The sequence below is a fragment of the Silene latifolia genome, chromosome 10 (assembly GCF_048544455.1).
Source record: "Silene latifolia isolate original U9 population chromosome 10, ASM4854445v1, whole genome shotgun sequence".
Taxonomy (NCBI): domain Eukaryota; kingdom Viridiplantae; phylum Streptophyta; class Magnoliopsida; order Caryophyllales; family Caryophyllaceae; genus Silene; species Silene latifolia.
The window spans coordinates 5,523,637-5,666,103 of NC_133535.1; the positions used below are offsets into that span (position 1 = coordinate 5,523,637).

Consider the following 142,467-nt stretch of genomic DNA (forward strand, 5'->3'; position numbering starts at 1 on the left):
TTTTGTTCTGAGACCGGAATCCCGAAAAACCGTGTATTATATACACTTCAATTTCGGTAGTTAGGAGGTCGTCTCTAGGACCGGTTTCTTTTTCTCCACCGCTTTTCAATCACGCTTCCTACCTCATTTCAGGAGTTAACTTTGTTCGATTTCGATCTCAAATAACGAGCTTTAACGCATTTTCACGATAATCAGAGTTTCGGCGAATCTTGGTTTTTACGCACCGGCACCCCCAAATGTCTTCCATTGGTACTCAAATTTTGCGTGGCGCTGTATCGACCAGGAACTTTCTATGCGATTTTCCTAGGAAAATTTTGTTCCGGATCCGGAATCCCAGAAAAACCGTGTATTACACTTCAATTTCACCGTTCGGGAGGTCGTCTGGTGCGGTTTCTTTTTCTCCTGTTTTTCAATCACGCGTCCTACCTCATTTCAGGAGTTAACTTTGTTCGATTTCGACCTCAAATAACGAGCTTTAACGCATTTTTCACGATAATCCGAGTTTCGACGAATCTTTGGTTTCTTGCACACCGGCATCCCCAAATGTCTTCCGTTGGTGCTCAAATTTTGCGTGGCCGCTTTATCGACCCCAGGAACTTTCTATGCGATTTCCGGAGAATTTTGTTTCGGGACCTTGGAATCCCGAAAAACCGTGTATTATACACTTCAATTTCGTAGTTCGGGAGGTCGTCTGACCCGGTTTCTTTTTCTCCTGTTTTTCAATCACGCGTCCTACCTCATTTCAGGAGTTAACCTGTTCGATTTCAGCCTCAAATAACGAGCTTTAACGCATTTTCACGATAATCAGAGTTTCGAGAAATGTTTGGTTTTTCGCACACCGGCACCCCCAAATGTCTTCCGTTGGTGCTCAAATTTTGCGTGGCCGCTTTATCGACCCCAGGAACTTTCTATGCGATTTCCGGAGAATTTTGTTCCGGGATGCCGAATCCCGAAAAACCGTGTATTATACACTTCAATTTCGGTAGTTCGGGAGGTCGTCGGGACCGGTTTCTTTTTCTTCCTGTTTTTCAATCACGCGTCCTACCTCAATTCAGGAGTTAACTTGTTCGATTTCAGCCTCAAATAACGAGCTTTAACGCATTTTCACGATAATCCGAGTTTCGACGAATCTTTGGTTTCTTGCACACCGGCACCCCCAAATGTCTTCCGTTGGTGCTCAAATTTTGCGTGGCCGCTTTATCGACCCCAGGAACTTTCTATGCGATTTCCGGAGAATTTTGTTCGGGACCTTGGAATCCCGAAAACCGTGTATAATACACTTCAATTTCGGTAGTTCGGGAGGTCGTCTCGGTCCGGTTTCTTTTTCTCCCTGTTTTTCAATCACGCGTCCTACCTCATTTCAGGAGTTAACTGTTCGCTTTCACCTCAAATAACAAGTTTTAACGCATTTTCACGATAATCCGAGTTTCGGCGAATCTTTGGTTTTACGCACACACACCCCCAAATGTCTTCCGTTCTTGCTCAAATTTTGCGTGGCCGCTTTATCTGACCCCAGGAACTTTCTATGCGATTTCCGGAGAATTTTGTTCGGGACCCCGAATCCCGAAAAACCTTGTATTATACACTTCAATATCGGTAGTTCGGGAGGTCGTCTGGGACCGGTTTCTTTTTCTCCCTTCTTTTCAATCACGCTTCCTACCTCATTTCAGGAGTTAACCTGTTCGATTTTAGTCTCAAATAACGAGCTTTAACGCATTTTTCACGATAATCAGAGTTTCGGCGAATCTTTGGTTTTTGCACACCGCACCCCCAAATGTCTTCCATTGGTACTCAAATTTTGCGTGGCCGCTGTATCGACCCCGGAACTTTCTATGCGATTTTCCGGAAAATTTTGTTCCGGATCCGAATCCCGAAAAACCGTGTATTATACACTTCAATTTCAGCCGTTCGGGAGGTCGTACTGGACCCGGTTTCTTTTTCTCCCTGTTTTTCAATCACGCGTCCTACCTCAATTCAGGAGTTAACCTGTTCGATTTCAGCCTCAAATAACGAGCTTTAACGCATTTTTCACGTTAATCCGAGTTTCGGCGAATCTTGGTTTACGCACACCGCACCCCCAAATGTCTTTCGTTGGCGCTCAAATTTTGCGTGGCCGCTTTATCTGACCCCAGGAACTTTCTTTGCGATTTCCGGAGAATTTTGTTGCGGGATCCCGAAATTCAAAACCGTGTATTATACACTTCAATTTCGACCGTTCGGGAGGTCGTACCGGACCCGGTTTCTTTTTCTCCCTGTTTTTCAATCACGCGTCCTACCTCAATTCAGGAGTTAACCTGTTCGATTTCAGCCTCAAATAACGAGCTTTAACGCATTTTTCACGATAATCCGAGTATCGGCGAATCTTTGGTTTCGCACACCGCACCCCCAAATGTCTTCCGTTGGTGCTCAAATTTTGCGTGGCCGCTTTATCGACCCCAGGAACTTTCTATACGATTTCCGGAGAATTTTGTTCCGGATCCCGAATCTCGAAAAACCGTGTATTATACAACACTTCAATTTCGGTAGTTCGGGAGGTCGTCTCGGACCGGTTTCTTTTTGTCCCTGTTTTTCAATTACGCGTCCTACCTCATTTCAGGAGTTAACCTGTTTCGATTTCGATCTCAAATAACGAGCTTTAACGCATTTTTCACGATAATCCTAGTTTCGGCGAATCTTTGGTTTCGCACACCGCACCCCCAAATGTCTTCCGTTGGTGCTCAAATTTTGCGTGGCCGCTTTATCTGACCACAGGAACTTTCTATGCGATTTCCGGAGAATTTCGTTCCGGGACCCCGGAATCCCGAAAAGCCTTGTATTATACACTTCAATATTAGCCGTTCGGGAGGTCGTGCGGACCGGTTTCTTTTTCTCCGTGCTTTTCAATCACGCTTCCTACCTCATTTCAGGAGTTAACCTGTTCGATTTTAGTCTCAAATAACGAGCTTTAACGCATTTTTCACGATAATCCGAGTTTCGGCGAATCTTTGGTTTACGCACACCGCACCCCCAAATGTCTTCCATTGGTACTCAAATTTTGCGTGGCCGCTGTATCTGACCCCGGGAAATTTCTATGCGATTTTCCGGAAAATTTTGTTCCGGGATCCCGGAATCCCGAAAAACCGTGTATTATACACTTCAATTTCAGCCGTTCGGGAGGTCGTGCGGTCTTCGGTTTCTTTTTCTCCCTGTTTTTCAATCACGCGTCCTACCTCATTTCAGGAGTTAACCTGTTCGATTTCAGCCTCAAATAACGAGCTTTAACGCATTTTTCACGATAATCCAAGTTTCGACGAATGCTGGTTTCTTGCACACCGGCACCCCCAAATTTCTTCCGTTGGTGCTCAAATTTTGCGTGGCCGCTTTATCTGACCCCAGGAACTTTCTATGCGATTTCCGGAGAATTTTGTTCCGGGACCTTGGAATTCCGAAAAACCGTGTATAATACACTTCAATTTCAGCCGTTCGGGAGGTCGTACCGGGTCCGGTTTCTTTTTCTCCCTGTTTTTCAATCACGCGTCCTACCTCATTTCAGGAGTCTTGTTCGATTTCAGCCTCAAATAACGAGCTTTAACGTATTTTCACGATAATCCGAGTTTCGAGAAATGTCTTTGGTTTAAGGTACACCGCACCCCCAAATGTCTTCCGTTGGTGCTCAAATTTTGCGTGGCCGCTTTATCGACCCCAGGAACTTTCTATGCGATTTCCGGAGAATTTTGTTCCGGACCCCGGAATCCCGAAAAACCGTGTATTATACACTTCAATTTCACCGTTCGGGAGGTCGTCACGGACCCGGTTTCTTTTTCTCCTGTTTTTCAATCACGCGTCCTACCTCATTTCAGGAGTTAACCTGTTCGCCAAATTTCGACCTCAAATAACAAGTTTTAACGCATTTTTCACGATAATCCGAGTTTCGGCGAATCTTTGGTTTACGCACACCGACACCCCCAAATGTCTTCCGTTGGTGCTCAAATTTTGCGTGGCCGCTTTATCGACCCCAGGAACTTTCTATGCGATTTCCGGAGAATTTTGTTCCGGGACGGAATCCCGAAAAACCGTGTATTATACACTTCAATTTCGATCGTTCGGGAGGTCGTGCGGTCTTCGGTTTCTTTTTCTCCCTGTTTTTCAACCACGCGTCCTACCTCATTTCAGGAGTTAACCTGTTCGATTTCAGCCTCAAATAACGAGCTTTAACGCATTTTTCACGATAATCCGAGTTTCGACGAATGCTGGTTTCTTGCACACCGGCACCCCCAAATGTCTTCCGTTGGTGCTCAAATTTTGCGTGGCCGCTTTATCTGACCCCAGGAACTTTCTATGCGATTTCCGGAGAATTTTGTTCCGGGACCTTGGAATCCCGAAAAACCGTGTATTATACACTTCAATTTCATGATTCGGAGGTCGTCTCGGACCCGGTTTCTTTTTCTCCTGTTTTTCAATCACGCGTTCTACCTCATTTCAGAGTTAACCCGTTCGATTTCACCTCAAATAACGAGCTTTAACGCATTTTCACGATAATCCGAGTTTCGAGAAATGTTGGTTTACGCACACCGCACCCCCAAATGTCTTCTGTTGGTGCTCAAATTTTGCGTGGCCGCTTGATCTGACCCCAGGAACTTTCTATGCGATTTCCGGAGAATTTTGTTCCGGGATCCCGGAATCCCGAAAAACCGTGTATTATACACTTCAATTTCAGCCGTTCGGGAGGTCGTACCGGACCCGGTTTCTTTTTCTCCCTTCTTTTCAATTACGCGTCCTACCTCATTTCAGGAGTTAACCTGTTCGATTTCAGTCTCAAATAACGAGCATTAACGCATTTTTCACGATAATCCTAGTTTCGGCGAATCTTTGGTTTTACGCACACCGCACCCCCAAATGTCTTCCGTTGGTGCTCAAATTTTGCGTGGCCGCTTTATCTGACCACAGGAACTTTCTATGCGATTTCCGGAGAATTTCGTTCCGGGACCCCGGAATCCCGAAAAGCCTTGTATTATACACTTCAATATTAGCCGTTCGGGAGGTCGTACCGGACCCGGTTTCTTTTTCTCCGTGCTTTTCAATCACGCTTCCTACCTCATTTCAGGAGTTAACCTGTTCGATTTTAGTCTCAAATAACGAGCTTTAACGCATTTTTCACGATAATCCGAGTTTCGGCGAATCTTTGGTTTAACACACGCACCCCCAAATGTCTTCCATTGGTACTCAAATTTTGCGTGGCACCGTATTCGACCCGGAAATTTCTATGCGATTTTCCGGAAAATTTTGTTCCGGGATCCCGGAATCCCGAAAACCGTGTATTATACACTTCAATTTCACCGTTCGGGAGGTCGTCACGGTGCTGGTTTCTTTTTCTCCTGTTTTTCAATCACGCGTCCTACCTCATTTCAGGAGTTAACCTGTTCGATTTCAGCCTCAAATAACGAGCTTTAACGCATTTTTCACGATAATCCAAGTTTCGACGAATGCTGGTTTCTTGCACACCGGCACCCCCAAATTTCTTCCGTTGGTGCTCAAATTTTGCGTGGCCGCTTTATCGACCCCAGGAACTTTCTATGCGATTTCCGGAGAATTTTGTTCCGGACCTTGGAATTCAAAAAACCGTGTATAATACACTTCAATTTCACTAGTTCGGGAGGTCGTCTGGTCCGGTTTCTTTTTCTCCTGTTTTTCAATCACGCGTCCTACCTCATTTCAGGAGTCTTGTTCGATTTCAGCCTCAAATAACGAGCTTTAACGTATTTTTCACGATAATCCGAGTTTCGAGAAATCTTTGGTTTACGGCACACCTACACCACCCCCAAATGTCTTCATTGGTGCTCAAATTTTGCGTGGCCGCTTTATCTGACCCAGGAACTTTCTATGTGATTTCCGGAGAATTTTGTTCCGGGACTCCCGAATCCCGAAAAACCGTGTATTATACACTTCAATTTCACCGTTCGGGAGGTCGTCACGGACCCGGTTTCTTTTTCTCCTGTTTTTCAATCACGCGTCCTACCTCAATTCAGAGTTAACCCGTTCGCTTTCGACCTCAAATAACAAGTTTTAACGCATTTTTCACGATAATCCGAGTTTCGGCGAATCTTTGGTTTCTGCACACCGACACCCCCAAATGTCTTCCGTTGGTGCTCAAATTTTGCGTGGCCGCTTTATCGACCCCAGGAACTTTCTATGCGATTTCCGGAGAATTTTGTTCCGGGACCCCGAATCCCGAAAAACCGTGTATTATACACTTCAATTTCGATCGTTCGGGAGGTCGTGCGGTGCTTGGTTTCTTTTTCTCCCTGTTTTTCAACCACGCGTCCTACCTCATTTCAGGAGTTAACCTGTTCGATTTCAGCCTCAAATAACGAGCTTTAACGCATTTTTCACGATAATCCGAGTTTCGACGAATGCTGGTTTCTTGCACACCGGCACCCCCAAATGTCTTCCGTTGGTGCTCAAATTTTGCGTGGCCGCTTTATCTGACCCCAGGAACTTTCTATGCGATTTCCGGAGAATTTTGTTCCGGGACCTTGGAATCCCGAAAAACCGTGTATTATACACTTCAATTTCAGATTCGGGAGGTCGTGCGGACCGGTTTCTTTTTCTCCCTGTTTTTCAATCACGCGTCCTACCTCATTTCAGGAGTTAACTGTTCGATTTCAGCCTCAAATAACGAGCTTTAACGCATTTTTCACGATAATCCGAGTTTCGAGAAATGTTTGGTTTAACGCACACCGCACCCCCAAATGTCTTCTGTTGGTGCTCAAATTTTGCGTGGCCGCTTGATCTGACCCCAGGAACTTTCTATGCGATTTCCGGAGAATTTTGTTCCGGGATCCCGGAATCCCGAAAAACCGTGTATTATACACTTCAATTTCGTACCGTTCGGGAGGTCGTCTGGGACCGGTTTCTTTTTCTCCCTTCTTTTCAATCACGCTTCCTACCTCATTTCAGGAGTTAACCTGTTCGATTTTAGTCTCAAATAACGAGCTTTAACGCATTTTTCACGATAATCCGAGTTTCGGCGAATGCTGGTTTCTGGCACACCGGCACCCCCAAATGTCTTCCATTGGTACTCAAATTTTGCGTGGCCGCTGTATCTGACCCCGGGAACTTTCTATGCGATTTTCCGGAAAATTTTGTTCCGGGATCCCGGAATCCCGAAAAACCGTGTATTATACAATTCAATTTCAGCCGTTCGGGAGGTCGTCTGGACCCGTTTCTTTTTCTCCTGTTTTTCAATCACGCGTCCTACCTCAATTCAGGAGTTAACCTGTTCGATTTCAGCCTCAAATAACGAGCTTTAACGCATTTTTCACGTTAATCCGAGTTTCGGCGAATCTTTGGTTTTTCGCACACCGCACCCCAAATGTCTTTCGTTGGCGCTCAAATTTTGCGTGGCGCTTTATCGACCCCAGAACTTTCTTTGCGATTTCCGGAGAATTTTGTTCGGGATCCCGAAATTCAAAAACCGTGTATTATACACTTCAATTTCAAATGTTCGGGAGGTCGTCACGGACCGGTTTCTTTTTCTTCCTGTTTTTCAATCACGCGTCCTACCTCAATTCAGGAGTTAACTTGTTCGATTTCAGCCTCAAATAACGAGCTTTAACGCATTTTTCACGATAATCCGAGTATCGGCGAATCTTTGTTTTACGCACACCGGCACCCCCAAATGTCTTCCGTTGGTGCTCAAATTTTGCGTGGCCGCTTTATCTGACCCCAGGAACTTTCTATACGATTTCCGGAGAATTTTGTTCCGGGATCCCGAATCTCGAAAACCGTGTATTATACAACACTTCAATTTCGGCCGTTCGGGAGGTCGTCGGACCGGTTTCTTTTTGTCCTGTTTTTCAATCACGCGTCCTACCTCATTTCAGGAGTTAACTGTTCGATTTGATCTCAAATAACGAGCTTTAACGCATTTTTCACGATAATCCTAGTTTCGGCGAATCTTTGGTTTTACGCACACCGCACCCCAAATGTCTTCCGTTGGTGCTCAAATATTGCGTGGCCGCTTTATCGACCACGGGAACTTTCTATGCGATTTCCGGAGAATTTCGTTCGGGACCCCTAATCCCGAAAAACCTTGTATTATACACTTCAATATTAGCCGTTCGGGAGGTCGTCTGGGACCGGTTTCTTTTTCTCCGTGCTTTTCAATCACGCTTCCTACCTCATTTCAGGAGTTAACCTGTTCGATTTTAGTCTCAAATAACGAGCTTTAACGCATTTTTCACGATAATCCGAGTTTCGGCGAATCTTTGGTTTACGCACACCGCACCCCAAATGTCTTCCATTGGTACTCAAATTTTGCGTGGCGCTGTATCGACCCCGGAACTTTCTATGCGATTTTCCGGAAAATTTTGTTCCGGATCCCTGGAATCCCGAAAACCGTGTATTATACACTTCAATTTCGGCCGTTCGGGAGGTCGTGCAGGTCTTGGTTTCTTTTTCTCCTGTTTTTCAATCACGCGTCCTACCTCATTTCAGGAGTTAACTGTTCGATTTCAGCCTCAAATAACGAGCTTTAACGCATTTTCACGATAATCCGAGTTTCGACGAATGCTGGTTTCTTGCACACCGGCACCCCCAAATTTCTTCCGTTGGTGCTCAAATTTTGCGTGGCCGCTTTATCTGACCCAGGAACTTTCTATGCGATTTCCGGAGAATTTTGTTCCGGGACCTTGGAATCCAAAAACCGTGTATAATACACTTCAATTTCAGTAGTTCGGAGGTCGTCTGGGTCCGGTTTCTTTTTCTCCCTGTTTTTCAATCACGCGTCCTACCTCATTTCAGGAGTCTTGTTCGATTTCAGCCTCAAATAACGAGCTTTAACGTATTTTCACGATAATCCGAGTTTCGAGAAATGCTTTGGTTTTTACGGCACCGGCACCCCAAATGTCTTCCGTTGGTGCTCAAATTTTGCGTGGCCGCTTTATCTGACCCCAGGAACTTTCTATGCGATTTCCGGAGAATTTTGTTCCGGGACTCCGGAATCCCGAAAAACCGTGTATTATACACTTCAATTTCAGCCGTTCGGGAGGTCGTACCGGACCCGGTTTCTTTTTCTCCCTGTTTTTCAATCACGCGTCCTACCTCAATTCAGGAGTTAACCTGTTCGCTTTCAGCCTCAAATAACAAGTTTTAACGCATTTTTCACGATAATCCGAGTTTCGGCGAATCTTTGGTTTACGCACACACCGACACCCCCAAATGTCTTCCGTTGGTGCTCAAATTTTGCGTGGCCGCTTTATCGACCCCAGGAACTTTCTATGCGATGTCCGGAGAATTTTGTTCCGGGATCCCGGAATCCCGAAAAAACCGTGTATTATACACTTCATTTCGATCGTTCGGGAGGTCGTGCGGTGCGGTTTCTTTTTCTCCTGTTTTTCAATCACGCGTCCTACCTCATTTCAGGAGTTAACTGTTCGATTTCAGCCTCAAATAACGAGCTTTAACGCATTTTCACGATAATCAGGAGTTTCGACGAATCTTTGGTTTCTTGCACACCGGCACCCCCAAATGTCTTCCGTTGGTGCTCAAATTTTGCGTGGCCGCTTTATCTGACCCCAGGAACTTTCTATGCGATTTCCGGAGAATTTTGTTCCGGGACCTTGGAATCCCGAAAAACCGTGTATTATACACTTCAATTTCAGCCGTTCGGGAGGTCGTACCGGACCCGGTTTCTTTTTCTCCCTGTTTTTCAATCACGCGTTCTACCTCATTTCAGGAGTTAACTGTTTCGATTTCACCTCAAATAACGAGCTTTAACGCATTTTCACGATAATCAGGTTTCGAGAAATGCTGGTTTCTGGCACACCGGCACCCCCAAATGTCTTCTGTTGGTGCTCAAATTTTGCGTGGCCGCTTTATCTGACCCCAGGAACTTTCTATGCGATTTCCGGAGAATTTTGTTCCGGGATCCGGAATCCGGCAACCGTGTATTATACACTTCAATTTCGACCGTTCGGGAGGTCGTCTCGGACCCGGTTTCTTTTTCTCCTGTTTTTCAATCACGCGTCCTACCTCATTTCAGGAGTTAACTGTTCGATTTCAGCCTCAAATAACGAGCTTTAACGCATTTTCACGATAATCAGAGTTTCGGCGAATCTTTGGTTTTACGGCACACCGGCACCCCCAAATGTCCTTCGTTGGTGCTCAAATTTTGCGTGGCGCGTTATCGACCCCAGGAATTTTCTATGCGATTTCCGGAGACTTTTGTTCCGGACCCCGAATCCCGAAAACCGTGTATTTATACACTTCAATTTCACCGTTCGGGAGGTCGTCTGGACCCGTTTTCATTTTCTCCCTGTTTTTCAATCACGCGTCCTACCTCATTTCAGGAGTTAACCTGTTCGATTTCACCCCAAATAACGAGCTTTAACGCATTTTCACGATAATCAGAGTTTCGGCGAATCTTGATTTACGCACACCCGCACCCCAAATGTCTTCCGTTGGTGCTCAAATTTTGCGTGGCCGCTTTATCGACCCAGGGAACTTTCTATACGATTTCCAGAGAATTTTGTTCCGGGACCCGAGTCCCGAAAAACCGTGTATTATACACTTCAATTTCGGTAGTTCGAGAGGTCGTCTGGACCGGTTTTTTTTTTCTCCCTGTTTTTCAATCACGCGTCCTTCCTCATTTCAGGAGTTAACCTATTCGATTTCAGCCTCAAATAACGAGCTTTAACGCATTTTCACGATAATCAGGAGTTTCGGCGAATCTTTGGTTTTTACGCACACCGGCACCCCCAAATGTCCTCCGTTGGTGTTCAACTTTTGCGTGGCCGCTTTATCTGACCCCAGGAACTTTCTATGCGATTTCCGGAGAATTTTGTTTCGGGACCCCGGAATCCCGAAAAACCGTGTATTATATACACTTCAATTTCAGCCGTTCGGGAGGTCGTACCGGACCCGGTTTTTTTTTCTCCCTGTTTTTCAATCACGCGTCCTACCTCATTTCAGGAGTTAACCTGTTCGATTTCAGCCTCAAATAACGAGCTTTAACGCATTTTCACGATAATCAGAGTTTGGCGACTCGTTTTACGCACACCGCACCCCAAATGTCTTCCGTTGGTGCTCAAATTTTGCGTGGCCGCTTTATCTGACCCCAGGAACTTTCTATGCGATTTCCGGAGAATTTTGTTCCGGGACCCCGGAATCCCGAAAAACCGTGTATTATACTTTTCAATTTCAGCCGTTTCGGAGGTCGTACCGGACCCGGTTTCTTTTTCTCCCTGTTTTTCAATCATGCGTCCCACCTCATTTCAAGAGTTAACCTGTTCGATTTCAGCCTCAAATAACGAGCTTTAACGCATTTTTCACGATAATCCGAGTTTCGGCGAATCTTTGGTTTTAAGCTGCACACCGCACCCCAAATGTCTTCCGTTGGTGCTCAAATTTTGCGTGGCCGCTTTATCGACCCCAGGAACTTTCTATGCGATTTCCGGAGAATTTTGTTCCGGGAACCCGGAATCCGAAAAACCGTGTATTATACACTTCAATTTCGGTAGTTCGGGAGGTCGTACTGGACCCGGTTTCTTTTTCTTCCTGTTTTTCAATCACGCGTCCTACCTCATTTCGGAGTTAACTTTTTCGATTTCACCTCAAATAACGAGCTTTAACACATTTTCCACGATAATCAGGTTTCGGCGAATCTTTGGTTTACGCACACCGCACCCCAAATGTCTTCCTTTGGTGCTCAAATTTTGCGTGGCCGCTTTATCTGACCCCAGGAACTTTCTATGCGATTTCCGGAGAATTTTGTTCCGGGACCCCGGAATCCCGAAAAACCGTGAATACACTTCAATTTCGGCCGTTCGGGAGGTCGTCAATGCGGACCGGTTTCTTTATCTCCTGTTTTTCAATCACGCGTCCTACCTCATTTCGGGAGTTAACCTGTTCGATTTCAGCCTCAAATAACGAGCTTTAACGCATTTTCACGATAATCAGGAGTTTCGGCGAATCTTTGGTTTTACACAATGGCACCCTCAAATGTCTTCCGTTGGTGCTCAAATTTTGCGTGGCCGCTTTATCGACCCCAGGAACTTTCTATGCGATTTCCGGAGAATTTTATTCCGGGATTCCGAATCCCGAAAAACCGTGTATTACACTTCAATTTCGTAGTTCGGGAGTTCATCTGGGACCGGTTTCTTTTTCTCCTGTTTTTTTTCAATCACGCGTCCTACCTCATTTCAGGAGTTAATTTGTTCGATTTCAGCCTCAAATAACGAGCTTTAACGCATTTTCACGATAATCAGAGTTTCGACGAATCTTTGGTTTACGCACACCGCACCCCAAATGTCTTCCGTTGGCGCTCAAATTTTGCTTGGCCAATTTATCGACCCCAGGAACTTTCTTTGCGATTTCCGAGAGAATTTTGTTGCGGGATCCCGAAATTCCGAAAAACCGTGTATTATACACTTCAATTTCAAAGTTCGGGAGGTCGTCTGGGACCGGTTTCTTTTTCTCCCTGCTTTTCAATCACGCTTTCTACCTCATTTCAGGAGTTAACATGTTCGATTTCAGTCTCAAATAACGAGCTTTAACGCATTTTTCACGATAATCCGAGTTTCGGCGAATCTTTGGTTTACGCACACCGCACCCCAAATGTCTTCCATTGGTACTCAAATTTTGCGTGGCCGCTGTATCTGACCCCGGGAACTTTCTATGCGATTTTCCGCAAAATTTTGTTCCGGGATCCCGGAATCCCGAAAAACCGTGTATTATACACTTCAATTTCAGCCGTTCGGGAGGTAGTACCGGTGCCGGTTTCTTTTTCTCCCTGTTTTTCAATCACGCGTCCTACCTCATTTCAGGAGTTAACCTGTTCGATTTCAGCCTCAAATAACGAGCTTTAACGCATTTTTCACGATAATCCGAGTTTCGACGAATGCTGGTTTCTTGCACACCGGCACCCCCAAATGTCTTCCGTTGGTGCTCAAATTTTGCGTGGCCGCTTTATCTGACCCCAAGAACTTTCTATGCGATTTCCGGAGAATTTTGTTCCGGGACCTTGGAATCCCGAAAAACCGTGTATTATACACTTCAATTTCAGCCGTTCGGGAGGTCGTACCGGACCCGGTTTCTTTTTCTCCCTGTTTTTCAATCACGCGTCCTACCTCATTTCAGGAGTTAACCTGTTCAATTTCAGCCTCAAATAACGAGCTTTAACGCATTTTTCACGATAATCCGAGTTTCGGAGAAAATCTTTGGTTTAACACACCGCACCCCCAAATGTCTTCCGTTGGTGCTCAAATTTTGCGTGGCCGCTTTATCGACCCCAGGAACTTTCTATGCGATTTCCGAAGAATTTTGTTCCGGGATCCCGGAATCTGGCAACCGTGTATTATACACTTCAATTTCAGCCGTTCGGGAGGTCGTACCGGACCCGGTTTCTTTTTCTTCCTGTTTTTCAATCACGCGTCCTACCTCAATTCAGGAGTTAACTGTTCGATTTCACCTCAAATAACGAGCTTTAACGCATTTTTCACGATAATCAGGAGTTTCGGCGAATCTTTGGTTTCGCACACCGACACCCCCAAATGTCTTCCGTTGGTGCTCAAATTTTGCGTGGCCGCTTTATCGACCCCATGAACTTTCTATGCGATTTCCGGAGAATTTTGTTCCGGGACCCCGAATCCCGAAAAACCGTGTATTATATACACTTCAATTTCATGTAGTTCGGGAGGTCGTCTGGGACCGGTTTCTTTTTCTCCCTGCTTTTCAATCACGCTTCCTACCTCATTTCAGGAGTTAACCTGTTCGATTTCGATCTCAAATAACGAGCTTTAACGCATTTTTCACGATAATCCGAGTTTCGGCGAATCTTTGGTTTAAGCTGCACACCGGCACCCCCAAATGTCTTCCATTGGTACTCAAATTTTGCGTGGCCGTCGTATCGACCCCGGAACTTTCTATGCGAATTTCCGGAAAATTTTGTTCGGGATCCGGAATCCCGAAAAACCGTGTATTACACTTCAATTTCGGTAGTTCGGGAGGTCGGTCGTCGGTGCGGTTTCTTTTTCTCCTGTTTTTCAATCACGCGTCCTACCTCATTTCAGGAGTTAACCTGTCGATTTTCACCTCAAATAACGAGCTTTAACGCATTTTCACGATAATCAGAGTTTCGACGAATCTTTGGTTTCTTGCACACCGGCACCCCCAAATGTCTTCCGTTGGTGCTCAAATTTTGCGTGGCCGCTTTATCTGACCCCAGGAACTTTCTATGCGATTTCCGGAGAATTTTGTTCCGGGATCCCGGAATCCCGAAAAACCGTGTATTATACACTTCAATTTCAGCCGTTCGGGAGGTCGTACCGGACCCGGTTTCTTTTTCTCCTGTTTTTCAATCACGCGTCCTACCTCATTTCAGGAGTTAACCTGTTCGATTTCAACCTCAAATAACGAGCTTTAACGCATTTTTCACGATAATCAGAGTTTCGGCGAATCTTTGGTTTCGCACACCGACACCACCAAATGTCTTCCGTTGGTGCTCAAATTTTGCGTGGCCGCTTTATCTGACCCCAAGAACTTTCTATGCGATTTCCGGAGAATTTTGTTCCGGGACTCCGGAATCCCGAAAAACCGTGTATTATACACTTCAATTTCGGTAGTTCGGGAGGTCGTCTGGGACCGGTTTCTTTTTCTCCCTGTTTTTCAATCACGCGTCCTACCTCAATTCAGGAGTTAACCTGTTCGATTTCAGCCTCAAATAACGAGCTTTAACGCATTTTTCACGATAATCCGAGTTTCGGCGAATGCTGGTTTCTGGCACACCGACACCCCCAAATGTCTTCCGTTGGTGCTCAAATTTTGCGTGGCCGCTTTATCTGACCCCAAGAACTTTCTATGCGTCCGGAGAATTTTGTTCCGGGACCCCGGAATCCCGAAAAACCGTGTATTATATACACTTCAATTTCAGCCGTTCGGGAGGTCGTACCGGACCCGGTTTCTTTTTCTCCCTGCTTTTCAATCACGCTTCCTACCTCATTTCGGAGTTAACTGTTCGATTTCGATCTCAAATAACGAGCTTTAACGCATTTTTCACGATAATCAGGAGTTTCGGCGAATCTTTGGTTTTTCGCACACCGGCACCCCAAATGTCTTCCATTGGTACTCAAATTTTGCGTGGCCGCCGTATCGACCGGGAACTTTCTATGCGAATTTCCGGAAAATTTTGTTCCGGGATCCCGGAATCCCGAAAAACCGTGTATTACACTTCAATTTCGGCCGTTCGGGAGGTCGTCTGTGCCGGTTTCTTTTTCTCCTGTTTTTCAATCACGCGTCCTACCTCATTTCAGGAGTTAACTTTGTTCGATTTCGACCTCAAATAACGAGCTTTAACGCATTTTTCACGATAATCCGAGTTTCGACGAATGCTGGTTTCTTGCACACCGGCACCCCCAAATGTCTTCCGTTGGTGCTCAAATTTTGCGTGGTCGCTTTATCTGACCCCAGGAACTTTCTATGCGATTTCCGGAGAATTTTGTTCCGGGACCTAGGAATCCCGAAAAACCGTGTTATATACACTTCAATTTCAGCCGTTCGGGAGGTCGTACCGGACCCGGTTTCTTTTTCTCCCTGCTTTTCAATCACGCTTCCTACCTCATTTCAGGAGTTAACCTGTTCGATTTCAGTCTCAAATAACGAGCTTTAACGCATTTTTCACGATAATCCGAGTTTCGGCGAATGCTGGTTTCTGGCACACCGGCACCCCCAAATGTCTTCCATTGGTACTCAAATTTTGCGTGGCCGCTGTATCTGACCCCGGGAACTTTCTATGCGAATTTCCGGAAAATTTTGTTCCGGGATCCCGGAATCCCGAAAAACCGTGTATTACACTTCAATTTCAGCCGTTCGGGAGGTCGTACCGGTGCCGGTTTCTTTTTCTCCCTGTTTTTCAATCACGCGTCCTACCTCATTTCAGGAGTTAACCTGTTCGATTTCAGCCTCAAATAACGAGCTTTAACGCATTTTTCACGATAATCCGAGTTTCGACGAATGCTGGTTTCTTGCACACCGGCACCCCCAAATGTCTTCCGTTGGTGCTCAAATTTTGCGTGGTCGCTTTATCTGACCCCAGGAACTTTCTATGCGATTTCCGGAGAATTTTGTTCCGGGACCTTGGAATCCCGAAAAACCGTGTTATATACACTTCAATTTCAGCCGTTCGGGAGGTCGTACCGGACCCGGTTTCTTTTTCTCCCTTCTTTTCAATCACGCTTCCTACCTCATTTCAGGAGTTAACCTGTTCGATTTCGATCTCAAATAACGAGCTTTAACGCATTTTTCACGATAATCCGAGTTTCGGCGAATCTTTGGTTTACGCACACACCGGCACCCCCAAATGTCTTCCATTGGTACTCAAATTTTGCGTGGCCGCTGTATCTGACCCCGGGAACTTTCTATGCGAATTTCCGGAAAATTTTGTTCCGGGATCCCGGAATCCCGAAAAACCGTGTATTACACTTCAATTTCAGCCGTTCGGGAGGTCGTACCGGTGCCGGTTTCTTTTTCTCCCTGTTTTTCAATCACGCGTCCTACCTCATTTCAGGAGTTAACCTGTTCGATTTCAGCCTCAAATAACGAGCTTTAACGCATTTTTCACGATAATCCGAGTTTCGACGAATGCTGGTTTCTTGCACACCGGCACCCCCAAATGTCTTCCGTTGGTGCTCAAATTTTGCGTGGTCGCTTTATCTGACCCCAAGAACTTTCTATGCGATTTCCGGAGAATTTTGTTCCGGGACCTTGGAATCCCGAAAAACCGTGTATTATACACTTCAATTTCAGCCGTTCGGGAGGTCGTCACGGACCGGTTTCTTTTTCTCCTGTTTTTCAATCACGCGTCCTACCTCATTTCAGGAGTTAACTTTGTTCGCTTTCAGACCTCAAATAACGAGTTTTAACGCATTTTTCACGATAATCCGAGTTTCGCGAATCTTTGGTTTACGCACACCGGCACCCCCAAATGTCTTCCGTTGCTGCTCAAATTTTGCGTGGCCGCTTTATCTGACCCCAGGAACTTTCTATGCGATTTCCGGAGAATTTTGTTCCGGGACCCCGGAATCCCGAAAAACCTTGTATTATACACTTCAATATCAGCCGTTCGGGAGGTCGTACCGGACCCGGTTTCTTTTTCTCCCTGCTTTTCAATCACGCTTCCTACCTCATTTCAGGAGTTAACCTGTTCGATTTTAGTCTCAAATAACGAGCTTTAACGCATTTTTCACGATAATCCGAGTTTCGGCGAATGCTGGTTTCTGGCACACCGGCACCCCCAAATGTCTTCCATTGGTACTCAAATTTTGCGTGGCCGCTGTATCTGACCCCGGGAACTTTCTATGCGATTTTCCGGAAAATTTTGTTCCGGGATCCCGGAATCCCGAAAAACCGTGTATTATACACTTCAATTTCAAATAGTTTGGGAGGTCGTCTGGACCGGTTTCTTTTTCTCCCTGTTTTTCAATCACGCGTCCTACCTCATTTCAGGAGTTAACTGTTCGATTTCAGCCTCAAATAACGAGCTTTAACGCATTTTTCACGTTAATCGAGTTTCGGCGAATCTTGGTTTTTGCACACCGCACCCCCAAATGTCTTTCGTTGGCGCTCAAATTTTGCGTGGCCGCTTTATCTGACCCCAGGAACTTTCTTTGCGATTTCCGGAGAATTTTGTTCGGGATCCCGAAATTCAAAAACCGTGTATTATACACTTCAATTTCGGCCGTTCGGGAGGTCGTCGGGACCGGTTTCTTTTTCTCCCTGTTTTTCAATCACGCGTCCTACCTCATTTCAGGAGTTAACTGTTCGATTTCAGCCTCAAATAACGAGCTTTAACGCATTTTTCACGATAATCCGAGTATCGGCGAATCTTTGGTTTCGCACACCGGCACCCCCAAATGTCTTCCGTTGGTGCTCAAATTTTGCGTGGCCGCTTTATCGACCCCAGGAACTTTCTATACGATTTAGGAGAATTTTGTCCGGGATCCCGGAATCTCAAAAACCGTGTATTATTATAACACTTCAATTTCAGCCGTTCGGGAGGTCGTGCCGGACCCGGTTTCTTTTTGTCCCTGTTTTTCAATTACGCGTCCTACCTCATTTCAGGAGTTAACTGTTCGATTTCGATCTCAAATAACGAGCATTAACGCATTTTCACGATAATCCTAGTTTCGGCGAATCTTTGGTTTACGCACACCGGCACCCCCAAATGTCTTCCGTTGGTGCTCAAATTTTGCGTGGCCGCTTTATCGACCCCAGGAACTTTCTATGCGATTTCCGGAGAATTTCGTTCCGGACCCCTAATCCCGAAAAACCTTGTATTATACACTTCAATATCGTAGTTTCGGGAGGTCGTGCAGGACCCGGTTTCTTTTTCTCCACCGTTTTTTCAATCACGCTTCCTACCTCATTTCAGGAGTTAACCTGTTCGATTTTAGTCTCAAATAACGAGCTTTAACGCATTTTTCACGATAATCCGAGTTTCGGCGAATCTTTGGTTTTACGCACACCAAGCACCCCCAAATGTCTTCCATTGGTACTCAAATTTTGCGTGGCCGCTGTATCGACCCCGGAACTTTCTATGCGATTTTCCGGAAAATTTTGTTCCGGATCCGGAATCCCGAAAACCGTGTATTATACACTTCAATTTCACCGTTCGGGAGGTCGTGCGGTCTTAGGTTTCTTTTTCTCCTGTTTTTCAATCACGCGTCCTACCTCATTTCAGGAGTTAACCTGTTCGATTTCATCCTCAAATAACGAGCTTTAACGCATTTTTCACGATAATCCGAGTTTCGACGAATCTTTGGTTTCTTGCACACCGCACACCCCAAATGTCTTCCGTTGGTGCTCAAATTTTGCGTGGTCGCTTTATCTGACCCCAAGAACTTTCTATGCGATTTCCGGAGAATTTTGTTCCGGGACCTTGGAATCCCGAAAAACCGTGTATTATACACTTCAATTTCAGCCGTTCGGGAGGTCGTCTGGACCCGGTTTCTTTTTCTCCTGTTTTTCAATCACGCGTCCTACCTCATTTCAGGAGTTAACCTGTTCGCTTTCACCTCAAATAACAAGTTTTAACGCATTTTTCACGATAATCAGAGTTTCGGCGAATCTTTGGTTTCTACGCACACCGCACCCCCAAATGTCTTCCGTTCTTTGCTCAAATTTTGCGTGGCCGCTTTATCGACCCCAGGAACTTTCTATGCGATTTCCGGAGAATTTTTTCCGGGACCCCTAATCCCGAAAAACCTTGTATTATACACTTCAATATCGGTAGTTTGGGAGGTCGTCGGACCCGGTTTCTTTTTCTCCCTGCTTTTCAATCACGCTTCCTACCTCATTTCAGGAGTTAACCTGTTCGATTTTAGTCTCAAATAACGAGCTTTAACGCATTTTTCACGATAATCCGAGGAGTTTCGGCGAATCTTTGGTTTACGCACACCGCACCCCCAAATGTCTTCCATTGGTACTCAAATTTTGCGTGGCCGCTGTATCGACCCCGGAACTTTCTATGCGATTTTCCGGAAAATTTTGTTCCGGGACTCCCGAATCCCGAAAAACCGTGTATTATACACTTCAATTTCACCGTTCGGGAGGTCGTCTGGGACCCGGTTTCTTTTTCTTCCTGTTTTTCAATCACGCGTCCTACCTCAATTCAGGAGTTAACTGTTCGATTTCACCTCAAATAACGAGCTTTAACGCATTTTCACGTTAATCCGAGTTTCGGCGAATCTTTGGTTTTTCGCACACCGGCACCCCCAAATGTCTTTCGTTGGCGCTCAAATTTTGCGTGGCCGCTTTATCTGACCCCAGGAACTTTCTTTGCGATTTCCGGAGAATTTTGTTAGGGATCCCGAAATTCAAAAACCGTGTATTATACACTTCAATTTCGGTAGTTCGGGAGGTCGTCGTCGGACCCGGTTTCTTTTTCTTCCTGTTTTTCAATCACGCGTCCTACCTCAATTCAGGAGTTAACCCGTTCGATTTCACCTCAAATAACGAGCTTTAACGCATTTTCACGATAATCCGAGTATCGGCGAATCTTTGGTTTCTCGCACACCGGCACCCCCAAATGTCTTCCGTTGGTGCTCAAATTTTGCGTGGCGCTTTATCGACCCCAGGAACTTTCTATACGATTTCCGAGAATTTTGTCCCGGGATCCGGAATCTCAAAAAACCGTGTATTATACAACACTTCAATTTCGGCCGTTCGGGAGGTCGTCTGGGACCGGTTTCTTTTTGTCCCTGTTTTTCAATTACGCGTCCTACCTCATTTCAGGAGTTAACCTGTTCGATTTCAGTCTCAAATAACGAGCATTAACGCATTTTTCACGATAATCCTAGTTTCGGCGAATGCTGGTTTCTGGCACACCGGCACCCCCAAATGTCTTCCGTTGGTGCTCAAATTTTGCGTGGCCGCTTTATCTGACCCCAGGAACTTTCTATGCGATTTCCGGAGAATTTCGTTCCGGGACCCCGGAATCCCGAAAAACCTTGTATTATACACTTCAATATCAGCCGTTCGGGAGGTCGTACCGGACCCGGTTTCTTTTTCTCCCTGCTTTTCAATCACGCTTCCTACCTCATTTCAGGAGTTAACCTGTTCGATTTTAGTCTCAAATAACGAGCTTTAACGCATTTTTCACGATAATCCGAGTTTCGCGAATCTTTGGTTTCGGCGGCACACCGGCACCCCAAATGTCTTCCATTGGTACTCAAATTTTGCGTGGCCGCTGTATCTGACCCCGGGAACTTTCTATGCGATTTTCCGGAAAATTTTGTTCCGGGATCCCGGAATCCCGAAAAACCGTGTATTATACACTTCAATTTCAGCCGTTCGGGAGGTCGTACCGGTGCCGGTTTCTTTTTCTCCCTGTTTTTCAATCACGCGTCCTACCTCATTTCAGGAGTTAACCTGTTCGATTTCAGCCTCAAATAACGAGCTTTAACGCATTTTTCACGATAATCCGAGTTTCGACGAATGCTGGTTTCTTGCACACCGGCACCCCCAAATGTCTTCCGTTGGTGCTCAAATTTTGCGTGGTCGCTTTATCTGACCCCAAGAACTTTCTATGCGATTTCCGGAGAATTTTGTTCCGGGACCTTGGAATCCCGAAAAACCGTGTATTATACACTTCAATTTCAGCAGTTCGGGAGGTCGTACCGGACCCGGTTTCTTTTTCTCCCTGTTTTTCAATCACGCGTCCTACCTCATTTCGGGAGTTAACTGTTCGCTTTCACCTCAAATAACAAGTTTTAACGCATTTTTCACGATAATCCGAGTTTCGGCGAATCTTTGGTTTACGCACACCGCACCCCAAATGTCTTCCGTTCTTTGCTCAAATTTTGCGTGGCCGCTTTATCGACCCCAGGAACTTTCTATGCGATTTCCGAGAATTTTTTCCGGGACCCCGAATCCCGAAAAACCTTGTATTATACACTTCAATATCGGCCGTTTGGGAGGTCGTGCAAATCGGACCGGTTTCTTTTTCTCCCTTCTTTTCAATCACGCTTCCTACCTCATTTCAGGAGTTAACCTGTTCGATTTTAGTCTCAAATAACGAGCTTTAACGCATTTTTCACGATAATCCGAGTTTCGGCGAATCTTTGGTTTACGCACACCGCACCCCCAAATGTCTTCCATTGGTACTCAAATTTTGCGTGGCCGCTGTATCTGACCCCGGGAACTTTCTATGCGATTTTCCGGAAAATTTTGTTCCGGGATCCCGGAATCCCGAAAAACCGTGTATTATACACTTCAATTTCAGCCGTTCGGGAGGTCGTACCGGACCCGGTTTCTTTTTCTCCCTGTTTTTCAATCACGCGTCCTACCTCAATTCAGGAGTTAACCTGTTCGATTTCAGCCTCAAATAACGAGCTTTAACGCATTTTTCACGATAATCCGAGTTTCGGCGAATGCTGGTTTCTGGCACACCGGCACCCCCAAATGTCTTTCGTTGGCGCTCAAATTTTGCGTGGCCGCTTTATCTGACCCCAGGAACTTTCTTTGCGATTTCCGGAGAATTTTGTTCTGGGATCCCGAAATTCCGAAAAACCGTGTATTATACACTTCAATTTCAGCCGTTCGGGAGGTCGTACCGGACCCGGTTTCTTTTTCTCCCTGTTTTTCAATCACGCGTCCTACCTCAATTCAGGAGTTAACCTGTTCGATTTCAGCCTCAAATAACGAGCTTTAACGCATTTTTCACGATAATCCGAGTATCGGCGAATGCTGGTTTCTGGCACACCGGCACCCCCAAATGTCTTCCGTTGGTGCTCAAATTTTGCGTGGCCGCTTTATCTGACCCCAGGAACTTTCTATACGATTTCCGGAGAATTTTGTCCCGGGATCCCGGAATCTCGAAAAACCGTGTATTATACAACACTTCAATTTCAGCCGTTCGGGAGGTCGTACCGGACCCGGTTTCTTTTTGTCCCTGTTTTTCAATTACGCGTCCTACCTCATTTCAGGAGTTAACCTGTTCGATTTCAGTCTCAAATAACGAGCATTAACGCATTTTTCACGATAATCCTAGTTTCGGCGAATCTTTGGTTTCTGCACACCGCACCCCCAAATGTCTTCCGTTGGTGCTCAAATTTTGCGTGGCCGCTTTATCTGACCCCAGGAACTTTCTATGCGATTTCCGGAGAATTTCGTTCCGGGACCCCGGAATCCCGAAAAACCTTGTATTATACACTTCAATATCAGCCGTTCGGGAGGTCGTCGACCCGGTTTCTTTTTCTCCCTGCTTTTCAATCACGCTTCCTACCTCATTTCAGGAGTTAACCTGTTCGATTTTAGTCTCAAATAACGAGCTTTAACGCATTTTTCACGATAATCCGAGTTTCGGCGAATGCTGGTTTCTGGCACACCGGCACCCCCAAATGTCTTCCATTGGTACTCAAATTTTGCGTGGCCGCTGTATCTGACCCCGGGAACTTTCTATGCGATTTTCCGGAAAATTTTGTTCCGGGATCCCGGAATCCCGAAAAACCGTGTATTATACACTTCAATTTCACCGTTCGGGAGGTCGTGCGGTCTTAGGTTTCTTTTTCTCCCTGTTTTTCAATCACGCGTCCTACCTCATTTCAGGAGTTAACCTGTTCGATTTCAGCCTCAAATAACGAGCTTTAACGCATTTTTCACGATAATCCGAGTTTCGACGAATGCTGGTTTCTTGCACACCGGCACCCCCAAATTTCTTCCGTTGGTGCTCAAATTTTGCGTGGCCGCTTTATCTGACCCAGGAACTTTCTATGCGATTTCCGGAGAATTTTGTTCCGGGACCTTGGAATTCCGAAAAACCGTGTATAATACACTTCAATTTCAGCCGTTCGGGAGGTCGTACCGGGTCCGGTTTCTTTTTCTCCCTGTTTTTCAATCACGCGTCCTACCTCATTTCAGGAGTCTTGTTCGATTTCAGCCTCAAATAACGAGCTTTAACGTATTTTTCACGATAATCCGAGTTTCGGAGAAATGCTGGTTTCTGGCACACCGGCACCCCCAAATGTCTTCTGTTGGTGCTCAAATTTTGCGTGGCCGCTTTATCTGACCCCAGGAACTTTCTATGCGATTTCCGGAGAATTTTGTTCCGGGATCCCGGAATCCCGAAAAACCGTGTATTATACACTTCAATTTCAGCCGTTCGGGAGGTCGTCGGACCGGTTTCTTTTTCTTCCTGTTTTTCAATCACGCGTCCTACCTCAATTCAGGAGTTAACCTTGTTAGCTTTCACCTCAAATAACAAGTTTTAACGCATTTTCACGATAATCCGAGTTTCGCGAATCTTTGGTTTCGCACACCGACACCCCCAAATGTCTTCCGTTGGTGCTCAAATTTTGCGTGGCCGCTTTATTTGACCCCAGGAACTTTCTATGCGATTCCGGAGAATTTTGTTTCGGGACCCCGAATCCCGAAAAACCGTGTATTATACACTTGATTTCGATCGTTCGGGAGGTCGTCTTGCGGTGCTTTTTTTCTCCTGTTTTTTTCAACCACGCGTCCTACCTCATTTCAGGAGTTAACCTGTTCGATTTCAGCCTCAAATAACGAGCTTTAACGCATTTTTCACGATAATCCGAGTTTCGACGAATCTTGGGTTTCTTGCACACCGGCACCCCCAAATGTCTTCCGTTGGTGCTCAAATTTTGCGTGGCCGCTTTATCGACCCCAGGAACTTTCTATGCGATTTCCGGAGAATTTTGTTCCGGGACCTTGGAATCCCGAAAACCGTGTATTATACACTTCAATTTCAGCCGTTCGGGAGGTCGTCTCGGACCCGGTTTCTTTTTCTCCTGTTTTTCAATCACGCGTTCTAGCTCATTTCAGGAGTTAACCTGTTCGATTTCAACCTCAAATAACGAGCTTTAACGCATTTTCACGATAATCCGAGTTTCGAGAAATCTTTTTTTAGCACACCGCACCCCCAAATGTCTTCGTTGGTGCTCAAATTTTGCGTGGCCGCTTTATCTGACCCCAGAACTTTCTATGCGATTTCCGGAGAATTTTGTTCCGGGATCCCGAATCCGAAAAACCGTGTATTATACACTTCAATTTCAGCAGTTCGGGAGGTCGTACCGGACCCGGTTTCTTTTTCTCCCTGTTTTTCAATCACGCGTCCTACCTCAATTCAGGAGTTAACCTGTTCGATTTCAGCCTCAAATAACGAGCTTTAACGCATTTTCACGATAATCCGAGTTTCGGCGAATCTTTGGTTTTACGGCACACCGACACCCCCAAATGTCTTCCGTTGGTGCTCAAATTTTGCGTGGCCGCTTTATCGACCCCAGGAACTTTCTATGCGATTTCCGGAGAATTTTGTTCTGGACCCTGGAATCCCGAAAAAACGTGTATTATACACTTCAATTTTAGCCGTTCGGGAGGTCGTCTGGGACCGGTTTCTTTTTCTCCTGTTTTTTCAATCACGCGTCCTACCTCATTTCGGGAGTTAACCTTTTCGATTTCAGCTTCAAATAACGAGCTTTAACGCATTTTCACGATAATCCGAGTTTCGGCGAATCTTTGGTTTACGCACACCGGCACCCCCAAATGTCTTCCGTTGGTGCTCAAATTTTGCGTGGCCGCTTTATCTGACCCCAGGAACTTTCTATGCGATTTCCGGAGACTTTTGTTCCGGGACCCCGGAATCCCGAAAAACCGTGTATTATACACTTCAATTTCAGCCGTTCGGGAGGTCGTCTGGGACCGGTTTCTTTTTCTCCCTGCTTTTCAATCACGCGTCCTACCTCATTTCAGGAGTTAACCTGTTTGATTTCAGCCTCAAATAACGAGCTTTAACGCATTTTTCACGTTAATCCGAGTTTCGGCGAATGCTGGTTTCTGGCACACCGGCACCCCCAAATGTCTTCCGTTGGTGCACAAATTTTGCGTGGCCGCTTAATCTGACCCCAGGAACTTTCTATGCGATTTTCAGAGAATTTTGTTCCGGGACCCCGGAATCCCTAAAAACCGTGTATTACACTTCAATTTCAGCCGTTCGGGAGGTCGTACCGGACCCGTTTTTTTTTTCTCCCTGTTTTTCATTCACGCGTCCTACCTCATTTCACGAGTTAACCTGTTCGATTTCAGCCTCAAATAACGAGCTTTAACGCATTTTTCACGATAATTCGAAGTTCGGCGAATGCTGGTTTCTGGCACACCGCACCCCCAAATGTCTTCCGTTGGTGCTCAAATTTTGCGTGGCCGCTTTATCTGACCCCAGGAACTTTCTATGCGTCCGGAGAATTTTGTTCGGGACCCCGGAATCCCGAAAAACCGTGTATTATATACACTTCAATTTCAAATAGTTCGGGAGGTCGTCTGGGACCGGTTTCTTTTTCTTCCTGTTTTTCAATCACGCGTCCTACCTCATTTCGGGAGTTAACCTGTTCGATTTCAGCCTCAAATAACGAGCTTTAACGCATTTTCACGATAATCAGAGTTTCGCCGAATCTTTGGTTTACACACCGCACCCCCAAATGTCTTCCGTTGGTGCTCAAATTTTGCGTGGCCGCTTTATCTGACCCCAGGAACTTTCTATGCGATTTCCAGAGAATTTTTTTCCGGGACCCCGGAATCCCGAAAAACCGTATATTATACACTTCAATTTCAGCCGTTCGGGAGGTCGTATCGGACCCGGTTTTTTTTTCTCCCTGTTTTTCAATCACGCATCCTACCTCATTTCAGGAGTTAACCTGTTCGATTTCAGCCTCAAATAACGAGCTTTAACGCATTTTTCAATTGCTGGATTTCTGCTTCAGTTTGGGCTACTTTTTCTTTCAGGCTTTCCAACTCAACGATTTGTTGGAGAGCTTCATTCAATCGTTCTTCAATAGTGGGTTGGGCCTTTTTTGTAGGATTTTTGAATTTTTGTAGGATAAGAAAAAAGGATTTAAAGAGCTAGATGCCCCACGGTGGGCGCCAATTGTTTTGTGTGGATTTTGCGCAAGGCGAAATCAGGTCAGGGTAGAGTTGTGTAAGGTTAACTAGCTCTAGATGGTCTATCAGTCAGGTCGTCAGGGTCAAATATAAAGCTGTAAATAACAATAACGACAATGAAACAAAGAATTTTGTACGTGGAAAACCCTTGAATTGGAAAAAACTACGGGCACCAAGCCAGGAGAGGATTTCACTATGTAATTTGGGAGAATAGTTGTATGACAATAACTATGCTTATATTTCTCTATGTATTGCGTATGTAAGTGTATGCTTCTTCTTGTGTGTGTGATTGTCCCCTTCAAATGTCTTTAAAGTGTTTCTTATATAAGCTTTAATCTTGAACGGTTGCCTGATATGCTATTGAATGCGGATTATTCTCCATTATTGCCTGTAATAATGGCTAAATATTCCTCCCTTAATTACTGCATTTACTGCGAGATCTTCTCATTCAATGCTGCGTATATAATCCTTTTATAATACGCGTTTATGGTCCAATATCGTCCTGATATTTTGACCGTTGTCCTCTCCATGGCCTGGCGCTTATCTTCGTGTGTCCTTATAGCCTGACACCCTGACGGCCTGGCAGTCAGGTTTAGATGAGATACTGATCAGGAAGGTCTGCGGATTTCCAGGCCTAACAGAACCTATTCGATTTCAACCCTAAATAACGAGTATTAATTCATTTTTCACGATTATTCGAGGTTCGACGAATGCAGGTTTATTGCATACAGGCACCCCTAAATGTCCTCCGTTGCTCTTCAAATTTTGTATGGCCACTTTATCTGACCCGAGTAACTTTCAGTGTGATTTCCAGATAATTTTGTTCCGGGATCCTAAAATATCGAAAACGTTCATTTTGAGCCGTTCGGGAGGTCATACCGGACCACGTTTCTTTTTCTCCATATTTTTATACCACTTGTTCTGGGTCATTGCAGGACCAAACCTATTCAGTTTCAGCTCCAAATAACAAGTATTAATTCATTTTTCACGAATATCGAGAGTATGATGAATGTTGGTTTATCGCATACCGGCACTCCTAAATGTCCTATGTTGCTCCTTAAATTTTGTGCAGGCGCCTTATCTGACCGGAGAAACCTTTTGAGTAATTTCCATAGAATTTTGTACCGGGATCCTTGTATAACGAGTATTAATCCATTTCTCACGGTTATTCGAGGTGTGACAAATGCTGATTTATCGCATACCGACACTCAAAAATGTCCTCCTTTGCTCCTCAAATTTTGTGTGGCCGCTTTACCAGATCTGAGGAACTTTGCTTTTGATTTCCGAAAAACTTTGTTCCGGGACTCTGAAATCTCAAAAATCGTGTATTATACACTTCATTTTGAGCTGTTCAAAAGGTCGTACCGGACCACGTGTCTTAATTCATATTTCAAGAATATCCGAGGTTCGACGAATGCCGGTATATTGCATACCAAAAGCCCCAAATGTCCTATGTTGCTCCTCAAATTTTGTGAGGCCGTTTTATCTGACACGACAAAGTTCTAGAGAATTTTGTTCTGGGGCCCTAGAATCTCGAAAATCGTGTATTATACATTTTATTTTGAGCCGTTTGGGAGGTCGGACTCGACGACGTTTCTTTTTCTCTTGACGACGTTTCTTTTTCTCTCGGTTTTAGCCACAAATAACAAGTATTAATTCATTTTTCACGATTGTCCGAGGTTCGACGAATGCTGGTTTATCACATACCGGCACTCCCCAATGTTCTCCTTTCCTCCTCAACTTTTGTGTGGACGCTTTCTCTGATCTAAGGAACCTTCTGTGTAATTTCCGGAGAACTTTGTTCCGTGACTCTCGAAACTCAAAAACTGTGTATTATACACCTCATTTTGAGCCGTTCGGGAGGTCGTACCGGACCACATTTCTTTTTCTCCCGGTTTTTCAACCACTTGTTCCGGGTCATTGCAGGAGTAAACCTATTCAATAATTTCAGCCTCAAATAACAAGTATTAATTCATTTTTCACGATTATCCGAGGTTCGACGAATGCTAGTTTAAAGCATACCGCAACTCCCTAAATTCCTCCTTTGCTACTCAAACTTTGTGTGGCCGCTTTATCTGATCCAATGAACTTTCCTTGTGATTTCCGGAGATTTTTGTTCGAGGATCCTAGAATCTCGAAAACCGTTTATTATATACTTCATTTTGAACCGTTCGGGAGGTCGTACCTGACCTTGTTTCTTTTTCTCCTGGTTTTTTACAATGTGTCCAAGGTCATTTCAGGAGTTAATCTATACGATTTCAGCCTTAAATAACGTGTATTAATCCATTTTCACGACTATCGAGGGTATGACGAATGTTGGTTTATCCCATACCGACAATCCTAAATGTCCTTTGTTCCTCCTTAAATTTTGTGCACGCGCCTTATCTGACCGAAGAAACCTTTTGAGTGATTTCCATAGAATTTTGTACCAGGATCCTGGTATCTCGGAAACCATGTATTCTACACTTCATTTTGAGCCGTTCAGGAGGTCGTACTGGACCACGTTTCTTTTTCTCCTGGTTTTTCTACCTCGTGTCCGAGGTCATTGGAAGAGTAAACCAATTCAATTTCAACCCCAAATAACTAGTATTAATTAATATTTCATGATTATCCGAAGTTTGACGAATGCTGATTTATCACATACTGGCACCCAAAATGTCCTCCGTTGCTTTTCAAATTTTGTGTGGCCGATTTACCTGATCAAAGTTACCTTCTGTGTGATTTCCGAAGAATTTGTTCAGGGACCCTGTAATCTCGAAAACCATGTATACTTCATTTTAAATCGTTCGGAAGGTCGTACCGGATTACGTTTCTTTTTCTCCTGATTTTTAAATAACGTGTCCAAGCTCATTTAATTTCAGGAGTTAACTTATACGATTTCAGCCTCAAATAACGAGTTCTAAGGAACTTTGCTTGGGATTTCCGAAAAACTTTGTTCTGGGACTATGAAATCTCGAAAATCGTGTATTATACATTTCATTTTGAGCCGTTCGAAAGGTCGTACCGGACCACGTGTTGTAATTCATTTTTCAAGATTATCCGAGCTTTGACGAATGCTGGTTTATCGCATACCGAAACCCCCAAATGTCCTCCGTTTCTCCTCAAATTTTGTGAGGCCATTTGATCTGACACGAGAAGGTTCCAGAGAATTTTGTTCCGGGGCCCTAGAATCTCGAAAACCGTGTATTATACATTTCATTTTGAGCCGTTCGGGAGGTCGGACTGGTCGTCGTTTCTTTTTCTCCGGTTTTTGAACCATTTGTCCGGGGTCATTGCAGGACTAAACCAAATCGATTTCAACCCCAAATAACGAGTATTAATTCATTTCTTACGATTATCCAAGGTTAGACGAATGTTGGTTTTTCGCATACCGGCACTGCCTAATACCCTCCTTTGCTCCTCAAATTTTGTGTGGCCACTTTACCTGATCCTTGGAACCTTCTATGTGATTTCTGGAAAAATTTATTTCGCGACCCATGAATTTCGAAAGTCGTGTATTATACACTTCAATTGGAACCTTTCGGGAGGTCGCACCGGACCATGTTTCTTTTTCTCCCGGTGTTTATTTAACATGTCTAAGGTCATTTCAGGTGTTAACCTATACGACTTGAGCCTCTAATAACGAGTATTAATCCATTTTCACGATTATCGGAGATATGAAAATGCTGGTTTATCGCTAGGGGTGAGCAAGTTTAGGTCCGGACCGGAAAAATGGACCGGACCGGACCATTTGGTCTGGACCAAACCCGGACCGAATTTTTTAGGTCCGGTCCTCGGTCCTCATTTTTTGAGTTTTCGGTATTCGGTCCGGTCCGGACCAAACCCGGATATTTTAGGTCCGGACCAAATGGACCGAATTTTATGTTTCTAAAGACAATCATTAGAATATTATAAACTAAATTACCATTTTATCTTCACAAGACATTATAAATTAATATTGAGTATTTTTTTCTCGAAAACAATCGTCTAATTATTCATCGACATTTAATTTAGTGAAACTTAAATGTAATTATCATACACGAAATAGTGAAAGAATTAGTTCTAGGTCCATTTCGGTCTAAGACCGGACCGGACCGAATATTTCGGGTTTGGTCCGGTCCAAGACCGAAAGTTTTAGGTCCGGTCTTCGGTCCACAAATTTTTTAATTTCGGTCATCGGTCCGGTCCGGTCTTGGACCGATGCTCAGCCCTATTTATCGCATACCGGAACCCCCAAATGTTCTTCGTTGCTCCTCAATTTTTGTGTGGCCATTTTACCTAATACAAGAAACCTTTTATGTGATTTCCGAAGAGTTTTGTACCGGGGCCCTAGAATCTCGAAAACCGTGTATTATACACTTCATTTTAAGTTTTAACCGTTCGGGAGGTCGTACTGGACGACGTTTATTTTTCTCCCGGTTTTTCAACCAAGTGTCCGAGGTCATTGTAGGAGTAAACTTATTTGATTTGAGCCCTAAATAACTAGTATTAATTTCTTTTTCACGATAATCGAGGTTCCACGAATGCTGGTCTATCGCATACATGCATCCTCAAATGTCCTCCTTTGCTTCTCAAATTTTGTGTCGACGCTTTACCTAATACAAGGAACCTTGTGCGTGATTTCCGGAGAATTTTGTCTCGGGACCCTTTAATCTCGAAAACCGTGTATTATACACTTCATTTTGAGCAGTTCGGGTGGTCGTACTGGACCACATTTATTTTTGTCCGGTTTTTCAACCACTTGTCCGGGGTCATTGAAGAAGTAAACATATTCGGTTTCATCCCCAAATATCAAGTATGAATTCATTTTTCACGATTATCCGAGGTTTAGACGAATGCTGGTTTATCGCATACCGACACTCCCTAATTTCCTCCTATGCTCCTTAAATTCTATGTGGCCACTTTACCTGATCCCCGGAACCTTCTGTGTGATTTCAAAAGAATTTTGTTCCTGGACCCTAAGAATTTCGAAAACCGTGTATTACACTTCATTTTGAACTGTTAGGGAGGTCGTGTCGGACCACGTTTCTTTTTCTCCCGGTTTTTTTACAACGTGTCAAAGGTCATTTCAAGAGTTAACTTCTACAATTTCAGCTTCAAATAATGAGTATTAATCCATTTTCACGATTATTGCAGGTATGACGAATGCTTTTTTTTTATGACGAGGGGGTTGAATCTCCCCGGGCCCATGCATTCCCGCACCACCACATGGACCATGTAAGCCACTCCTTTCGGGGGCTGCAGTGGCCAAGTGATCATCGCCCCAGCTGGTAGTCGAACCCGGGACCTCTCAACTCCTGCATTTCTGCAAGCTTCAAAGTTTAACCCGGTTACCGCTGGACTAACACCATCTGGTTAGGTATGACGAATGCTGGTTTATCGCATACCGGCGCTCCCATATGTGCTTTGTTGCTCTTCAAATTTAGTGTGACAGTTTTATCTAACCCGAGAAACCTTCTTTGTCATTTCCGAATAAATTTTGTTATGGGGCCCTAGAATGTCGAAAACTGTGTATACATTTCATTTTGAGCCGTTCGGGAGGTCGTACTGGACGACGTTTCTTTTTCTCCTGGTTTTTCAACCACGTGTCCGGGGTCATTATAGGTGTAAACCTATTCGATTTCAGACCCAAATAACAAGTATTAATTCATTTTTCACGATTATCCGAGGTTCGACGAATACTGGCTTATCGCATACCGGCACTCCCTAATGTCCTCTTTTGCTCCTAAAATTTTGTATGGGCGCTTTACCTGATCCAAGGAACCTTCCGTGTAATTTCCGGAGAATCTTGTTCCGGGACCCAGGAATCTCGAAAACCGTGTATTGTACACTTCATTTTGAGCCGTTCGGGAGGTCGTACCGGACCACATTTTTTTTCTCCCGTCTTTTTAAACCACGTGTCCTGGGTCATTGAAAGAGTAAACCCGTTCGGTTTCAGCCCCAAATAACAAGTATTAATTCATTTTTACGATTATCCGAGGTTCGACGAATGCTGATTTATCGCATACTAGCACTCCCTAATGTCCTCCTTCGATTCTCAAATTTTGCGTGGCCGCTTTACCTGATCCAAGGAACTTTCTTTGTGATTTCCGGGGAATTTTGTTCTGGGACCCTGGAATCTCGAAAATCGTGTATTATACACTCCATTTTGAACCGTTCGAGAGGTCGTACCGGACCACGTTTCTTTTTCTCCTGGGTTTTCTACAACGTGTCCAAGGTCTTTTAATTTCAGGAGTTAACCTATACGATTTCAGCCTCAAATAACGAGTATTAATCCATTTTTTATGATTATCCGAGGTATGACGAATGCTGGTTTATCGCATACCGACACTTAATTCTCTTTTTATACATGTTTCATGTTTAAAACCATCTGAAGAGAAACTTAATTCTTGCTCGAGGGAAACAAAAATAATTAAAACATGCCCAATCTATCTCATAATTTAGACGAAAGTAAGTGATAATTGTCGAGGAATGAAGTAAGGAAGCAGTTAACAATAAAACAGGTTAAAAATAGGGTCCTGATTTTCGCGGTACACATTTTACTCGTTGCAGTACATTGTTGACAATTATACCCCTTACATTTTCCTTCCTATTTTCTCTCTCTAATTTCTCTCCTAATGTATTTCCTCTAATTTCACATACCCATCCTCTAATTTACGACATCTGATTTCCGGCTATGGTTGTCGTTATTGGGGAGGAAGTGCACCGGCGCAATAGGTCGCTAACAGCGAGTCACTGGCGATCGGTTGCAAGGGGTGGGTTAGAGTGGTTGTACTGGTCGCCGACGGTGGGGTACATAGTTGGGTCATGTGTGGATGGGTCGTTTACGTGAGTGCGTAGGGGTTGGTGTTGATCAGTTTGTTAGTTGCCTACTTGTCTGCCTTTGTGTGTACTACAAAGTACATTTCATTTCTCTGTGCTACACAAAGTCACAAGGCACACAGCTTTGGGTTTTGCGAATTTCCTCTTTTTTTTTCTTTTTTTTTTTAAACGCAGTACGTAATGAATCTATTAAACGTAATACATCTACCACCGGCATCGACCCACCAACAACCACACCACATGCGACTATATGCCCACGTCTCCGGTGACATACAACTACGTAATGGATAACGCAGTATAACACAATCGTAATTGACTAATGAATTACCCCTTTCGTAACATTTAACCCTAATTAAAAAAGAACAAAACTAAATAAAAGAGTGAATTTAATTATTAATAATGGACTAATAATTTAAATACCTTGTCTATACTCGAATTGTCGTTCATAATTGAAGAATTTGAAAGAGGTTGAAGAAAGTAATGGATTTAACAATAGAGAGAAGTACAGAGAATTAAGTTTGAAGTTTTTAGTTAAGGGTAGGTAAATGGGAAATTTGGGGTAAAAAGTACTATGATGAGTAAAAATCGTACTGCAAAAATAAATTGCATAAAAATATCATCACACATGAGTATATACGCAAATCTTTTGGTTTTTCCCCATATATTATACTTCTTCCTTATTTATCCCACATGGATATATTTAACCGTCTTAGAGGATAATTTGCCAGTAAGTGAAAGGTCATCGACTTTAAAAACATCTCAAGATGTTTGGAACCGTGTGTTCGACAGTTGTGGTAAATGACTGTGTAAAATTGACCCGACCCCTATCGGCTCTATTTTCGAACATACCCCAACCTTGTGATATAACTCGAACATTGTTATCGTGTAATGACCATTATCCTAAATACGAGTAACTTGTTAATAATTAACAACACATTCAAAGTTGATCCGATTTCAAAATGACGCGCTAGGATCGTGAATGCTTGCAAACCCGAAAAGACCCGAACCCAAACCCAAACCGACTCGACCGCATCCCACCCGATTAACCGCTTTTCCAAGTCTAAAATCCCCGAGTTCAAAACATAAAACTCACCTAAATTAAGAATTCTTGGCCAAAAACCTGATCAGGAAGAGAGAAGGAGAATAAAAAAATGGCAGGAAAAGAAGAAGTTAAGCACCTTGAAGACTGTTCTATCTCCAAGTCTGTCTCTTTCTTTCTCTATTATTTTCAACATTTCTTTTATGCTCTACGATCTTCAAATTTGTGTTAATAATTTCAACTGATTTACCCTTTTTCATGCCTTTATTGCATATAACTACACATAAATTATGTCCAAGAATCATCAAAAGTGCATCTTTCATACTCCTATCCTATGTGAAATTGAAAATGCCCAAATGGGTACATGGATTATCTAGGGTTTATCATATTGCCAGTAATTTCATCATGAATTGCTAAGAAATCCCTTAATTAGCTATAATTTTATCAATGTAATGTTGATTGATTTGCGTTTTCGATTGCGAAACTGGTCCTTGATGGGTTTATCCAGGTATCTGTCATGGTCAATTTACTCTCTATTGGACAAATTTTCCAGCTTTGGATTGCAATTTATAATTTTAGACAAAAATGTATATCTGATGTGTTTGGGTTTCTTGTTTATTGCTTAGTTTCCAATAGATCTGCCTACAAAACACGTCTTCCGGTCTATGAATTATATGCATTTCTGGGAGAGTTATGAAATTGGTCATTTCTCAGAACCAGGGGTCAAACCTTTAAGGGTCTAATTTGCTAGCTAAATGTCCATGTTCGAGTACCATCTACTACAAAAAATAAGTTTTTCAATTACCTTGACCTCAACCGGTCTTTTAAACCGAGTCTCTCTAATTTATTTGACGGCCCTGGGGAGTGGGATTAGATTTGGAAAATGCGCGGATGGGTTTAGCATTTGTCTAGTCATGATGCTATGTGAAGCTGGAGGGTACTGTTAATTTGTCGGTTTATTTCTCGTAAAAAATGTCCGCCATATTTCATGTTTCACCAACGGTCATGTGAACTTTAACCAGTTTGAATGTAAATTGATTTACAAACAGCGGTGGTCATTTGATGTCAATTTTTAACCGATATTTTCTTAAGGAGTATACCATCTTCAATGTCACAACAATCACAACATGAGATGTTGTTTTGATTAATCAAATGCAACCAGTTTTACATTGTCCATATATGGATAAATTAACGGTCAAGTTTACCGTCTAAGTCAAATGGACCTTGTGTTTGTGTAATTTTGGCACAATGTTTAACTCATGATGGTGATGTTATGGTGTAAAACTTGTTTCTCCCTCTGACTGAGATGAAGCAGACATTTTATTTATAGTGAGTTGAATCATGAATGTGATTAGCAATGATGTATGCTTCCATAATTAGCCATTTTCAAACCTTACACTTTTTTATGTTTAGCGCCTTCCTTGCAACCTTAGATGTAGCTAATAGTTATTCGACAATATAATCTCGTTACAAGTGTAGGTAGCATATGTATACATAATCTACTTCTTCCATCTCATTTATATTGTCCTCATTTTTTTTATGAACGTCTTATACTTGGTACAAGTGAAGTGTCAAAGCGTAATAATGAAAAAATTTTAAATGCGATCTTCAACCAGATGAGGGTAAGATAAATGGAATGAGTGGATGAAAGAAGTAATTAAACTATGAGGTGTTAGTTATAGGTACTCGGTATTAAATCTCAGTTTAAGACTTCATCTCAAGTCGTTTTCGCACTGACACGTGCACTTGATGGTTTTGGTTGAGATCATTTTGTTTGTTGAACTAGACGATTCTCATTGTTTACATTTACTTGTGTAGTGCCCTAGGGACATGGGTTTTCTCGGTATTGGGTGCTCTGGTGGCAATTCCAGTCGGAATTAAGAGAAAATCATTGGCGCCTCTAGTTTTCTTTGGTACAACAGGGACGATGCTGGACATCATAATGGGTATCAGTGCTTGTGAGAGAGAACACGCAGAGCGTCAACAGAAGCTTTTGGAAGAACAAAATGCCGCCGTAGAATCTCAGGATTTTCAGGATTCTGCCGGTGACACTGTGGTGCTGGAATGAAGGCGATACTTGTTGCTACCTGTTGCTTTTTTTCTCAGACCAGCAATAATCCGTGTTTTAAAAATTTGAAGAGTCAGCCTTGTATGAAATTGTTTAGGAATTGCCTACGGATTGTTCTGTGAAGTTGTCCTAATCTTACTTTTGTACCAATTCTACCAGTCAAATTAAGAACGAGGGTTCACTTTCCAGTAAGAGTAGATAATCATGCTGAAATTTTGATGATTGCGGATGCATCATTTATCTTAAATCCATTTGTTATTTACATGTTTGCTGCCGTTACTGCTACGATGTTGTTCATCGGTCATGTCTTAAACTTGGTATGTGTGAGCTTTCAGGTTAAAAAATGGACATGTAGAGTGTAGACTATATATGAAATGATTTTATAATAACCTATTTAAAACCTTGATCAAAGTGAATATTATCCTTCATTTAATCGTGATAGGTGTTCAAAGTTTTTTCAAAAGCATTTTTGTAAATGTAAATCTGTTTTACTTCAAAAAATTTAGTGTATTAAGGTACACTTTAACTTGATTGTCTATATGGTGAGCGATAGAACAAATGTTATTTGAACAATACGTTTATAAGAAAATATAAATACTTAGAGATGAGTAATCTCAGGGGTTTTATCCCTTCTTATCAGTTATCAGCTTACTTGATTTCTTGGGCGGATCGATCACCAAGGTATAGAAAAATCTTCACTGAATCAAGCTTGTTTGGCTCGCTCTTTCCCTTTTATTTTTACGCTCTTGTGGCGTAACTGCACCTAGATTGTCTCGTTGCCGAGGACCACGAATGTCGGGCGACATTAGTCATACACTCATACTCATACCTGCTCCAACAAGGGCAAATCCAGTTGCCGTCTACACTTTTAAGCGCTTCACTGACAGCCGAAGGCTTAACTACTAAGCTAAAAGCAAATTTTGAGGAAGCCAACAGCCAGAAGATGGCAACTTTATCTTTACTAATTGTCAAACTTGAAATCGAATAATGCAGACCAAAATCTGAAAAAATACATTTGGACTGCAACAGAAGAAAATAAAACAGAGCTGTAGTTAGAAGGGAGTAAAAACCCAGGCCGTCAGCACAGGGTCGGCCAATAAAAAAAACTCGACCAAACCCTGAACCGAGTGGCTTTTTTTGTGAAACGGCCACTAAAACCACTAAAACAGCCAGAAAATTTACCCTCTTTGCCACAGCCTGATACAGCTCATCATAGATGTTCAAACAGAAATTAAAGTGAATTTATCGACCACTTTGGTAGACATCTTCACTATGCTATACAGTGACTTCAACTATCTACAGAAGACCACTGGTATTACTATGAAAGAGGGTCAGAACTTCAGAACTCTGAATTGATGACCGTCAAAGTTCACCTGGTATATGAAGTCACGTACAGCCGGGCAGCAATATCGAGGGGTCCATCGTCCCCGCCAACAGCATGGAGTGCAACCGGGATTGTTGACAGGACATGGATGGTGATAGGGAATACAGAAGGTTCAATCACAAGGCCGGAACTATTAGTGCGGTCTAAGTGCTGGCTTGACTCGCCGGGTTCTGGTTCTGACCTATATGGACTCTCCATGAATGCTACTTCATCTAAAGCTTTGTATCTACTACTCATGTTCGATCCACGTTGGAAACGTTTGTAAGGAACATAATTGAGCACGAGGGTCGAAGTTAACTCGAGCCATTCCGCTATCAAGCCATCAACTTCATCATAATATATACGCCTCTCAATCTGTAAATGATTGTTGATTAGAAACATCAGAAACCTAATGAATCATGTACTCAATTTGTTTCATTGACTTTTCCAACTAAGAATTTTAGGAACACGATAATTGAAATCTTGAGCAACAAATACCCATTTTCCTTTTTTTTCCCTCTCCCAACCCTACTTGGAGCCAGAAGTGAAAGACTAAGAAGAAATCGAAAAACAGAGGGATATATATCAAGATTAAACAAGCATACCGCTAGCTTCTGGATGTAGACGGACATAAACCTTGGGCCTATACCCAATACTCTTGCTTCCGACAAAAAGATCTGCAGATATAGTCAAACAAACGTAGTTAAATAAAAAAGTGAGTACGTCATGTTTACCAGTGCAAACAGATTTATATGCGCTTGATGATAATTGATATGATGCACCCCTTTCAATGAAGAGGCGTGTAACTAAATCATATGTTAATCATTCATTTTTTCATACCTCTTTATTCCTTAGCAAGTCCCACATATACAATCGATCTATAGCATCCTTAACTTGCCGACTCGCCAATTTCTTTTGATTGCAATAAGAGGCTACATCTGAGAGTGCCTCAGTGCATGGTAATCTATACTTCACAGCTGCAGATGATAGAGCATTCAGGGTCTCAACCGATTGTGAATCCACTTCATTGGATTTTATCCCTGTAAAGCATCTGTCATACCCTGTCAATTTAGCTTTGTTGAGTTTGCTCTGATGCTTCAAGTGTTCCTGCTCCGCCTCTATAGCAGCCGTTAGAGCCCGATGTACTAAAATATCGGGATATCGACGTAATGGTGACGTGAAGTGTGTGTAGAGAGGAGCAGCAAGGGCATAATGACCCCAATCATCATCACCCACTGCTATATCTCCAGTACAAAAATATTTGGCCAATTGCATTGGCTTAGTAGCATAGTTTATAAGTATGTCATATAAAACGGGATCATCCTTGAGCTTTTCTTTGATCTTCTCAAGTGATCTATTCAAGCTGCCTGATGAAGAAGCATCCAGTTCAAACCCATGTTTCTGGCAAAATACTTCAAATTCTTTAAGCTTACGCTCGTTAGGTTTTGGGTGCTTTCGCAACAAAGCATTCTTTGGGAAAGCCGTAGATATAACTTCAGCAGCCGTCCTATTGGCTAAAAGCATAAACTCCTCCACGAGAAAATTAGCGTCTTTCCGCTCACAAAGGTTGCAATCATAGGGATCTCCAAATTCGTCAAGCAAAAAAGCAACCTTGGCATTGTCAAGTCGCAAAGCACCACTGTTAAATCTGCGTTCTTTCAAAGCCTTAGATATTTCATTAAGCATTTTCACAGACTGAAAAACATCATGCCAACCAAAACTGCCATGTAGCTGAGGGAAGCCACTTTCACAAGTGTTCAACCTGTCTATATCGATACGACCTTCAATCATGTCTTGCGCATGTTCATAAGACAACTTGCAACAAGATCTAATCACTGTACGACTGACCCATCGGTCTAAGATATTTCCGGAAACATCAATATCCCAAAAGATTGAAAAGGTGAGCCTATCAACTCCTGGAATAAGGGAACCCAATTTTTCAGAAAGCAGAGCAGGCAACATGGATAATTTACGTTTTAACATATAAACACTGGTCGATCGAACTTGAGCTTCTGTATCCAAAGCCGTCTCTGGTTGCACAAAATAGGACACATCGGCAATATGAACCCCAATTCTATAGATCCCATTCGATGTCTTTTCAACTGAGAGGGCATCATCTAGATCTGTGGCCGTCGAAGGATCAATAGTAAATACACAGAGATTTCTAATATCTCTTCGACACTCTAATTCTGAAGGCGGGACTCGCCATAACTCATCTGGCAAGCAAGATAGAGACTCGAGAGAAAACTCAGAAGAAGTAATTCCATACTCAAAAAGAATCGCAGAAATTCGAGGTTCCACTTCACCACCACGTCCAAATGTGCACACTACACAGGCTTGTGGAAGCAAACTTTCTTCGGCCCAATCTTCAATTCGTGCGGCAATAAGTTCTTTCTCTACTGATGCATCCCCAACATCCAATCTTTTCCTAATATCAAATGGCAAGGATTTCACAGTGACAATCATCTTTGGGAGTTTTGGGTCAGATGGAATAAGATGAATGTAACCACAGCTGGATTGAAGCGGCAAGTTAATACCCTTTTTGTTCTGTTTAGCAAAACCCTCGCTGTTATTAAACCACCCCTTCGCGTTCAGAAAACCCACAATCGTCTGTCTACGGGAGGAAGGTTCAACAATTGCAACTATCTTACCAGTTGGTCTTTTAGATGGCATAGAAACAACAGCCTGGCACAATCTCTCAACTGGATCCAGGACATCATTTCGTCCAGGATGGAAATTTTCACCTAAAGGATCTAAACAAGGGTAACTGTGCCCATTAGCATGAATCATATCCGATAAATCACCATTAATATCATGAAATCCATTCTCATTGAAAAGGGAACAATTTGTTGAAGTCACTAAGCCAGATTCTATATCAAACGTATACTTTCCCTTTAACTTCTCATTGGTTAAATCAATTGCAACAGGAATCTGTTCAGCCTCTAAAGGAGGGCTGTGGCTGGAACCACCTGATCCTTTCATTTTACTCCATAGCTGAGGAGGATCGACCTTAACAGCAACAACATCTCCTTCAACCTGCGTGAAAATTATTCATCAACAAAAAGGTGCAGTAAGCAGTACTATAAATGCTGCACACCCATCGAGCTTATCAATGTCGAAGGCTTCCAAACCCAAGGACCAGTGAAGCTAAATTCTTTCGTCTATGTTACCTATAATTTGTACTGAAATTTCTTAAATATGCAAGTAATGAGTTAAATAACAAAAAAGTTTTTTTTTCAAAACCATTTTTTTAAAAATTTATATACTCCCTCCTATTCTTTGGAAGGTTCCAACTTTTAGAAGGGAGGAAATTTAAGGAATCTACTAACTACGTTACCCTCACCTCAGCTACCTTCACCCAACTCCACATGATTTACCCATCAACCACTCCACCACCTGTCCACACTCACATACACCAGTCACCAACCACTCGGCTACACCAGACGACACTAAACCACCATGCGGATCTAAAACTCACCCAATCTACTCGCGCAGATCTAGTTCTCTCCCACCCATTTTCATGCAGATCTACTAAGGTTAGCGGTGGTTATGGTGGGATTTTCAAGGTGGATGGTGACTGAAATGGGGTTTAGAGGTGGCTGATGGATGGTGATGGGGTCTTCGATGGTGGGAAGAAGAGAGGGGGGGGGGGGGTAAGGAGTTGGATTGAAGTTGGGTTCCGGGAGGTGGGGCAAGAGGTGGACTGAGGTTGGATTCCGGTGGGTTGAGTGGTGTCCGAGCTTGGGCATGGTTGTTTTTGTGATGGGTCGGAACATGGAAGGTGTGTAAAGGCCTCTAGGATGGATGAGTGGTAGGTATGGCCTGGGCTAGGGTGTGGTTGGGATGAGACTGGTAGGAGTGTGTCTGGATTGTAGGGGCAGCGTTGTCATTTAGTGTCTAATTAGTATCCCAAATAGGAAAGTGGAAGCTTTCAGTGAATATGCTCAAAAGGAATAGTAGAACCATCCAGAGAATGGGACGAAGTACCTTACAAAAAATTTCCATCCTCCTACTATGAATGATCTATATTCTTGCCTAGATATTCCAAGTAGGAAGAGAAGTCCATTCATAATTTGTATTCCCCAGTAATTGACATGTATTTTTCTCAAAATTGACTTCTGGTATGAGATTTAAAAAACATGTTCATATGAAGAGCCTTTTTGAATAAAAATTTATGTAAAAAGTTTAAAAAGTATTCCAGAAAAGGCGCTTTTGTCTATTAACTTTTTGCATAATAATTATATATGTAAACCATTTCAAAGAACACCATAACAATCTTTTTCGGGATCCACCACCGACCAAGCCAACAAATTCGGCATGTTAACAATTACCATAAGAACTACTACGTCACTGCCTCTATAGCTTCAACAAAAGTCACAACTTATGTTTGTAGTCTAACTTGTGTTTTATAAAGCATGTTTTCACAAACTTCACCGGACAAGATTACATAAGAATATCAAAAGAAGCAAAGAAAAAAATAGTGCCACGAAACTTACTGCTCGATTTTGCCTAGGGACACCACTTATTAGAATATCTGTCGGGACGCCATCAATTGTGCAATAAGCCTACCCATAAAGGAAGCAGAAAAGAGGGTCATTATCTATCACTAAATGCAGACAGAAATCAACAATGAAAAATACACCTAGAAAAAACACAAACCTCCATTCGATTATGTGCATTCACACGAAGTTGCGCTTGGAAGACCTCACCTCTCTGAATTAGGGGAAACAAAGAAAGATAATAAATAAATATAAGATTTTAAGAAACAAGGAAAAATACATGATCAACGTAAACAATGGTGAGGTGATCTGTATTTAATTTATTGGTTCTTAACCAACCTGCAATGCCTCTTTAACCGCATCCACAGACCAGTGAGCTTCAAAACACTTCCGCTTGCTAGACCCATTTACAAGGTAAGGTGGAACAAAATCTTGCTCATCTTGTCCCACAAACTCTTCAAACGTATTTGACATCCGAGCCGACTTTGAGAAAGCCGTAAAATTAGGGTTCCTTGGCGCTCCTTGTCCATTTATATGAGTTGAAGGAATGGAATTAAACCCGATATTAGAAGCTTGGTTCGGGGTATATTGCTTTGATGATGAACCAATTGATAAGTGGCTATTTTGGAAAATTTGAGGTGTTGCTTGATATTGACCAGCTATTTCCGTTGATGCTGATCCTAGAAAACCGAACACTTAACTTCACTATTCACTTTGGATCCAACAGTTTTCAATAAGCTAATTACAACATCCACGCACTAGCAAAAGACGACAGCTTTAAACCCTATTGGAGTCTAAAACCCGAGGGTTTACACGTAAAACCACGCTTACGCAATTTTCTGTACACCATCTCACACAAGAATTTGTATAAACACAAACACCAGGCTTGAATCACCCAAAACAAACATTGTACACAAAATAACCTATAAGACCGTAACCGCCTCCTGACGCATAAAAAGGTCTTACATAGATACTTCCTCCATCCCAATAGATAGTTATATATTGTTTTTTTTATTTTCTTGGGAGCGGATATCAAACAAAGATAACTATTGACTGGAACGGAGCAGAGTAATTACAAAAAATTACGAAATATTACAGTCAAATTACAAACAACTTCATTATAACAGTAACAATCCAAGCTTAACAAAAACATTATCGCAAAACCTAAAACATAAACAATTTAAAAAGAAATCAGTAAGTGAAGTAATTATACCATTAAAAGGAGAAGAATTCGGCTTGGAACGACGCGTAGATCGACGTTGTTTCTTCTTCTTATCAAATTCACCACCAGATTGCTGCTGTTGTTGCTGATGATGATGATTTTGGTGTTCAAAAACCGTTAACCCCATAACTAAATTACTTCAATTTCCGCGAAAAAACCCCAAATTGGAACTGAAAACTAAGAACCCTAAAAAATTGAAATCGCTCAACGGTATTTAAAAAATTGAATTCTATACCTAAAATTCGACCAATCAATCAATATATATAACGATAAAATTGGTGAATTGAAATTGGGGAAATCTTCCTCGGAAGTAAAAATAATCAAGGAAGAATTCCCAAGAAAAGGAAGATTAAATTGGGAAGGAAAGAATATGAGAAACCCTAATTGAATGAATTTAAAGTAGTTAGGGAAAAAGTAAAGTCCGATTATTTGTTGAGTAATAAAGAAGAGAGAGAAAGAGAGGGAGGTGAAGCGTCGAGGGAGAAGACGAAGATCGTGGAGGCCAAATATTTATAGATTGTCAGTTTCGGATTGGAACAAATGATATTATCGGTTTAGCCACGGGTTGGTTTGGTTTCGTCACCTAAATTTCGGGTTTTAAGAGCATCCGCAATGGTGACTTGGTGAGACTCCTCATATTTTCTCTTTCTTTCTCTTGTTCATTCACCTCATTTTCCACTAACTTTTTCATTTACCCTATCCTAGGTGGACACCATTTCGACAATTAACTTTAAGAGCATCCGCAATGGTGGTAGTGGTGGTAATGGTGGTGGGGTTAGAATGAAGTTGGGTGAAAATGATGATGGATATGGGGTATATGGTTGGGGTTATTTTTTTTTTAGGTTTGGGTGTTCCTATCCTAGGTGGTCACCATTTCGACAATTAACTTTTATTCTGACCCGAAACGGTAATTATTTTATTTTTCAGCATTATTTTAAAAAACGATTCCAGTTTATATTTATATCTATGCAATAATAAGGTTCCCCAACAATATTAATTTACACCCAAAAATTTGGGAGTCTCCCCAACAAAAACAACTCAAAACACCTTACTTTTTCTTTGGGGACCTTCCTACAAATAGAGGACCCACATTTGTTGGGAGGGTTTGTGCAATAATTGGGGTTTTCCCATTTGAGGAGAGAGAGAGGACATATGAGGAGGTTAACTTCCCACTTTTTTTTTTTTTTTGGTGACGAGGGGTTGAATCCCCCCGGGCACATGCAATACCCTGCAAACCACGTGTGCCATGTAAGACATCCTTTAGGATGACAGGTAACCGCAGCACTCCCGTGTAGGGAGTCGAACCCGGGACCTCTCAATTCGTTGTCATTGCAACGCTTTGAGGCACTCCCGCACTCCACTACACTCAAGCCACTCTATTAATCTTTGTCCCACCTTTAATTTTCAAGTTCATCCATTTCAATTATTATTCTCTCTCTACTTTGGTATTCATCTCACTACTCGCTGAGGTAAACTCTACTTCGTTAATCTTTTTTCTCTCTTTTCTCAACTCTATTAGATTTAACTCTTTATGTTTTCAAATTAGGGTTTGTGATTGTTTATTCTGAGTATTTTCTTTCGATTGTTGTAGCAATGTCGAAGGTGGGGGCTGTTTTGAGAGAAATTACAAGGCAATTAAATCTGATTTTTGGGTTCTAGTTGCTTTATTGATGGCGTGGATGTGAGTATTTTTGTTCGTGTGATGAAGTGCAAATGAGGTGGCAGAAAAATACAATAAATTAGTTGATGTTGGGAAAAATGTTTTCCATTGTGTTTTGATGATGAATAAGTGTGAGGTTGCACATTTGCAAGAGCAAACATAAGAAGCTTACGGAAACTAGTAGCCTACTTAGACAACTGAAGGTATATAAGGATGTGAATGTGGTCAATGAGATAACAATTAAGGCACTTCGAATTCGAACTCATTTGAGGAATGAGATTAAAAGTTAAACCTAATTTGGGATTGAATTTGGGGAATAAGTTTAAGGAATAGGAGGAATTTCTGATTAACTAGTTTAGTTCTAAGTTCTAAAAAAAAATTGATGGGTTAGAAGTTAGGTTAAAGAGAGAAATGTGTGGTTAAGGTGTATGACGGATGAGAGTGTCTGGTCTTATCAAGCACAAATTGGAAGTTCGTCCTGATGTGGTAGTGATTTGTTATCCGAACCAAATAGGTTGGTAATAGTTTTTAAGGAAAACTCTATTTGGTAACAGTTCAATGGATTATATGTGGCAGCAGTTATCAAAAAATCTTAAAATTTAAGTAAATTTTCTTTTAGAAATTTAGAGTTAATTGATAATCATTGCCAACATCTTTGTTAAATAAACCAAATACATGAACGTATTAGGCTAATAATAATTTTGAATTTACTTTGTTTTTTTTTTTTTGGTATAAAAAGGGGATTAAACCCCAAAAGATAAACTAATTAATTAACAACAATCCGAGGAGAAGCGACTCCACGAATATCTTCTCGAAAAATTGAACGGCGTTTTGAGGAAGGATGATCAAAGATAGTGATTTTGGTAGAGGAATGGACGCCATAATCGCTAATCAGTCACTAACTCGATTATCTTATTCCCGATACGTATGTTATTCAGTCTTATATCCCAATCGACCTCATTGATGATATTTTTACACCTCTTGACGATGGACCATAAACCGTTGCTAACAAGTTGATCATCTTAAGCTCTATACAAGATGCATTATGATCGAATTCACCTCCGTAAATGTGAAAAAACCATTTGTTAAATTTGATGTTGCATATTTTTAATGTGACATGCCGAATTAATGTGACATGAATTATCAATTTATTATTACATGACATTAATTTAAATCATTTATCTATAAATTAATTTAATGCACTTATATCTATAAATCTATAATATTAAAGGACTAGTTTGAATGCCCGTGCGTTGCAACGGGGTAATTAACTTATTTATAATGCAAAAAAAAAAACATTATAAGCGTTAAATGTTTACATTATATGTCTAATGATTTATTTACATATTATTAAAATATCTCTTTAAAAAAAAGATTAATATATACGTGGGTTAACTCTTATTTATAATTATATAATCACCCTACCTTATATTAATCTTTTGATGTGGGACAATTCTACTATATATAAGTAATATATTCACAAAAATTGGATTTTTTTTCTGATGTGGGACAATTCTAATATTTATACGTAATATATATTTATCAAACCTGCATTATTTTTCAATGTGGGACAAATAACATACTAAGAATTACACCATCTTTTTTGCACTTAGTTCGACATCCAACCAGATCTCGAATACCGAATACAGACAATTGCTACTCATTATATCTAATAGTTATATTTAAATTTAATAATATGATCAAGTACTCTCCATTAATATTTGTACGTTGTTTTTCTTCAAAAAAATAAAAAAATAATTGAGATACGGAAATTTCCCGTAGTACCCCTTAGTTTTGTTAGATCTTCCATGTTACCCCTACTTTTTAAAATCTGCCCATGGTACCCTTGAGGTTCCATTTTTTTGCCCATGGTACCCTCTAATGTAAAGGCTGTTAAATGGACGTTAAGTTTGATGGCGTGGCAATAAAATAACAATTAAAAAATAATACCCCCTTTATTGTTTTATTGGTACGGATATCTCTCTTTTAAATGCAAATTTAATTAACTATATCATTATAATATTGGAAATTTCTCATGTTAACCTTGAACTTTGATAGATTACACATGCTACCATTGGCGTTTGTTTTCTATTTTTGTATCATAATTAAAATATGTGCAAATGATAAGAACCTATACTCTAATGATAGAATATTTTTTAACACAATTCTAATTATATTATTTAAAAATTGTATATTTACGGATTTACCACACCAACATTATTTTTCAATATGGGACATATAAATTCTATAGGTAGAAAATATAATGATATAAACTTTTAAGAGCTCTCCAAGACAATACTTAACTGACTCAAAAGATTTTGGGTTGATGCCTAAGTTCCAAGGATGCTCATAGAATCACCCACCTTATGCTATATTTTGATGTGGGAAAATTCTATTTTTTATATGTAGTATATTTATCACACCTATATTATTTTTCAATGTGGGAGATATAACACACTATGAAATACACCATCTTTAATATGTGCAAATTATATGAAATCTATATATACTCCAATGATAGCATTTCTTACCATGAATCTAATAATATTATTTTCATAATTTTTTTACCGACATTATTTTTTCAAATGAAATTTAAAAGTTTTTATATGAAAATTAGAAACATCACTTGAATATAAAATAAGAAATACATAGTATATATTATAATAATTAAAAGATTTTCCAAACATTAACTTAGGTTAGAAATCATTATTGTAGAAACAGTAATATAAACTCTTTTAAGAGTTATCTCTGACAATACTTAAGGGAATCAAAAGATTTTGGGTTATGACTTCTATTTATAATTATAAGATCACCATGCCTTACGGTAATCTTTCGATGTGGGACAATTTTAATATTTATACATAGTATATTCACCACACTTACGTTACTTTTAAATGTAGGACAAATAGCATACTAACTACTAAGTACATCATTTTTTTTTGTACCTACTTTGAGATCAACCCGATTTAATAATGAGAAAATACAATACAATACAATATACACTCTAATGATAGCATTTTTTTGTCACAATCTAATTATATAATTTTCATACGATATTTTTTTTTCAAATGAAATATAAAGTTTTTATATCAAAATAATAAACATCACTTTAATATAATATAGAAAATGTATATATATGGGACATTTCTATTATTTATACATAATATATTCACAACACCTACATTATTTTTCAATGTGAGACATATAACATACTAAAAAGTCTATATCTTTTATATCAAAAATTTTTTGGATTAATACCTAAGTTTCAAGGATGCCTCCTATTTATATTTATAGAATCACCCTACCGTATACTATTATTTCAATGTGAGATGCATTAGACGTAGTATGTTCATAACGCCTACATTATTTTTCAATGTGAAAGATATAACATACCAAGAAATACATGTCTCTTCTTAAAAAACCACTATTGTATACATATTATTTTTCTTTGAAGGTAAAACCACTTAGTCTCGATCATTAGATATGGATCTCTACATCGTACATATAACGACTCATTAAAGCTCTATTACTGCATTCGGAAGACAACCATTAGTAAAATCTTTAGTTTTGTATTGTGTCAGGAGACTACCATTAGTAAAACTTTATATTTTTTGATTTTCTTGTTCAACCTTTAGTTATTTTTTGATTTTCTTGTTCACATTCTTAACTCTTTCCCGAGTAATTCCCAACGATTTACACTTTATTTTTATATCATATCGTAGATAACGATAGAAAATCTTAAGAGCTCTTTAAAACAATATTTATGAGACTCAAAAATTTTTGGTGGATACATAAGTTCCAAATATGCATCCTATTTATAATCATAGGATCACATCACCTTATACTAATCTTTCGATGTGGGACAATTCTACTATTTATATTTTCCAATGTGGGACAAAACATACTAAAAATTATACAATTTTACGTATTAAGAAGTACACCATCATTAACATGTGCAAATAATATGAAATTTATACTCTCATGATAACATTTTTTAACACAAAGCTAATTATATTATTTTCATAATTTTTTTTACGGTATTTTGTTGCCAAATGAAATGTAAAAGTTTGATATAAAAATTGGAAATATCACTTGAATATAATTTAGGAAATATACATATTATAATAATTAAAAGATTTTCCACTTTATTTTTTACATAAAAAATTATACTTTTCTAAATTGATTTTTGATGATGTGGACGCTCTCAGATCACTCGAAAAAACTCTCTTATATATATATATATATATATATATATATATATATATATATATATATATATATATATATATATATATATATATATATATTATCATTTTTCTTAAAATAATTTTGTATATTAAATATATTGTCTTCCAAATTTATATAACCCTTACAAATTTACATCAAATTTCATAATTTATACTGACATTTTAATTGATTTTTTTGTAATAAAACATGTTAATAAATTTCATAATTTATAATTAAATTTGAAATTTTTGTAATAAACATGTTAAAATCATACCTATTAAAAAAAGTAACACAATAATAGTGGAATTTGTTTTATGCAATATTATCGTTATTAACTTAGTTTCACCTTAAGTAATGAAAAAAAGAGGGAATGATAATCAAATCGTAGAGATGTAAGTATATTTACCTTGGAAGAGCTTAACACAATAAATAATCTTCATAGCACCTAAATGAGAACAAAACAAACACATACGCGAAATTGAAAATGTGATGAACACTTCATAACCCAATGAAACTTCCAATAAAAAAATAAAAAAAATTAGTTAATACTATCGGTGACACATACCATTCTACTAACGATAGAGATAATAAATTTTTTGCTTACAAATTTTGCCTTCCATAAAATATATATAAACAATTGAGGATGCGTTTTATGGCTATTAAATATTATTTTTTCATTAGTATCAAATTTAATATAGGTATAAATAAAGATCAAGTTCATGACTTTTGAGCATCCATTTTTCATTATTATGAAGTTTAATATAAACATAAATATAGGAAAATGAGAAATGGTAGGTAAAAGATTTGCATTATTATTATTATTATTATTATTATTATTATTATTATTATTATTATTATTATTATTATTATTATTATTATTATTATTATTATTATTATTATCTTTGTTAATAATTTGTCAACATCTTTGTTAAATAAACCACATACATGAACGTACTAGCCTTAATTTTGAATTTACTTTGTTTTTTTTTGGTACAATGAAGGGGATTAATCCACATGAAGGATAAACTAACTGGCTTAGCAGCACCTCGAGGAAAGGCATCTTTAAGAATGTCTTCTCGATGATTCGAACGGAGTCCCGAGGGAGGATGATCAGGAATAGTGATGTTGGTAGAGGATTTGACGTCATAATTGGCTTATACAAGATGCATTATGATTTATGAATTCACCTCTGTAAATGTCGCAAATTTTTTTTTGTTAAATGTGTTACACATCCCATCACTAATAATGTCGAAAAACACCATTTGTTAAATGTAAAACATACAGGGATTTGCGTAATTACACATTTACAGAATTACAGATTTTACACCACTCTTATCCTAATGAAAACTGAAAGTGTTCAATCCCTTGATTAGGGTAATAATAATGGCTTAGCGGCTAAAGTAGGCTAATAATGTACGGGGTAGCTTTTAGTTTCACTTTGATTTGCATGATATTGTCGCACAACTCAATATTTCAAAGTGAAGTTACGTTTTATATCTTTTCCCAAACTTTATTTTACATGATAACGTAGAAAGCAAATATAGGATCACCACGTGGCATTTTTAGTGGCGGAGGTACAAGACCTTTTTGGAAAAAAGAATTACGCGAATTGATGGTAACTTTTCATCATGAAATGTTTCCCTTGAAATGGTACTCCCTCCGTCGCAGTCAATAGTTATCTATTTCCTTTTTTTTGGTGTACAAGTGAATACTTATCTATTTCCATTTTTAGTATATTTTTGTTGGTCTCTCCCACTACAAGTGGGATATTAGTAATTTGCATGGCCAAAAGCATTTCCACATATTTCTTTGATCATGGTAGTAAAAAGCAATATACTCCCTCCTGTTCACTATATTCTTCCTTATTTTCTTATTCGGATTATTCGGGTTTTCTTCCATATTTCTTTTATTGAATTGATTTGTGTGGTCCAAATTCAATTGCATGTGGGGTAGTGTGTTTTGTGTGGTCCAAATTCACTTACTTATTTCTTGTGCAAAAGAAAAAGGGGAAGAATATAGTGAATAAGAGGGAGTATAACTATTAATAAGGATAAATGGAGTAATATTTTATTGATCTTAATTTCTGTCGAATCTACTCACCATCTAAAATGAGAATTTGTCAAATATTTTTAATCAAACATGTCAAATCAAAACTGGCATACACTTAGATTAGTTTGACATAGATACAAAGGTTGATTTGCCATTAGCGTCGAATCCAAGGAAGTTGATGAAGTATGCATAAACGTTAATATTCTCCATTTATGATATACCAACCCTACTCTTAAGTCTTAAGGAGGGAGACAAAGCAATAGAAAGTTAAAACAAGTCGGTGGCCAATAATATCCACGCCGTCCAAATCCAAATTACTGATTTATCCCTAATCATCACGTCTTTTTCAACCTTTCTAACCCACAATCTTTTTCTTCGTCTCACCGTCTTAATTTGTTTAGTCGCAATTGGATATACACTAATAAAGTGTCTAGCTTAACTTCTCGTATAAGACGGTTTTACAATTATTATACCGTGAGAACTATAATATAATAAGTACGGAGTAGTTTTTTTTTTCTAACTTTTCTCTCTTTGTTAGCTGTTAACGTATTGCATGTTTTGTCTCGTATAAGTTTGTATGAGATTACTAAAGACATTTCCAAAATAAAAAAGTAAACAATTGACTGAGATAGCCAAAATGAAATACAGAAACAAATGATCGGGATAGATAGCTGTTAATAATGACAACCTATGTGAATACGGACAATTCCTACAACAATGTGTCGCGCCTACTTTATTTCAAGCTCAAAAACATGTCTATGGCACATATGGTAGGGTAGCTCGAACAAGTTGTGGTCAACTCCAGATAGGTAGTGACCAGCTCAAGGTGGTCAAAGCCAATTCAACTTGAGTTGAGGTTAACTGTGCCATCTCATGCCTAGCATGGTTAGTCCACGACTGCTAGGTGGTTACTAAGCCGGAGAGGAGCCAAGGCACTAGGACGTGACAAATGGAAATTAAAAGAACATGCAATTCTAGTGTTATTATCTTTTTTTTTTTTTTTTTTTTGATAAGGTAAAGAAACTAGATTGATCGAGATCAAAGTGTTATTATCTAGTTCATTACTAAACTGCCATGTTCCTAGTAAATCAGATCTCCAGGCTATTGATTTCTACATATTGACTTGGCCTCAGATGTATTCCTCCCATCCCCGGTTCATACACACATAAAAATACAACGATGAATGAAATTCTGTTCAAAGTTGCCGACATGATAGATATAAGTTATAACTAAGGAAAATGCGGAAAATAAATTAAACACCCCTTCCAATCGTTAGGAATTTCCCCATTTTTTGAAAATTCTCCTCACAGATTTGCGGATACTAAGATATTCCGATCATACTCCCTCCATTTTTCTTTTCTTTATATGTCATTCTAGCAAATTTCACACTTTTTAATAAGCAATTATAACCTCAATTAAACATTTAATTTAAACTGTAAAATAGTATAAATCAACCAATGAAAGGAAGTTTAGAAGGGATGGTATTAAATAACCATAAGTAATAGTGCATAAGAAAATGTAAAACGACATATAAAAGATAAATTTTTCAATTGTCTAAAACGACATATATAAAATAATGGAGGGAGTACTTTCATATCAGAAAACTCGAGCACAATCCATGAACTATTGAAGAATCAAGATCTTTCAGCCATTCGGGCAGTAACTGCCCTGAGTTTGGAGTAAACTTTCCCAGTAGGCGAACCCAATATAAGACTGCAAAGCGAATTCTGTGCTAGCTCGATGCTTGTAAGAGATCCCAAAATATAAATATTTTTATCAGCAATCACAATTCGAGTCTTAGTTGCATTTTCAATCGCAAACTTTGTTTTCCCCCCTTTACCGACCACTCTCCCTATGGCACGACTCAAATGCTCACCCTTCAGCAGTCTTTTCACGTCTTTGATATCAAAAGCTCGTACATAGAACTCGTCTGCCCTTATAAGGAGAATGGCGTCTGCAACGTCAAATCCGCACAAAAAAGCATAAACAAAATCAGCACATTTCTGAAGATTGCCGACATCTGGAGTGTGTTTTGTTGTTTTCAATACTACTTTACGAGATTTAAGGTTCATTGTGATATCAATCTTCATTTGCTCGCGAATAGGAGTGTAGATATCTAACCACGCCTTCTTCAGGGGTGTGTATCGGTGTTGTGGCACAGAAATCTTTTGGAATTGAACTTCACCATTAGACATCTCATGAGCCTTCAAAGGGGCAAAATTTGGCTTTCGTATTGTTGTTTCAATTGCAGCTCCTTCGACTTCCATAGCGTTAGTTGCTCTTGTGCCCTGCATTTTGCTATCCCACTGAGATCACTCAAATTGAAGCAGTGGCCCAAGTAGGTCTCATGAAAAACCGTCTCCAACTAATTTAGTGGGAGACATAATAGGAAAAAAAGAAATTCAGTGGGTCCCTCATCCCATCATATGAGAAATCTCTCAGTAACGTTATTGAGAGACCGTCTTTCCGGAGTTTTTGTGTTCCCCTAAACACCTCCCGCAAGTAACAGCCCCAATTCCGTCTCCAATTAATCCTACAACCTTCCAGGCTTCCAGCACACTTTTACCAGTCATTTGTTTACGTTTTTATTCTTTTGTGAAAAGTATTTTAATTAAAGGGAAACTGTGAACTATAGTTAGTTAAGAGACTATAGTTAGTTAGAGATGGTCAGCTTAAATAGTTGATCACATATAAATAGAAGAGATCACATGTATTGTATATCATCTTTCTATATTCAATTCATAATTACATATTACATTCTCTCTCTACACTATCTCTCTATAACAAACTCATAACAACTTAATAACAAACTATCTCAAGCTACTATGAACAACAATGGAGGATGCCTAGTTTCACATGGTATCAGACGGTTCAGGGTTGGAATTCTGGTTGTTTGATCGTCTTTTCTCTACGATTCTTCACGTTTCCGCGCTTATTTTAAGGAATTCTCTGTTGTTGTGAGTTGAATTTCTCCATTTTTTTCAAATTACTTGCGATTCTTGCTTCGTTTTTCTACTGTTGATTATAATCATGCCTGATGAAAGTGTGTCTTCTGCTTCTCCCTATGATGTATTTGATGATCCGTTGTATGTATCTACTACTGATCAACCTTCTAATTCTTTAGTCAGTGTCAAATTTAATGGAAATAAGTTCTTACAATGGAAAAGAGAAGCTTATCTTGCGTTAATCGCAAAGAATAAGGACGGTTTTGTAGACGGCTCACTTAAGATGCCTGCTAAAACTGAGAAATCTTATCATCAATGGATTAGATGTGATATTCTTGTGATGCGTTGGATTAAGAATTCTTTAGAACCTGCGATTGCTGAAACTTTTGCTTATGCTTCGAGTTCAAAGGAACTTTGGTCCGAATTGCTTGAAAGATATGGACAGACTAACGCTGTTGAAATATATCAATTAAAAAAGGAATTAGGTCACATTACACAGGAAAACAGTAATTTGACTGAGTATTACAGCAAGATTAAGCATGCCTGGGAGAGTCTTGATTCTTTAGACCCTATTCCCTACTGTTCTTGTGGAGCAATGGACAGTTGCACTTGTCAACTGTTAAAAAGATTACTGGACAGGGATAATATCTCCAAGTTGATACAGTTTTTAATGGGGCTTAATAGTGGTTATGATAATGTCAAGACTACAGTCCTCTCTATGGAACCATTGCCTCCTCTGAACAAAGCTCTAGGTTTGTTACAAAAGATTGAAAGGCAAAAACAACTGACTGAAAGTACTGAATTACCAACTGAAGCCACTGTTTATGCTTCCAGTAGGGTTTCTGATGTACAACAAGGTGATTGGAAGCGTCAGAAACAGGATGTTGTTTTTGAGAAGAAATATTGTACTCACTGCAAAAAAGGAGGACATAACCTGGATGAGTGTTATCATTTTCAAACTTGTGATTCTTGTGGCAAGAAAGGCCATATTGCTGCACACTGTTTTCTGAAACAGAAATTTGCTTCTAACAAATATGTCAAAGGGAAGGGCAAATATCAGCCAGGGAGTAAATCCAATGTCTATCAGAGAGGAGCCAGCAATGCTGAGATTGTGGTACCTCCTGACAATCCTCTTGACATACCTGATGCAGGACACACAGGACATGTTGCTCATGTTGTGGACCACAGGATGGCTATTGACCAAGGCATAGTGGATGGTATTGTGCAGAATGTAATGCAGCAAGTATACAAGGCTATGTCAGACAACACTGCACCTGGTGGATCAACTTCTGTCAATTTTGCAGGTACTGATCTATATTCTGATGCATATTCTGTAGCTCAGACTTATGATCAAACTGCTTGGATAGTTGATACTGGGGCTTCTGACCACATGACATCAAGGATAGATTTATTGCATAATGTTAAGACATTACTAAAACCTATAATGGTGGGTCTGCCCGATGGTACTATTAAGTTGGTTCATAATACAGGAGATATCATGCTATCTTCTGCAATACAGTTGAAGAATGTGTTGGTAGTGCCAGATTTTAAAAGAAATTTACTCTCTGTGAGTAAATTGATTCAACATACACCTATGATTGTATTATTTAATTCTAAGCATTGTGCTTTCCAGGACCTTATCAATAAACGAGTCTTGGGATTAGCCACAAGAAAGAGAGATCTCTACTGGTTTGAACCTGCTTTGAAGAATAAAGCTGACCAAACAAGCATCAAGGATTCAAGAGCTTTGACAAATAAGGATTTTTTGTCCAGTTCTCATGCTTGTAATAAAGTTTGTACTTTTGAACTTTTCCATTCTAGGCTTGGGCATAGCTCTTTTGATAAAATAAAGCATGTAATACCTTCAACAGTTGATTCAATAAAGCAATTCTCTTGTGAGACTTGTCACTTATCCAAATTGCATATGCTTCCCTTTCAAAGAAGTCAATCTTACGCACAAGCTTTATTTGATTTGGTCCACTTAGACTTATGGGGGCCTTATAAGACTTGTACCTTGACAGGGGCAAAGTATTTTCTGACAATTTTAGATGATCATTCAAGGGTTACTTGGATATATATGTTCCAAAATAAGCATCAAGTGCCTGGTTTATTAAAGGCTTTCATTGCTTATGTTGAGACACAATTTGAGAAGAAAATTAAGGTGTTTAGAAGTGATAATGGGACTGAGTTTTTCCAAGATTACTGTGCTGGTTTATTCAAAGAGAAAGGTATTGTTCATCAGCGAAGCATTGTGGGAAGGCCACAACAAAATGGCCGTGTAGAAAGGAAACACAGGCACTTAATTGAAACAGCTAGAGCTTTAAAGATACATGCTAATTTGTCTAATAAGTTTTGGGGGGAATGTGTGTTAACTGCTACTTATTTGATTAACAAAATGCCTACTGCAGTTTTAAATTGGAAAACTCCTTTTGAGTTGTTGTTTGGCAAACAACCAAGTTATGATGAGCTAAGAGTATTTGGTTGCTTATGCTATGCACCAATGCCATTGTCTTATAGAGATAAGTTTGGACCAAAGGGAAGGAAATGTATGTTTATAGGATATCCTTTTGGACAAAAGGGGTATAGATTATATGATTTGACTAGCCATAGCATTTTTGTGGCAAGAGATGTACTTTTTGAGGAAGGAGTATTTCCTTTTAAACAGGAGCATGTTCAGATGATTGAACAAGATGTGGTGGATTTATTTCATTCTGATCCAATTTCAGAATTTCAGAGGCCAATTATTTCAAGGGCAGCTGTTTCTGATAATAATTCTACAAGGAATACAATACCTGTTACTGCAACTACTACTGAACTCCCTGAAGATGTTGATACTGTTGCTAGAAATGCATCTGAAATTATTTCTGTTGAACAAGCTGTTACACAGGATGCTACAAATTCTGGAGTCAGAAGGGGCAGGGCTATACCTGCTAATATAGAGCCAGTGAGACAGTCTACTAGGCCTAAACAGATGTCCTCCAGATTACAGGGATACTTATGCACACATAAGTTACCTGTACAGCAGAGTTCATCTTCTAATTTGTCTATATCCAACTGCTTCCATTCTTCAGTGTTGGACAGTATGGTTGATTTTTCAAAAGAATATGTTCATTCATTATCCAATGTCCTTAAGGAAAACGAGCCAACTAATTATGCTCAAGCACAAACAGACCCTAGATGGTTGGCTGCAATGAACAAGGAGTTGGAAGCTCTGGAGAAGAATGAGACTTGGGTATTAACAGATTTGCCAAAAGGACATAAAGCAATTGGTTCAAAATGGGTTTACAAAATTAAATATAAAGCAGATGGTACAGTTGAACGATTCAAAGCAAGGCTTGTAGCCAAGGGTTACAACCAAGTGAAATATAAAGATTATGTTCACACGTTTTCACCCGTTGCAAAATTTGCTACAGTCAGAATTTTATTGGCAATTGCTGCTGCAAAGGGATGGCCATTGTTTCAACTAGATATTAACAATGCATTCCTACATGGTTTTTTAGAAGAAGAAGTTTATATGGTACCACCTGAAGGATACAAAAATGCAGTTCCAGGACAGGTTTGCAGGCTTAAACGATCATTATATGGTCTTAAACAAGCCTCACGTCAATGGAATATAGAGTTGACAAAATTTTTACAAGCTCAAGGTTTCACACAATCCAAACAAGACTATTCCTTGTTTACAAGAGTGCACCCTGTCACAAAGAAGTTCACAGTAGCTCTTGTCTATGTTGATGATGTTTTATTGACAGGAGAGTGTGATAAGGAAATCACAGGATTAAAGAAGGGACTGGATGATGCTTTCACAATAAAGGATTTGGGAAATCTAAGGTATTTTCTTGGGCTCGAAATAGCACGAAATGCTACAGGATTGATACTCAACCAAAGAAAATATACATTAGATATATTAAAGCATATGCAAATGGAGAATTGTACTCCAGCTGATTTTCCATTACCAAGAGGACTCAAATTGTCCACTGATTCGGGAGAAATATTGGAAGATCCTGAGAAGTATAGATGCTTAATTGGAAAATTATTGTATCTAAACATGACAAGGCCTGATATATCTTATTCTACTCAGCATTTAAGTCAGTTTTTAGCCCAGCCTAGAGCACCTCATATGCAGGCGGCAGTTCATGTGGTAAGGTACCCGAAGAAAACAGTCAACTCAGGATTGTTCTATCCTGCTACTTCACCACTCAATATGGTAGCATATAGTGACTCAGACTGGGGTCAATGCGTCTTTTCTGGCAGATCATTGAGTGGATATTGCATTTTTATTGGAGATTCTTTGGTTTCGTGGAAGACCAAGAAACAGAAAACGGTTAGTAAGAGTTCGGCGGAAGCCGAATACAGAAGTATGTCTTTCACTACTAGTGAGATGGTGTGGGTTGCTAATCTTCTAAGTGATCTGCAAGTACAGGTTCCAAGACCCATTCCATTATATTGTGACAACACTGCGGCACAGCATATTGCGCAAAACCCAATCTTTCACGAAAGAACGAAACATTTGGAGCTCGATTGTCATTATGTCAGGGAGAAATTACAACAAGGTTTTTTAATGACTCGACATGTGAGAACAGGGTTGCAGTTAGCTGATTTGTTAACCAAAGCATTGGGTACACAACAACATGCCTTTTTAAGTAGCAAGCTAGGACTTCAGCATCATAAGCCTTGTCCAGCTTGAAGGGGGGATGTGAACTATAGTTAGTTAAGAGACTATAGTTAGTTAGAGATGGTCAGCTTAAATAGTTGATCACATATAAATAGAAGAGATCACATGTATTGTATATCATCTTTCTATATTCAATTCATAATTACATATTACATTCTCTCTCTACACTATCTCTCTATAACAAACTCATAACAACTTAATAACAAACTATCTCAAGCTACTATGAACAACAATGGAGGATGCCTAGTTTCACAGAAACAAATGAGTGAGACAAAGGGAATATCATATAATAAAACTGAACGGTCAAACACTATGATCCTTAAATATAAAAGCAACAACCAAGATGCTGAGTCTCATGCGAATTTTGTAAAAAGCCGCATACGAATTAATAGTTCATTGGTTAACCATTATTTATAATCAGTATTATACTATTATCACTATCATTACAAACTACGAATTATCTAAATTAAAATTTCATACTGCTAACATTATAAAATTTCAATTTAAAAATGATATTTCAGTTCAGTTAGAATAATTTTAATTAGACAATTTAAACAGGCTACTGTTGAAAATAATTACTCCAACCTCAATTGAAACAATTAAATAAATATGTGCAATTTACAAGTAAAATTGAAAATTAAACAACTACAAAAATAAAAAATAAAACAAATAATACGAATGAGAGAGACGATATTACCTTGATAGAAAAACGAAACTGAAAAACTAGAAGGGGATGTACGGGGTTGTTTGGAAATTAGGGTTGATTTCGGGAATTTAGGGTTGGAACTTGGAAGATAGAAGACTAGGAATTACGTAGTTTAGGTGTTCTTTTTACTACTAGTTGGATTGGATTGGGCGCGCGATAACTAGTTTATTGGATCACATGCTAATTGGTATTGCTATTGCATGCCGTCCACCGCGATAACATCTTGGTAAATTGTTTTTTTTCTACATTTTTTTTTTTTTTTTTTAACATGTGTTTAGGTTATAGACTTATGTTTTAGTCACAAACAAAAATAGTTGCTAGTGAAGCGTGGTATTGGGGAATGGAGAGGGCCGGGATATGTACGGTGAAGTATGCTAAACCTTTGGGCCATTATTTGTCCTCATTTAAGCCCAAAAGCACAATACCTGGTTATTTTTTTAAGTGTTGGGTGAAATCTCTTATAAAGATTCATAAGCTTCTTATTTTCCCAATGTGGGACAACTTAATCTCATAACCTCATAGGGTGTTACAAACCCTCCACTTAAAAAACACAATACGTCCTTGTTGCTAAGTCCAGAATCCTCTCCGGGTAGGTGGGTGGCCCTGGTACTCCCGACCATAGACTCACCACACGGTTGCAGGGTTGCTCTGATACCGTTTATAACCTGACTCGCTAACGTCATAACACGACCCAAATAACACGGGATGTGAACCTCTGGTCCTATTATTTATCCCCACTTAAGCCCAAAGGTACAAAACGTTGTTACTAGGTGGGATCTCGTATAAAGATATCATAGCTCCTTATTTTCCCGATAACTTCATAACCTCATGAGGTGTTACAGCCGAGCAATCAGAATAAGAGCGCGGGAAATGGCTATGGAATACGCTTTGAAAAGTACCGGTCTGACCTGAAGTTAAACTCTTCTTTTGACAATTGTGCAATAAAAGCAAACATTGTTGATCAACTTGGAGGTGAAAACACTATTTGCACGTCCTTTGTAATTTGTCACGTGAGTCGATTCTCCATTTATTATTTCAGCTTATGGGGTGGCAAAATGGGTGTGGGATGGATTGGATTTGGAGGGTGAGCCGTGAGGGGGAGGGCAGAAACACTGGAAGTGAAGGGAATTGGTGGAAGCTCGGTGGAGGGACATTGAGGGTGGAAGAGTATAAGAAGTTCATGGTAGGGTGCTAGGCTATATGGGAGTATTGTAACAGGGTGGTCTTTGAGGAGAAGGAAGTGTCACCCGAGTGTATTATTATACGAGTGTGATACGTGCTCAGAGAGATAGAGTGAGAGTATGAAATGAGAAGGAGGAAGGGGTCGAAGGAGGATAAGGCGAAGGTGGGAGCGCAACAGGGGTGTAGACCGGCAAGGGAGGGGTTAGTTAAAGTGAATGTTGACGCTTGAGTTAAAGAGAGAGAGGGAGTGTCGATTAGTGTCATGTACAGGGATGCAGGTGATGCCGTAATATGGGCCGTCATAATTGTTCGGGAGCAAGAGTGGAATCCTTATGTTGCGGAGGCGGTAACGGTGCTTGACGGTCTTCAAGAAGCATTGTACTCAGAAAGAACATCAAGATGTGATATTGGAGGGTGATTGTTTACAAGCGATAGATGTGTTAGAGAGAAGAAACAAAGAAGAAACATGTTCTCTTTTATCATTGATGATATTTGGGTTATGTGTAATTCGTTTAATTTCGTTACTTAGTCGCATATTAATCGGGTGAGTAATTGTGTAGTACACGCTTTAACTTATGTCACACCTAGAGCAATTGGTACATTGTACAACAGAGTGATGAATGTTTTGCCACCAATTGCGAACAACGCTATAACGTTTAATTTACGTTATTGAATTACAGCCCTTGGCAATTCTTTAACTTAGGCCTTTGGCAAACAGTAGAAGCAGATTCACGATAGCGGATAACGTTAGTAGAATACGTTAGTAGATTGTTTGGTCAAACTATTACTTAGGCCAAAAACTACTAATTTCGCTTAATATGTTATTTGCCAAATAGAGACTTAAAAAAAACACAAATTCTTATTTCAGACCGTCATATCCGTCTGAAATGGTCAGACGGATACCATTTTCTCTCACAAAAAACCTATTTAGGGTGTGAGTGGGAAAGCACATGGGGTGTCCCACCACCCATGTGCTTCTCACTTGTGAGAAGTCTTATTGCGGTCTGAAATAAGGCGGTCTGAAGCAAGACGGACTGTAAAAAAAAATAGTTGTATGGACTTGTGGTGAACTCAATTCATGCCAGGTCAGATAACATTACAACGTGGCATTTATTCATTGGCTAACAATACTAAATCAGGTACAAGAGTACAACCAGTCAACCACTATAAAAAGTCGTCTTCAATGAAACCCCGAAGGCTGATACATTCTAGATACACAAATCTTCAAACTGTTCTTCAATGGCGTACGTCGAGAAAGGTATCATTTCCCTCCCCCCATTATTCCAATTAACAATTCAGAATTTCGTATTACTCCTTTCGTCTCAACCATTTGTTTACGTTTTCTTATCATCGTGACGACTTTAATCAAACGTAAACAGATGATTGAGACGGAGCGAAACATATAATAAGGTTTTCGTCGAATAATGTTACAATTGTTATATTAAAATCTAATTGTAATCGCAATCAAGAAATTAATGATTAGGTAATTCGATTGATGGAGTTTCTGATCTGATTAGGTAATTTAATATCAAGTAGTTCATGATTACTTTACTTCGATTGATATAATTAGGTAATTCAATCAAGAAATTCATGATTAGGGAATTCGATTGATGGAATTTTTGATCTGGTTAGGTAATTCAATCAATAAATTATGGTTACTTTAATTCGATTGATATAATTAGGTAATTCAATCAAGAAGTTCATGATTACTTTGATTCGATTGATATAATTAGGTTTTAGTTGAAATTTGGGGATTATTGCATTTCCTTGCTGTTTTTTTTTTTTTTTGTTTGTTTGGTCTTTGTATGACCATTGTTTCGAGGAAATATAGATAACTTTGCACAATACTTACTCTGGTCCATTAGTTGTATACGTATTTCAAATTATGCGATTAAAATCTTGCCTATTGTGGAGAGATTTTGATTAGGGGTGGAGGAGTGAAATTGGATCCCTCCAAATCTCTCCCCCCTCCATTTCCTTTCACCCTCATTTGCTATCCAAATAAGGGATTTTAAATCCTTTACTCTCCCTCCCTTTCTTTTACCCCAAATCCCTTAATCCAAACACACCCTAAGGGGGTGTGTTTGGATAGCAAAAGTGGAGGGAAAGGGAGGGGAGGGGGAATGGGGGAAGGGAAAGGGAGAGAAGGGAAGGGGAGGGGGAATGGAGTGTGGTTGTTTGGATACAATTTCCCTCCAAATCTTGCCTATTGTGGAGAGATTTTGATTAGGCTTGGAAGAGGGAAATTGAATCCCTCCAAATCTCTCCCCCTTCATTTCCCTCCACCATCATTTGCTATCCAAACAAAGGATTTTAAATCCCTACTCTCCCTCCCTTTCTTTTCTCTCCAAATCCCTCAATCCAAACACACCCTAAGGGTCTATAGGATGTTTCGGTTGGTATGTTTTTGAACCTCTTGATTGTTGTGTTTGGGAGAGAAAATTACAATTTAGGGTTGTCTTTCAATAAGTAGAGGGAAGAGTGCTATATCAAGTTTGAGTAACATGGATCTTGATTCTTAAATAAGAGAGAGTGGCGAAAATTTGTGTCGTGATCTCTCCTTTAGTTAGGGACGACATCTTTGGACCTAAAATTTCACTATGGTTTTAGACTCTCACATGTTAAATTGTTAAGTATTAGGATAATGTGACTGCTCACCATTGATGGTGTTCAGCTATCTTTTGACTTTGAATGGACAAGATTTGGCTGTCGTGGCTTCCATGTAGTCTATATTGTTCACTTGCATAGCCTTTGTTCCTAAGAAGAAATGTCTGCTGTTGCGTGTGTTTTCAGGTGTTGTCAAGTCAAAGCGATCACTATGGCGTTTGAGGACCCTCACTGATTTCTTCTGGTCCATCATCAACTTTGTTGTAGTTTTCTTCACAACAATGTTTTCGGTAAGTATCATGATAAGGCTTTTGGAATTCATTGTATATAATTAAATTGGTAATTGCTTTTGTGATTGTGTTTTTGGTCATGGAATTAATTTTTTTTAACATCTTTTTCGATCAACCTTAAGTTCTAATTAGTAAATCAAGAATATTAAAATCCAGGAGTATGATGTGCAACCAAACATACACTTAAAATCATTTTCCATAGACGGTTTAGACATGAACTTCTCTCTGGTTGTGAGCAATACCAAAACATTATCAGCGTACTGTTAGTGGGTTCTATACACCAAAGCTTGTTAATCAAATGATCGGGTTTCCTTCTTTTGGTTGTAGATGGAAAAATCTGATGCGTATAAGAAATCTTCTGGATCTAGCAAAAAATGGGACGGTGGTGGCCCTGGTGGTGGAAGAGGTCCTTATGGCGGTGGTCCACCTGGACCTCCACGAGGTGGATTAGACAATGTTCGTGGACTGAGGGACGTGAATGGTGGTGATCACAGTAAGTCCCTTTTCTTATGAACTTTGTGAATCTAGTCGTATGCCAAATTTCAACAATATTACGACATACTAACATCTTTCAACTGTATGTGTGGTAACTGACATTTTTTCTTTTAAATTTCAGACTCACTTCCTGCATGTGGTTCCTGCTGCGGCTAAGTGTCTTTCGAGACTACAGGATCCACCCTACATTTCTCGTCTAAATTTGTATCAGTTTATAATCCCCTAACTCGCTTCTCATCCTGCCCGTCTTAGGAAAGAAAGGGTAGAAACCTTGGATGTTTTACTGAAGCCCTGTACTGGTTGTGTACTTGTTTGACAATTTATGATATGTTATTCTGTATCGTGTAAAGGAAATTATCTTAGTCGTATAATACTACCTTATGTTGCTCGTGTATCTGTGGTGTAGAAGACAACCATTGCTGATTTGCAGATATAAAAAACTGCTTTTCATTAGTGTTTTCGGAATTTTAAAGATCCGACCTGTCTTTTCCAAAACATGATTAATCAAAACATGATTAGATGGTGCATAAGTGACAGCTTCGGATGCTTGGCGGATATTTCTTCTTAATTTATTGTTTTTGTACAAAATTGGGTTGATGTTGTTATCCTAAAATTGAAAGTTGTTTCGACTCTTTGTATGCATTTCACACCGTTTTATTTTACTTTTTTAGTTGTTGATATGGACTTCAAACTTTGAGTGTTCATCAATTCTTTACTCCTACAACCAAAAAATCGGTTTCGGTCTCATACTCAACTCTCGAATCTAATTCGATCTCTTGTATGAGTTATTTCTGTCAATAATCAATATTACAACTTCAAATTACTGAAAAGAACGCCTCAACAACATTAACCAAGTGTCTCAGTGTTATCACTCGGAGATCTGATATATATATACACCTTGTGTAATCGTTATGAATAAGTTGTTTTCGGATGACCCAAAATACAAGTATTTCGAAGATTGCATCAACTGAATACTGCTCATAAATGCGTCATTACTCAGTAAATTATATTTAAATAACACCGTTTTACAAAACAAGAAATATCGAGTAATTTTTAGAAATTGAAATTCATTTTGTATGATGTCTATTTTTTCTAGATAACGAGGGAACTCGCAACTGCCACGTTTTGTATGTACTGGCTAAACCCCCCAAGTATACATGATAGCTTGCAAACCACGTATACAAGGTCAACCATCTTAGCTAGGGTAACATAACCTCAAGGCTCCAGCCATAAACAACATCGACAAGATTGCTCTTGAAGAGATTTGAACATGACGTTTATTGTTGCACTATATATGTCTCATTTTTAAGTTCCTATCAACTGCTATGCAAGTACTATATATTATGTAACAAGCCCTTAAACATAAATTCTAGCTTGTCAACAAATAATAAACATTTAAATTTAAATTACTCTTCCTAAAGAATAATGGAGGGTGAGAGAGTTCAAAACATAGCCATGAAATCCAAAACCTTAGACAACATCCCATCAGAGTTCATAAGACTAGAACATGAACAACCAACACTCACCACAGTCCATGGATCAATCCTACAAATCCCTACCATTGATCTCGACAACGTCGACGAAGAAAAGGCAGTGGAAATGATCTCTAATGCAAGCCAAGAATGGGGATTATTCCAAATAGTAAACCATGGAATACCAAATGAAGTTATTGCAAATTTGCAAAAAGTTGGAAAAGAGTTTTTTGAACTTCCTCAAGAAGAAAAAGAGATTATTGCCAAACCTTTAGGTTATAATAATGGTACTCAAGGGTATGGAACTAAGCTTCAAAAAGAAGTTTATGGTAAAAAAGGTTGGGTTGATCATTTGTTTCATAATGTTTGGCCTCCTTCTATTGTTGATTATCAATTTTGGCCTAGTAATCCTCCATCTTACAGGTACTTTATCTTAAACCATTTCTTGTTTACGATCGTCTTAACTTAAGAGAGTTCTCGCAACCAGTGGCGGAGCCTGAATTTTAAGTCAGCGGGGGAGAAAGGGTAAATATTATAAGGGGGTTTCGAAAAATTTCGAAAATTTTACTAAAAACTTCGAATTTTACAAAAGTCGGCGGGGGCGACCGCCCCTGCTAACGCCCCCCTCCACCAGTGATCACAACCGATTAAAATAGAAATGAAAATAAATGAAGGTTATGAGAGGTCTTAAGTTAAGACGATTTTAAGTCAGGCCAACTGTTTATTTTATACACATTTTTATTGTAAATTTGTAATATATATAATTTTTTTTTTCTTCTTTGATTTATTGTTCTTGTGTATCAAAGAACATACATGAACATGGTTGTGTTAGGAACTTAGGAACAAAAAATGAACATGGCTAAGTACTTAAGTTGATAAGATCTGAGGCTCGGAATCCAGATCCTTTGTCTCATTTACGTGTTTCAATTTATTTGTCAAAACCTCTTCACTTGACATATTAGTACTCCGTATTAATCATACAAAAATGTTCATAAGATAACCAGGCTTCAGAAGATTAAAATTTAGAAAAAAAATGCAAATATGGGATGGAGATTTCGCTCTCATATGATGAATTGACTCGGATATTCGATTTAAACTTGGCTAATAAGAATTAGACAGACTAGCTTTATTTGCTCAAAATTATTTTAGTTATTTAATTTTTAATGGAGTTGAATTATTTTAAGCTTTTATATATGATTGTGCCACAATCCTCTAAGCACATTTGAAGGATTATTATACGTTTTTGTTTTCCTTATATTTTTGTATTAAGTACATTCATGAGCATGGTTAATTATTTATATTAATTCAAGGGAATGGAGCATGCAATTTAAGAATAGGAAGATTCAAACTGTACTCGATTATTCACAATAGTTCCATCTTAATTACAAAATTAAGATTTCTTATAGTCTATGCATGAGGTGACAATGAATTATGGAGTAACTAACGTAGGAATCCCTTAATAAAAGTAGAAGGTTGTTGGGTGTTGGTCCATTTGTTTTCATTTGTTGTACTTTGTTGTTACTTTGTAGTCACATGAAACCGAACACGACCATAATTGTAAGATACAAATTACAATATCAAAGTTGTTAGAAGTTAGGTTGGTTGTCCACTACGTTAACCACAAACTTTAGACAAATTCTTATTTCAGACCGTCATATCCGTCTGAAATTGTCAAATAGATACCATTTTCTCTCACAAAAAACTCATTTAGGGTGTGAGTGAGAAAGCACATGGGTGTCCCATCACCCATGTGCTTCTCACTTATGAGAGGTCTTATTGCGGTCTGAAATAAAACGATCTAAAGCAAGACGGACTGCAAACTTTATCATCCACGTATACATCCCCTTCAATTTATATTTGACTAAAATGGCTACTCATGCCCAAAATTATACTCACATACTTTAAAAAAGTTGGCTAATTAATATTAGTAAGAGTTAACTATTCATCTCGTAGTAAGTCTTATAAAAAACGTCCAATAATGATTGTAAAACTAATCAAATAAGGAAGTAATAATACACTTAATCTATAAGTTAAGATTATACAACTTTATTGTAAGACTGCTATATAACATGTTTTACCGACCATATAACTTTACCGTTTCTAGTAGACGTCAAAGTTACAAATTCGGTCGATAGACTCGAAATGTTTTTGGGTAACTCACGTGTTATTTTGTAATGATTTAAGCTATTATAATGTAGGATTAGGAAAATGAGTTGCCGTCAACGGGTGACACCCAATCTCGGCGTTACCCTCTCACATGCAACAAGTATGGCTCCCTTCAATAAATGATGCAGGTGAGAGGGTGACACCTAATCTTGGTGCCACCCGGTGACGCTCTATCATAATCCATAATGTATTTCGAAGAAAGCTGCTACTATCTCTGTGTCACAAAGACCCACATTAGATTTTATGAGATTTTCGAGACGACGCTTTGACTATTACTTTTCTACATATACGTTCACTATTTTTGTTGTAAATATATTCTCTTGAAAAATATTTTGATGATTGAATATAAATATAGTAGTTTCAAAATATAGTTTTTCATATTTTTCTTGTTATTAATGGTCAAAGTTTTATGACTTTGATCCTGAAAAGTCAAATAAAAAGGTATATGTGAAACGAAAAGAGTACGATTTAACATTATTATACATTGCATAGGGAGGCCAATGAAGAGTATACAAAGCACTTAAGACAAATAGGAGATAAGCTTCTCAAGTACATGTCAAAGGGACTTGGTTTAGAGGACAATGAGATCAAAGAAACAAGTGGTGGTGAAGAATTAGTGTACCTTCTTAAGATTAACTACTATCCACCTTGTCCTCGGCCCGATTTGGCTCTCGGGGTGGTGGCTCACACCGACATGAGTGTTCTTACCATTCTTGTTCCTAATGATGTTCCTGGCCTTCAAGTCTCTAGGGATGGCCTTTGGTATGATGTTAAGTACATTCCTAATGCACTTATTATCCATGTCGGCGACCAAATGGAGGTAATTAGCTATCTAATACGACTTTATTCACGACCCAAATACACGTATTTGAGCAATTCTTATATAAGACAGTTGTATGAGTCATCATTGCCTTAGGTAGTAAAATGTTACCCTGGAAAATCGGATGATTTGAATCCATTTTATGACTAAGATCCATACAACGGTCTTAAGTACAACCAACTGATTAGATACGACATTTGGTCGATCTCCATTGGTACTAACTCTCTAATACGAGGTAATTAACTCACTAATACGACTTTATTCACGACCCAAATACACATATTTGAGCAATTACTATTTAAACAGTTGTTTGAGTCATCATTATAAAACAGACTACCTGCTTCGGGTAGTCAACTTTTAGCCTAATCATTAAATCAGACGATGATTTTTCATTTCACAACTAATTAACTAGGCCAATAGAACGGTTATAAGTACGACCAACTGATTAGATACGACATTTGGTCTCCATTGGTACTAATTCATATACATTAAGATTCGTCACTGACTATACGAGTATTTATTTTAGATTATGAGCAATGGAAAATACAAGGCAGTGCTACACAGAACAACAGTGAACAAAGATAGAACAAGGATGTCATGGCCCGTCTTTCTCGAACCGCCATCGGAGCATGAAGTAGGGCCAATTGAGAAGCTTATTAGTGATGAAAATCCAGCCAAGTACAAGAAAAAGAAATATGGTGATTACAAATATTGCAAGCTTAACAAGATTCCTCAATGAAAATTGTCGAATGGTTTGACAAATAACAATAGTTTATGCTTTATACTATCAGCTGATCTTCCTTAAGGCGGTCATATCCGTTTAAGAATATAAGTTGTTCTCCGTATCCTGAACGATCAAAGCGTAGGAATAAGCATCATTGTCAAATTATGGAGTGACACATTTCATTCATAATGTTCGGAAAATCAAAAAATTGCGAAATAGGCAGGAAGCTTTCTCTAAATATCAGAGCCAGGTTTCGATCCTGGGACCTGTGGGTTATGGGCCCACCACGCTTCCGCTGCGCCACTCTGATTTGGTGATTATTTTCGGTGATTTATAGTACTGAAGAATAATTGTTGGAGGCAAGGAAAATTAGTTAGAAAAAAAAGGGGGGCAGGAAGGTGAGGAAGCTTTCTCTATATATCAGAGCCAGGTTTCGATCCTGGGACCTGTGGGTTATGGGCCCACCACGCTTCCGCTGCACCACTCTGATTTGGTGATTATTTTCGATGGATATTATTTCATTGACCGTGGCAGAAAACAATCTTATCGAACACAACTGTTTATGAATATGCGTTCATTGTAGATTTGTAGCATGTAGATGGCTCATAATTAATCAACAAAAACGTGGAATTTATTTCAATCAATTGTTTGGTGGAACCCAACATTACTTTGAAGTCCATACTCCATATAGCTTATGCATTATCTGACAATAATGAATTATGGAGTACGAAATGCTCACTACAGTTGATAGTTATCTATTTTTATTTTGGTGGTATTATTCAATAGTTATTTATTTTCATTTTTGTTAGTTTATTGTGGTCACCTTCCATGTATATGTGAGGTCATGTATTTTGTATTTTCTTAATCTTTATGCTAAAATTAATATATAATTATTGCCCGAGACTGAAAGAGTAACAAATAATAACACAAATAACATAGGCATAATTGCACTAGCATGAATCGCATGATTTATTGATCATTTCTAATCGAAGACCACCCAAAAGCAAATACTCCTACTTTTGGTGTGGATCAAAGGGAGTATTTCAATATATTATTTACCAAACAATACAATTGAATTGATTTATCGAACATACAGAAAACTTTAAATTAATGGGAATAATTATAATAGTTGACCTCAACCAAAACCAACCATAATCTTAAGGTTTTGGTTGAGATGGTTCAATTATCATAAATACGTAGTAAAATTTATCAATATGTCATTTATCAAACAGATTCTCGTGTCATTGAACATTATATGAAGGCTGGTCATTTGCTTCCTACCGCACACTTTCATTTGATTAAAATCTGTAGATCTTTTATTGAGGATTCGACATGGAGAGTCGAAATGCACCCTGTGTATCGTGAGGCAAATTTGTGAGCGGATTGCTTAGCGAATGTCGAAGTATCCCAAACCCAGAAGCTGATTGCCTATGATTATGAGGATATGCCGGGGCGGTTGTTTCGGCTAGTACATGACGATATGGGGGAGTATCCTGGCATCATGTCGTTCCGTTTTACGCTTTCTAGTTTGTTAGTTTGCTTTAGTTTCGTTTTGTTGGTTTAACCCCGCTCATTGTCACCAAAAAAATTATCAAAACCACCGCAGAGTACTTTCTGAAAAAAAGCATTTTGGCCCTGTTTGGTAGAAGCATATTGGTTAATATTAGCAGAAGCATATTGGTCAAGCAGATTATAAATAACATATTAGATTGACAGGTTTGACAGGTTTGACTAGTATATTCCAGTCTGCAGATTTAGTAAGAGTGCTTGGTAATTAGCGGGTTTAGGTTAATAGATTGTTGTATTTATGTGTAAATAATTGACAGATTCATTTTTCACAATCTACTAATATGAATACTAGTTTATATCCCGCGCAATGAATGCACGGTATTTATAGAGTTACTAATATAGAACTCGTGCAATATATGCACGGTATTTTTAGAGTTTTACTTTTTAGTGTATTATTTATAGTATTTAAATTGACAATTCACTTATTTTTCATGTTTATCCTTAATGTGTATTTTGATTATAGAAATAAATAAAAAATAAAATCGTAAGAAGTAATAAAATGAGTATTTTTCTTGAATTTTTTTTTTGTTTTTTACCGAGAAATTAATTATGTTAATTTACAAATATTTACTAATAACATATTTTTTAGCTGCAAGTTTTTATCATAAAAAGAAGGAATTTTAACAAATATTTACTAAAACCATATTTTTTAGCCGCAACTTCTTATCATAACAAGTCAATAAATTTTATCAAAGTTCTTTGAAAAAAAGAATTTCTTTATCCTGAAAAGATCGAAGATAAATTTGTGCAAAATGTGAAATATTAAATGTTATAAATATTTAAATATAAAAGATTATATCCATTTATAACTTATCATGTCCACACATATAGCATATGCTAAAAATACCTAGCACTATTATAGGAAATATGTTTTAGGCGGGAAAAGTTGGAGTTTCGCCTATTCATTTAGTAAATAGGGGATGCGGGAGGGAGTAGCATATTAGAAATCAGTAGATGGAGCTCCAATCTACTATTTTAATATGTCATTTATTGTTGGGTTAAATATGCTAAAAACCTCGAATATGCTGAAAATTTACCAATCCGTCGTTTAGCAAACACCCCCTTTCTTGATCTTGGTTGTTGCACTTAGGGGTGTTAATGAGACGAGACAGCTCGCGAGCTATTTGAGATCGGCTCGGTCAAAGCTCGGCTCGGGCTCGGACTCGGCTCGAGAGCTTAACGAGTCAAGCCGAGCAAAGGCTGGCTCGACTCGAAAAGCTCGCAAGCAACTCGAATTTGTGTGATTACATAAGATATTACTGATATTTTATAAAAATATTTTATCATAATTATATTTTTGTATCACACATATCAAATGTCTCGCTGATTTGCCAAATATTTTTACATATAACCCTTGAGCCTTATTATTGAAAATATCGAAAGAAAAAAAAATAAAAAAAATAAAGAGTTTTATATAGGCTCGATTTGGGCTCGAGTTTGGCTCGAGCTCGCGTTAAAGCTCGCAAGCTTTATAACGAGCACATTTTTTTCAAGCTCGGGTAAGCTCGAGATCGGCTCGAGCTCGAGTTTTGGTTCTTAAGTACAAGCCGAGCAAGGCCAAGCTCGGGCTCGGCTCGGCTCGGCTCGTTAGCACCCTAGTTGCACTATATATGTCCCTTTTTTTAGCTATTACAAAAATCATATTTTCTAGCTTGTTTATTACGAGTAATATCATTAAAAATTACGGAGTACTTCGTAAAAATAATGGAAAGAGTACAAACCATAGCCATGAAGTCCAAAACCATGAACAATATCCCATTAGAGTTCATAAGACTAGAACATGAGCAACCAGGACTCACCACAGTCCATGGATCAATCCCACAAATCCCAACTATAGATCTCGACGACGTCGACGAAGAAAGGGTGGTGGAAATGATCTCTAATGCAAGCCAAGAATGGGGAATATCCCAAGTAGTAAACCATGGAATACCAAATGAAGTTATTACAAATTTGCAAAAGGTTGGAAAAGAGTTTTTTGAGCTTCCTCAAGAAGAAAAAGAGCTTCTTGCCCAGCCTTTAGATTCTAAGAGCATCCGCAAAGGTGAGATGCCTCATATTTTATCTTTCCTTTTCTTATACGTCCACCTCATTTTCCACTAACTTTTTCATTTACCCTCCCCATTTCATAACTACATCTTTGCAATAATGAGGTTCCCCAACAACATAAATTTACATATAAAATATGGGAACCTACCCAAAAGGCACACCAATTTGCCTTGCTTTTTCTTTTGGGAACCTCCTCTAAAAGTAGAGGAGCCCCAATATTTGGGGAGCTTAGTGCAATAATGAGGAGGCTCATTTGAAGAAAGAGAATGTAAATGGGGAGGTTAAATTCCACTTTTACGGATGCTCTAAGGGCAATGAAGGATATGGTATTAAGCTTGTAAAACAAGTTGCCAAAAAAGATTGGGTTGATCATTTGTTTCATAATGTTTGGCCACCTTCTATTGTTAATCATCAATTTTGGCCAAATAATCCTACAACTTACAGGTACTTAATTTTATGCACATTTAATTTAAAAACACCCTTTGTTTCGGTTATTTGTTTATTTTTGAGTTTGGCATAAAGACCAAGGGAGAAGTAGAAGATCGGCCAATTATTTGCTTGATGACAAGTAGGTCAAATTGAGTGTAAATGATTAAATTGTTCATAAAAAGTATTCCCAAAATAGAAAGGTGTCAGAAGATAATGTCTAGGTAAAACCGATAAGACAAACATTAATCATTGCAAAAAGTCACTTAAATTAAAACTATGTTAGAACACATTGGATTGATGATGCCAAGTCCCTTTGTTATTTGATTGTTTGCTCTTAGTTGAAATAATTAGTGAATAAAGCAATCAAATGGACTTTCAACAATGATTCAAGATGATCAAGCTAATCAAGGAAGTCAAGACAATGATATTTTCCAAGCCTTAGTCGACATATGTAAGAGTAAGTGTAACATTCTCATTTAAGTCAAGTAATGGCAAAACCATGCAACAAAGATCTGTTTGTCTTTGTGGTTTCGGTACTATCATACGGAGGAGGAATTTCGACCAAATGTTTTTAAGTGTCAAAACTTTGCAAACTTTAAACCTTAAACATTTGAAATTTCAAAAGCTTGAAAATAATCTGAAATTTTGGAGTCACAAGCCCACTTGTCTAAGCCTCTAGATTTGTGCAAACACCTTTTACTAAAATGGCAAAGAAGACTTGTCAAACTTCTAAAGTAAGAAAAGCTTTTTGCCATTTTGGTAAATTGTCACATGTTGAGTGTAGAAGCTTAAGTTTTCTGATTTCTTAAGCTCCAAGCCTACAAGTCTAACACTTACCATCACTCAAAGCTATCATTTTAATATTGGATTTAATTCTTCAAAGTGTACTTACCTAAGACTAAATCCACTATAAATAGAGTGCCTTAGTCACATTTATTTCTCAAGACTTCCAAAGCATTTATTGTAAAAACTTTGCAAATCATTTGTGCATTTAAAGCTTTGTTCTTCAAGTGTTTGCAAAACGTTTTTCTGATTTTAAGTCTTCAAAATTGTTTTCGAAAAAGTCAAAAACCTCCAAGTATCGGTTCATTTGTCTTTGTGACATGATGAGTTTGTTCCATGATTCTCGTGTTAGATCTTCATTGTAATCTCCATGTTCATTTAAGTGAACTCTTGAGATTCAAGATTCTGTAACACCTTGAGATAGAACCCATAAACTCTTGAAGCGGAGTAGCTTTAAGTTTGAGTGCAACCGGAGTAGGTTGGCGAGTTATTTTCATTGTAAGAGGTTTAGTAAGTTTGAGTAAATTTCTAAACAAGCAATAAAATAACGGTTGGACGTAGGCCTCGGAGTAGAGGCTGAACCAATTTTTAAAATGTCGTTTGTTTGTTCATTTACTTTTACGTTCTTCCACTTTGCTATTTCTCGCATGTACCTAATCAAGTTACGTGTCACAGTCACCTATCTTGTGACATAGAATCGCTCAGACTTTCTTGTGAACTTACATTCAATTAAGTTTCTCAAGTCTTGTACTTCTTTATTCTTAGCTTAAAGTAGTTAATTAACTAAGTTAAGGATAAAATTTTTAAAAGGTACACCTAATTCACCCCCTCCCCCTCTTAGGTGTTAATCGTTCTTAACTCTTCAAACTAATAAGATAATAATGTATCAGAAGATAAAGTGTAGGGCACAAAAATGGGACAAAGAATATACTTGATGAATTGAACTCGGATATACGACTTATACTTGGCTCAGACTTAGACAGATTAACTTAGACAGATTAACTATTATAACTGACGCGGGAAAGAAAAATAAAGAACGATAAAGAAAACAAAATATACAGATTTACGTGGTTCACTAACGGTGTGTTAGCTACCGTCCACAGGACAGAAGGGGAGAGAGTTTCGTTCTTTCTACCCTTGGTTAAAAAAAGAGGGAAAACACCTACATTCGATTTTTGGTTTATGCCTCTTCTTTATTACAACGCGATTTTATGTAATAATTTTTAGTTATGTAATTCAAAGAAAAGTATGTACGGAGTATTCCCTTTCCAGTGAATAGTTTACACTTATTTTATTTTATGAGTGGGAAATAAAGTAGGTGTAAATTATTGGCTAGGACAGAGGGAGTATAATTTAACGTAATAAGACCATACACAGGGAGGCCAATGAAGAGTATGCAAAGCACTTGGGAGTAATAGGAGATAAGCTTCTAAAGTACATGTCAAGGGGACTTGGTTTGGAGGACAATGAGATCAGAGAAACAAGTGGTGGAGATGAAATAGTGTACCTCCTTAAGATTAACTACTATCCACCTTGTCCTCGGCCTGATTTGGCTCTCGGGGTGGTGGCGCACACCGACATGAATGTTATCACCATTCTTGTTCCTAATGATGTTCCTGGCCTTCAAGTCTCTAGGGATGGCCTTTTGTATGATGTTAAGTACATTCCAAATGCACTTATCATCCATGTCGGCGACCAATTAGAGGTAATTAACTCTCTAATACGACTTTATTCACTACCCAAATACACGTATTTATATAAGTCAGTATTGTAGTATCGATCATCTATCTAAGGTATTTAAACACTCAAACTTTTATCAGTAAGTATAAATCCCATTTACGATAAAGATCCACATAACGGTCCTAAGTACGACCAATTGATTAGATATGACATGTGGTCTCAATTGGTACTAGTTTATATACAAAAATGTAATTAACCTTAAAAGCTACTAGTAGGGACCAAATTTACAGGTCAGAAGCACCAGTTCTTATGACGTTATCAACTAAGTTAGTTGATATCTGCTGATCCAGACTAATTATATTGAGATTCGTCATTGAACTTAGTCGAACATAATTTTTTTCACAAAGATTTTTGTTTATTCTTCACTGAAAGAATAAGAGGACTAATTTATTTTATTTGTTTAGATTATGAGCAATGGAAAATACAAGGCAGTGCTTCACAGGACAACAGTGAACAAAGATAAAACACGGATGTCATGACCCGTCTTCATCGAACCGCCACCGGAGCATGAAATAGGGCCTATTGAGAAGCTTATTACTGATGAAAATCCAGCCAAGTATAAGAAGAAGAAATATAGTGATCACAAATATTGCACGCTTAGCAAGTTTCCTCAGTGATGACAAATAAGAGTAATTGCTACCCCGTCACACACCTATGTTTGTCCCATTTTAATAAAATACTCTTGACATATATTAGAAAAATGGGGCGAAAATGTTCGGAGGGATTACTATTATTAAGGCATGGAGATAAGTTATCTATTAAGTGTTAAACTAAGAATTATTATTCTATGGATTATTTATCAAGGATTATTGCATGGGTACTCAAAACTTGTTTTTCTTAAGAGGATTATAAAAGGGTTCGGACTGAAACTCGTCATCATTTAACATTTTAACCAGTTACTTAAAACCCGGGAAAAATGTGTAACTGTTAATGTATTAGACAACTTATGTTAGAACAGTAAGTCTTCCTGCAAACCAGGGGCGTATCTACGGGGATACAGTAGATGCATCTGCATCCTCTATTCGTCAATGATAAAATTAAAATGAAAAGCAAAAAAATCAATAAGGTCCATGTAGTGTAGCAATAAGTTATGGGAAATTGTTGGTGTAAGTCGCATGTTCGACTCCTACATCAGTAATAAGCTTAAAACGGATATCTTCTTAAATGAGAATTTGTGAAGTTAGAAAGGACACTCCATACATACCTAATTCATTAGTCATTATGCTAAAACAATTGTACCAAAAACAAAAGCAATTGTACCAAAAACAAGCATACAGAAATGAAAAAAAAGGAGGGAGTACCTAATACAAATCCAAGAGAATGAGTAAATAAAAGTTTATCGTATATGTATATCAAATTATCAATAAAATGATTTTGACGCTTGAAGAATATAAAAGAGAACCCAAAAATAGTATCCTGATTTTTAACGGGTTTTAAAACTAACTAGTTTTATTTTAAACAAGGTTTTAATGACCACCCATGGAGCCACCGAGTTGGGTTTCAGGAGGAGGCGAGGGTAATATCGTAAATGAGAGAACGGCGCTTATGACTGCTGCCACGGCTCCCGCCACCAATGCCGGCAAATTGCCACCGCCAAATAATGAGTCCAATGGCCCACTTGTTACCGAAACAAACATCTGCAAAACCACATATTTTTACAAATTTATTTTCCACGTATATTGAATTTTTTTAATTTATAGAAAATACATAAAATTATATACGAGTACTCTTTTCATTTTAAGAGTTCACGGTGTTGACTTGACCATGATCAATATCTGATCATTATATTATATTAGTTATTTGAATATACAATTTCTTAAGACCTCATTTTATTATTTACGGATCGATATCAAGAGTAATTAAATAGGTCCCCGACTTATTTAAGGCTCCACCATAAGTAATTTGTGTTCACGAGTTTCAAGACTCACCTGAGGAAAAACAATTGCAAGGTTCAAAACTCCAAGTGACAAACCTGTAAAATAATTGGCAAAAAAAATATTATTTCCAGTTTCAATTCAAGATAAATAATTTATTGGATCGAAAATTCATTCCCGAGAGAATATGATACGTAGATTAGTTTATACCTTGTCCTGAACCCGAAGATGCTGAAAAGATTGATGCCAAGGCGAACGGAATACTGAAAGTGATCTATGACCAATGAAAAAAATAATGTCAAAATTGTTTGTTACAAATTGGCTGAATATATAAAAGATAAAATAATACTATTCTATTAATTTAATTTGTATTATATATAGTCAGAAATTTATAGTTTCTCCTACAAAACAACTTTTCAATTTTCACTAAACAAAAAAGCTTTTGTAAGCACAAATTCTAATTGAGTGTCGTGGATTATTACGAGACTCTCAAAAATATATATATTTATAAACGAGACAGAGATATACGATCTACTCTCTCGAAATCTTAATATTCAATCATTATCGAGAACTCAATTTAGCTATCTATCTATATATGATTAATTAATTGAATGTTTTCAAACTAAGATTCAACACTGATGGTCACTTAACTGACTGATAATATTATTTATTTTAATTTTAATTTGGTCATATAAAAAACGTAAAAAACGGCTGTTATTTGGACTACTTGGACCAAGTATAAGAAAACGTCCAATTATAAGAGACTTCTTTTTCATGCTAATTTGTTATGAACAAGTTGACTGGTTATTCATATTAATCATATCAAATTACACTTTAATGAGCTCATTATGTGGTGGATGAGACTCAAATATTTCTTTTTACATGCTAATTTGTTACTTGTTCGTGTTATTGGGCGTCACCGGGTGGCGCTGAGAATAGGTGTCACCGTGCCGGTGACGCCAACTCATTTTCCTTCTTATATATAGTGTACCTTTTGGTTTACAATTATATACGAGTATTGAATAGTTCACATATTTTTATGCAGAATATTTAATGTTATCGTATCATACTCATGAACAAATTTTTAGCAACTTATAACTAATATTCCCCTTTTACTTCGACTTCATATCTCCACCAAAAATATCAATTATTTTTTACCAAAATAAAACTAGTATCAATTATTTTTTTCCCAAATTTAAACTAACGTAATAAAAAATAATAATAATGATCACACCTATCCAAAAACCAACTAACCTCATAATCACTAAAAATCCAAAAAAAAAAAATGAAAAAATTATCAAAATGTTTTGTCAAAAAGGTCAAAATTAAATTTTAAACGATCAGAAATAATTAAATGAGGGTCATGGTCGGATGCGGACGGACCTAACATAAATTGTGTGATCGATGAACCAACATTTTTTTTATCCCGATCATTTATTACCTTTAATTAAAAATATACCACAGAAAAAATAAATAAATAAATAAGACATAAGCATAAATAAATTAAATAAAATTCGAATAATAAAATTACCGCAAGAGGGATTCCAAGAACACCAAAGATAGCCAAAGCACCAGCTTTAATAGACGACGATGGTGGCGGTGGGCCAGCGACACCAGCCAAATGGTGAGTGGCTCGGAAATGCTCAGCAGATTTAGTAACCCAAATCATCATTAATAAACCAATGGCTAGTATAATATTAACAATACCCCATAATCGCTTAGCACCCCCGAGTATACGTGCTAGCCCTTCAATACCAAGTGACATAACACCTAATACAACAGCTTGTATCATAAGCCCTAATGAACCCGCGTGTACACCCATTTCATACGCTTTTGCTTTTGCTGCATCATTGCCTGGATTACCTCCGTACACTTCTTTACCCATCCAATCGGTATCGAAAAGAAGAAACGGAAACCACGCGACCCAATTTAGACACGTCACCAGGAGTAAAATCCACATTGGACGTTGTAAGTCCTTTAGTGCGCCGAATAACTCGCTAAAGAATGGGAGTCGTCCGGCGCACCCACCTTGGGAGGCTTTTAACCTAGCCTCCTCTATCTCGACTTCGTCAAGCGAGAATTGACGTTCTTTTACGAGAACCATAGCGATAACGGTTAAAATTAGTAACATTGTTATGGAGATAAAAAAACATGATTTTAAATTCGCACAAGAAATATCACACGCTGCGGTTCGCGTAAACGGAAATACTTTGTATAAGTTTCGGTAGGCTCCAGCAGCGTATCCTAGGACATTTCCTACTGCCATGAAAAAAGAAAATAATGAGTTGGCGGTACGGGTCTTAGACTGAGACCCGGCCGCCAAGTCAGCAAGCATAGCTCTACATGGGCCCTGCAAAGTATTATTAGCGACATCCAAAATCCAAAACCCGATAATAAAAATCGCTATGGCTCTAGGTTTTGCCATGTTACCTTCAGGGTCGCCGGTCGCATGTCCAATGTCAGCCGCGTACCCAATAAGGAACACGGCGACAGCGACCAAAGCGGCCCCGGTGACAATAAAAGGACGTCGACGGCCGAACCGGGACGTGCAACGGTCACTATAGTAACCCACTGTTGGTTGGACTAACATACCAGAGATGGGCCCACATAGCCACATGTAGGATGACCATTTATGAGGAATGCCTAGGAGTTGAATGTATGGAGTTAGTAAAGACAATTGTAATGCCCATCCGAATTGAACACCGGCCGCTATTGAAGCTACGATACCTAGCTTCAATAGCGAACTTGGTTCAGTCTCGGCTAGAGTCGGGTTCGGGTTCTTCTCTATATGAAGAGAAGAATCCATAGGATTTTTTGTGTCGCCATTTTTCATATCTTTTGTCATAGTTTTTTTTTTTTTTTAGTATTTTGAAAGGGAAAATTGTGAGTGTGTTTGATGTGAAAAATTGTGTTTGGTGAGGAGGATTATATACGGAGGAGTTAATTAGAGTGAAAAATAGTCAAATATCTTTTCCTACAAGAAAATATTAATTTGGAATTTTTTTTAAAGCTCGACAGGATAACGATGACCCGTGATAAATATTCAGAATTATGTGATAATCCATTGTTTTGATCGTTAATGCATTATTAATGACTTTTAATTACTTTTAATTAAATACTCCATGATTCATGAAATTAAGGAAATGAAAGTTAATTAGGGAGAGAAATAGTCAAATGTATGTCTTTTCCTACAAGAAAATAAAAATTTGGAAATTTTAGAGTAAAGTGTTCAAATTCTATGGATTTGATTGAGTTTACTGATTTTATGTTTGATTTACTTTCTGCTTTTGTTTTTTTAATTTAATTTTTTTTTAAAATTCGTCAAGATAACGACGACCCGTGATAAATATTCCGATTTACGTGATAATTGATGTTTTTGATCGTTAATGAAATGATTTTGTCTGAATTATCCATCCCGGATAATTAATAAATAATTTAGACGAAAGGAGATCGAGTGAAATAATTTTATCTGAATATCCTTCCCGGATAACTTAAACTATTAACTATTTCTAAAACCCTATAATAATACGCCACGCTATTGCTAAATTCCGACACGAGGATGAAAAAATGTTCATCCATCTTTTACTGCTTAAGGTAAAACGTGAAATAAAATTATTACGAGCCTATGTTTGGTAAGTTGGATTATTCTCTATCAAAAATCTACGTTACAAAGACATGAAGAATAATGGAAAATGTATTTTATCCCTTTTTCTATGGCCTTTTATTCTCTTATCCATTAATTTTGCTACTTAATTGAGAGAAAAGGGTGGCAGTTTCCGTTTAACTAGTTTTATGCCCGTGCACAAAATGCACGGGTTACCTTTTCTATTATGTTATTCAATATTTGTTTGCTGATCCTTTTATACTTAGGTGTAATATTAATTTTTAGTATTTGAACGATACATCGTATAACTATGCAACATATAATTTTCATGTTTTCAAATTGTACATATAGACATGAATAATTGTTCAATTGCTATACTAAGTAATTAGGTATTCAATCCTTCCAAAAAAAAAGTAAATAGATATTCAAGAGTTTTGTTACAATGAATATATATTGAACAAATACTCGCGATTTCTTTCTAATAAGATTTCTTGTTGCTTATTCAATAATGAACTTAATTTATAAATATATACATAGTATAATATCACGTTAGTGTTGTATGGTTAACCTTTCTATAATTATAAGATCCTGGTCAACAGAATGAAACCTTTCTTGAAGCATTTGGTTGGCCAGGAGCAAGCTGCTTTTGTCCATGGGAGATACATTCATGAAAATATTATGGTGTCACAGGCCTTGATCAAATGATATAGTAATAAAAACTGTTCACCTAGGAGTTTGATTAAGGTGGACATCAAGAAAGTCTTTGACTCTGTCCAGTGGACCTTCATAAGGAGCATGCTTCTTTGCCTCAATTTTCCTGAGCAGTTTACTAATTGGATTATGGGATGTATTAGCACTACCTGGTTTACTCTGAGGATTAACGGGAGCAATGCAAGATTTTTTCAAGGACAGGCTGGACTTAGACAGGGGGATCCACTTTCTCCATATCTTTTTGTGCTTGGTATGGAAATCCTATCTAGAAGCCTCAGGAACTTGTGTAACAAGCCTCAGGTGTCCTTTCATCCTAAGTGTGCTAGGTTGTCTCTTACTCATCTCATATTTGCTGATGACCTCATGGTTTTTGTTCGTGGTGATATCCCTTCTGCCATGGCTGTTGCACTCACCTTGGAAGCATTTGGTAAAGTGTCTGGAGCTAATGCTGATAAGACTAATATCTACTTTGGTGGGGTGACAGCTGCTGTTAAGAAGGAATAATGGCTCAGACTGGATACATAGAGGGTTCTTTGCCATTTAAGTACCTGGGTTTACCCTTGCATGATGGTAAGCTCAGTCCTGGTATGTATGATGAGCTTTTGTGCAAAGTGAAAGATGCTATACACCACTGGACTACAAAACTCCTTTCCTATGCTGGTAGGCTTCAACTTTTGAACTCTATTTTCTTTGGGCTAGAGAACTACTGGACTTCCATCATGCTCTTGCCTAAGACTATCCTAAAAATCTTAAATCAATGTTGTCGAGACTATTTATGGAATGTCCAGGATACTTCTCATAAGCTCTATATGAAAAGTTGGTCTTCTTGCTGTTGCCCTTGTGATGAGGGAGGGTTTAATATCAAGGAGATTCTTTCCTGGAATAAAGCTAACGTGGGGAAGTGGCTTTGGAGAATGACTGAGAATGCTGACTCTGTTTGGGTTCAATGGAATACACAATACCATGTTAAGGATGATAACATCTGGACCACTATTTCCAAACCTCGCCATTCTGAAAGCTGGAAGGGGCTCTTACATGTAAGAGATCTTCTAGTTCAAACTGCTGGGGATATTGTTGAGGCTCAAGCTTTGCTTCATAGCTGTGCTCAAGGTGATACTTATCAGGTGGCAAAAATGTATGACATTTTGAGAATGAGGTATCCTCGGGTCAAATGGAGTAGGGTTATTTGGAACTCTACTGCTATTCCTAAACATAGCTTCATTAGCTCGCTTGCTGCACAGTTCAAGCTCCCTACTGTGGACTCCCTTGGTACTCGAGGGATTCACTTAGTCAACTGATGTATCCTATGCAAGAATGCTAATGAGACTCATAGACACTTATTCTTTAAATGCTCGTACTCTGCCAGCATTTGGAAGGGTTTGATGAATTGGATAAAGACTCCAGGGCGTACTGCCAACTTGTGGCAGAAACTTAGGTGGAGTACTCAGAGAAAGACTCAGAAACATTGGAAAATGAGGATTTTCCGTTGTTGCCTGACTGCTGTTGTCTACTCCATTTGGTTGGAAAGAAACTCCAGAATTTTTCGAGATAAGGAAATGGTTGTTGGTGTCTTGCTAAGACATATTCAATATGTTGTCAGTGTTAGGATGTTGTATAAGTATGAGATCCATAGTGATGATATCTTGGGAAGTCTAAATTATGCTAGTTAGAGGTCACTCTTTGTAAGATACTATTCCTTCTTTGTTCCCCAAGTGGATGAATATATGGAGGATGTGCCTTTCTTGCAAAAAAAAAAAACCTTTCTATAATTATGTTTATAAAGATTAAATTAACTAAAGTAAAGGTTCAATTAAATATCGCATAAACGGTCTAACACGTAACTAAATTAGTCCAAATACCAATGTTGCATTATCTAGACCTGTCAAACGGGTCGGGCGGGCCGGGTCGGGTCGGGTTAGAGTCAGAATACGGGTCAAGAAATAATTTCTAACGCCCTTTTTAAGGATTTTTTTGTTCAAAAAAATATTTTTTTTTTAAAAAATGTAAAACATATTTAAAATCAATATTTAATCATATTCAATGTTTACATTAATTATAATGAGTCATTAACATAATTATTAAAATAAAGCTTTTAATAATTATTTTATTATTAAATATTATAAAAGTTATATAAAATTAAATTTTTAATTATGTTTGTATTTTTAAGTAATAAAGAAATAATTTTTTTAACTATATTTTCAAATATAATATATAAATATTTATATTTTAATAAAATTCTTGATTTACCTTTTTGATCAACGGGTCGACCCGTTCGGATCGGGTCTCAACCTTAAAATAACGGGTCATTTCGGGTTCGGGTCAAATGGGTCGTCGGGTCGAAATTTTCGGGTCTTGACCCTGAAAAAATGGGCCGCGTCGAGTTTACAGATAAGGTCAAAATTTGACAGTCTAGCATCATCCCAAATACCAACCAAATCAAACAAAAATATCACAAATCAGCCCGAGCCTAGTAAAACACGTGATGCTTATACTTATTAAGAGAACCTATATATCACTTAGGTCGGTTTAATCATTTATGAGTTATATTATATATTCCCAATCATCCTATTGGACCTAATACATCATTTGAGCCTCTCAACTAATCTTCCGCCACTTCCCTTTCTCTCTCCCTCATCTAATCTACTCTTCCCTCATCAAATCTACTCCTCCCTCGTCTTATTAATTCTATTAAAATTTTCAAAATCCAACTCAGTTTTTTATAGTAGATTGTTTTACAGTAACTTCGTGTCACTAATAAATTTCACGGTCTTCCTATCCGTCCGCCTGGCTTTAGAGGTATATAGGGATACCATAAAATTTAATAGCATTTATTCTTAGTTTTTTAATTTTTACCATGAATTAAAATTTAATATTCATTCCTTTTTTTTAATCAAATGATATTTTCGTTTTTTTGTTTGTATAGTACTGTTACTCTCATCGATTTTAGTTTTAATTGATGATATGATCATTATTTTCCCGCACAAATAGTTTTTAAAATTTTTTTCACATCGTTTGTTTCCATGATTTTTTTGGGCTTTTCTCTTTTCTCATTTACTTTTATATTTTTGGTATTTAGGCTATAGTTTAAAATTATTTTTAATGTTTTGTTTACAGTAAAAGTTTAGAAAGAGGAGTTCCCGTATTTTTAGAATTTAAATTTAGAAATGTGATAATTTGTTCATTTTTGTAATTTATAAATTTATAATATTTGTAATTATTTTAAGAGTTCCTACTTTTGAATTGTGTAAATTAGGAATCAAAATAATTGGCTGAAATCAAAGAGAGTAATTAAATCAGATAGTGGGCGTGGGGTACATCAGCAAGCAAAAAAAAAAATTAGATCCCTGAAAATAAGGAGCCAATAGCATTTCTCTAAATGCTCCAGCTTTTATAGAAAGAGGATGTAACCTAAAATCATGCATTATTTTTAAATGGGAATAAAATTAAGGAAAGACAAAAGAGTATATACTTGTATAAGATAAACATTATTGTATACTTGTATAAGATAATTTTACATACATAATATTGTTAACTTTTTTCAAATGGAAAAAAGATTATCCTAATTTTTTATAAGAGATACCATGTATGATGTATTAATGTATGTTTTTAAACTCGCGTAGGCCATTCATTTTGTTCGAATATTGAATTGAACTGTGGACTTAGGCAGGGACGAATCTAGGTTCAATTCACAACAATAATCCCAAATGAACGACCTTCTCATATCACTCCATATTACATTTTAATTTAGAATAATCTTATTAATCTTTTGTACGTAAGCAATAAAAGGGAAACTTGATTTCTACGTATTATAGATATTTTCTCGACCCAATTTTTATCATAGATTTTATGACATGGCTCATTCAAAAGTTGTTTTCTCTTGAGAGCGTAATAAGGATTCGGTTTCAAATTTGTCACCATTAAATCGGTTATTTAAACCCTTGAAGAAAATGTGCAAATGATGGTATATTAGACACTTCCTTAACTCGTAAAAGACGTCTACATGGTCAGTACAAAAATTAAATATTGACGAAAACTAGCAAGATCATTTACTAAACTAATGAACTAATCCTATACTTTGCCGTTATTTAATGATTTATAGCACAGGAAAAATAATTGTAGAAAAATTAGTTAAAAAAAAGGCGGGAAGCTTTCTCTATATATCAGAGCCAGGTTTCGATCCTGGGACCTGTGGGTTATGGGCCCACCACGCTTCCGCTGCGCCACTCTGATTTGGTGATTAATTTCGATGGTTTATTTATTTATCTTCTTATGTAAAAGTCGAATATATTAAATGCGCATAGTCGGGCACATCATATTTGTTTTCTTTTTTTTGTTGATAATTCACTCGGAGACTACAACCGTCATAAGTACCTCATTTCAATACTCACCATCAACAATATTACTCCAATGCCTCAATGGATCCCGCAAATTTCGAAGCCTCATTTCGGTACTCGGGTCAAGAAATTCCGCCTAGTTATTTCAGTAGCGCTGCTAGAGATGCTTTCATTTAGCTAATTCCTTTGAATATGTCGACTTTAGTTTTGTGACAGAAAATGGAAACCAAGCGGCTCAACGTATGCCTCGTTTCCCTGTTAACTCTACAAATGTGTCTGTCCGTGACTTCGTGTGTGCAGGCAAGAAGGCATTGCGGATATTATATCTTCCAATTTTAGGTTCTTAACATAACAAAAGGTCCACTTTTTACATAACAAGCACCTGTTTTTCTCCTCATAGGATAACCAATAATTACACTTCACATAATCGTTTGCCCGCGTCTCGGCCAAATATACATAAAAGATACAAAATTACCTAAGCTAGCTTTTACGACACATTATTTGAAGAATCGCAGCAACATTGTCAGCAAAACGAGCTCAGGCCAACTCCTCATCAGCAGTATCAAGGGAGACACATATGTGCCTAATCGCCACCTTCAATAAACAAGATTATTAAGACGGCACTGATACACCAGAAACTCCAGTTTAACGGAACTCAATCTACACTGAGAAATTCCCAGGAGCTTTCATCACAATCGGTTTGCACCACTATGATTAGTTGCTACAGTGAACCAACCAAGGGCAAGGGAGAAGATTTAATCAAAATGATCACTATTTAGAGATAACGAAATCGCAGCATATCCAGAAGACCAGAACTGGCAAACGAAACATTCCAATCGGGTTATCACATGTTCGAGTCATTTCCAGTGAGGTGCTCTTGGATCATTTCAGGTACGAGTCAATTTGGGTTTGGACAGTTTTTGGCAGTTTTTGCAGGTTCATCTTGTCATTTTCCGGTCGTTCTAGGTCATGGCTATTAATTTTAGTAGGCTTGGTTACGGTCAGATTGTCTGGTCTAATTGTATCCCTTGGTCCACACAGGGACGGAGTATATCAAGGTTCCCAGACCGAATGAGATTCCAATCGTCATGGATGCATATGCATATGCTCTCCAGGGATGACTGCTCTTTCTCAGTGCATTAAACTCTGCCATTAAAGTTGAGACGGTGCTCAAACAGCCCATTAGACCGAACTGGATGCCTGTGGCAACTGTTTCACAGTCCTTCGTATTAACCTGCAACAAACACAGATGTCAACAATAATCCAATCAACCAGACGAGTAGCTCACATATCACAAATTTACACGAGTTATGCTAGGTTTTAACTTTCCTTTCGCAATTGTGCTACCGATAGCTTCAGCAGTACTTCCATCACACGTTGGGCTAATTAACAAAATTGGTTGGTCGAGCAATGACGGTTCTCAACACTTAAACAGTTGGTCAGGGGTTCGATTTTCTCACTTGTGAACGAAACTGAAGTGAAAAGAGGTGTAAAGGTCGTCTACCCATTAATTTATTCTATACACAAGGAAACTGCCCCAGCCATTGCCAGGGATATCCATGATCAGTACCAAAAAAAAAAAAAGCATTGAGCAAAAGATAACAAAACTCTACTGGACAGACGGTCTTCAAGAAGAGTTCTTTTCAAGCAAGAAAACATTCAATCAAGGATCTATAGCGCGTGTATATACACAAGAAGTCCGTATTAGTGATCCTATGACTCTATGAGGAACAGCAAATGAGATGGATTGACGAGAGGATAGCTTCCTGATAATATTTAGCAAGCCAGCTGAGTCAAGAACCCGATATTACTCTAACAGCTAAGTAAAACAATGCTAAACCTTACCGCTTTCTTGAGAGTAGCTAGCGCTGCCATCACGCAAGCTGCAGACACATTGGCAATCAGAGTCCCGAATGGGACCCACTTCCATAAACCTGATGTTCCCACTCCTCGTCCATTTAATCGAGCAAGCCACCACCTCATCCAAACCCCTAATGGGCCAACAAAACAGGCCAACCAAAGTTGCGCTCCACTGCCACCATCTCTGAATTTTTCCTTCTCCAAAATCCCGCTTGTTGTCCACAAGCCAGCCCACATCAGCACCAACACCAAGAGAACTACAAGGTTACACTTAAACCTGTTTACTCTCCACTTCTTGAAACCCCAACGTTTTCCAATCCTCCTTAGAAGCCACCTAAATCCTTCAGCAGTCTCAATACCAAGGCTAATGGAACCAGCGGCGAGAATCAACCCTGAAAGTAATCACAGGTGAACTAAAATTCATAAAAATAACAAACTTCCATCACATTTAAATATTCTTTAGCAAGACTGCCAAAATAACAAAAATAATTGAACTAATAACTGGTACCTAAGAAAAAGCCAAGCACAGCAGAAACCCAATGACCATGAACACTAAGGTCGAGCATCTTCTGATTCCATCCGCTGAAAGTGGTGAGACTCCCCAGATAACCAGTTGAAAGTCCAATTGCAAGTTGATCTGAGAAACGAGCTATGTTGCTCTTGAATACAACCCCTAGCCATCCCATTAAGAAAGAACCAACCTACAAAGATGGCCAAACCAAAAGTACGAGCTAAATCACGTGTGTAAGCCTGTACTCATCTAAAATCAAATGACTATGCGGCCGCCGGCCATATGAGGAGGTTAACGTTACCATATTTGATGGAAGATCGAGATACAAAATGCTACTGTCACTAGTCACACCTGCAACACTGGGGCCAAACAATTTCTGTAGTAGATACCTGGTAAGGACCTGCAATTACCAAACCGCAAGTCAAGTTACATATTCCAGTGATTCCACGAAAGCTAGGTCACCACAATCCAATGTTCAACATCAAGAGTGATAAACATAAGAGAGTGAATATAAGATATAAATACATCACGGATTATTAAAGCCAGAAAACGGTGTTGAAAAATTACCCCAAGAATCCCAAAAACAGCTAGATGTATGAGGTAGGAAATGTATTCAAATGACGGTGGCAGCTCTTTCTTCTCCTTCTCCTTCTCCTCCTGTTATTTATAAGCAACAATCCTCTTAAGCGTCTGTTAACATGTCATTCATGTGGTTATCCTAGTTGTTTTGTACGGATACTTTCTTACCAGTTCCATAAGTGGGTCGGCATCTTTGGAAATTGTATTCACTACATCAGAGCTAAATGGTGTCACTTGAGAGACTGTAATAGGAAACACAACCTCTTCATTAGCGTATACTCGGCCGCTTCCCCTCTTACTTCCTCTTCTGCTAAGTGCTCTATCCCCACTATCACCGGCTTGCGAAACAATTTCATTTTCCTCGTCCTCATCCAGCTGAGGGTGAAAAGAACCCGTTAGAAATCTTCTCCTAGAAGAGCCATTGCTGCCTGTTTGTTCTACTGAAGTGTTTATCCTTATTTGACCAGGAACTTCTACATGATCTGTAGAGACTGGAATGCTGAAGGTTACATGATCACTGTTGACGGACGAGTCATTCGCATCAGAAGGTGCACTTTTCTGAACAGAGTCAGCGGTTGCCATTTTATTTCACTGGAAGAAAGACAAAGTTCAACAAATCAGATCGATATTCTAGCACATGAAGTACACCTTATTGAAAGTATACAAAGAACAAGGTTTTACGATTACTGTGTAAAGACTGCAAGATATTTAAGGCTAAAATTTTGATTTATCAAAAAAAACTGTAATATTTATTTATATAGGCAAGGAATTGATGTGGTAAACGCAATTTCCTTCAAGGGTCATCTGTTAAATACCATATTGTGATTTATACAAAAAGAAAAGACTCTATACATCCAATTCCTCATTACCCTACCATAGGCCGCATAACTACAACTTCCGGGTTAGCTAGTGAGATGCCTAAACACAAGGCTACCTGCCAAGTCTCATAATATGTACAGTTCTTTAATACTTCGCCTTCATACAAAATTTTAAAACCTATCCCAAAATGGCAAACCGTCATATAAGTTTTGTATGTGTAGGTTCTACAAGAAATACATCGGAAAAACAACAAAGGAAAGATGCAATCACACAATCAAGTTGTTGAACATAAAATTTAATAACTCTACGACATAGAAACCATTTAAGCAGCACAACAACAAAACAACGACAGCATCTCTGACCCAAAAATGGTTTGTGGTCAGTTAACAAGAAACGCAACTGTGAAATTAATCGAGATACAAACATATAGATATAATCATTTGGCCGTCAAATTTATTAAATTCAAAGGCAGAATTCAAACAAATGCTAACCATCTTAAAAATTAGCTGATATACAATCAATCATACACCAACAAATTATCATGTTGAACACTTAGACAGGCATAATACAGTATTACAGTGCTTGTGCACCTCATTTATTACTAACACTAAATGAACTATAGCATGTATTGTAAGGCCGCTATTCGAAGTACAACCATCTTACTCCGTATATATTGTCATACACAAATTGTCGAATAAAACCATCTTACAACATAAGACGACTTTTGAATGGTCACACTTAAACATATATTTAAACTATTAACAAATGACAACCATAAAAACGATCTTGCACAATAATTACAATACCAATTAACAAATGAATACGAGGTTGCAATAAATTCAACACCTAACTTCAATTATCACACTGTAGCAGTCTAATATAGAAGAAAGTAAACAATACGTTGTTGAATTGATTTTGTATTCTCCACTAACAACATATCAAAAGCCAAATCAAACACAAACAAAAATTCACTTTGCCTTTAAAAGTGTAGCAAAAAGTAACCTCCAAATTTGGACGATTCCACTGAAGATCAAAGCGTAGCAAAAAGTAACCTGCAAAATAAAATTAAAAAAATCGATTAAATTGAACTTTATAAGGTAGAGAAAGAAAGCATTACTAAAAAAACACGAAGTTTATTGTGAGATCGTCTCACATTAAGATAACTTGAGACGTAATATAAGACGAAATCATGTGAAATGAAATCAAATAAATTACTCATCCATCCGGATTATTTGTTTACTTTTGATTAAAATATCACTCAAACAAATGATCGGGATAAATGGAGTACATATTATGTGAGAAGTCTCATTGTAAGGTTATCACCGTCTCATATAAGAAAGTCATGTGATAACGTAATATAATTAAAACAATAAAAACAAATTGAAAAGAGAGAGAAAAATATGAAATTGAAAGACTACCTAAAGTAGCTTATTGTGAGACCGTCTCATATAAGAAAAATCCGAAATTCGTTGATGTATGTAAGATCGACGAAGATGTTTGAAGATTGTAAATTAATCGGAAATACTAGGGTTTCGTGAATGTGGATGAAATAATATGAGGATCAGGTGAGAGTTGAATTGGAAGGGTGAAAAACAGAGGTAAAAAAAAGGCGGGAAAAGTAGTTACCGTGGCGGGAAGTTAGATAGGGATGGTTGTTTAGGCAAGAAGCTTCAATGGCGGAGCCGCGGACTGACAAACGAAAGGGAGACGGAGAGATAAGTTGTACTCCCTCCAATTTATTTTCAAGCGGACTCAGAAACAGTACTTTGACCGTAAATTAAGCTGAACAAATTCTTATTTCTGACGGACATAGACCCTATCAAACTTCTTGCCTAAAACTTAGATTAAAATTTTTCAGAAATTTTCCAGCTTTGACTTTATATAAAACACAATTCTAAGGAACTAGCAGAACAATAATCTTGTCTAGACAGACTTAGCTCATTTTAATCTAAAAATGGTACGTCTTTTTTTTTTTTTTTTTTTTTTCTCGTGGCTAAGGATTTATTATTGATTTGGTACGAAGGAATCAAGGAAATTGTGGTCATACGAGCAATGGGTCCCATTACTACATCAAGTCAACCCATGTGTTACTTCAGTGTTTAGGTTCAACGAATGCTAACGTTGTAGGCTGTTTTTTTTGTGGAAATTCGTAAATCAGGTTAACGAATGTGGTGTTTGGTATTTCACATTTGTCGATTGTCGATCAATGAACGTGGATGATTTTTTTTTTTTTTTTTCACAATAATAAAGCGATTCATTTATATATATATATTTTTTTTTACAGCAACAAATAGCATAACTTACATAAGAGCTCCCTGAGTAAGATTATGAGTTATCATATTCACTCTCCTAGAACAGAAACTAAGAGAGCAACAATGAAAATGAGACGCAATAGACTTAATTTCATGGATAATGCAGTTGATAGATGCAATCTGCTTCTCCGCTCCCGCAACCTGCAAAACCAAGTTAAGAAAATTCGTAACAAGTCTAACATGAAGGTACCTCTCCTCCAAGGCCCATTTGAGTGCCATGATAGTGCGTGTCCTTCCGCGTGCATGCGAAGAAGAAAACGAAAACGAAATGCGTGAGCGATTCCCAAGATCCCATTACCATCCAATAAACACCACCCCATGTCAGCACTTCTATCATCCCTCCAAGCAGCATTACATTTGACAGTACAAACATTTCCGCACCCTGGTCCACCAACAATCCAATAGGGGAAGGAGTTTCTAATCCTCTTAGCTAACCCAAAACCAGGGGAGGAGTCCAACAATGACGCTCGAAGGAGGGTCCCATTACTACTTTTATACCGAGTTACGAATATATGAATAGTACATTTAGATTAAATAGTTGCTAAGTTGTGGGCAATTCTAACCTCATTGCAGTTATAAAAGCGAAAACAACACTTATTAAACGTGTGACTATACTCTTTAATTTAGTCTATTATAATGCAAATATACACCGGAATATTAGCTTCCTGATTAAGAGTTTCAACAAGTTGTTGAGAAGGTATGAGAAAGATAGTTTCTGAATGGTTGCGTTGTAAAGCCCATTGCACAGTCATGAGTAATGATGCTGATAACGAATGAATTATTGAAGACCACTTTGTTGTTCTTCCATACATTTCTTGAGTGTCCTCAGAAAACCAAGCATTTTCCGAAATTCCATATTTCTTACCTCAAATTGCTACAACTTGTATTTGATAACCATCATTATTGGTGTGCTGAACTCGAATTCCGCTATGTGGTAATTGTTTATTAATCCTTTTATCGTCAAATAAAAGTAGTTGTTGATGTGCAAGCTCCTTACTTTGAGGTCGTATGAAAGTGTTTCTCGGTTTTGCGTCGATGGCGGATTGTACGATGGTTATAATGGGTTTAAGAGAGGCGGTGAGAAGGTTGTGGTTGGGGAGTGGGGTGAGGTTAGATGTAAGACCATAGCCCAAATATAGATCGGGAGTGGTTATACCCGGTAGGTCTAGGTTGTATACTTGACACACAAACAACAAAATTTATTTTTAGCGCATTTTGACAATAGTAATGCATCCCGAAAACTTATTAGGTTCTCACTTTCATAAGACTTCTCCCCGTAAGCTTTTTAACTGTGGAGTTTTTTTTTTTTTTTTGCACGGGGCATTATAAACGAAAGTGCACTTTATGAAATGAATAATACTTTCACTCTTTTTAAGCATTAATCATTGAGTTTCACCAATGAATCTCTTTTATTCCCTTAAGATCTGATTAAACTAACATGTGGTATTACACTGGACGTCGGAAGTTCGGCGATTTACTATTCGGGATAACGTAAAGGTGGTCGATTATTGAGTGGTTGGATAGTGGTAGTAGTATCCGATATGTGTTAGTTTAGATGTGATATAAATGAAACAAAGGTAATAATGTTAATGATTTTTTAGTGTTGTCGACTTGTTGGTAGGGATGTCAAAAAGCCAATAAGAGTTCAAACTCGAGCGATCTTGAAATCAGCTCTAAATGCTAAGCTTGAGCTCAGTTCAGGTCCGGGCTCTTTGAGCAGTTAGAGTTCGATTTGGAAAAAAACCGTGCTTTAAACCCCAATTCTAAATAACCTAAAGTAGTTTTTTTTTTTTAAAAAGAAATAACCATAATTAGCTAAATTTAACCATCACGTCTAGTTTAAAGATTTGCATTTTCATACCAATTCAGCCCATCTTTCATTTTAATTAAGCACATAATAATTACAACAACTCTCCTATAGGACCATCCTATAACATAGGACTGACCCAATAAGAGAATAGCCTACACTTAATAGTTAATTATATTTACATTTTAATTTTATTTTGATAACTCAATATCTTAGGATGAACTCGAAAATATTTAAAAGTGCAAGTTATCAAAATATAATATTAGGTTATTAAAATAAAATATTTTTATACAAATATATTAATTATTTTAGTTGGACCTTCTGTAAATGGGTTAGTCTTATTCATAAAATGGTAATGCAACCAGCACACTAACCAACGACCGACTTACAAAAAGAGTATTAAGGTCCAACCCGGTTTAATTCAACCCAAGTATACGATCGAATATGATCTCCGACCCGAGCCACCAATAAACACCCCTAGGCCCTAGACAACACGGCCAAGTTTAGTGAAATTGAACAAGTGGCACGGGTGACGGGTCTAATTAAAAAGCTTGACTCCTACGCGACGAATAACGATCCTCAATTGTTAGAAGAGAGAAAAATCAATCGAAACACAAAAAAATGGCGAACGAAGGAGGTGGAAAGGTATCCTTCAAGATCACCCTAACTTCCGACCCTAAACTTCCTTTCAAAGTGTATGTTCTCTTTCTCTCTTATCTTTTCCGTCTTCGCATATTTTGAAAAACGTATACAATCGATTAAAATTGACTATTTATTGTGATTCTGACGTGGCTGGATTAAATAATTAAAAAAAATTAGGTTTAGTGTGCCGGAAGCAGCGCCGTTCACCGCCGTGCTGAAATTCGCCGCCGAAGAATTCAAGGTTCCTCCTCAAACTAGTGCTATCATCACCAACGGTAATTTCTCGACTTTTTAGTTTAATTTGACGGTCTTACACAAGTATATTGTAAAACGGATCATGATCATGATCTTCTTGTGCATTGGATTTGTCTTATGTGAATTTGTGTAAAACCGCTTTACAAGAGACTAATTGTTAGGTTAATTCTTTTGTTATTGAGGAAATGTTTAGAAAACGATGAATTAATCAGGCTTTAGAATGTACTCCATCCGTCTCAATCATTTGTTTACCTTTAATTAAAATACTCCTCGCAAAGAATGTATGAGCAAAAAGTAAACAAATGATTGAGACGGAGAGAGTAATACTTTTGCTGATGAGGATTGTTCTATGCTTGAAAAGATCTTTTTTTTTGTCGAAACTGATTTCAGTAGGAGGTTTGAGGTTATGTTTAGGAAATGTCGGACTTTTTAAAACAGAATTAGAGTTCTATAAATGTGTAGAATCAAATCAATTAATTCTTAAATTCGATACTATTGCTATTAAGGATTGTTATAGATTTTTGTCACAATTTTTGCTGAATTGTTTTTTTTTTTTTTACTTGGTTTACTTTTAAGGCATTCCGGATCCTTAATTCTATTTCGGTTTTCAAAATCGTTTTAATCTTTTCTCTCGATTTAAATTTTTAGTTTTTATAAAAGAAATCCGGAATTCGATTTTAAAACCTCTTAAGTTTACCTTGACTTTCCATTACATTTTCGCTCTCCCTTTTGTTTTTCATTTTCCCTTTTCTATTCGCATTTTGAGGTGTGCGTTCACCCATGGACGGTTCTAAAGGATGATTCATGTCAGCCGACCCCAAATCATTTTGGGATTAAGGCTCTGATGTCGTTGTTTTTTTTTTTTTTTTTTTTTTTTTTTTTTTTTTTTTTTTTATTATGTTGAGAATTGTAAATTGATTGTTTGATCATGAAATATGAAGATCTGATCTTTATTTGTTTGTATGTATGAATAGCATTGACTATTTTGATGGAATGATGAAGTTTCGTTGAAATATTTCTTTTCACACGGATTTTAATGTTCTACAACCTTGATTGTTGTCTGTTTGCCAAAGTAGTCCCAAGATTTCTGGTTACGAATTGAGAATTCTACGGACAGAATGAGATAGTCGGTAGTAGTTTTAGGGTGATTGGATGAGGGGTCATTCTGTTTAATGCAGCTAAATGTTATACTTGATCTGAGAAGCTTAATCAAGCTATTTGCTATATACCTTTACAGTGTTTTTTTTTTTTTTTTTTTTTTTTTCCCCTTAATGTCTTGACAAAGTTAGGTTGCTTAATGCTTACATCCTTCCCCTTACCTCCCCAATCCCCATATGCAGGAACCTGGTAATATTGTTCTTATGAGTTGACAGACTATATATTGTCATTCTTTATCGGAAACCATAAACTCATAATAGTATACAGTATACATCTTTATGATTTATTGGCTTTAGATTCTTTTTGGGTCGGGGAAGGGGGTTATGTCCGTACTTTAAAATTTGTTTAATTTGTTTCTTTAATCTTATGGACACAGATGGTGTTGGAATCAATCCACAGCAAAGCGCCGGTAAGAGTCGCCTGTTTATCTATACTCACTTCCTATAGAATCATCTCTCTTTAATCAGTTTACTTTCTAGAATATTTTTTTCTTCGGCTTTCTAAATGGCATTGGAATTATTGCAGGCAACGTTTTTCTTAAGCATGGCTCGGAGCTGCGTTTGATTCCTCGTGATCGAGTTGGCGCTTTGCAGGCCTCATTTTAGATGTTCCACCATACAGAAATAGGTGATGCTCTTAATGCATGTATTTTTCATGGTGTATGTTAACTTGGAGCATTTCTACCCTCAACTTGTTGTTCCTATCTGTTATACTATGTTAAAAAGACCTAGAGAGCGTGATAGTTATCAATAAAAAGTGAAATCTTACGGATGGATACATTTTGCTTTATTTATCATTTTCGAAAGGCAGACAATTTTGCGTGTGGTGAATCATCTTTATTTCTCAACACAAAGGAGCTTAGAAGATCTTAATGACCAAAGTGCACTGTTATTTCACTGATTATAAATGTCTGCTACACGGATTCGATTCTGTGCTAAATCGCTGCTAGTGTGACGGACACATGCACTACACGAATGCTCTTTTTATGGAATCATGTGAATTTATGCTCTCGTGTTTTTCTAGACTAAGTGAGAGCTTGCTGCTCCATAATTGACTACTAGAACATCTTGTTCAACACGGACATATCACTCTTAAACTAAAATGAGTCAAATGGATAGATGGGACAAAAGCAAAATGCCTAGGGAGTAGGGACTAACAAAAAGTTTGTCTCATCTATTTAAATGGGGTACTATTTGACTCGTTTTAGGCTTAAGACAAATCTGCCTGAATACAAACTGAAGGACTTGTTAATAGACCCACTGTCCAACATGCTTATTGGTACGACAGTAAGTGCTATAGATTATCAGACGTCACCCAATGATATTAAAACTCAGTACCACCTTTACGTGTATAAATGTAAAATACCATCTGGGTATTAGACTATTAGTGAATCAGCTCCAGTGGAGATCAAAAGCTTGGACCGTAATTTGAATGTATATCTGCGAGATGATTCGTAGGTCGATCTAATTTGCCTAAATGTGTAGGTTAAGAGCAGTGGTGGAGCGAGGGGGGCTAGCAGGGGCGGTCGCCCCCGCCGGCGTTAGAAAATTTCAAAATTTTTAGTTAAAATTTTCGAATTTTTTCGAGGCCCCCTTATAATATTACCCTTTCGCCCCTGCTGACATAAAATCATGGCTCCGCCACTGGGTTAAGACTAGGAAATAGCATTTCTGTGTTTTGTTTTTTCTGTCTGATTGTATTTAGACTAGATGGATTTCAATTATAAGGGATACAAAGTGACATCTAAAGCCAACATTTAGACTAAACAATAAGTAGTAGGTTATGACTTCATTAAACTTTACATTCGGTGATGTCGTCTGTGGCCCTTTATTTGTTTCGAACCCGACAAGTTTTGCATTTGCATAATAAATGCCTTATATTGTTTCACATAGTGTATTTACTTTTATGATGTAGAGCTTATAAAAGTACTCGTTTTAAGAAGGGACAAAATTTGTTAACCGTTGTGACTTGGGTTGAACCCAGTACTTTTAATTTCGTCTGGCCTTGGTGCTTCGCCGTTGTTGTGGATTGGGTCGGAGCCACCAAGAGTCAATCTATTTGTACCTCTTGATGCACCGTTGTTGTGGATTGGGTCAGAGCCACCAGGAGTCGATCTATTTGGATGATCATTGTGGATTAGATTAGAAGTACTAGGAAGAATTAATCCATTTGAGAGTTGTTCATTGTGAATTGGAATAGAAGTACTCTGAGGAATTGACTCATTTGGGACGAGTTTAACATTATCTTGTCCAACATTATGGATCGAATTGGATGTACTAGGAGGAATTGACCCACTTGGGGCGAGTTTACGAACATCTGAAAGAAATTTGATGTATTCATGAATGTATGCAGATGTATAATCAATCGAGAACAAATTTTGTTTTTGTTTGTGACGGAGCAAGATTTAAGTTGGACAAATAAATTGAAGTATTGATGGAGATGTTTGAAAAATTGTTATCTATATATACTTATAGGGTTTTTTGTCAAATACAACCTTTAAAAAACTTTTTTTTCCAAACACCACCTTTAAAAAAAAAGTTTGTCAAACACAACCTTTAATAATTTTTTTTTTGTCAAACATAACTTTTTGGCCGGATTTTGACAACTTCCTGACCGCTTGCAATGGGATGACTTTCTGTCTATATTTGAGATAGCAAACGAGGTCGGTTTGAGGTGTTCTTGGACTCGTTGGAAAGGTGAGAGTACACGCTTTCCAAGCGTTGTCAACACGGTGGGCAAAGGTGGCCTTATGTGGGGTTGATTGGTGCGTAAAGTAAGACTGGTCAGAGAAAGGGTTAAAGTTTGGGTTTATAGTGGGTTGTTAGAGGGGTTTTCGAGGGTCTTCTAATGGGGTTATAATATTTTGTTTGGTCTGAAATTTGGTGTGTAGGTTGAGTGAGTGCAGGGTTATGTCGTAGTTGTGTTATTTGTGGTGGTCGTTCGTTGCAAGTGGTAGTTCAAGGGGAGTGAATTGACCCACGGAAAAATCCTACTTTGACTTACATCAACCCCATGTGACCAACCTTACTTTACACACCAATCTACCTTTGACCACCGTGTTGATAACCGCTGGAAAGCATGTATTGCCACCTTTCCAACGAGTTCAAGAACACCTCAAACCGACCTCGTTTGCTATCTCAAACATCGACTGGAAGTCACCCCATTACAAGTGCTCAAACTTTGGACAAAATGTCGTGTTTGACAAAAAATATTTATTAAAGGTTGTCTTTGACAAACTTTTTTTAAAGGTGGTGTTTGGAAAAAAAAAAAGTTTTTTAAAGGTTGTGTTTGACAAAAAAAACTCATACTTATATGATGGATATTGTTCTAGATTAGTAACATGAATCATATTGATTTCTTTTGGAGAAAAATCTTATGTAAAAACAATACAGACTTTTTTTTACATTTTTTTATTACCAAATATAAATGTTAAAAGAATCTAACTCGATATTTTAATACAAAAGGATTTGTGATTGTTGCATTAAGAAGGAACAAAATATATACTTGTGGAAATAGATATGAACAAAAAGAAAACATATGAATATGAATGAGAGCATGATTAATGAAAAATTTGATCCTAATTTCAACACCTGTATTTTGTTGTTGGAAATATTTTACTATAAAAGGAAGGAAAGATATCGAAACAAGTTCAAAATAGAAAATTATTGTATCGATAAGTGGAAACCTCCAGATGTAAAATTTATACTCCAATCCGATGCAATGTAATCCAAATCATACATTCGATCCAATGTTCTCCTTCCAATTTAAAGCGAAACTAAGAGCAAGTTTTTTTTTTTTTTTGGCAGCCGTAAAGAAAGGGTCTATTGTGTCAAGTCTTTAGAGTCGTTTTACCATAATATAGTTGTTCAAATGTCGGGTTTTAGTTGATTATCAATGTAATAGGCCGGTTTACAAGTTAGTTGTAATTTGGCTTTGCTTGTAAACTCTTCAAATTTTTGTAAGCATGTCTTGAGGATGTTATTTTTTAATTGGAGAATTAATCTCCATGTGTGATATCAAAGCAAGGGAGGGACAAGTTAAGAAACAAGTAAGTCCAAGAAATAAACCAAGGAAAAGGAAAAAAAAAAAGACTCGAATTGAAGAAAATGCACAAGGACCAACTGCAGTCTGCGGTGGTCCGGGTGCTTCTAGGCCGTGTTTCCATCTTGTGTTAATTCGAAGCCCCATAATTCTCACGTACCTAGAACGGCTAGAAGTTGGGCCTAAGGTATATTTCCAGACCGTTGAAAGGTCTCAAAGTTCTTGGTGGCCCTATTAGTGTGTGCCCTCTTTACAGCAGCGAGTTTGTGTTGAAACGTGTGACCAGGACCATAGAGCTTATGGATTCTGTTGCCCAGATTGATGATCCACAGTCGGAGCTGCTTTTTCTCCGTGCTTGCACTGGTATTTCGAAACTCTATTTTGCTTTACGTACTTGCTCGCCCCAGGTTTTCCTGTCGGCTCAGCTTCCCTTTGATTTGGCACTCCGTTCTAGCCTCGAGCGCATTGTCACTGCGTCTGGGCCTGGTTTTGGAGACTGGCAGTGACGCCTAGCTACCTTCCCCTTTCATTTTGGGGGGCTTGGTGTCTATGATGCTGGGGATGTTCTTCATTATGTCTTCCTTGCTTCCCGTTTGCAGTCTGTTGGGTTGTAGGCTAAGCTTCTCTGCCCTTCTGATATTCTGGCACCTGGACCTACCTTTGATAGTGCCGTGAGACTGTTTAATGAGACTACTGGTTCTGACCTTTTGAGTAACCCAAGTGAGATCGCTGCCCCAAAACTTATGAAGAAATTGGCAAACATATATTTCACGAAGGGTGCTGCTACGGCAGAATCTGAGTTCTCTTTGACTTCTCGTCAGGTAGCTTTGTGGAAGTCTCAGCATGGTTCCCACACTTCTGATTGGCTTCGGGCGGTCCCTATTTGTGGGTTAGGGCAAACTATGAACGGGAGGACTTATCGGTGTGTGCTTAGTTATCGACTGGGTATCCCTTTGTTTTCTGTGCCTGGACCTTATCCTGCTTGTTCGCGGGTCTTTGATGGGGATATCTTCGGGGAGCATGTCGTGTCGTGTGCTGGTACTGTTGGTATCAAGCATCGGCATAACCTTGTTCGCGACACCCTTTCTGACATCTACTTCCGCTCTGGGATCTCTGTTGGTAAGGAGGTGGATATTGGTTTGATCGATGGGCATGATAGGCCCCTGCGTCCGGCGGATTTTTTGCTTTATTCTTGGGATAGGGGACGAGATGTATGTGTGGATTTGACTGGATCATCTCCTTTGACTCAGTCCGGGATGTCTGACTTTATGCTGGGGCGCGTGGTAGTTGATGCGGCTCAGCGTAAATGTGACAAGTATCAGAGCTTGTGTGAGGCAGTTGGCTATGGGTTCCTCCCTTTTTCTTTCTCTTCGTTGGGGGAGTTAGGGACAGATGTTGTTGCCTTACTCAAGCGGATTCAGATATTTTCTGTGTCCAAGGATGTCGGTGCTCGCGCTGCTGCTTTTATCTTTACTAGACTTAGCTTTGCTATTGCTAAGGGAGTGGGTCTCGGCTGCCCACCAATTTCTTGTAAACTTTTGATTGGGGTTAAAGCTAAGATAAGGGTCCAAACTTTTCATTATTTTCCAAATAAGGGTATGAACTTTTATACTTTCCAGTTAAGGATCACCATCCATAATTCCGTTAACTTAACGTTAGTTGTTTGGCACTTCACCTAAATTAATTCATTGATAAAATTTTTTTAAAAGAGATGACTAACTAATAAGGATCTATTCGTGTTCCCTTTGAAAAGCGTATTCTTCTTCTTGTCATTCACTTCTGCCAGCGAAGGAACTATAGAAGGCTCACCTGACGAGTGACGACGGCAACAGAAACAATGAGTTTTTACATTATTGAAGTGGGTCACCACATAGCTGTAGGTTTACGGGTCAGATTCGAGTCTGATCAGTTCGGTTCGAGTTGGGCCTAGTTATTTCAGGTTTCGGTCATTTTCGGGTCAACTATTATCAAAAGTTTCATGGATAATTATCAGTTTGCAGCAATAAAGATTCGGCCCGGGTTATAGTGATTCGGGTCAACTCGGGTTTTGGGTCTTGAGTTCGGGTGTCGGGTCGGGTACATGTCTGATTATTCAGGTCGGTCATTCGGATCGGGTCAATTTTACCAAGTCTAGTTATTAGAGAAATTAAACTCGGATAAGTGATACGAATAGCGAACAATAATTTATATGGAGTAACAAAATGCTTTTTTTTTTTTTTTTTTAAATCAATCTCGTAAAAGTGAACAATATTTGACTATATCCTATCTAATGGTAGATTGATAGAAGAAGTAGCTAGTGATCTTAAAGTTAACAGAAATATGGATGGAAATGTGGATGGAGACCCTTAACTGGAATTTTTAGAAGTTCAGACCCTTAAGTGGAAAACAATGGAAAGTTTAAACCCTTATCTTCGGCTTAACTCCTTTTGATTTATTTTTTTTTATTTTTTGATGACGAGGGGTTGAGTCCCCCCCGGGCCCATGCATTCCCGCACCACCACATGGACCATGTAAGCCACCCCTTTCGGGGGCTGCAGTGGCCAAGTGATCATCGCCCCAGCTGGTAGTCGAACCCGGGACCTCTCAACTCCTGCATTTCTGCAAGCTTCAAGGTTTAACCCGGCTACCACTGGACTAACACCACTTGGTTTTAACTCCTTTTGATTGATTAATAAAAGTTTGCGTTTTTTTTATAATAATAATAATAATAACAACAACAACAACAACAACAATAAAACCAAGTGGTGTTAGTCCAGTGGTAGCCGGGTTAAACCTTGAAGCTTGCAGAAATGCAAGAGTTGAGAGGTCCCAGGTTCGACTACCAGCTAGGGCGATGATCACTTGGCCACTGCAGCCCCCAAAAGGGGTTGCTTACATGGTCCATGTGGTGGTGCGGGAATGCATGGACTCGGAGAGGAATTCAACCCCCTCGTCATAAAAAAAAAAACAACAATAATAATAATAATAATAATAATAATAATAATAATAATAACACCCTTGACTCAGTCTGGAATGTCTGATTTTGTGCCCAGTCGTGTTGTCGTTGATGCTGCTCAGCGTAAGTGTGTCAAGTATCAGGATTTGTGTATAACGGCTGGTTATGGCTTCCTACCCTTCTCCTTCTTTTCGCTGGGGGAGCTCGATACGGATGTTATAGCCTTGTTCAAGCGGATTTCGAAATTTTCTGTATCTCAGGATGCGGGGGCTCGTGCTGCCGCTTACATTTTTACTAGAATTAGCTTTGTTTTCGCTTGGAAATGGGCGCTTGTATCTGAGCTGCCCACTAATTTCTAATAAATTTTGACATTATTTTAATAAAAGTGGCGTCGGTTTTGTAACAAAATAATAATAATAATAATAATAATAATAATAATAATAGGGTGTTGATTTTCGCAGTACACATTTTACTCATCACAGTATCATATTGACAATTATACCCCTCTCATTTCTCCTCCCATTTTCCCTCTCTAACTTCTCTCTAATTTCAAACCTCCCTCTAATCCCAAACCCCTCTCTCTAATTTACATCGTTTTGCATTAACCTACAACATTGATTTTTTTTTTTTAATGTAATACTAGTTTAGATCCCGCGCAATGCGTGGTATATATAGAAGCTACACATTTTAGTGTATTATTAGTATAGACCACGTGCAATTTATGCACGGTATATATGAAGTTTTACTTTTTAGTTTATAACTTGACAATTCATTAATTTTTTATACGTTTCTGATCTGTATATTTTGATTTGAAAAAAAAATCTCAATATGGAAAAAGTAATCAAGATGATTGAGTAATGTTAGAAATGACTATTTTAATGAGATTATTTTTCATAATAATTTTATTTTAAAACATTTTATTAATTTATAATTTTGATCCGCATTTTCTTATATTTTCATAAAAAAATCAATGAATTTTTTATTATAAAACCCGTGAAGGCAAATCTTGCAGATCAAATGTGCAGATTGTGAGCATTTCAATTTATGAATATATCCAATTAAAAGATTATATCCATTTATAGTTCAAGATACACCTATAAAATAGATTATAATAATAATAATAATAATCTAATTTTAGATTCTAAAATCGAATTTTAGATTCTAAAATTTTAGGCGGGAAAATTTAGAGTTCCACCTATTCTTTTAATAGATAGGGGGATGGTCTTATGAGATCTGGTAACTTGAAGATATTTTTTGAAGATATATTATCTGACGTGCAATATTTTGCATGATTGACGGTATATTCTTTTTGGCAATTATTTTATATATTTCGATTAGTGAAAGATATATTTCGAGATTTGTAATATATGAATCCAATTTTTTTGGCAATGATCGAGGATTTTTTACTTGTAGCAATATAGCATTGATTGACGGTATATTCTTTTTTTTGGCAATGATTGAGGATTTTATACTTGTTTTTTGGCAATCAATTTTTACGTTATTTTTGGGCAAGATCATTGATATGATCTAGATTTAGCACATAGTAGAATATGACGTTATACATATTTTTTGGGAATAATTTTTTACATTAGACTTGGCACATAGTAGAATGCAAAAATTAAAAGCTCTATTAGAAGATAATATATTAGGCGGGAAAAAACGTAGATTGGCCTATTCATTTAGTAAATAGGGGATGTTTAATAATTCACCAGAGAAATGAAAATTCAACAAAGCTACTCGCCGACCAATTGCTACACTAATGTACTGCATCTGCATCATTGTAAATTGTAGTATGTTAATAAACCAATTATACGTACAGTACTACACTAATTCAACAAGAAGTACAACGCTTGATCTGCTACTCCAATTCAACAAGATATATGTATTACTCTATTAATCACCAACGGCGGTTAACTGTGCCGACCAGTACTCGTCGACCACCACTACCGTCGCTGGCCGTTGTTAATCTTCCCGCACCTCTCCCTCCTGCAAGCAAGTGCCTCTCTTCCGCTCCCTTCTCACCGGTTTGTCAAACGGAATCCGACGACAACCTGCGTCCTTCTCGCCTGCAAGGCCCCACTACACTAATAACCCACCATCCCACTCCAATTAACAATAATTAATTTCAATATAAACTCTAATTAAAAAAATACAAAACAGTAACAAAAGGTCAATTTGATTACTAACAATGGATTTGTGAATTAAATAAATGTTCTATATTTGAATAATCAGTCATAATTGAATAATTTGAAGGGGATTGGAAAAAGTTAAAATTTAACAATAGAGAGAAGGTAAAGAAAATTAGGTTTGATGTTTTTTAGTCAAGGGCAGATAATGGAAAGTTTGGTACACAATGTACTGAATTGAGTAAAAATGTGTACTGAGAAAATAAATTAATAATAATATTAATCAATGTATATATATAAAAGACGCTTTTTTCAAAGCACGTGTTAGTCTCCAAGTTTTGTAAAACACTAATTATTTTTAATTTATTTTCTGCATTAATAAAATGATATTAATTCTAAGAATCTTTATCTTTAACTAGAGATAGAAGATTTTTTTAAGGAGTCCGGTAATTCTAAAACAGCTACACCAATAACAGCTATTCCAATATAAAAACAACTCATATTGGCATACTTCATCTTGACCCACGCCCTTTGCATCCACATATACTATCTTACAACCAGTTGTATGTTAGCATTGTACAACCGCCTCAAAGTTGTTGAGCTCTTACACAGAGTTGTTGAGCTGTTTTACAAGTTATTGAGCTATTTTACGAAGTTATTGAGTTTAATAATTATTTTGTTAAGCTCAATAACTTTGTACCATAGCTCGATAATTTTGTTTAGAAAGCTCGACAACTTTGTAACAAAGCTCGACTACATCGAATAAGTTGTATATACAACTAGTTGTATAATACATTAACTGCTTTGCATCTCTTATTTGAGTCTCTGTATTGTTTTATTTGATTTGATGTGTACAGCTAAAAGTGCTATCTAACTTTGTTTAATAGTTTTAGATGATTTTGCCGTAAATTATTTTAACTTGTATATATTTAACATTCTTGGATTGCTAATGAATGCGGAATTAATAGGTTGTACAGGCGGCAACAAACATGTACGACAACTGATTGCTAACTGAAAGCTTCAGGTTACAAATAATTAAGGAACTGATATGTCCCAACTCCCATCAACGGTTGACGTGAATCAATGAGGTCAGACTGTCAGAGGGCGCATGCATAAACCTAAACCTTCAAAGTCGGACGAGGCGTGCATTGTAACTGTAAACATCCAAATGGATTTCTATCAGATAACACTATTAATTTCATGGGTGAGAAAATCAAGGGTTCTTAGGTGAAGCGATATTTTAGAGTGGGATCAAATATAACAATGACAACAAAAAACGTACGTTGATACTTCTCACTCTTTCCTACATATGGGATTATGGGTATGCAAGTGTGCGTTAGCTTTACTTAAAATTTATTCATCAATTGTCAATTTGCTCTTATGCTTTATTTATAGTGTTATCAGGTTATCGAAGATTAGTTATTGCAAGGCCAAATTAATAACATTTCAACAATATTGTTATTCCAATCTCTTTTTCTAGCCTTTTGTCACCCAAATTCAATTCTCATGTTGCTTAGTTAGCTAAATCCATATTAAATCATTAAGTTTTATTGACTATGGGTTATGAATACGGTTCATAGTTATTTTGTTGTCTTAACTAAGTCGAATTTTTTACGTATCGTTAAGAAAAATATCTCCGTTTAAGAATAAAACGGGTTAGATGAGAATTTGAGATTAACAAGTTAGAAAAAGTATATATAACAAGCGCTTAATATTTATTTACAAAATATGACATGACTGCATGAGTAAGGGTTAAAACTCAAAAATTGATTAGAGTTTTGTTTAAAACCAATCTGTACGTATAGTATAAAAGATGTAGGATCTCTTAAACATATAACAATTATAAAGCACTTTAAATTTAAGAATTATCTTATAGTACATAAATAAGATAAAACAAAAAAAAGATATTTTTTAAAGCAAAATAAAAAATAATTTGCACATATAATGAAAATTTAACACATATCCAAACACATATTTCACAATTTTGACATTAATTCATCATTATAAGTACAATAAGAAATTCACACTTTATAGAACACTTCAAAATAAATAAATAAAAGAGAAATTAAAATGATAAAATTTATGGATTAAAAAGAGTTGTTTCAATAATTATAATCAAGAATACAAATATAGGTAAAGTTTTATGTATAGTTAAAACAATATTAAACAATGCTAACCCTATCTTTACCGCAACTCTTTTATTTCGTAGGACACTGATTTACCTATCCCTATATTTGCTTTCTTAAAATAAAATGTGGTCTGACTTAATTCTTCGATAAGGGATAAAGATCAAGTCAAACTCTAAACAAGAATGAACTAATGACATCTTGGTGCGAGTACAGCGAGATTGAGCCATCTCCCTCCAATAGTACTGAAGGCAAATTAATGAAATGTTCATCAAAAGATTGTTTATTTCAATTAAAATGTAATCTTACAAACCAGAATATTTGGTGCTACTAAAATAACTTGTGTAGCGAATCCGAGTGTATTTTATACGGAAGCGTAATGAGAAATATTATGTGATAAGACTAAAATGATAACAATAATTGCACCCTATAATAATTATATTATCACTCAAAAGAAATTGGAAATATACCAATTACAAACAAACACTCTTAACTCACAAATATTTCTACGGACTCACTAAAACTTACACACTCTTATTTTTTGCCTTTGTTTTTTGTGAATACATTTCACTGGCAAAATACTAGCCTATTTATTCTAAGAAAACTACTGTATAAATTACTGTTTTCCCACCTACAATCAACTTTGTCAAATACTCTATTACCAACATGCTATAAGCTTATAATAGGAGTGTAGGATGGTGAAGACTAAAGCTTGTTGAAATGAGGTAAGCAATGACATCAAGAGTAGTTGGTGAATTTTAACAACTTGACACATTAAAATAAATAGCTTTATATTAAAATAGGACATTTTTACATACCCGTGCAGCGCACAGGCATGAAATCTAGTAATAATAATAATAATAATAATAATAATATTGGTAAAGACGTCCAACACTTACCCAGAAACTAGTCAATATACTCTCGTTCCAGCTTTGATTCAATCTAACAAAAAAATGTCGAGTAAGGTATCCTTCAAGATCACCTTCGCTTCCGACCCTAAACTTCCTTTCAGAGTGTATGCTCTCTTTCTCTTCTCTTATCATTTATCGTCTTCGCATATTTTGTAATTTTTTATTATTTAATTTATTGTGAATTCTGATGTGGCGATATTAAAAAATTCAGGTTTAGTGTGCCGGAAGAAGCGCCGTTCACCGCGGTACTCAGATTCGCCGCTGAAGAATTTAAGGTTCCTGCTGCAACTAGTGCTATCTCCACCAACGGTATTTTCTCGACTTTTTTAGCTTAGTAAGACGGTCTTACACAAGTATATTGTAAAACGGATTCTTATTTACTACTTTTTTTTTTTTTTTTTTTTTTTTTTGCTGATATGGATCATGATCTCCTTGTGCATTGGATTCGTCTTATGTTAAAACCTGTATAAATTGATTGTTTGATTATGATTATGAAGATCTGAATATCTGATGTTTATTTGTTTGTATGTATGAATAGCATTGACTAGGGCGTAGAGCTAGGCTCGGTCAAAGATCTCGAAATCGGTCAAAAGTCAAAACCATTTTAGATCGGAAGCTCGTCTAGGCTTGTTTTATTTTTTTATTATTGTTATTTAATTTTACCATTTTAGCATTTAAGGATATATAGTTAGGGGGCGTTTGGTTGGGGGGAATAAGGAAAGGGAAAGAGAATAAAAATGGTTGATTCTTTTTGTTGTTGTTTGTTTGACACAAAGAAAGGGTAACCCATACCCCCCTTACCCCCAAAACCATTCTCATCCTTACCCCTCCCCCCTTGGGTAAGCCCATAACCCCATAATCCCTTCTTCCTCCTACTCCCTATTTCCACCCCTCCCACCAACACCCTCTCACACCGTTAACCACTGCCACCTACACCCTACACCCACCACACCGACACAACCACCACCAGGGACGCCGACACAACCACCACCAACGACGCCGTCTGTCCACGCTACCCCATATCCTCGACCACTAAACACCACACGTAACTCTCCCACCCCACCAACCACCACCAACACCTTCCTCGGCCACACCACTACAACCGCCCGACGCCGGCCACACAAGATCTGGTGTTTTAAGGGGCGGGGGAGGGGTTTTCGAAGGGTTGTGGTGGATTTTTTAGAATGAATAAGGTGTTTGTTTGTTGAGGGCGTGAGACGCGGTGATTAGGTTCGCCGTGGGGTACCGTGAGGAAGATCGTCGACGCCGCTACTTGTGGTGGTGTCGGTGTAGATAATGGTGGCAGGTGGTGGGTAATGGTGGTGGAGGTGGTGGATGTTGGCTTTTAATTCCCTTTTCCTCTAATTGTCAACCAAACACCCAAGTATAATATGGGTGATCACATTCATTTCCCTCTCTTACCCTTTCTTGATTTCATTCTCTTACCCTTTCCCATACCCAACGCCCCCTTATATCTATTTTTATTATGTTTTGGAATATTGTTTTGGATTCGTTATCCGTACACTTTGAAATATTTCTTTTCACACAGATTATAATTTTCTACAACCTTGATTGTTGTATGTTTGCCAAAGTAGTACAAGGTTTCTAGTTACAAATTGCTAAGTATAGAGAATTCTACGGAGAGAACGAGATGATAATGTATGTAGTACTCCGTAGTAGTTTAGGGTGATTCCCTGAGGGTTCATTCCGTTTAATGCCTGCTAAATGTTACTTGCTATATACTGTGACCTATGTTACTCCGACTCTTCTAATTTCCTCTTGTACCCGTGTCCGATACTCGACACTCGACACTCGGACATGGGTATGACACCTGGACACCTCATTTTAGACCAAAACTAGTTTTTGTACCCGTGAAATTCACGAGCGCGATTAAGACTTTGACAGATTCTTTTTGGTTGGGGAAGGGGTTATACCCCTACTTATTAAATACTCCCTCTGTCCCGGTCATTTGTTGTCCTTTGGTTTTGGCACAAAGACCAAGGAAATGGAGAAGGGGTCAATTACTAAATGACATGTGGAATAAATTGAATGTGAATGACCAAATTACTCTTAAATTCATTCTTAAAATAGAAAGGACAACAAATGACTGAGACACCCCCAAATGGAAAAGGACAACAAATGACCGGGACAGAGGGAGTATGTTTAATTTGTTTCTCTACTCTTATGGACACAGATGGTGTTGAAATCAATCCACAGCAAAGCGCCGGTAAGAGTCGCCTGTTTATCTATACTCACTTCCTATTGAATCATTTCTCTTTACTCAGTTTGCTTTTCTAGAGTATTTTTTTTCGGCTTTCTAAATGGCACTGGAATTATTGCAGGCAGCGTTTTTCTTAAGCATGGCTCAGAGCTGCGTTTGATTCCTCGTGATCGAGTTGGCGCTTTGCAGGCCTCTGCTTAGATGTTCCACCATACAGAAATCGGTGATGCTCTTAATGCATGTATTTTTCATGGTGTATGTTAACTTGGAGCATCTCTACCCTCAACTTATTTTTCATGGTGTATGTTACTTATTTTTCATGGTGTATGTTATCAATAAAAAGTGAAATCCTACGGATGGATACATTTTACTTTATTTATCATTTTGCAAAGGCATACAATTTTGCGTGTGGTAAATCATCTTTATTTCTCAACACAAAGGAACTTAGAAGATCTTAATGACCAAAGGGCAGTGTTGTTTCACTTGGTATAAATGTCTGCTACAAGGATTGTTGTGCGGAAGCGTGAATATTCCGTGTTGGGCCTCTGCTGCATCTGTGTCCACAACCCATACTAGTACGATATTGTCCGCTTTGAGCCAAGCCCTCACGGATTTACTCTTGGGCTACTTCTCAAAAAATCTCTTACTATTATATTTTCTGGATACTTATAAAAATAATCTTCCATATTTATCTGTGCTAAATCGCTGCTAATGTGTTGGACACATGCACTAACACGAATGCTCTTATTATGGAATCATGTGAATTTATGTTCTCGTGTTTTCTAGACTAAGTGAGAGCTTGCGCCTTGCTGCTCCATAATTGACTACTAGAACATCTTGTTTAACACGGATATATCCTTCTTAAACGTAAAACGAGTTAAATGCATAGATGGGACAAAAGCAAAATGCCTAGGGAGTAGGGACTAACAAAAAGGTTGTCTCATCTATTTTAACGAGGTACTATTTGACTCGTTTTAGGCTTAAGACTAATCTGCCGGCAATACAAACTGATTAACTTCAGACCCACTGTCGAACATGCTTATTGGTACGACAGTAAGTGCTATAAATTATCAGACGTCACCCAATGATATTAAAACTCAGTACCACCTTTACGGTGTATAAATGTAAAATAGCATCTGGGTATTAGACTATTAGTGAATCAGCTCCAGTGGAGATCAAAAGCTTGGACCGAAATTTGAATGTACATCTGCGAGATGATTCGTAGGTCAATCTAATTTGCCTAAATGTGTAAGTTAATAGGAGTATTGGAGCGAGGGGGGGCTAGCAGGGGCGGTCGCTCCCGCTGACGTTTGAAAATTTCGAAATTTTTAGTTAAAATTTGTTAACCGTTGTGACTTGGGTTGAACCCGGTACTTTTCATTTCGTCTGGCCTTGGTGCTTTGCCGTTGTTGTGGATTGGGTCGGAGGCACCAAGAGTCAATCTATTTGTACCTCTTGATGCACCGTTGTTGTGGATTGGGTTAGAGCCACCAGGAGTCGATCTATTTGGATGATCATTGTGGATTAGATTAGAAGTACTCGGGGGAATTGACCCATTTGGGACGAGTTTAACATTATCTTGTCCAACATTATGGATCGAATTGGATGTACTAGGAGGAATTGACCCATTTGGGGTGAGTTTATCATCGTGTTTCGGACTGGGGGCGCTAGGAGGAATAGGTCCTTTTGAGTCTACTTCAACATTATGGATCGAATTGGATGTACTAGGAGGAATTGACACATTTAGAGCAATACGCAACTTTGGCTCGATAAGTCGTGCATGGTTGCTTAAGAACAAGAAGGTTGAACATATCATCAACATAAGTTGTGAAATTTCGAACATCTTTAAGAAATTTGATGTATTCATGATTGTATGAAGATGTATAATCAATCGAGAGCAAATTTTTTTTTTTTTTTGTGTGACGGAGCAAGATTTAAGTTGGACAAAGAAATTGAAGTATTGATGAAGATATATGAAAAACTGTTATCTATATATACTTATATGATGGATATTGTTCTAGATTAACATGTGAAATTGTTGATTAATAAAAAATGAATCATATCGATTTCTTAATAAAAAATGAATCATATCGATTTCTTTTGGAAAAAATTCTTATGTTTAAACAATACAGAATTTTTTTACATTTTTTATTATCAAATATAAATATTAAAAGAATCTAACTCTCGATATTTTAATACAAAAGTATTTGTGATTGTTGCATAAAGAAGGAACAAAATATATACTTGTGGAAATAGATATTCATGAAAAATTTGATCCTAATTTCAACTTCTGTATTTTGTTGTTGGAAATATTTTACTATAAAAGGAAGGAAAGATATCGAAACAAGCTCAAAATAGAAAGTTATTGTATCGATAAGTGGAAAGCTCCAGATGTAAAATTTATACTCCAATCTGATACAGTGTAATCCAAATCATACATTCGATCTAATGTTCTCCTTCCTTATTTGGTAACAATTCGTTTCCCTTGTGACATGCAAAACAAATGACTGGCGCCGAGGAAAACAAATGATCGGGGCCGACGGAGTTTACAAGGACGTTCAACTCATTTGCGTATTTTTGTATAAAACCACCTTACATACCTCTTTTATTTCTAGTATTTACAATAATGTTACTTGTTATTTCCGAAAATACCCCAAAAAAACACTTTAAAGTCATTCCACAGGTCCCAAGGGAACATTAGATTCGATTGGAGGGAGTAGCCTGAATGATATCGCGGAAGGCAGATACTTTTGTAAGGTGGTTTTATACAAAAGTACGCAAATGAGTTGAACGTCCTTGTAAACTCCGTCGACCCCGATCATTTGTTTTGAATGGGTAATGTGATCATGTGATGATTATAGTTTGATTAAAAAAAAGGTGAATTGATAACTTATACGGTTATATCTAGTATAACACACTTTTTAAAATTTTATGCCTAGAATAATTTTCCTTCAATAATTATACCAAAAATCCACATTTCTTTCATACTTAATACCAAATGTCACAAATTCATTATTTTACCCTTATTAATGCACCATTACCCCGGAAAAATCATAGAAAAAGTGACAATTTAAAGCGAAATTAAGAAGTGAAAAAGTCCAAGAAAGAAACCAAGGAAAAGGAAAGAAAAAGACTCGAATTGAAGAAAATGCACAAGGACCAACCGCAGCCTGCGGTGGGTTCGTGTGCTGCTAGGCCGTGTTTCCATCTTATGTTAATTCGAAGCCCATAATTCTCACGTACCTAGAAGTTGGGCCTAAGGTATAAAGAGAGATAAGGGAAGATCTCTTGAGAATCTTATCAAGTACTAGATCCAGTTTTATTTTGGGAAGGCATAATGCCACAACAAAATTACTAATGCCACTCATTTTTATGAGACGGTAAATAGTAACACTCTCTTAGCTTTACCTTGTATTGGTGTGGCATTAACAAAAAGGGTTGTGGCATTATCAATCCCCTTTTATTTTGCATCTAATTTGTAGAACAATTAATGAAAGGTTAATTCTCACGTACCTTAATTTGTTAATTTTTTCTTAATTTGTAAGATGAAGAGAATAACTTACACGGTAAAGGAGAGATGAACGATGATGGTCATCATGACGACATTGGGGTGTTAGTGACATGGATGGTGGCGTGAAACAGGAAAAGAAAGAAGGGGCAAGGGAGGTTCATGTAGTGGCGGTTTATGGTGGTCAAAAAAGGTGAAAAAGAAGTGTGATGGCGGTTTGGTTCCAGACGTGTTCCTTCTCCGGTAACTGGAGAGGTCCATTACATTACTTTTCACACGGAAGACTAGAAGAGGGATAAGTTGGTAATTTCAACAGCTTTTGATTCCCTCCTTTGTTAAAAAAGTATTCGACTTGTCCAGTAACCGGAGGGAAACTTTCCTGGTTTGGTTCATTATCATTATTATCCCGGTTTACAAATATCGTCGACGTTTTAGTAACTATCGTCAACGTTTTTAGTAAAAAAGACGAGTCTACCCCTATTATCTCACTAACACAACACAAATTCTCTCTAATTCAAAAACCCCAAAAATTAACCAACACCTCTTGTTAAATTCTTGTTAATTTAGTTGAATTGAATTGTAGTGTTGTTGTTGCGAAATTGGTGTCGATTTGCGATGTTGTTGGTGTCGATTTATAGTCGAAGTGTGGAACGGGAGACTCTCACGTTGGATCTCAACGTGGCCACCATGATTCCCACGTCCGGATCCTTCGTGACTACCATGGAGTAACATTGGGATTCAACATTCGTCCATGGTCGACATTTAGTCCATGGCTAGTTTTTTTTTTTTTTTTTATTAAAAAAAACGTGTTTAATACGTTTATTTGCCGATTTTTTAAAATTATCTAAGTTTTCTAGTCGATGTGCGTTAATTTCTAACATTTTTTATTGGTTTAATGCAGATGGGAGATCGAAATGTAGTTGGTTTTTAATAGAATTTGAGAGAAAATTGTTTAGAGAGAGAAATGAGTTTAAATGTGCAAATGACATTATCGTCTTTTGAAATGAAAACGCCGACGATAGTTACTAAAAAAGAGTTAATGGCTGACTAACAGACAATCGATTATCTATTACATTTAGAAAAAAAAAAGAGTTAATAATTTATTTATTTTTGAGATTAAATGTAATGCGGGCCATTATCATAAGAAGACGATCCATAATTGAAATTATTCCCGTTAAATAATCCTAAAATCTTATTGGCTAAAACACAAATTCTTGTTTCACACGACCACTTTTCGTCTAAAGTTTCAGACGGACATATGTAATCATTTTATGGTTAAATGTAACCACAATGGTACAGTCAATGTTACAGTTTATGTTAACTTGTTTTTTCAATCATGAATCATGATCAACATTTGGCTGTAAAATAGTTACAAATTTCGGTCTTATTATTTCAAATCAAAATGACCCGTCTGAAGTAGGGATGTCAATTTCACCCGAATCCGATCGAAATCCGATCCACCCGATCCTAAAAGATGGATGAAAACCCGACTTAAACGAATGATGGATGGATGACGGATGAAACGGATGACGGATGAGTTGGATGAAGAAATTTCACCTGCCATCCATCCATCACCCGATTTTATTACTTTTTATTTAATGTTTTTTTTTTACATATAACACAATATTAAGATATAAAATATTCAAATTTTCATATTTTTATACTCTTAATATAGATATTTTGTGAACCTACTCACTAGAAAGTTAAACTAAAATAATAATCTAACTTTATTTTTGTAGTGAATAAAAAATCATCATTTTTTTTTTAATTTGAAACATATAAATACACAACACCCGTTTATCACCCGATCCACCCGTTTCATCTATGGATGATGGATGGATGGATGATGGATGATATGTTTCACGGATGACGGACGGGTTGGATGAGATTTTAAAAGGACGGATGAATGACGGATGAGACTTTACCCGACCCGAACCCGATCCATTGACATCCCCGGTCTGAAGCAAGACCAAATGGAGTTGAAAAGCCTACTAGATGTCTAGAAGTCCAATAGTATCCGGTTGAAAATTAAAGAGAGGCGCGATTCACCAAAATATTCAAAATTATTTCTTCACTTCACTCAAAACTTCCCGAGTTGAGCTCCGTAACTCAGTAATGGCGAAACGATTCTGAACTCGCCAGAGTTTTCATTCTCCTTTCAGAGATGCAACCAAAGATATACATCGATGGACGGGGAGGATAACCTTCCGGGACCACCAGTTACTTCCAAAATCAATATCAGCCGTCCGATTAACTTCAAATCTTCTTCTTCTTCATCTTCGTCTTCGTCTTCATCGTCATCGTTAGAATCGGATTTTCTCCGTAATATTCAAGCAGCCTTTAAAAGACATCGTTCAATTGGTATATTTTCTCACTCAATTTAATTGAAAATTAGGGTTAGTTAAAAGTTGAAAATTAGGGTTTCTTTCACAGTTCAATTATGGTGAAATTTTGTTACTGTATCTTTTTACTTGTTAATTGTTAATGTTGAATTAATTTTGTAGCTACTGAATTATGCCTGATACTTGATGTTTGAAATTGGGGGTTTAGATGAATTGCGTAAAATTGATGATTGAAAGTTGTAGCAAAACGATGATTAGGGTGAATTATTGTGAAATGCGCGATTCTTCTGTGATATGTTTTTCCCATTGATTGTATGCAAATGAATAGGTAGAGTACAATTGACGAATTCGCCGTAATTAAGTGTAAAATTTGCATAATTCAGTGACGAAATGTGCGATTATTTATCCGAGGAAAAGTTGGATTGATGTGTGGCACTGAATAGGTATAATGCAATCAACAAAATGGCTGCCAAGACGTAACGTGGCGCCACAAAGCGAGACATCTAAAAGCTCAAGCTTAGGGTGTTCGAGTTTAACAATAGCAACTAAGACAGGTGAGAGGGATACTGTGACTGGTGTTGAAGCTCAGGAAGATTCCTCAGTCACACCGCCTTCAGGCTGTGGTACTTTGACTAACACTTTCGATGAGAAGTATAATCCATTCGGAGGGGGAGCAAAGGAAGATAAACCAGCAGCTAGGGTAGAAGATGATGGCTTGAATGTTTCATCTCGTGTTAAGTTAGAACATGATCACGTGGTGGAGGGTTCAAAAAAGGTCCATTTTTCGTCAAGCATCAATGTGGCTTCCCAGGGTAAGATACACTTCTCTTTATGTGCTCGATTCTAGGACTGAGCTAGGGCCTTGGGGTTCCCTCAGATGGTTTATTTGTGCTGTATGTCTTGCTGAATTGAAGAGTTGGTGTTATTGTAGAGTGATTTTGTGGGTGCATATTGTATTTTTAGTACGTTTCTTTAGTCGGACTTGGGGGATACAAGTGGTGGACATGGATACATTTAAGATATCGGACTTAACACGACTCAACTTTTTAGGCATGACTACATGAGGACCCTGTCCTCTAATGGGAGCGAGTGATGAGCATACTTCAAAACAAAAATTATATTCATACGCTCTTATACTCGTATATATGAAATATTTAGCACTTCTGAAGTGAAGGAGAGAGATTTATGACAACAAGGAAATATCATACCAAATGCTTTCCATCTCTCTTCCCCAACCCCTATCATACAAGACTCCAATTTTGGTTAGAAGAGTCTTATTCGGTAGGATTGGGTTCAGATTCCATACCCAGTTCCAGTGTCATGTCAGACACAGATACAACCCTAAAAGTGAGGAATCGAAGTAACATAGCTGCTGTTTATATTGGCGTTTGTAAATATAAATTTTGCGTCCTTGTTTGAGTCAGTTTAGATTTTGTTTTGTTTTGTTGCTTGTTTGTCATGTGCTGTGTTACCCTGACTCTCCGACACGTGTCGAGTGTCGGATATGGCTATTTTGTGAGAATTTTTCAGTTTTTTTGCTCTAAAATAAAGTGTCGAAGTGTCTTGTCGGTGTCGGACAGGTAGGTGTCGGACACTCGACACGGCAGTTGAGTGAAGTGTCGGAGTAACATACTCATGTGCATCCGCAAGGAGTTAATTATGGTCTTCAAGATGTGTTAATGTTGAGAATTACATTCTTTTCCAATGATACCTAAGCTCTAGTGAGCATTATGAAGTGTGGGGAATGTACCTTTCCTTTTCTTCAATCATGCTGCCAATGCAGGCGCAGATGATCGAATGGCTTCAGGAATGGACAACTTATCTTGTCTCTTGGATTCACTTAAATTGACAGAAATGGAATGGGAAGCTAACAATCAAGTACAGCCGTTGCACGCCGCTAATAATGAACAGAAACTACTGAATCTTCCAAGCACTGAACCAAATGGTGTTTCAAGGGCAGGTGGAGCGTCTTCGTCAGTAGCGCCAAATATGCCAGCCCCTCAGAACCAGCTTCACCACTTGAGAAATTTTCTGCAGAATGATGGGAACTACCCCATGACACAATCTTCCATTGTGGGATCATCTTGTGCCACCACAACGTCTGTTCATGTGTCATCAGCACCAATCCTCAATTCAAGGACTCGACCTTCATGCCCTCAACTAGATAGTATGGCCGTGGGGTCCTTAAGCGATGCTAATGTCACAGCTCATAATGCCACGGGAGTTGAAGGTGGGGCCATTGCTGATAGGGCAGTTAGTGGCACACATGCTTCCAGCTCTGCAAGCAATTCCCCAATGAACACTAAGGAAGTACAACAAAATAGTTTGCGAGTTCAAAGCCAACCACCAAATAATCCACCTCAATCCCACAGTCAGTCTGTAAAAGAGGATGGGTGTCAAATCGACACTTCAAATATCCCGCCACCATGTTCTTCTGCAGAGAATCAGTCATCGAATGCAAAGCAAGAACCGGTTAAATCAGAGAAACGTGAAAAGGCACCATCTCGGAAGAGGGGTTATGATCCTGACTTGTTCTTCAAGGTGAACGGAAAACTTTATCAGAGACTTGGCAAGATAGGTAGTGGTGGAAGCAGTGAGGTTCACAAAGTCATTTCATCTGACTGTACAATATATGCTTTGAAAAAAATCAAGCTTAAAGGCCGTGATTATGCAACAGCTTTTGGGTTTTGTCAAGAAATCTTGTATTTGAAAAAGTTAAAGGGGAAGAATAATATCATACAACTGATTGACTATGAGGTAATTGCTTTATAATATACACATTTATTCGTTGTCAAAGGCAGATTGGGTTTCTTCCCACAACATTGAAATATTATTGTACTTTTTCTTATTCATGTTTTGCGTGTTCACATCCCTGACGGTTGAGCCATCTGCATAAACTGATACCATCATTCTTGTGTATATGATATTTTTTTTCAGCTTTATGATAGATGTACGATAATTTAGAACCTGTTTCACTACCTCAATCATACACTATAGATACCAAAGCTTATATGTTCCTGCTGCTGACACCTCCTGAAACAAAAATTTAACAGTATCATTCAGTATGAATCTTCCAAGTTAATGAATGCAAGCATTCTCTCTAGGATGAAACACATTAAATTAAACTGCTACTTGCTGTTCTTGCTTTCCTCTGTTTCCTGTTTACACGTTTTATGACCTATGTTACTTCGACACTTCATATGAGTTCACGTACCCGTGTCCGACACTCGATCCTTGGACATTGGTATGACACTCGGACACTTTATTTTAGACCAAAAACTTCACAATTATTCATAAAATACTCGTGTCCGACACTTGGATACGCACCCGTGTCCGACACTTCGAGCCAAGTCAGAGTAACATAGTTTATGACTTAGGTACAGTATCATGTTCTTGTACTCCTATGTCTGTACGCTTTCACCTCCCTTGGATTTGTGAAGTCATCTTTATCAATTTTGTATGTTAGGTTACAGACAAAGCTTTACTTCAAGAGGTTATGAATGGCTCCATCAATAACAAGGACAGCAAAGTCAAAGACGATGGGTTTATTTACATGGTCCTTGAGTATGGCGAAATTGATCTGGCTCACATGCTTGCACAAAAATGGAAGGAAATTGAAGGCTCCAGCACTAGGATAGATGAAAATTGGCTTCGTTTTTATTGGCAGGTTTGTGGTCTACTCTAAATTTCATGAAAACTAGATAGTTCGTACTGACTTTGACTTGGTCGACTTAATGATCTTTAGTAGTGGTAGTTTACTAGTTTGTGCTGAAGATACTTTCTTGTTATGTGAGAACTGAGAAGTGCATACTGACTGTCTTGACGGCAGTCCGTCAGTTTCACTTAGACAATCATATTTTGTGGAATTGGTCTGTACTCTGTAGTCTATAGCTTGAAATTTTAATTTATATGCATTTATTTGATACTTTGTCAAATAAATTGACATGCTTACTATTTCAATGTTGGTTAGCAGCAAATACTTCAAGCTGTGAATACAATTCATGAGGAGCGTATAGTGCATTCTGATCTGAAGCCGGCTAATTTCCTCCTTGTAAAGGGTTCATTAAAGCTCATAGATTTTGGAATTGCTAAGGCTATAATGAGTGACACTACCAACATTCAACGAGATTCTCAGGTTCTTTTTTCCCTCTAATTTTGTTATGGTATGAACTAACCCTTACTCCGCAATTCGCGGGAGCCATTGAGGCACTGGGGTAATGTTGTTGTTGTTGTATGAACTAACCCTACCCAAACCCGAAAAGAACAATCCTTAGTACACTTAAAACGAATTGACCAGAACCAAACAACCGATTAGATGATTCAAAATGACTACTCCCTTTGACAATAAGGTTCACAGTTTCCTTTCCAGACCCTCACAATAAGGTTCACACTCTTCTTTAGTCCTTTTGTGGTGTTTATTTCTGGTTCATGCGATGCGCCCTCACATTTTTCTCAGCCTGCATTTTCCTCCATACATTCTCTCCCTCAAATCTTATACCCACGGGAGTGTGAAGTTGTGAACCTTATAGGGAGACGGGGGGGAGTAATTTGAAACAAAAACCGTAATAGTCACTCCACACAATGACCCAATCTATAAATACTACCCCGAAACCGACCTCTGGCCAGGCTGCACGTACCAGATGCTCCTTCTGATTCTTTGAATTGACCCATTTTCAAAATTTGCGAGCGTGATTTTGAACGAATGGGGTAAGCTCCAAAGAATCTGAGGGAGTATAACCCAATAACAGCTTTTCCGTCAATATGACCCAAACCTGTAACGGCTTGACCTGAATCTGTCCTAGATGACCTGTTTGCCTATGTTGCGAAACTGAAATCTGATATATGCAGTTGTCTGTTTTATAATGCAGGTGGGTACGCTAAGCTATATGTCCCCGGAGGCATTCATGTGCAATGAAAGCGATTCCAACGGTAACATCATAAAGTGTGGTCGACCATCTGATATCTGGTCTCTTGGCTGCATTCTATATCAGATGGTGTATGGCCGAACACCCTTTTCCGAATACAGAACATTCTGGGCGAAATTCAAAGTAATTACAGACCCTACCCATGAAATTACCTTCAGTCCAGTTTCCAACCCGTGGCTTCTGGATCTTATGAAAAAGTGTCTTACTTGGGACCGAAGTAAGAGATGGAGGATTCCTCAGCTTATTGGACACCCCTTTCTCGTTCCTCCTGTGCCACATCAGCTATCACCACCACAATGTCAAAATAGTAATTCTATTCAGTTGATCGCTGAATCTTGTACAGGTAATGAGAAAGCCTCGGGTTTATGTTCAGAGCTCCAACGGCTACTTGTAGATACGACGTCAGTGTCTCGAGATCAACAAGTCAGGGTACTATCAGAAATTTCAAACATTTGTCTTCAACTTCGCGATCAAATCACTTAAGCCTGTAAGTTATTGAGTTCGGAATTTAGGAGTCGTTTGGTTGACATTTGAAAAACACGGGAATTTGAAAATCCCGTGATTTGCAAAAACATGGGTTGTTTGGTTGCCATATTTTTTGCAAAATGGAGGAATTAGTTGTCGAAGTTCCCATGGAATTTGATTCCTCCACGAGCAACCAAACACTTTTGCCAAATTCTCCTGAATTGGATGTAGAAACTAAATTCCTATGAAATGTTACGGTGTATTTTGTGTATAATCTTATGATGTGTTTATTTCTCAGTTTTACTAGAATGGCTGAATCCCCTTTGTGTTATACCGGCCTCATGTCTCCTCCTAAACAATTCTGAAAATTTTAGATACAAATTTCAATATTTTAAGTATGCGCACTATGTCACGGGTGAGAATCGAACCTCTAAACTTCATGGATGAGTCATGAGTAAGAGAGCTCTTACCACTTGAGCTAACTCTTGTTCTCAGTTACTATCCTACTACGGCTTTAAAAGGCAACTATACAATATTATAACCCGACTCGTCTTTACTCGGACTTCGATTTTGTACGCTTTACATCGGACTTCGATTTTGTACGCTTTACATCAAGCCGAGTACAAATCGAAATAGAGCTTATAATGCCAATCTTATATTAGGGTAGGTTTTGTTATCTACCCAAAAAAGAATAATATAAATTCACTAATAAATTCTCTAAACTCATTGCTTTCCTAATTCAGATTAAATTACTTTCTTATAATCACAAACTTACAACAATTTTATAGTATACACCTCTTTTTCTCTACAAATTTCCGCATCAAAATTATTCACAAAAAAGTTTATGCAACCTTTAGTTACTTCTTTACCAATGAAAACTGTTGTATGCTTAAAACCCTCAACGACCTGTTCGAAACGAGGCAGACCTCGGAAATCATACCTTATTGGGCGCGACAAGTTATCTAGTTTTATACCCAAGAGAAAACGGTCCAAAGTTCTCAAGATCGTTCCCAAATCTCTCAAAAACCAAGAAAGTAAAAATCGTATCATACTTCCAAGAAATATCGAAGAAAAAGACGTCAAAGACGAAATATCGACTGAATCAACTTTGTCAGGTCAAGAATCAGTAGACGAATCGCTTTCTTGGTTATGTCAATTTACCATACCTGGTGCAATCCCGGATATAGATTGTTTAGACTCGGATTCTGATATTCTTGTAAACTTTTTTGATGATTTACCTCCGTTTTAAATTTTCTTGTATAACTTTACCTTTTTGTATGATTTAAGTAATTACTTTCATGTCTAAATTGATGGATTTCAAACATTGTGTTGATTGGTTATGCATCAAGAAAACATTAAAATCAAGATTAATGCAACCCTTGTTTTCTTTTTACCCTAATATGAACATGATTTTCTTGTGATTTGGATCCGTTTTACACCACGACACTAATTTTAATAGAAAGTACAATATAGGAATCAGATGAAATTATGTCTTTCCAAATAAACCACACAAGGGGTCTAATAAAGAAGAAAATCACCATAGTTTTTTACTCCGCATTGCGTAATCCATGCACCTTTAGAGTAATATCCTATCGATTTTTACCCGCAACATAATGCGCTTATTTGAAAAAAAAAAAAAAAAAAAAAGAGTAATATCCTATGAAAAAAAACATCCAAGATTATTAAGAAAGAATGTTTCGACACTTTCCGCAACAAATGCATATTATTGAAGATTTGTAATCTCAATGAACACGGAAATTTAGGGTAAGGAACGCGAATATTCTAAAGTTTCGGGTAAAAATTTAATATGACACTAAACAAGAGGTCGACTTTGTTTCCCGGAAATTGCAACAATGTTAAAACTCGGATGAAAACATTGATGCTTGGAAAATTGCGAAAATACAGGGAAATCACACTTTTCATTTTCTAGGGAAACCAGATCGTCTACGCATACAATAATATGAGTATAAGGTTTTAACTTCAACGATATATCAGGAGTATAAAGTACGAACTTGAGTTCAGAAAGGCGAGACCCTTGTGGCGAAGACTGCAATCAGTCGTCACTAATGGGTTGAAGTTTGAAACGGGCTTCAGCTCGAGCTTCATCAAGTTTGGCTAGCAGCTCTTTCATAAAAGGGGTGCTTGTACCATGAGTCACTCTTAGTGTATCCAGCGCCTTTGTCAATGATCTAACAGAATTCTCAGTCTCACCGAGTAACCTGGAAGGTCGACTTGGGTGTTAATTTCAAATCAGTCATTTCGTTTTGCAGAATGGGTCGTAAATTTGGGTCGGCTTTGGATCAAATCAAAACATGAATAAATTATTGATCAGGTCAATCTCAGCCTCTCAGGTCAATCTAAAGGACGATTCATGTCAGCCGACCCCAAATCATTTTGGGATTAAGGCTTTGATGTTGTTGTCAATCTCGGGGTTTGGGCATTCAAGGGTTATCCAGGTTTGGTCATTTGGGTCATCCGGGTTCTGCAAGTCATTCCAGGTCTGACAAAGTTTGGGTCAATTATGCTTAAGGTGATTTTGGGTCAAGTCAATTTCGGGCATATTGCGGCTCTGATAATGTCTCATAATGGAAATGTTCTCTCTAAACTTTCAGGAAAAAAATACTTTACCATTCGAGTTTACCGCAAGTGTAGTATTGCAATCCAAGCATCGGATGACAGCCAAGGTAAACCTCTGTCAGTGATGTGCCAGAAATCATCAAATCAGCTTATAATAAGAGAACAAAACATTCTAAAATAGAATATAAAACAAGAAAATAACCGGGTAAATAGTCTTACTTTCATATATCGGGATGGTCAACCTGCAATAAAATAGAGCCTCCTTCCAATTTTTCAGCTCCATAAATATCTACAGATAAATACATGCAGGAAATCAGATCCTCTCTTTGATGGTTAGTTACATCAGTGTAAAAGTTTCACACTACAAATTTTGACAGCGGGATTTCCCGGTATTTTATGCTGAGCAAAGTAATTAGATTAACAGGCTTTCAAAGATAAACCTTCAAAAGACTGTCACGTGTGCGCATTAGATTAAGAGAGAATGGATGGCATAATTTCTGTTGTAGTTCTTCAACCATCTTGAACAGTGTCCTGGCTTCTTCGTTATCTGAATTTCGTCAAGACCAAACAATGTACAACCAGATGACTATTAACGAATAGAATACCATATGGCGTAATAAGGTACTCATTATTTTGGGATAAGATAAGATTACGAAATAGACATTAGGAAGGACTATTACTAGGACTTATGTAAGAGATACGGACGTAGATGATATTATTTGGTTTCCCAGTTCAGAGAAATGCAGGAATCTAAAGTATACTAAAAATATTGTATACTCCCTCCGTCCCGGTCATTTGTTGTCCTATTCCATTTTGGGTATCTCAGTCAATTGTTGTCCTTTCTATTTTAGGAATACATTTGATGAGCAATTTGATCATTCACACTCAATTTAGTCCACTTGTCATTTAATAAATGGCTCTCTCCTCTTTCCTTGGTCTTTGTGCCAAAACCAAAGGACAACAATCGACCGGGACGGAGGAAGTACAAACAAGAGCTGCTAATGCTGCGTTCCAGAAAACATCAAAGGATACTTCCTGCAGTTAGTGAAGTTGAAGCCTTCTCCGACAAGGTCTTCACTTCAGTTGCAATCTGCTTAATATCTTCTAGTTTCCTAACACGGCCACATTGTTGGCATGTGAATGACATTTTATCTGAGGATAGAAAGAAAAAATAATAAATAGCCATGTATGTAAATCATGTTTAAGAATATCCGAAGAGAATATCAGAATATGTACCTGAGTCTTGAAGCAGAAAACCCAAGCAACTAGCATCATCACATCTATAACCCTCCAAAACAGCACTTTCTTGGATATCATCGTATTGCCCCTTATCAGACATAAAAATATCAAGTAAATGAAAACGACATGCTTTAATAACACAAATGACTAAATGAGCGTGATCGATGTGAAGCATAACAAACTTTTTAAAATTTACCACTTACCAGTTTCATGCAGCGGGGACACGAGCATGTAAAAAGGTACTGTTCCTTTAAAACTTTTTGCCGCGTCATGGTGCTTCCAGCAGTTTCTATGTAGCTGATTAGGACCTTCAACAGATCAACGGCATAAGAAAAGAGATTATGGTAAAAGAAAAGTAAAAAGTGCACACATGCATGCTGCACCAACTAACTGTACTAAGCTCATGGCATTGCGTCAAGGTTTGAGAATTCATCCTAGAATCTGTCAACGCGTCTGGATCTCAGTGGTCATGATGTAAATGCGACCCGTCTCACTTCAAAATGCAGTCGTGATGCAGTGTCTCGAGTCGCGACCAATATTATAAACCATGACTAAGATACTTATGTATTTCTGAAACAGCTCTACTATATTGTGCACTTGGGGTTGTTTGGTTGCCTTCCAAATTCATGTGAATTGGACGTTCCTAGGAATTGATAAAATGGAGTCTTGTTTAGTTTTCCAATTCATGGGAAGTAGAAGTCCCCCTTGCTGAATTATACGCCATCACAAAGCTTAGAAATGGCCAGGATAACATAAGGTGATTTTCTGTAGATTCCGTGCTACTCTAACCTATATTAATCGAGTATGTAAGAGCGAAAACGAAGAACACGGGTAAATTATATTTAGTACCTCAGTACCTTTAGGAATATGTTGCACAGCACGAACCACAGAAACCCTTTCTTCAAACACCAGTACCGAATTAGGCAAGCAGCTGAAAGCCATAGCCAATTAGCACCCAAATTTCCAGCAATTGGTATGAGCAACAAGATTTTGAAAGTAAAATGAAAAAAAAAAAAAAAAAAAAAAAAAAAAAAAAAAAAAAACAGGCACCTGTGATTAATGATAGAGACTACAGGATATAACCCTGTACCCAACGGTCTAAGTTCTGAGTCACAAATACTGTGAGCATTGCATGCGAGCTGCAACAAGTAACAACTTAGTTAGCTGAATATAACCAACTTTACTAGCCTGATCACATAATCTGTCTTGAAAACCTGTGACCCTTCAGCCTTTAGGACATCATGAAATTTCGCTCCATTGAGAGTTTTGCAACACATTTTCAAAAGATCGTGATATTAATCATATGCGACTCACTACTGCTGATTGACTAGGAAAAATGTCTAAGCACAAACAATTTCAGCGATAGACATTAGGGTTTATGTGATGTCTGAGAATCAAAATCATGCTTATTCTCACATTTAGATTGATACGAGCTAGAAAGTTTCGAGAGTCAGCAGAAAACCTTTGAAAAATTCTCTGCAACTTCCTTCAGGTTCAGCCCTGGCCAGCGAAGTATATCATTAACAAGAGTGGCCATCTGTGCATATAATAACAGCTGCTTCTCTTCAATCTCAGACATATCTATAAGGGCATGTAGTTAAGAACACAGATGAGTTAAAGGCAGAACATCATTGTCATTTATCATTACCCAGAGCCTCCAAAGAGGCTACTGGACCAAGCGGGGGTAAGCTCTGATGTAAGTAGTATTTCACCTGTATAAAAAAATAGATCATCTTCAATTAACTCGAAAGAGTAAAAATAAGACGACCGTCTACTACTTTATGAAAATAATTATTAGACTGGTGGTCAAATAAGAACAAGCTGATGAAATAAAGGCTGAAATATGAACCTATTCACTTAATACTAGTTTCGACTACGCCATATTCGCAAAGCACAAAAAAGAACTTATAGCAACTTAGGTAAAAGGATACGAGATACCAAGGCCTCCACTAGACTGTAATTGTCGGTCACAGTAGCTGGTATAACCTGACAAAATCACTCATCACTTAGCCATCAGATTATAAACCTATCCAAAACAAGAGCAGTAGTGGCTGGTTATAAGATACTTTTCAGCCAGGACATTAACAAAGTCCAGAACGATTATATGACCATATATGAAACAATCATTGCCTTGCTGGTGAAGTATCGACAAAAAATGATGCTCTTCAGAGACGAATATATAGAAACAAGCAGGAAAGTAGGAAACTTCACCTTTTCATTCTGCAACTTCCTTTTCAAATAAAGTTTCGCCATCAAGCGGATTGAAGGTGTGAGGTACTTTAGCTTTCCCTTTTCAATGTTCGAGAGTGCCTGGCATTCAACACGGTGCAATTTCCAATCTTTTTTCTGACAGAAGAAACAATAGCACCATAAATTATCCAGCAAGGCAAATCTCAAAGCACATAGGACTACAGGATTGAAAGTCACTTTATCTTGTGTCTCTGACATTTGTAAATATACTACTTACGTCATAGATGGGAAAAACAAGTGATGATTTCTGAGGGAGATTTCCCACTATCAGAGGACAAATATATCTAAAATGGGAACTTGTAAATTACGAGTACTAATCTACTATCAAAAACAAAGTAAACACAATTTGATATACTCCTAGCAACGTAGTTCAACCGAAAAATGATGTCTGTCTCACCACTGACTAGTAACAATGATCATCAAGAAGTGAGAACACATTTGGGGAAGCGACAAAAATACATCTTTTCTTCCGGAAACATGTAAAAGGCATCCTAATGACGGTTGCCCACACATACACACGCCAAGTTCTCTTAAAGATTTCGTCATTATTCTATCAGACTAATCTTAATAAACAACATTCCCCTACTGTGTCATGGACACTCCCAAAATAATGAGATAAGGGGGTCGGATATACGCAACCTTTTTGTTTTGCGTATAATAACACACAGAATCTATTTTTAGGTGACCCATGATGAAAATAGAGTCGAGAATCACAATAAATAACTGCCACAAGTATTTCACAATAATGAAAAAAGGCGGAGATAGTTTAGAGTGCCATTTTCCTAGATTTCAACAGACCCATCTTAAACATTTCAAAGAATGATATTGGCAGAAACTAAACAATGAAATACCTGGCAAGAACTCCCACAATACCAAACAGCATGACAAGCGGAGCATTTCTTCAGATTACTAGACGCAAAACACACATCACATCTCGACACACTTGAGGAATTGTTTGGCACAGACACATAAGGCTCTTGCCTTATAATCACCTCGCCTGCAGCGTAAATGCTGCAATATCAGAAACTTCCACCAGGTAAAACAATTGCAATGAAGGTCCACAGCACCACATTATTACCCATTTTCACTCATTCGTATAAATATACAATCGATAATCACCCTTCCAATAAATCATGTTTCATGTTTTCAACCGAATCAAATTCCATAGTCTGTCAAACAAATTAATACTCCGTCCATCCCAAAATAATCTTCTTACTTTCCATTTTAAGTCCTAAAAACCATTGCTTTCCGAATAAAATATGCTCCATTTATCTCAACTTTTCATTACCCAAGTATATACTCCCTTTGTCTCAATACAAAAGAGGCAAACAAATGAGTGGGACGGATGGAGTATATTGATTTCCGCGCATTTTACAACCAAGAAGATTATTTTGGGTTGCGGAGTAATTAATTTCAATCACAAATACTCAATATGACATACAACGACCTCATATTATGTTATACACCTCATTTAACGATCACAATATTAACTTACCCAGTCGTATCATACAACGGTCTTTATGTCAACCTAAGTAGTAAGTGTAAGTAATAGATACTCCCTCTGTCCCCGTCATTTGTTGTCCTATTCCATTTTGAGTATCTCGGTCAATTGTTGTCATTTACTACAACAACAACATTACCACAGTGCCTCAATAGCTCCCGCAAATTGCGGGGTAGGGGGTCGGATGTACACAGCCTTACCCTTGTGTTAGCAACACAAAGAGGCTGTTTCCGAATGACCGAAGATGAAATTGTTGTCCTTTCTATTTTAAAAATGAACTTGATAAACAATTTTATCATTCACACTCAATTTATTCCACTTGTCATTTAGTAATTCGCTCCTTGCTCTTTCCTTGGTCTTTGTGCCAAAACCAAAGGACAACAATTGACTATTCCACTTGTCATTTAGTAATTCGCTCCTTCCTCTTTCCTTGGTCTTTGTGACAAAACCAAAGGACAACAATTGACTAGGATCGGAGGGAGTAGAAAACAAGATATGCAAATTTTTCTAACTCAATAGAGTATATAATATATTGGGTCATTCGGAAAAGTCTCTTTGTATTGCAAATTTTTCTAACTCAATACAGTATATAATATTATATTGGGTCATTCGGAAACCGTCTCTTTGTATTGCTAACACAAGGGTAAGACTCCGGCCCCCCTTATCCACAATTTGCGGGAGCCATTAAGACACTGGGGCAAGGTTGTTGTTACTTGTAATACAGTATATAATCTTAATTAGTGTCATACAAAAATTGAAACACACCTTAAAATAAAATTAACTGCACAGTAAAAAAAGAGAAGAGTAAAATTAACCTGGGTAAAAGTCTTTGGTGGTGAATAAACAACGGCCTTTGTCGGGTAAATGAGAGACGGTAAGACCGTATTCCATTAGAGCTGTTTGTAGCTTCGAATCCTCCATGCTTTTCCTCTGCCTAAACTCTCTAGAATGAATAAAGGTGAAGACTTTGGTCAATTCAATTGTTGGGTCGTTTTAGCCGAATAAAAATATAGTAACATATTGGGCTGTGAAGTGTGGGTTCACAATTTTAGTTAGGTCCTGCTATACGTCGTCGACAATTTACTAATTATCGTCGACAATTAATGTAAATTTCCAAGTTTGTCCTCCATAACATAACTCCATTTCCGTCTCACTAAAATGCAAGTTCCGTCTCACTAAAACACAAGTCAATTTCCGTCTCTCACTAAAATCTTTCAAACAAAAAAAAGACGGTTTTTCAAAAAAAAAAAACAAAAAGCGGGATTTGTAATTAACAACATGAACGAGAACTTAGCGATTATCGATTACCGCACCAAAAAATTAATCTAAACCAGAAAATGATTTTTTTTTAAAAAAAAAAAAAAAAAAAAAATCCGGACGAACCAGACCAAGGTCCGGACAAAGAAAATTTTCGTCCAGACAAAAATATTTTTCGTCCAGACCCAGGTCCAGACGGAAAATATTTTCGTCCAGACCCAGGTCCAGACGAAAAATATTTTCGTCCGGAATTTTTTTTTTTTTTTTTTTAAAAAAAAAAATTAAAAATTTTTTAAATTTTTTTTTTTTTTCCGGACGAAAATATTTTTGTCTGGACCATGGTCTGGACGAAAAATTTCTTTGTCCGGACCTTGGTCTTGACGAAAAATTTCTTCATCCAGGCCCTTTTTCAACAATTTTTTTTTTAAAAAAAAAAATTATTAATTTCCGTTTTAAATTAGTTTTGGGTGCGTGGATCGATAATCGCTAATTAAAATTGATGGGGCATATTCTGCACCCGCTGACCGAGTCAACATATTGAGCAAGGTCAAAGCCAAAAGACAGCAAGTCAACATATTAGACAGCCTAACCGACGCAGCATGTCGGTCTGTCACTTGGGTCTCGGCTAGGCAACCAGCCAGTCGGGAGACATATCCGCGTACTCATATCCAAGACCCCTCGGCATGAAGTCAACCAGGCCAGCCGGCTTGCCATGGGTCCCTCGGCCGAGGGTAGAACAGTCTTTTCCACCTGCTCTGCCACTTGGCCACTACGTGACAAAAGGTGAAAGTCTATAAATACTCCACTTCTCTCAACGAGAAAAGGATCCGAAATATAACCTAAACATCTCACAATCTGGTATAAACTCCTTTATCTCTCTACAATATACTTTGCCAAGTAACACACAACTTAATCCCTTTAAGTTTACTGACTTGAGCGTCGGAGTGAGTACGCTCGGTACCAAGCCGAACCCTCAGTTTGTTCATTGTTTCAGGAGAGGCCGAAAGGAAGAGTCAAACAAAGTCATCATTCAACAAAGCTCACGTGGTAACAACACTGCTCCGTAATTATACCCGGAACAATTGGCTCCGTCTGTGGGGATTAGATACTAAAAGCTAATCACCTCCTACAAAAAAAAAAAAAAAAAAACCCCAAAACCCATTCAAAAGCTACGAAGATGTCAAAACAGCCAGAACTTGTGAATGTAGAAACCGAATTCTACCAGGATGACAGAGTCCCTAATTCTGGGATAGGGCAGTCCCCCACCGGCCGGTTCACTGAACCGAGGTTCGGGATGCCGAAAGAGAGAGAAACGCCGCTGCCCGCCGACCAAGTCACTATCATGGGACATGTGGTCGATGCAAAAATAAATCGAAACTATTCCCGGACCTCGATGGGTAATACGCCGCTAACCCCCCGTCGTAACGACGGTTCTAAAGAAATAAGCACCCACAGTGAACAGGGCCCATAAAGTGACTCCGAACAACCCGACCGGAGCGATGAAGAGGTTGGGCGTACCAAAACGCCAATGCCGGTGCCCGTGTTGTCAGTGGCATACCAAAGTCCTTCCCACACCCGCGGGAGGACAGCGTCGCCGCGGCGACAACGTGGCCCGCCCCGAAGAGAAGAAAGAAGTCCGACTCACCAAAGTCGGACGAGAAGCCCTTCCCGCCACGGGGAGAGAAGCCGGACTAGGGTTGCGAGGAGCCGATCGCCACGTGTCATTCGATACGTGGTCAGACAGCCCCTCAGTGCCTATGTCCTCGACGTCTCCGTGCCGACCAAACTGAAGCTGCCGTCCCTATCATACAAAGGGGACAGTGACCCAACCGACCACGCCGAGGCTTTCGAGTCTTACATGTCGGTATGGGAGCAGCCTGATGAGGTGTGGTGCCGCGTCTTCCCAACAACCCTGCATGGGATGGCCCAGAGTTGGTACAAGGGGCTACCTAATGGTTCGGTATACTGCTATGCCGACCTAAGGGATAACTTCGTAGGCCAGTACGCCTGCAACAAGAGAAGGGTCGTGGAGACATCGGATCTCCTCACTATCCGACAGGGGGAGGACGAGTCTCTGCGAAGCTATGTGAAGAGGTTCGACGCAAAAGCTCAGCAGATCCGTGAGCTGAACACCGAACTGGCGGCCTTCGCACTGATGAAAGGCCTCCCGAAAGGCGAGCTCAAAAATGAGCTAATCAAGTGCGAGGACCTCAACTTGGACTCCGCCAGAAAGATGGCCGACCAAGCCATCAAGGTGGAGGATTACCACAAGACCTGGGTAGGTCACAGCGAAGCTGGGCACCCAGAAAGGAGCAGCCGCCGGGACAACGAAGATAAAGGACGCCGTGACAGGAATCGGTCACGGCCCGAGAGGTCCAATAAGATACAGAACTCGGCGGGCGCCGGGGGGAGTTCGGGACCATACACCCCGAGGCGGTATAGCAGTCACACTCCCCTGGTCAAATCTCCGGCCGAGGTCTTCGCCCTGAGCAAGAATGAAGGGCAGAAGTGGGCAAGACCCCCCAAGACAAGGGCGGAAGGCGACGCAAGCCAATTTTGCGATTACCACGGCCAGCCCGGCCATAAGACCGACAACTGTCGGCATCTGAAGAATGCCATCGAGGAGCTGATCCGAAAGGGGGCCCTCAACAAGTACGTGGTTGGGGCCCCGGAAACGAGCTCCGACGGGGCGAACAGGAAATCAGTATTCCAGAGGATGGGAGTGATCCAGGTTGTTATCGGAGGAAACGAGAACGGAGGATCAGCTAATGGGCACAAACGGCACTTAAATGAGTTTTACCAAGCCATTAACTTTGTGCCCACCACAGCGATCCCCGCTTCCACCGTCCCCGATATAACCATCGGAAGGAAAGACTACGAAGGAGTCGTAGCCCCACACAAATGACCCGACCGGTGGTCCACCCGGACATAGCCAACCACTTGGTGAAGAGGTGCCTAATTGACACAGGCGCCTACACGAACATCATGTTCAGGGAATGCTTTCTCAATCTCGGTTTGAAGATTGAAGACCTGAGCCCCTGCACCAACCCGCTATACAGCTTCAGCGGGGCCGGCCTGGTCCCCCTGGGGTCAATCAAACTGCCGGTGATGTTCGGCCAAGCCGATGCGGCTAAGAATGTTTTGTCCGAGTTCGTGGTCATTGATGGTTCGTCCGCCTACAATGTTCTGATAGGCCGGGTTACTTTGAGCGAAGCCGATGCTGTAATGTCCATCCGGGCCCTGACATTGATGTATGTCTCGGACTGGGGGGAGGCACAAAAGCTCGTCTCAAAGGACGAGAGAGACGAAATTGTCAATGTCCAAATATCTGCCAGAGGATGTAACATGCAATCCCTCAAAGTGGCGAAGAAGTCAGAGAAGGGGAAGAGCCCATCCTTACGACAGGAGGGTGAACCGATGAGCACCAACAACGTCAGCATGGTCGAGGGAGCCGAGACCGATCAAGTGGAAATTGACCCAGGACGCACCGTAACTGTCAGTGTCGGCCTGGAGCCAAAATTCAGAGCCGATCTCCTTGACCTGCTGAGTAAGAACAAAGACGTCTTCGCGTACTCAGCCGCCGAGATGTCAGGCGTGAGCCGAGAGGTGATCGTTCACAAGCTGAACGTGCTCTCCAACGCTCGCCCTGTCAAGCAGAAGATGAGAAACTCCTCGGCCGAGAAAGACGAGGCCATCAAGGCCGAGGTAGATAAATTGTTAGAGGCAGGCTTTATCATGCCTTGCACTTACCCTGAGTGGCTAGCAAATGTTGTAATGGTGAAGAAGTCATCAGGGGGGTGGAGGATGTGTGTTGATTTTACAAATCTTAATAAAGCGTGCCCTAAAGATTGTTATCCCTTGCCTCGAATAGATAGCTTAATAGACGCAACGGCAGGCTACACTATGTTGAGCCTGCTCGACGCCTTCTCAGGGTACCATCAGGTATTCATGGCCGAAGAAGACATGCCTAAGTGCGCATTCATCACCATACACGGCACATACATATATAAAATGATGCCGTTCGTTTGAAAAACGCTGGCGCAACTTACACTAGGCTGGTGGACAAAATGTTCCAAGATAAAAAAGAGCGAAACATCGAGGCTTACGTCGACGATGCTATTGTAAAAAGCAAGTCTGACAGCGAGCACTTGGCCGACTTGAGCGAAACATTTTGTTCACTAAGGAAATAAAAGATGAAACTTAACCCAATGAAATGCAATTTCGGTGTCCGGGCAGGTAAGTTCCTCGGCGCGCTTGTCAGCGCCAGGGGAATTGATGCAAATCCAGAGAAAGTCCGAGCAATACTGGACCTACCGGAGCCGAGGAATCGAAAAGAGGTTATGATGCTGACCGGGAGGATGGCGGCTCTCGCCCGTTTCATCTCTCGGTCAGCCGACAAGAGCACCCCATTCTTCAAAGTGTTGAAAGGGAATAAAGACTTCAGCTGGGGGGAGGAACAGAGCACGGCTTTCGTGCAACCGAAAGCTCATCTTCTAACTCTCCCGACCCCGTCCAGTGCCGATCTTTGGGGAGACGCTATATCTATACATAGCCGTTACCTCGGCCACGGTCGCGTCGTAATCGCGTCGAGAAGAAGACAAGCAGCAACACCCAATCTACTTTATCAGCCATACGTTGCTGGCCGCCGAAAGAAATTACCCACTGATCGAAAAAGCAGCCTTTGGTGTCGTCGTTGCCGCAAGGAAACTAAAACCTTACTTCGACGCACATCCCGTGTCGGTCCTAACCGACCAACCATTGGAGAAAGTATTGGAAAAATTTGAAAAATCCGGCAGGCTCATCAAATGGGCAGTAGAGCTATCCGGCTTTGGCATTCAATACAAGCCGAGGCCCTCGATAAAGGGGCAGGCACTAGTAGACTTCCTGGCCGAGTGCACATATCGAGAAGAACCAAATCCCGGTGTGTGGGAAGTATACACCGACGGGTCCTCCACGACGAACAGCTCAGGAGCCGGCATCCTTATCATCAGCCCAAACAGGGACGAGTTTGAGTACGCCTTGAAATTTACCTTCTCGGCCTCAAACAACGAATCCGAATACGAGGCGGTGATAACTGGAGTCGAGCTAGCTAGAGATGCCGGGGCGGAGCACGTAGTGGTGAAAACAGATTCACTCTTAGTCATCAATCAAATCAGAGGAGAGTATGAGGCTCGAGACGACGGGATGGTAAGATACCTGGAAAGGGTAAAAGCTGACACCGCTAAATTGAAATCTTTCCAAATCCAATGCGTCCCCAGGTCTGAAAAAAACCGAGTCGACGCTCTCTCAAAACTTGCCAGTTCAACCATCAAGAATGTCAGCCGAACCGTGCTATTGGATATCAGGAATGCTAAAAGCATCACTGACACAGTCTGCATGGTGGGCGACATAGAAACCGAGACGACGTGGATGACTCCGATAATGAAATAAAAACTAACAAATGAGTTGCCGGAGGACCGGAGTCTGTCTCAGAAGATAAGAAGGATCGCCGCCAGGTACTTGGTGTTCGAAGGAGAATTATACAGAAGGTCCGTAATAAGACCACTATTGAAATGTGTCGGCCCAGCCGACGCGGAGCTAATACTGATAGAGATTCACGAAGGCATCTGTGGACATCACATGGGGGCAAGAACGCTAGCCCACAAAGCTCTCCGAGCCGGCTACTTCTGGCCCACCATGCTTGAGGATTCCAGAACTAAGACCAAGAAGTGTAAGAACTGTCAAATGCATGCTCCGGTGATACATGCTCCTTCCCGAGACCTGCAACCGATGCTTAGTCCCCTTCCTTTTGCACAGTGGGGGATGGATTTACTAGGGCCATTTCCGACGGCCTCCGGAGGAAGAAAGTACCTGATCGTCGTCGTTGACTACTTCACCAAATGGGTCGAACTGTCGCGGTACCTGCCAAGACCACGGCGGCCGTAAGAAAAGTGATTTGGGAGAATGTCATAACTCGTTTTGGGCTACCCCAAGTCATGGTGTTTGACCACGGCCGAGAGTTTTGGAGTGACATGGTGTTGAACTGGCTAGAAGAGCTCGGCATCAAGTTTGCATACTCCTCCGTCTGCCACCCTCAGAGCAACGGGCAGGCGGAAGCAGCCAATAAAACGATACTCAACGGGCTAAAGAAGAAAGTTGAAGATCTAAAAGGAAGGTGGGCTGATGAACTACTCGGCGTCCTGTGGTCACTTCGAACCACAGAGAAAGAAGCAACGGGATACAGTCCATTCCATCTTGTCTATGGGTCTGAAGCCGTCCTGCCAATTGAAGCATCGGTGCCGACATTCAGAACGCAAACCTTTGACCCAGTCGAAAATGAGGAAGGCCTGAAAGCCTCCCTAGATCTGGTCGAAGAAAGTCGAGACACGGCACGGCTCAACTTGGCAGTATATCAAAACCGAATGAGAAGAGCATACAACCGTAGGGTCCACAAAAGAAACTTAAGAGTAGGAGATCTAGTCCTAAGAAAGCCAGCCGCAACCAACAAAGGAAACATCCATGGTAAAATGACGGCCAACTGGGAAGGACCCTACAAAGTGGTTGAAGAAATGAGGCCGGGTACATACCGGCTGACAGACATGGAGGGTATTCCTTTAATGAGCCATTGGAACACGGACAATCTAAGGAAATACTTCGTATAGCGGCGGAGGTGTCCAATACCGTTGTGGGCACCCCAACGCATGATTATACCTTATGAATAAGGATCCAAGTTTTCCATCAAAGTACTTGTCCCCTCCATAAGTCATGCCAAAGCAGACGCCACGGCCAAGCCCGGGCAGTCACTACCGAAGTACAAAAGTGTATGAGCACTGTTGAGACGCAAATCTGACTGCCCCGGCCAATCCGGGAGTGGCAGAGGAAGCGATCAATATGTCTATAGATACGGAAAGCAGTCAAAACGTAAACTCAGTTGCCTCGGCCAAAGCCGGGAGTGACGAGGGAAACGCGATCGCCATCAAAGCGCTTGTTACTCGCCACAACGACCAACATGCTTAGGAACGTATAAGTACGGTTGAGAAACGCAAATCGGACGCCTCGGCCAGACCGAGAGTGAAAGAGGAAGCGATCAACACGTCTAAAGATACGAACGCTGTCGCGCCGTAACCCCGATTGCCTCGGCCAGACCGAGAGTGACGGGGACACAACGACCGATACGCTAACATGTTCACAACGGTGGTTGGGAAGCGCAAATCTGACCGCCTCGGCTAAAACCGTGCGCGGAGGAGGAAGCGACCGACATGCCAACATGTTTAAAAAACGTTAAGTACAGTTGAGATACGCATTCTAACTGCCTCGGCCAAGCCGAAGGTAAAAGCGAAAAGGAAAAAGCGCTCAACTAATAACGAAAGTAGACAACTGAATGAAGGATTGTGATCAAAGCCCCGGCCAAGCCGAGGGCCAATAAACAAACTTTATTAAACATGTTTACAGGTGATACAAAATGAAGTCGACGGCCGTCCCAATAAGGATAGCCTAAACTCAACCTACCAAAGTCTTACAAAAAAAAAGAAGAAGGAACAACAAAAAGTATCACATTGAGACAATGAAGCGCCAAAAGGATGGCAGGGAGAGAAGGCTCAAAAGTTGGCCCCCGAACAGCTGAAGCTATCCGAAGGGTCAGGTGAGTCTGGTGACGACCGCCCGTCTCCCTATGCTTGTTGCTGCTCGCCACCAGCACCAGCAGCATCATCTTTGGTGGCCGGCCTAGAAGAAGGCTTGGCAGCTTCACGTGCCTTTGCCCTTTCAGCCTCCTCTCTGGCCTCCTTCACCTTTGCAGCATGGGCCGCCTTGGCCTCGGCTTCCTGAGCAGCCTTCGCCGCCTCCGCCTTCTCCGCAACCGCTTCCTCCGCAGCATTGGCCATCTCATCCAAGCCGGTCAAATTCTTGCCACGGAAAGGCGCCTTCAGGAACGAGCTTCTTGATTGCCTCCCTGGTAGCCTCTTCAGCTTGGTCCCGGTACTGGGCACACAAGCTAGGGATGACAACGGTTTGCAGCGTCTCAATGTCCTCCTCCCTCTGGGCAAGAACAGCCTTTGTGCTCTTGTACGCCTTTACCTCAGTCGAATGCAGGGACTTCCATTCTTCCCTCTTATCAACTGCAGCGTCGAAAGCACCCTGAAGTTTGGCGTTCTCCTTCAGCAGCTTAGCAGCGTCAGCCACCGCAGCCTCAGCCTTGGCTCTCTCGGCAAGGACCGCCTTTTCAGCGTCCTCCCTAAGCTTTTGCTCAGCCACCGCAGCCTCAGCCTTGGCTCTCTCGGCCTCCTTCTTAGCAGCGGCAAGATCGAACCTAAGCCGTTCAACCGCAGGGGCAGCTTGAGCCATGATCGTTTCTTGCTCCAAAATATGAGCGTCGGCTAGTTCATTCCACTTAGCCAGCTTCTTGCACAACCTTGTGCCTTCCGCCACAAGCTGAGCAGGGGAAGGCTTCAGGGAGGAGGAGTCGACGACGACGTTCTGATTGCCCGTCTGCACTGGCCGCTTCTCCGATTGCCGTTCAGTGAGAGGGACAGCCGGCGGCGGTTGATCTACAAAAAATTCAGACAGAGCATCCATGTCAACATTCATTGACATGTCAGAGAGTCTGTCATCAGGAATGCCTAATGAACCAGCTAAATCTGAGCCATAGGTTAGATCCGTACCAGCCTTGGCCTTCTTGGTTGGAGGACCCTTTTCTTTACCTACCTCGAATCGTAAGAATTCATGGGACTCGGTCTCCTTTCTCTTATTCAAAGAAGGAGGAGCCTTAGCAACAATGACCTCATCCTCAACATCGATGACCACCTGCTGCTTTTGGACCACAGGGATTGAAGACTGAGCCGGAGTAGACGCCGTCGCCGCCGTGGACGTTGTCTTTGTTTTGCGGCGCGGCACGTTACTGGCAACCTTCGCCTGAGCCGCCGTCACATCCAGTGCCTTCAACTGCTGGTCCATGAGTTCGTTTGGGGCCGGTCTGCGATCACGCGGCAAGGCCTTAGGATGCAAATCTTCAACTTTTCCGTCCTCGCCAAGTCCCAACCTCTTGAGGGTATCCGCAGACAGATCCGGGCCAAAACGGTCTGTAAAAGAAACAAAGCAAGAGTTAAACAAAAGAAGATAAACCAAGGCCAAGATACAGAAACATAAAAAGCAAAGATGGGCCTCACACCGACCCCACTCACGTTGTTCGAGGGCCGGTATGAGGCCGACGTGGCAGAGCAGCTCATCCTGAAGAACGATCTGCGTCGGGGGCATCCATCCCTTCGGCGTCCCATCCTTCTCGGCCTCAAACAGCCTCATTGCCCGTTGTTCATCCTTATTAAGATAGACCCTGCTGGCGTCCATCTTAAGCTTACTCCGGGAGACATATTTGTCATGCTCCCCTTGGTTCTCACACCGCAAATTGACGCGGCTCTGAAAGGACTGGGGCAGCGAGTAGTCCTCCGGAACCTCAACGTATACCCACCGCCCCTTCCAGTCCTTACAAGACGTCAGCTTGGAAACGGTGACGGCCCGGCTCGGTCAGTATCTTTGTACCACCCCGAGCCGACTACGGTAGTCTGTTTAAGATGGTGGAGCCGGCGGAAGAGGTTCACCGTTGGGGCCTCCCCTTTGAAAAGACACAACCATACAAAACCAACAATCGTCCTGATGGCCAACGGATGCAGTTGGGCCACGACGACATTCATGGCTTTAATAATAGCGAAGAACGTATTCATTCGGAGAAAACCGGAGCCCATACTCCGGTGTCTGATGTATACGCCGATACAACCCTCGGGAGGGCAACAGATGGCCTGACCCTCCTCAGGGATAACAATCCTATACCCCCTGCCGAAGGAGTAATGGTGTTCAAAAAGTTCAGAACCGGAACAACAAGCGAACTTGTTCGTCCAGGCACGGTCAGGACTGATCGAGCAGGCATCACCGTGCCCCGAAATAGGCGGCCTCCTCACCACAGAAGGGGTCGCCTCATCATCGTCATCATCAATACCTTTCAAATATCTCTCATCAATTTCAGGAGAAGAAGACCTGGGACCCTCAAACCCTATCGGGGTGACAGCCGGTGCCTCCTCTTCATCAGGACGCGACGGGGAGCCCCCCGGCGCAGAAGTACTAGGCCCAGCATCAGCAGAAGACATGACAACAAATACTTAACAAATAAAAGTTGAAAAAAAATTGTTTGTTTACCTTGGAAAAGTGTTACGCCGAGTAACGCTTTGAAGACTAGAGAGAAGTTTCGTCGAAGAAAGCTAGAGAGAGGAAATTTTTTTTGAGAAAATGAATTTTTGGTGGCCAAAATCAGGGACTAACTGCTCTATTTATAGAGCAAAACCCATGAAACGGACCAATCAGGGCAAGGCCCATGAAGCGTCAACCAATCAACGCCGAGCCACGTGTCAAGCATGCAGCACAGAATGTCAATCGACGTATCTTCTTCAACACGCTCCTTGACAGAATGTCAATCAACGTATCTTCTTCAACACACTCCTTGGTATCTACTTGCCAAAACGGCCCGCTGTTCAACCAAGCTTGGCAGCACCGGCCGGGGGCAATCAAAAGCAGACGGCACTCTCAAACCTTGGTGTCGGCCAGCGCCTATTTTCTTGTCCACATTGGATGTCCATTACACAACCATGTGGAGGGGGGATATGGTACGACCTGAACAGAACCAAGGGAACAGAACCAAGCCGATGGAGAAGTTCAACATGCGCAGAATATACGCTCAACACTCATCGAAGATCCATACCACGGCATTGACTACGCTGGGGGCAAATTGATGGGGCATATTCTGCACCCGCTGACCGAGTCAACATATTGAGCAAGGTCAAAGCCAAAAGACAACAAGTCAACATATTAGACAAATTTAACCGACGCAGCTGTCATCGGCTGTCACTGGGTCTCGGCTAGGCAGCAACCGGCCAAATGGAGACATATCCGCGTACTCATATCCAAGACCCCTCGGCATGGAGTCAACCAGGCCAGCCGGCTTGCCATGGGTCCCTCGGCCGAGGGTAGAACAGTCTTTTCCACCTGCTCTGCCACTTGGCCACTACGTGACAAAAGGTGAAAGTCTATAAATACTCCACTTTTCTCAACGAGAAAAGGATCCGAAATATAACCTAAACATCTCACAATCTGGTATAAACTCCCTTATCTCTCTACAATATACTTTGCCAAGTAACACACAACTTAATCCCTTTAAGTTTACTGACTTGAGCGTCGGAGTGAGTACGCTCGGTACCAAGCCGAGCCCTCAGTTTGTTCATTGTTTCAGGAGAGGCCGAAAGGAAGAGCCAAGCAAAGTCATCATTCAACAAAGCTCACGTGGTAACAACACTGCTCCGTAATTATACCCGGAACAAAAATAAGTTTCAATAAATTAAAAAATTAAAATAAAACGAACTATCCCCGAACGGGGTTTATTAGTAATTATTAATTATTTTTTTACGAAAATAAAACAAGACGGAAAAAATATAAGGGGGGGGGGGTGTGAGAGAGGGGTAGTTTTGGAAGTTCATTAAAATTGTCGACGACCTTTAGCAGGCAAGTTTTAGTTTGGGCTTAAGATGTACAGCAAATGAACCCAATAATAGGTACATTAT

The 142,467-nt window shown here is 39.2% G+C and overlaps 11 protein-coding genes, 2 non-coding genes and 1 pseudogene across 19 annotated transcripts; 7 read left to right on the forward strand and 7 right to left on the reverse strand.

Moving 5' to 3' along the window:
- Positions 1-34,289: 34,289 nt before the first annotated feature.
- On the forward strand, positions 34,290-36,601 carry LOC141604849 (uncharacterized). The gene is made up of 2 exons (XM_074423392.1): positions 34,290-34,426; positions 36,083-36,601. The coding sequence occupies exons 1-2, from the start codon at positions 34,377-34,379 to the stop codon at positions 36,330-36,332; spliced, it is 300 nt and encodes a 99-aa protein (XP_074279493.1). The 5' UTR covers positions 34,290-34,376; the 3' UTR covers positions 36,333-36,601.
- Positions 36,602-37,250: 649 nt separating this feature from the next.
- On the reverse strand, positions 37,251-43,982 carry LOC141604850 (DIS3-like exonuclease 2). Its single transcript, XM_074423393.1, has 7 exons — positions 43,408-43,982; positions 42,534-42,874; positions 42,355-42,408; positions 42,192-42,260; positions 38,536-40,731; positions 38,301-38,372; positions 37,251-38,070 (listed from the first exon to the last, which is right to left on the reverse strand). The coding sequence occupies exons 1-7, from the start codon at positions 43,541-43,543 to the stop codon at positions 37,702-37,704; spliced, it is 3,237 nt and encodes a 1,078-aa protein (XP_074279494.1). The 5' UTR covers positions 43,544-43,982; the 3' UTR covers positions 37,251-37,701.
- An 8,882-nt stretch (positions 43,983-52,864) lies between these two features.
- On the reverse strand, positions 52,865-59,794 carry LOC141607044 (uncharacterized). Of its 2 annotated transcripts, XM_074426419.1 has the most exons (2): positions 59,667-59,794; positions 52,865-53,640 (listed from the first exon to the last, which is right to left on the reverse strand). In XM_074426419.1, the coding sequence occupies exon 2, from the start codon at positions 53,617-53,619 to the stop codon at positions 52,987-52,989; it is 633 nt and encodes a 210-aa protein (XP_074282520.1). In that variant the 5' UTR covers positions 53,620-53,640; positions 59,667-59,794; the 3' UTR covers positions 52,865-52,986. The 2 variants fall into 2 exon arrangements, with proteins under 2 accessions (XP_074282520.1, XP_074282518.1); XM_074426417.1 differs by lacking the exon at positions 59,667-59,794 and having other exon boundaries at positions 52,865-53,658.
- A 2,222-nt stretch (positions 59,795-62,016) lies between these two features.
- On the forward strand, positions 62,017-64,702 carry LOC141604851 (uncharacterized). The gene is made up of 4 exons (XM_074423395.1): positions 62,017-62,115; positions 63,651-63,754; positions 64,082-64,247; positions 64,371-64,702. The coding sequence occupies exons 1-4, from the start codon at positions 62,097-62,099 to the stop codon at positions 64,403-64,405; spliced, it is 324 nt and encodes a 107-aa protein (XP_074279496.1). The 5' UTR covers positions 62,017-62,096; the 3' UTR covers positions 64,406-64,702.
- An 833-nt stretch (positions 64,703-65,535) lies between these two features.
- On the forward strand, positions 65,536-69,582 carry LOC141604858 (flavonol synthase/flavanone 3-hydroxylase-like). Its single transcript, XM_074423405.1, has 3 exons — positions 65,536-66,144; positions 68,380-68,707; positions 69,234-69,582. Exons 1-3 carry the CDS (start codon positions 65,675-65,677, stop codon positions 69,444-69,446), a joined length of 1,011 nt encoding a protein of 336 aa, XP_074279506.1. The 5' UTR covers positions 65,536-65,674; the 3' UTR covers positions 69,447-69,582.
- Positions 69,583-69,669: 87 nt separating this feature from the next.
- TRNAM-CAU (transfer RNA methionine (anticodon CAU)) lies at positions 69,670-69,741 on the reverse strand. Its single transcript has one exon. It is a non-coding gene; the product is annotated as a tRNA-Met (tRNA).
- Positions 69,742-72,701: 2,960 nt separating this feature from the next.
- On the forward strand, positions 72,702-76,615 carry LOC141604859 (flavonol synthase/flavanone 3-hydroxylase-like; annotated as a pseudogene).
- Positions 76,616-77,272: 657 nt separating this feature from the next.
- Positions 77,273-80,834, reverse strand: LOC141607045 (sucrose transport protein-like). Its single transcript, XM_074426420.1, has 4 exons — positions 79,404-80,834; positions 78,083-78,146; positions 77,927-77,970; positions 77,273-77,635 (listed from the first exon to the last, which is right to left on the reverse strand). The coding sequence occupies exons 1-4, from the start codon at positions 80,715-80,717 to the stop codon at positions 77,465-77,467; spliced, it is 1,593 nt and encodes a 530-aa protein (XP_074282521.1). The 5' UTR covers positions 80,718-80,834; the 3' UTR covers positions 77,273-77,464.
- Positions 80,835-86,345: 5,511 nt separating this feature from the next.
- On the reverse strand, positions 86,346-86,417 carry TRNAM-CAU (transfer RNA methionine (anticodon CAU)). Its single transcript has one exon. It is a non-coding gene; the product is annotated as a tRNA-Met (tRNA).
- A 428-nt stretch (positions 86,418-86,845) lies between these two features.
- On the reverse strand, positions 86,846-92,076 carry LOC141604853 (fluoride export protein 1-like). Of its 2 annotated transcripts, none has more exons than XM_074423396.1 (8): positions 91,917-92,076; positions 91,293-91,342; positions 89,640-90,062; positions 89,460-89,549; positions 89,194-89,292; positions 88,890-89,082; positions 88,367-88,773; positions 86,846-87,755 (listed from the first exon to the last, which is right to left on the reverse strand). In XM_074423396.1, the coding sequence occupies exons 3-8, from the start codon at positions 90,051-90,053 to the stop codon at positions 87,537-87,539; spliced, it is 1,422 nt and encodes a 473-aa protein (XP_074279497.1). In that variant the 5' UTR covers positions 90,054-90,062; positions 91,293-91,342; positions 91,917-92,076; the 3' UTR covers positions 86,846-87,536. The 2 variants fall into 2 exon arrangements, with proteins under 2 accessions (XP_074279497.1, XP_074279498.1); XM_074423397.1 differs by lacking the exon at positions 91,917-92,076 and adding an exon at positions 91,709-91,730.
- A 2,840-nt stretch (positions 92,077-94,916) lies between these two features.
- LOC141604854 (ubiquitin-fold modifier 1) lies at positions 94,917-97,241 on the forward strand. The gene is made up of 4 exons (XM_074423398.1): positions 94,917-95,104; positions 95,229-95,326; positions 96,841-96,873; positions 96,990-97,241. Exons 1-4 carry the CDS (start codon positions 95,031-95,033, stop codon positions 97,067-97,069), a joined length of 285 nt encoding a protein of 94 aa, XP_074279499.1. The 5' UTR covers positions 94,917-95,030; the 3' UTR covers positions 97,070-97,241.
- Positions 97,242-108,551: 11,310 nt separating this feature from the next.
- LOC141604855 (ubiquitin-fold modifier 1-like) lies at positions 108,552-111,240 on the forward strand. 2 transcript variants are annotated; one of them, XM_074423399.1, is made up of 4 exons: positions 108,560-108,707; positions 108,815-108,912; positions 110,798-110,830; positions 110,946-111,240. In XM_074423399.1, exons 1-4 carry the CDS (start codon positions 108,646-108,648, stop codon positions 111,023-111,025), a joined length of 273 nt encoding a protein of 90 aa, XP_074279500.1. In that variant the 5' UTR covers positions 108,560-108,645; the 3' UTR covers positions 111,026-111,240. The 2 variants fall into 2 exon arrangements, with proteins under 2 accessions (XP_074279501.1, XP_074279500.1); XM_074423400.1 differs by lacking the exon at positions 110,798-110,830 and having other exon boundaries at positions 108,552-108,707.
- A 5,106-nt stretch (positions 111,241-116,346) lies between these two features.
- LOC141604856 (serine/threonine-protein kinase MPS1) lies at positions 116,347-122,335 on the forward strand. Of its 4 annotated transcripts, none has more exons than XM_074423402.1 (6): positions 116,347-116,693; positions 117,118-117,486; positions 118,458-119,431; positions 120,141-120,341; positions 120,648-120,809; positions 121,543-122,335. In XM_074423402.1, the coding sequence occupies exons 1-6, from the start codon at positions 116,519-116,521 to the stop codon at positions 122,080-122,082; spliced, it is 2,421 nt and encodes an 806-aa protein (XP_074279503.1). In that variant the 5' UTR covers positions 116,347-116,518; the 3' UTR covers positions 122,083-122,335. The 4 variants fall into 4 exon arrangements, with proteins under 4 accessions (XP_074279503.1, XP_074279505.1, XP_074279504.1 ...); XM_074423404.1 differs by having other exon boundaries at positions 118,527-119,431; XM_074423403.1 differs by having other exon boundaries at positions 116,363-116,693; positions 118,527-119,431; positions 120,645-120,809.
- A 1,583-nt stretch (positions 122,336-123,918) lies between these two features.
- Positions 123,919-130,610, reverse strand: LOC141604860 (histone-lysine N-methyltransferase ASHR1). Its single transcript, XM_074423407.1, has 14 exons — positions 130,447-130,610; positions 128,982-129,127; positions 128,092-128,226; positions 127,812-127,866; positions 127,343-127,461; positions 126,931-127,019; positions 126,730-126,811; positions 126,084-126,188; positions 125,878-125,968; positions 125,674-125,793; positions 125,082-125,188; positions 124,861-124,930; positions 124,693-124,756; positions 123,919-124,283 (listed from the first exon to the last, which is right to left on the reverse strand). Exons 1-14 carry the CDS (start codon positions 130,550-130,552, stop codon positions 124,118-124,120), a joined length of 1,455 nt encoding a protein of 484 aa, XP_074279508.1. The 5' UTR covers positions 130,553-130,610; the 3' UTR covers positions 123,919-124,117.
- Between the last annotated feature and the right edge of the window lie 11,857 nt (positions 130,611-142,467).

Bases quoted from the DNA above. Each gene is read 5' to 3' on its own strand.
- LOC141607045 (XM_074426420.1), bottom strand. From the start codon at position 80,717: ATGACAAAAGATATGAAAAATGGCGACACAAAAAATCCTATGGATTCT. The intron at 78,147-79,403 runs GTAATTTTATTA...CATTGGTCATAG, and splicing joins TTCTTGGAATCCCTCTTGCG to ATCACTTTCAGTATTCCGTT. The intron at 77,971-78,082 runs GTATAAACTAAT...ATTATTTTACAG, and splicing joins ATCTTCGGGTTCAGGACAAG to GTTTGTCACTTGGAGTTTTG.
- LOC141604860 (XM_074423407.1), bottom strand. From the start codon at position 130,552: ATGGAGGATTCGAAGCTACAAACAGCTCTAATGGAATACGGTCTTACC. The intron at 127,462-127,811 runs GTATCCTTTTAC...ATGCCCTTATAG, and splicing joins AGTGGAGGCCTTGGTATCTC to ATATGTCTGAGATTGAAGAG. The intron at 124,757-124,860 runs GTAAGACTATTT...CATCACTGACAG, and splicing joins GACCATCCCGATATATGAAA to AGGTTTACCTTGGCTGTCAT.
- LOC141604856 (XM_074423401.1), top strand. From the start codon at position 116,519: ATGGACGGGGAGGATAACCTTCCGGGACCACCAGTTACTTCCAAAATC. The intron at 117,487-118,457 runs GTAAGATACACT...CTGCCAATGCAG, and splicing joins CATCAATGTGGCTTCCCAGG to GCGCAGATGATCGAATGGCT. The intron at 120,342-120,644 runs GTTTGTGGTCTA...AATGTTGGTTAG, and splicing joins GGCTTCGTTTTTATTGGCAG to CAGCAAATACTTCAAGCTGT.
- LOC141604855 (XM_074423399.1), top strand. From the start codon at position 108,646: ATGTCGAGTAAGGTATCCTTCAAGATCACCTTCGCTTCCGACCCTAAA. The intron at 108,708-108,814 runs GTATGCTCTCTT...TAAAAAATTCAG, and splicing joins CCTAAACTTCCTTTCAGAGT to GTTTAGTGTGCCGGAAGAAG. The intron at 110,831-110,945 runs GTAAGAGTCGCC...GAATTATTGCAG, and splicing joins CAATCCACAGCAAAGCGCCG to GCAGCGTTTTTCTTAAGCAT.
- LOC141604849 (XM_074423392.1), top strand. From the start codon at position 34,377: ATGGCAGGAAAAGAAGAAGTTAAGCACCTTGAAGACTGTTCTATCTCC. The intron at 34,427-36,082 runs GTCTGTCTCTTT...TTACTTGTGTAG, and splicing joins GAAGACTGTTCTATCTCCAA to TGCCCTAGGGACATGGGTTT.
- LOC141604854 (XM_074423398.1), top strand. From the start codon at position 95,031: ATGGCGAACGAAGGAGGTGGAAAGGTATCCTTCAAGATCACCCTAACT. The intron at 95,105-95,228 runs GTATGTTCTCTT...AAAAAAAATTAG, and splicing joins CCTAAACTTCCTTTCAAAGT to GTTTAGTGTGCCGGAAGCAG. The intron at 96,874-96,989 runs GTAAGAGTCGCC...GAATTATTGCAG, and splicing joins CAATCCACAGCAAAGCGCCG to GCAACGTTTTTCTTAAGCAT.
- LOC141604850 (XM_074423393.1), bottom strand. From the start codon at position 43,543: ATGGGGTTAACGGTTTTTGAACACCAAAATCATCATCATCAGCAACAA. The intron at 42,261-42,354 runs GTTTGTGTTTTT...CTTTATGGGTAG, and splicing joins ATGCACATAATCGAATGGAG to GCTTATTGCACAATTGATGG. The intron at 38,373-38,535 runs GTATGAAAAAAT...CTATATCTGCAG, and splicing joins ACTTGCTAAGGAATAAAGAG to ATCTTTTTGTCGGAAGCAAG.
- LOC141604858 (XM_074423405.1), top strand. From the start codon at position 65,675: ATGGAGGGTGAGAGAGTTCAAAACATAGCCATGAAATCCAAAACCTTA. The intron at 66,145-68,379 runs GTACTTTATCTT...TACATTGCATAG, and splicing joins AGTAATCCTCCATCTTACAG to GGAGGCCAATGAAGAGTATA. The intron at 68,708-69,233 runs GTAATTAGCTAT...TATTTATTTTAG, and splicing joins ATGTCGGCGACCAAATGGAG to ATTATGAGCAATGGAAAATA.
- LOC141607044 (XM_074426417.1), bottom strand. From the start codon at position 53,646: ATGCAGGGCACAAGAGCAACTAACGCTATGGAAGTCGAAGGAGCTGCA.
- LOC141604853 (XM_074423396.1), bottom strand. From the start codon at position 90,053: ATGGCAACCGCTGACTCTGTTCAGAAAAGTGCACCTTCTGATGCGAAT. The intron at 89,083-89,193 runs GTAACGTTAACC...CCATCTTTGTAG, and splicing joins TCGATCTTCCATCAAATATG to GTTGGTTCTTTCTTAATGGG. The intron at 88,774-88,889 runs GTACCAGTTATT...GATTACTTTCAG, and splicing joins TGTGCTTGGCTTTTTCTTAG to GGTTGATTCTCGCCGCTGGT.
- LOC141604851 (XM_074423395.1), top strand. The intron at 63,755-64,081 runs GTAAGTATCATG...TTTTGGTTGTAG, and splicing joins TCTTCACAACAATGTTTTCG to ATGGAAAAATCTGATGCGTA. The intron at 64,248-64,370 runs GTAAGTCCCTTT...TTTAAATTTCAG, and splicing joins CGTGAATGGTGGTGATCACA to ACTCACTTCCTGCATGTGGT.